The 122,416-nt window shown below is 41.9% G+C and overlaps 3 protein-coding genes and 1 long non-coding RNA gene across 14 annotated transcripts; 1 reads left to right on the top strand and 3 right to left on the bottom strand.

The window, feature by feature from the left end:
- Positions 1 to 7,862: 7,862 nt before the first annotated feature.
- Positions 7,863 to 16,186, bottom strand: LOC120305095. 2 transcript variants are annotated; one of them, XR_005555920.1, is made up of 3 exons: positions 15,537 to 16,186; positions 13,252 to 13,379; positions 7,863 to 11,083 (listed from the first exon to the last, which is right to left on the bottom strand). It is a non-coding gene; the product is annotated as an uncharacterized LOC120305095 (long non-coding RNA). The 2 variants fall into 2 exon arrangements; XR_005555921.1 differs by having other exon boundaries at positions 13,252 to 13,357.
- A 20,580-nt stretch (positions 16,187 to 36,766) lies between these two features.
- PLPPR2 (phospholipid phosphatase related 2) lies at positions 36,767 to 87,087 on the bottom strand. Of its 8 annotated transcripts, none has more exons than XM_039336480.1 (11): positions 85,686 to 87,087; positions 58,192 to 58,359; positions 55,670 to 55,730; positions 54,969 to 55,055; positions 53,449 to 53,637; positions 50,420 to 50,540; positions 50,075 to 50,331; positions 45,977 to 46,153; positions 43,994 to 44,131; positions 40,969 to 41,102; positions 36,767 to 38,670 (listed from the first exon to the last, which is right to left on the bottom strand). In XM_039336480.1, exons 4-11 carry the CDS (start codon positions 55,032 to 55,034, stop codon positions 38,565 to 38,567), a joined length of 1,188 nt encoding a protein of 395 aa, XP_039192414.1. In that variant the 5' UTR covers positions 55,035 to 55,055; positions 55,670 to 55,730; positions 58,192 to 58,359; positions 85,686 to 87,087; the 3' UTR covers positions 36,767 to 38,564. The 8 variants fall into 8 exon arrangements, 7 of the variants coding, with proteins under 7 accessions (XP_039192414.1, XP_039192415.1, XP_039192417.1 ...); XM_039336481.1 differs by lacking the exon at positions 85,686 to 87,087 and adding an exon at positions 77,821 to 78,338; XM_039336483.1 differs by lacking the exon at positions 85,686 to 87,087 and adding an exon at positions 39,182 to 39,269 and having other exon boundaries at positions 58,192 to 59,482.
- Positions 87,088 to 87,159: 72 nt separating this feature from the next.
- CCDC159 (coiled-coil domain containing 159) lies at positions 87,160 to 115,044 on the bottom strand. 3 transcript variants are annotated; one of them, XM_039336475.1, is made up of 12 exons: positions 114,922 to 115,044; positions 104,600 to 104,692; positions 103,669 to 103,696; positions 100,989 to 101,053; positions 100,821 to 100,902; positions 99,813 to 99,984; positions 99,445 to 99,512; positions 94,660 to 94,736; positions 91,593 to 91,681; positions 90,992 to 91,071; positions 88,927 to 89,040; positions 87,160 to 87,219 (listed from the first exon to the last, which is right to left on the bottom strand). In XM_039336475.1, exons 1-11 carry the CDS (start codon positions 114,946 to 114,948, stop codon positions 88,964 to 88,966), a joined length of 858 nt encoding a protein of 285 aa, XP_039192409.1. In that variant the 5' UTR covers positions 114,949 to 115,044; the 3' UTR covers positions 87,160 to 87,219; positions 88,927 to 88,963. The 3 variants fall into 3 exon arrangements, with proteins under 3 accessions (XP_039192409.1, XP_039192408.1, XP_039192410.1); XM_039336474.1 differs by lacking the exon at positions 87,160 to 87,219 and adding an exon at positions 87,275 to 88,490 and having other exon boundaries at positions 114,922 to 115,039; XM_039336476.1 differs by lacking the exons at positions 87,160 to 87,219; positions 104,600 to 104,692 and adding an exon at positions 87,275 to 88,490 and having other exon boundaries at positions 114,922 to 115,042.
- An 8-nt stretch (positions 115,045 to 115,052) lies between these two features.
- On the top strand, positions 115,053 to 122,099 carry TMEM205 (transmembrane protein 205). Its single transcript, XM_039336478.1, has 4 exons — positions 115,053 to 115,221; positions 118,006 to 118,107; positions 118,524 to 118,687; positions 121,339 to 122,099. Exons 1-4 carry the CDS (start codon positions 115,068 to 115,070, stop codon positions 121,639 to 121,641), a joined length of 723 nt encoding a protein of 240 aa, XP_039192412.1. The 5' UTR covers positions 115,053 to 115,067; the 3' UTR covers positions 121,642 to 122,099.
- Positions 122,100 to 122,416: the final 317 nt, after the last annotated feature.

The following is a 122,416-nucleotide window of genomic DNA, read 5'->3' as shown; positions in this document are numbered from 1 at the left end:
CTCTTAATTTAAAAAAATCAAAATATTTCATTAAACGTTCTTTACTAAAAGTCCAGTAAGGACAACATATATTCATATTCTCTCTCTCTCTCTCTCTCTCTCTCTCTCTCTCTCTCTCTCCCTCTCCCTCTCTCCCTTTCTCTCTCTCTTTCTTCTCCCCGCTTCTTTCTCTCTCTTTCCTCTCTCCCTCTCTCTTTCTCTTTCCCTCCCTCTCTCTCTTTCCTCCCCCTTTCTTTCTCTCTCTCCCTCTCTTTCCTCTCCCTCTTTCCTCTCCCTCTCTCTTTCTCCTTCCTCTCTCTCTCTCTCTGTCTCTCTCTCTCTTTCCTCTCCCTCTCTCTCTCTTACCTTCATTCCGTCCCCTCAGCTCCACCCCCCGGCCAGCTAGCCAGCATCCGGCAGGTATCTTGAAAAGCAGCAATGCAGGCCCCTGGCTCTCCTTTCCGATCTGCTATTTGGTCCTTGCTGCCGGGTATCTTTCCTGTGCTGAACAACTGTTTGGCAGTGGTGTGGCCGCTCAGCTGTTTGGCGGCTTTGTAAGGTAGATATGACTGTCCCCGGCATCTCCCCAGGCATTGTCCCCGCTTCCAGTCTCCGCCGGGGTTTCCTGTGCCAAACAGCTATCTGATGGCCACTTGAGGGGTCTCCCAAATGTTCGGGGGTTGTTACCGTCAGCTGTTTTGTTGCTGGCTTTCTGGTTTCCCTGGGTATTGTCTCCCTCCCCCCCTCCCGTTCATGTCGAGCTCACAGGGCTTGACAGTTTACCTCTTCCGGGTGATGGGAGAGGAGCGGGCCAATCACCTTCCCAGCAGCCGGGACTCCAATGCACCTTCCCGGCCAGCAGTAGTGCCAGCTGGGGATCGCAGGGGCTGCGCTCCCTCAGGGCCGCAGCTTAAGGGAAGGCTGGCCCGCTCAGCAGAGGCTCTGGCGGGGCACTCCCAGGAGGGATCCCGGGGCTGCCCTGCATGGCTCCCCGGCCATGTGCGCCTCGGATGGGGCCAGCCCAGGAAAGGGACTTCCTGGTCGCACTTCTCCCAGGGGGTGGGGCATCCAGGCGGAGGGCCAATCAGGAGCCCCAAGAGAGAGGGGGAAAATGAAGCGCAAGTGCCTCTTTCTGTTGCTCTCTCTCTCTGCAAATGGCAGAGGAGGACTGGAGCCGCAGAAGACTGAAAGAGTCGCATGTGGCTCCAAAGCCGCGAGTTGCCGACCCATGGTATAGGGCCTCCTGCTTGAGCAGGGGATTGGACTAGAAGACTTCTAAGGTCCGTTCTAGGTCTATTCTGATTAATTGAGCCCGGAGTCATATTCATATGATGGCCATTTGCAACCTTCTGTCACAGATCGCCTAGGCAGAGGCAGGCTTTGATAGAGTCATTTATTGCTCTATTAAATTTCACAACAAACACCCCACACTTCCCTGAAGGCAGCCACACACAGTCCACAAACAAAAGCCAGTAAGCAACAAAACCAATTCACAAAGGCAGAGAGGAAATCCAAAAACAAGGTACAAGCTCATGGGGTCAAGAATCAAGGTCTATAGGGCAAGGCAAGTCCACAAGGCAAGGCATAGGCAGAAACACGAGTCAAGGCTGAATTTTTCCAAAGCCGGGGGAGCGTATAAGCAAACAATTGTTCCCGACAAAGACAATCTCCTCTGGCTTCTGCTTAAGTCAATTCAAATCAAGTGTTCCTTGTGAGGAGGGGTGGGACACTTTTCTCCTGAGAAGCCTTGCAGACTTCCTTGGAACTTTCCTCCACTCTACTCTCCATGGTTTTAGATCAAGTGGGAGAGGCAGCTGTTCCTCATCAGAGGGGATCTGCTGCCTCTCAACACCATTGCCTGTCTGCAGCCAATCCTCCCCCATGTCTGTGAAAGCAGGCAACTCTCCATCTGGTCAATCACCTTCCCCAATGTCTAAAGGGCCCGGAACAGCATCGTCCTCAGCCCCTGGCCTCTCCAAACATTCCAAGGAAGACATGCTATCCCAGTCAGATGTTCCTGGTTCCAACTCCTCCTTCTCCGCCGAATCAGGATCTGATTGGGCCAGAACACCTTCCCAGCTGGCTTCCAACAAGCAAAGTCTGTAGGAGAAGCTGGATTTGCTTAACAACCATGTGATTCACTTAACTCAGTGATTTGCTTAACAACCAATGTAAAATTGTGCCCGACTCACTTAACCAACTGCCTTGCTTAGCAACAAAAATCTGGTCTTAATTGTGATTATAAGAGAAGGACTTACTGTTATTCTTGAAGTTTTACAGGATGTCCATCAGCTTTTGTTTTAAAATTTGCCCTAAATTTTTTTATGCATTCATTCATTTCATTTTTTTATCCACCAAGATAAAAGTTCAAGAGGTTTTTCGCAGATTACAATCTCAATAATAAAACATCCATAGTATAATTAATTTTCTATAACAATAGGTAATAAATGCATAGATAAAATAATAAAAGAACTAATAAAAAGAAATAAAAATAGAAGGTGACAACTATAAATCAAAGGCTCTCTTAAAATAAACTTCTTTTAAAAAATCTTAAAAGTCAGAGTTGATAGGAGTTGTAGTGGGCACCAAGAATGGTCATTCTGAGAGATGTTAACACATGCTTCAGAATGGCAAGTAGGAATAAAAAGTAAAACTTCATAATAAATATATAAAGGACGTAACATAAGATTCTGTCCATAGCAAGTTATATGACAGTTTCCTCTCTGAGATCTTGCTGTCTATCAGAATAAGAAGCACTTGACCAGGCAGACAATTAGTCTGAAATAGGCCAGCTTCCTCTGAATTTGACTAATCCTCTTTTAAAACCATCTCATACTGTGGTCATTACTACATGTTGTGACAATGAATTCAATAAGTTAATTATATGGAATAATTCTATCTTTTATTTGTCTTCAAGCCATGGCTAATTAAGTTCATTGGATGACCTCAAGGAATAGTATTATTAGACAGATGGGGGAGTCTTCTTTTGATTCACTTACATTTTTCCATACCTAATTTTACTCAGCAGGGGCGTTCCTAATTTGTAGGGTCTGCACAGCAATGTAATGGAGAAGAAGAGCCTAAACTCGGCTATTGGGTATTTTAGTTGCAGAGATAAATGTTGCTCATGCTTGGATTCAGAATCAGCCAAGGCAACTTACATCGTAGTAAGCTTCAGAGTCCTAGATTGTGATGCATAATTGTTTGTGTGTGTGTGAGAGAGAGAGAAAGAGAGAGAGAGAGAGGACTCAGTTAAGCCTCCTGTTTTTGCAAGATGAGATGTCATCTTGCTAACAGGTCACGAGATTGATGCTGGGCTGAATCTGGCCACAAGCCTTGTCATATGAGATGCAGGCCAAAACTGAGAAGGAAACACAGCATGTCCAGCAAAGAAGTATGATAAAGTCAGGCTTGTTAGAAATACGACTAGTAGAGCTAAGAGAAAAAATAAATAAAACAGACACACACACAATCAGCATCTATATCCTGCAGAAAAAAAACTGAGATAGCAGATGGAGTTAAATCATGGTTCATCCTTTTTACTAAGTGGTAAGATAAATAGAAAGAAGAAGCAGATGGTGAGAAAACAAATATGCGCTTAAGGATCCATATAGCTGCCCTGATAATAAAGTGGAGAAATGTGCAGGAGGTAGTTTTGTTCTAATTCCTCCTTCTCTGAAGTATTGGGACTTCATGAAACTTTCTTACCTGGAGCTGTAATCCAAGGATCCAAACATTCATTTTACCATTCATATGACTTTTCTGTGCTAACTCTCCTGCCTGATTTGGCTAAAAGTTTCAGCACCCAAACTATACAGTACACACTTTTCTGGAAGTAGACCCCATTGAATTCAGTAGCCTATAATTGTAAACAGACCCATATAGCTGAGTGCTCTGTTGATACAGTCTATGGTAGAATCATGGATAGAGTCATAGAGGCAGTATGTCCAACTTCCTGCTCATTGTAGAAATCCAGATAAAATGCTTTGCTTGAACAAATGCAGAGGAGATGCTGGCATATCTTTCCCCAGACATCACGCTGAAATGACTCGGGATAAAAAGACTTCTAAATGCAAATCACAATATGAGTTTGTAAGTGGAAAAGCATTGAAGACTTTTCTATCTGTTCCTTCAGCATATCTTTTGGAAAGTGGATATTTACTGCTCATTTACAACTGTGACCAAATATCAAAATAGACCAGATGATGAGCCAGTTGTTAAGCAACTCAGATTTGCTTCAGTGAAGCCATTCCTGTCTGGAAGTGACATAATTCAGTAATTCACTTAACTGAAGCAAGGAGATGACCCAATTTGCCTCACTGAAGCCATTTGCATCATCTCAAGCCACTTCAGGACAGCTCTGCAGCAGAAGAATCCCTTAAATGTTGGCTTCAGCATTTGCTAAAGTACTCCCAAGCTGAGAGTTTGGGATTGCCTACAGTGTGTGTTGAAGTCACTCAGCTAAGAAGCCCTTCAGTGAACCCTGAAGTGCAGCTCCAGAGACAGCAGGCCTAGCCAGAGCATCCCAAGTGGAAGATGTTTGGTGTACAAAGCTTTGGGCCAGTGGTCTGGAGGGGATGAATGATGGTTCTTTGACAGAGCTTGCCAAAAGAGGAGATTAGAGAATCTAAGGACTGGCTGGATAGTTTGCTGCACAGTGCCGGATTGTGGAGGAAGGTGTGTGTGTTGAAACCATTCAGTATACAAGGCCTTCTGTACACACTGAGTTGGCTTAAAGTTAGTGATTCTTGGAGCACACTGCAAGCAATCCCACAGCACATGCACAACCTGCTCAACCTAGAAACTCTCTAGACAGCACTATGGGAGAAAGCTTCTCTCAGCTTAATCTTACTCGTGCATGGCAGAAAATGGTTGCTTTTTTATGTGGTAATGAATATTGGCAGTTTGGGGTGGGGTGAAATACATTATTTCAGATGTATGAGGTAGGCAGCACTGCATCTAACTGACCTTGGCCAATCCTGAAAAGAATTAAGCAAGTTGGGTTCAATTAGTACATGGATAAGATGCCCCAAGTTTTAGGTTAAATTGGAAAGTTGGAGAAAAAAACCTTCAAAAGCAATGGGAGATCACTTCTGTATAGTTGCTAAGAAATATATAGGGCGAATCCATATAGTCACCAGGAGTTAACCTACTACATAGCTTCTTCTGAAGGAGAATGGATCAATTAATTTGGGAACACAACCCTTTTACAAGCTTCCAGTAACTTTATTAACCCAGTAAGATCATTTTTCCTGTTCTTAGTTCTGAGGTTCATTTCTATACCTGACTTCCTCAGTATTAAAGGGTCAACTATTCTAAACTATATACACTAAATTTCTCAATTCTCACTTCATATAGTTTCGATTTTCAGCTTCACCTTTAATTTGGGATAAGAGCATTATGGAAAGCTTGATGGATCAGATGTGAAAGTTATTCACATTTTGTTTATTGCAGTAGTTAGAGGAAGTTTACCTCATGGCTGCAAGAATTAGGCCTATATCTTACCATCATACTTGTATTTCTCAAAACATAGTTCTGAGAGGCATAATGTCTGAGGTGAAGGCATTTTTTTACAGCCACATAGACTCTTACCTTGCAGAGATAACATAAGCCACTTCTCAGTCACAACCACCATTGCTCTTTCCAACCTGTGGTATGAGGATAATAGCACAGGCAAAGCTGCTGTGCAATCTTTTTAGAGGCAGATTGTTTTATTCTCTGAAAAATGATGTACAAATGCAATTTGGCTGAAATCCTGTATTTCCCTATATGGGTAATCCCTACTCTTACCTATGGGCACTTCTCAGTGTTAAAAGCAGCATTTAGTATTGTTGTGTCCTGGGCCTGATGAGGAAACTCAGCAGGCCCAGAAATGTTGCAAATGGTCCCAGGCAATCTAAATGCTGCCTGGGACCAGACTGGCTGGTGCCAGACCACTGCGCATGCGCAAGGCGCAAAGAAAAAAGGATTCCTATTGGCTAGACTGCCTGGGGGTTGGAAAAATTATAAAAGGCCTGTGTGCCCATTTTGCAGTTGCTTGGAATGGAGTTAAGGAGAAATTAAAAAACTTGGTTTATGATGTGTCATGCTTCAATGCCTCGAATCCCGAAACACAAAAGTGGCAATGAAGGTGGGATCACTGCAAAGAAAAAGGCAGTAAGAAGAGGATAAGCCTCATCTGAAGAGCCTGAAGCCTGGGAATTGACATCCAGCTCTGCACTCACCTGCCAGTACAGCATCGCTGGAGGTGAGCTTGGCAAACGGGCCCTTCTCCTCAATGAAAGGCTTGCAGTGAGGCATTTGAAGCAGAAGACGTTAAAGATTGGACGTCAGTCCAAGTTTGACGTTGTTGGGGGTGATCGTACGAGTCTAATTGGACTCAATTGGTTTGAGGCCCTGGGAATTCAGGTGACTCGTCTGAATAGTCTGCAAACTCTAGGAATTGCAGAAGTCTGCAAAGAATTTGCGGATGTATTTAGTTCAGAGCTTATTTCATACAAGGAGCCTCCCATCGCACTGCGATTAAACCCAAACATCACACCAGTTAGGATTAAGCCTTGGAGGGTGCCCTTTGCCCTCGAAGGCAAGATTGATGCTGAACTGGACAAGCTGCTCCAGCAGGGCATCTTGGAACCTGTGGATTCAAGTCCATGGGAAACCCCAATTGTGACGCCTTTAAAGGCTAACGGGGAAGTCCGAATTTGCGCGGACTATAAGTGTACTCTGAACATAGCTTTGCAACAGCATGCACATCCTGTACCAGTAGTGAGTCATATTTTGGCCTCCCTTAAAGGGGGAACACTGTTTGCAAAGCTTGATTTAGCACAGGCCTATCAACAGCTACCTGTTGATGAGGCAACTGCTGAAGCCCAAACAATAGTGACCCATAGGGGTGCTTTTAAAGTAAAAAGGTTACAATTTGGGGTGAACATTGCTCCTGGCATATTCCAGAGCATCATGGAGCGCACGCTCAGGGGTATTCCAGGGGTTTGCCCCTACTTTGATGACGTCCTCACTGCAGGGGAGTCATCACAGAATTTGGCTGAAAGATTAAGGGCTGTGTTGATGAGGTTCCGTCAAGTGGGTCTCAAATTAAAAAAAGACAAATGTAAAATTGGTGTTACTTCTACAGAATTTTTAGGCTTTAAAATAGATGCTCAAGGCATCCATCCTGCAGAATCTAAGTTGAAGGCCATTCAGGAGGCCCCAAGTCCCAAGTCTAAAAGTGAGCTTCATTCTTTCTTGGGACTTCTTAACTTCTATCACGTTTTCCTTCCCCATAAGGCTGCTGTGGCTGAGCCGTTACACCGGCTCTTAGACAAGCAAGCTCCATGGCAGTGGACTAAAGTCCATGACAGAAGTTTTAAAGAGGTCAAGGCCTTGCTCTCATCAAATGCGGTATTAGCCCATTTTAATGAGTAACTGCCTGTATGCATCGCTTGTGATGCATCCCCTTATGGGGTGGGTGCAGTACTCAGTCACCTAAAGGCTGATGGAACACAAGTTCCTGTGGCTTACTACTCAAGGACCCTATCATCTGCAGAGTGGAATTAACGCTCAGATTGACACAGAAGCCTTGGCAATAGTGGCTGGCATAAAGAAATTCCATGATTTCTTATATGGCCGTCACTTCACGGTCTATACAGACCACAAGCCGTTGCTGGGGTTGTTTACAATGACCAAACCAACCCCTCACATCATTTCCCCCCATATGCTGGTCTATTTTCCTGTCAGCATATGACTACATACTCATTCACAAACCTGGCAAAGAAATGGGCCATGCAGATGGCCTCAGTAGGCTACCTCTCACTCACATAGAGGCAGATCCTGCCCCTGCTATTAATATTCTTTCTATTCAGCAACTACCTGAATCTCCCCTCAATGCTAGGGACGTGGCTGCAGAAACTGCCACTGATCACACGCTTGCACGTGTGCTGACATGGGTGTTGTCAGGATGGCCTGACACATTTCCAGATGCTACATTTCAAAGTTTTTGGATTTAGATTTTTGTCTCATAGTTACTCCATTCAAATCTATGCTTGATTTAACATCTAGTTCTCAAACTTTCCTAGCACTTCTTCTAGTATTTGCATGTAAATGAAATCTCATTCCATTTTTTTCTATTATTACCCCTTTGGCCCTTTGCCCTTCTTGATCACTAACTTTATTGTATCTTCTTTCTAGATCTACATTATTACTATTTAAATAATAAAATAATAAAAACCACTTCCATTGTTACCCTCTAAGAATAATTGGTTTTCCTTGCCTTAAAAGTTGCTGTTAAAGTTGCTAAAATACTCAGAATCTGGTTCCAGTTGAGCCAAAATGCTCAGGAGCATCATCTCATTCACACACAGAGACTCTGCTTGTCTAGTCGGTTCTCTATGTAGAATCAGCGAAACTCTGCACATTATTCTTCATTGGCTTGGCTCTCTGTACTGTAGTAATTGTATTCAAAATAATCAATGGCAGTTCCTTTTTCTTTAATCCTAATGAGATTAGATAATCAAGACATATATTAAAATGACAAAAATATTTAGAAAAGTATTCACTTACCCAGGGTATTTTAAGGCTCTGAGAATCCAGGATAAAATGTTCATTTAAACTCCATCCTATTTCTTCTTCTGTTTTCAGTAGTAATATGATTCTTTTTTACATAATATTTTGGCCACTAAAGTCAATGGTTCAATTAATAGCAGCACATGATAAAATCCAAACCAAATAAATGAACCTTGGAATTATTGGATAAATTTCACTGCTTTGAATAAGAAGTGTTTATCCAGCTAAATATTTTGCATGTTGGACCATTCTATGAACAACTGCCCTCAACACCTTGCTCCTAAAAACAATCAGGACTCATAGTCAAATTCTTACTTCAATTTTAGTAAATAGGGTTCTAGATGACAATTAGATGATATAAAAGTTTAAGGCATATAATCTCTTCCTCTGCTGCCCATAACTGGAAAGCTGTCAGATCATACATTTCCATAAAACTGAATCAAGAAATCCTTTCATGAAAGAACAATCCTGCATTATCTTCTGAATGGCATAATACCATTATTCACACCGTTACCCTTACTAAATACAAAAACCAAAACACCCCTCATAGTTTTATTCAGTTATATATATTCAGTTAATGATGGCTCCATTTCAGTATGACATAAAGTGGAACACACAAGGCATTGGGGGGAAAAAATATCCTGCTCAGTATGTGCTTTCTATGTGTTTCTTAGTAACAAGAGCAAATGTACCCAACCGTAGATGAAGATACATATGGCAGATATTACAGAAGAGGACTGAGGATTATTTCACAGCTATGGTATGTAAGGAGAACATTTTTCTTCCTTCCATCCATCACAAGAACTAATTACAATGAATAAAATTAATTATAATGAGAATTGATGTAGTTGATCCAAAATGTCTCCACAAACACTCCCCTTAAAATGCACGGACAGGATATCTCTTTCACTTTGTTGTTTACTGCAGAGGGGGAAATCTCTTCTAATAATGCCTTGTCTTGAAAGATTCTGACATCAACTTTCTACCACACTGCCTCCCTTTTTAAAAAAAGAAAAAATAGGGGATGTTACTACTGTCCTAAACTTGCATCCAGCTGTTTAAAAAAATCAGCTTGAGTTAATACAGGACACTGTCTGATTTGCATTGTTAATTTGGGTGGAATGAACAAAAGTCAAATAAGGCACCTGAGAGGCCACATAGGGCAAATGCAGGAATTGCCACCTCCTGAGAGGCACTTACACCTTGAGGTTTCAGTATAATGGTAATAGTGATGGTAAATTTCCTATTGTTATGGCCTCAAAACGTTTTATGAGAGAGACCCTAACATATCCTTCAACCCTAGCATGATTATGAAAACAACAACAACAACAAAGACATATTTAAATTTCAAATATATTTTCTTTACAGGACTTGTTCATATTGATATATAGATATACACAGAGAGAAAGAGGTCGAGATAATAATAGGCAGAAAGAAAGAGGAAGAGAGACAGAGGTACACAAGTGGTGCACACATACATGTGCCCCCTTCACAGAAACAAATGAATCTTCCACTCCATTGTTAATTGTCTGAATCACACCTCACTTTTTCTGCCTTTTCTGTCCTTTCTTGTCTTGTTGCTATTTTTTTTTAATTCTAAGTTGAATTGAAATCTGAATTGCAGGTCCAAGTTAGTTCTTGGTTGGCTACTTTGCAAACCTCCCTTTCTTTAAGTTGGAGTCCCATTTGTATAAGTTCTCCTCACGTACTGAAGAAAAGTGTAGCTAAGGATATAAACTGGAGACTTAAGGATTATTGTCTTTTTTCTTTCCCTCAGCAAGGACACTATCTGCTAAGATGACATATCAAAAATTAATGAAAAAAATCTGTCCAAAATGTATTCATCAATAACAGAAGAACCTTAGAAATAAAAGTTATCAGTCCAGGCTTGCCTCTGCCACAAAAACAAGTGGTACCAGATACTTCCAGATCAATTTGCCCAACTTGTAAAAGATCACTGAGCTTCTGTGGCCAGCTGAACTAGAAATCTGTGGGTTGACTTTCTTTCTGTGTGACTCAGTTTGGTATGTTTCAGATGAAATTAGATATTCATTTTTACCTATCATTTAAAAGTCCAAAATACATCCTTTCTCTCATAAACCTAAAAGAAAGAGATATTCTATCACACTCTACTTGGAAACTTATAAAGCAAAATCTTAAATCTCACAGAATAAACATGAAACTCGGAAATCTGGGCAAGAAAAAAAACAAGTACTAGGAAGCTGTGGGGCCCATCCAAGAAAAGGCTGCTTTGTCAGTCCACTTGACTCTTTCAAGGAGGATCAGGAGACATATTTGTTTTCTGATCATGTAACAGGAAGGACAAAGAAAGGAGGAGACAGAAGAGAAAGAGATGGGAACAAACTGTCACTGAGCTGAAGCAACTTCCCCTCAACTACGCGTATTCTCAAGCAATAACAACGCTATCTGTATTATATACCCAAGAATACCCGTCATCGAAGGGAGCACAGTCACCAAGCCAACCTGGCTGAGTCTTCTTCAGCAACCCCTCACAGGTGAAACGGCCCAGTTAATGGATCTTGGCCTGCAAGAGAGACAGAAAAGAAAGAGGCTTCGGACAGAGGCAAGCCCTCAAGGAATTCCCAACACAGAACCCTGGGTCAGCTATTTAGTCTGAATGCCACAGCCAACAATAAGAAAGAAAAAAAAAATCATCAACAGCAGTCATCTTAATTTCCATATATTTAGTTGTCATTAATGAGGACCATAGAGATGCAATTCTTTGCTATGTCCATGAGACATGAGGCTACACCATGGCTGGCATGAACTTGAATCCAAGACTACCATAACACTGTGACTTCATTCTCCACCTGTAAAATTTCAAGTTAATCTGACATGAAAATAAAATAAAGAAATATTGTTTTATCTCAAAATTTTGGATGGAATGGTTTCTAGATCTAACTTGCTCTAAATAATTTCTCCAAAATCCTTAATGAAAACTCAGATTAGCAGACTTTAGTGCAAAGGGCTTCAGGTGCCACAAGTAACGTTCCCATGGTATATATATCAGTTTATGTCTTTTGTACAATTGCATAAAATAATGCAATTTATGGAATGACATTGGCACAGATGACATATTCTTCACTTGGGATGAATGGACACCCCTTAAGTGTTCTGTTAAACTCTGCTTTCATTGTATTCACCACAAACTTATATCATTAACTGTCATGGGTTCCAAAAATCTTGGGAAGTATGTAATTTAATATAGAGAAAGCCACTAAAATTCAATCTCCTAGGGTGGAAATTCACAACTTCTACAAAAAAGTTAAAATAAAATTTACTTTCAAATTAATTACCATGAGCAAAAAGGAACAAGTATGCTTATCCTTACTGTCATCATTCTAGCAATAGAAATATTTACTGGTCCCCTCTTATTTCTTTACAATCTTCCTTATGCATGCTTTCAATATGGAACCCATTCTTCCTGATATTCTTTCTGACTTTTGAGCAGATATTTAAAGTGGAACTCATCTAAAATACATTATACATAGTGAGGAGAAATAGAATGGAGTTGATATGAATGCATGCAGGACATCTTTTGCATCAAAATGGTCAACACGGATTTACAGAGCTGTGGTATATAGTTGTTAGTTCCAGCACAATTTCTTTCTTTTTGCCAAAAGCTTTTTGATCCATTTCCTTGAACAGATGCATGGAATAGTGATGTATCTCAGGTTAGGCCTGCAATAAAAAAGCATTCCCAACAAGGTACTGACACTACAAGACAGTCAAAAGGTTTCATTGTTGCACAAGCAAAACAACAGGCAATTAAATTATACCACAAGTTCATCACTTATGATCTGATCTGAATAAAAGAGAAGGAGAATGTCAGTAACTTCTGCAACTTAATGGTGCACAAAGAACTCTAAAATCTGGTACAATGCCACACCCTAATAAAAAATGACAGGTATCTCTCTGGTCAGATATGACTGTCTCTGGCACAGAAATTGACCACATAGACAAATGGAGGATGGAAATAAAAGTAGGGCAAGAAACTAACACTTAGGGCATTGTAACCCTTTGAGCACACACATCCCCATCAGCTTCTGCAATAGAAGTCTTACAATGTGATTTCACCTGATAGGCAATAGAGCAGGACACTCATTTTTAGATGTATTCATGCAAAGTTTAAAAAAATGGTGCTCCTCTTAATTGCACAGACCAGTCTGCAAGCATGTCCAGATGCCCATTGAAGATAACTCACTTCATAAAGCTATCTAAACCAGGTTTTATAAAGGTTCTTTTGAAAGCATGGAATTACATGAAGCAGAAAACCTTCATAGTTGCCTTTCTCATACCCCCAAATGACCATAGTTGTAAAGTGTTCAAAGCAGTGGCTTAAATGTGGAGGAGAGTGGCTCTTTAACTATCTCTTGAACTGAATCCAGACACTCAGAAGGAATTAGGACACTCTGGGAAGTCTTTTCTGACAATTTTAAGACCTTCTGGCCTTACAATGGCACCACCCACACACAGATCATGAACATAATACTTATATATAGGATGTACAAAAGTGTTTGTACTTCCTAGCATTTTGTTCTGCAAATTTCACCATTCCCCATGCTTTACCATATTTCTGATTACAATGTAAAGATGTGTAGCGAAACTGACCCCTCAACATACACATTTTATGCAATATCATAGAGGAGCACCATGACACAAATTCTTTTATGCACAATATTCTAAACCAACCTTTTATAAATGTTGATTTGAATTCCTCTTTTACAGTTGTAGAAATTGAGGTAGATAAGTGATTGGGCCAGAAAATTCCTAGTTGCACCAGATCATCTCACCTTTTCTGTCAGATCAAGAAATGGGAACTAGAATAAGGAAAAGGAAGTGGCTTTTGTGGCTGGCAAATGATACAATATGAGAATTAGATCTCCTGAGTTTGTAGCTTTCACAGATATAAAGTATCCCATTATATCTTTTCACTTCCATATAATTCTGTTTAAATCTCTGTTGTCAGAGCCCCTAAAAGCAAAATCTTAGGAATATCTGCTTCTTGTTTGAAGCTTGCTTAGTGTTTGAAGTCCAAAAGGCACATGTTTGTACACACAGACCCAGAATTGTTGCTGCCCAGTTCCAATTCATGCATACATTCCTGTCATGTCTATACCTTGCCACACACTCTTGGTGACACTAAAGCAGATCACTTTATCCTGTTGCTTGGCCCTGACAGTAATAAAGAATGAACTGAATTGCAGGCCAGCTTCCTACTTTGCTGCTACTGTATTTGCCACGGGCTGTTTTACCTCCAGCACCAAGGACAGCTCCCACAAGCCTCTCTTAACCAAAGTAATAATTGCTGAGTGCCTGGTGGAAATCTGTTGGCGTTGGCAATGAATTCCATTAATGGAGGGCTCCAGATTGCAGCTCACACATTCAGTCTGTTCTACTGGTATTGGAAGAAGACTGCACCAGGCAAAATGGATTGCAAACCACAGAGATACCAGAACCATACACTAGTACAATTGGATATGCTTAGCTATGGGTGGAAAGATAAGCTTTCATTAACTTTGCACTAATACATATTCCTAACTGAGTTTAGTTCAGAAGACAGCATATATTTTTACTTGGATGATAGGAAATGAAAGATAAGTAGACAGAAGAAAGCCAGATTTCTATGCCTCATATACATTTGACAGTACTAGCCATGTAATCTTTCTCTTGATAATACTTAGATGAATTTTCTTTAAGTGACTCTGAATGCAACTTCTAATATAAGGTTTTCCTCCAAAAACAAATCAAGACATTTATGGCATTCCACTTTTAAAAGATATTGTTATTAAATGCATTGACAATAATACTTTTATAATTGAGAGACTGATTGTATTGTATGTATCAGTTGAAAAACTATATGAATAAGCATAAACACTTGGATTAGAATGAGTGCCTGTTTTTGTATGAAAGATTACCCCACAGAGGAGTAAGGAAATTGTTTCTTAGGAAAACATACATGCACACATATACACAAACACCCCACAATGTGATTTTTCCCTTGTATCCCATATTTTAACTCACCAGAGGCCTCCAAGGCAGTTAGTTAGATGCAGAAATTATCAGGTTTTAAAAAATACATCCCATGAAAAACAAAACAAAAAAAATATTTGAAATATTGGGTACACCTTTAATTTATAATTATAGAATAATTATTGGGTGGTAAACCTTCCTGTTTAAAAGCTCAGCTTCCTAATAAAAAATATACATACAATCTGATGAGCTGAGATGGGGAGGGAGCAAAAAATCACAATTCAATCATTTGTCTCCCCCTCCCTGAAAAAACTCCGTGTAATAAAGAATGCCTGTTGAAAAATCTGGTAGAGGAAATATTAACTAACCCTCAGCCCTGAGAAGAGGGGGGCAAGAAAAGTCAGTTGAGGATTATTATAAAACGACACCAAAACAACACACACCCAAACAAAAGGAAAGGATGTAGCGGTGAGAATACATGGAAGGAAATGTGAAGGTGGTGTGTGAATGTGTGTGCGTGGGGGTGGGGGTGAGTTTGGCAAGCCCCGCTTTTTCCCCCTTCTAAGCTGCCACACCTTAGTTAATGACATCTCGGTAGAGAAGCCGAAATACATCACTGAAACTCGTCCGGTCTCCAACGCTCAAAGAGTAAAGGCAGCGAAGGAAGCCCGAACGGTCCCGAATTCCGGAGGCTTCAAGCAGAAATGCCGCCTTGACGGAAACAAGAATATAGAGAGACCAGGCAGCCCTCGACTCACCCGTGTGCTTCTCTTTCCTTCTCTTTTCCACCGCTCCGGGAGAGCTCGCTTTTTCCCAGGGGCTCCGTTCGCCTCTTGCCCCCCTGGTCCCTTTTCTCTTCCCAGCTGAGGAAAGCTCTGGATTTCTTTTGGAATCCCATCCCGATGTGTAGGAATATCACGCCCGCCCCGCACTCCCTCCTCTTCCCTCCCCTTTCCATGATCCCGGCGAGGTTCCCTCTACCCCACCCACCCGGGTCCACAAACCTCCATGTTTCTGGAGAGAGAGCCGCAACCTTTCGCTCCCAGCCGCGCCGCCGCCGAGCACAAAGGGGTAAGGCAGCCGGCGGAACCTTCCTTCTTCTGCGTCTTGACCGACCTGCGGGCACGGCCTACCCTCGAGCACCCCCACCCCACCCCAACCGGACCCCGGCGACCGTTCTGCTGCCCCCGACGCCTTCCGCCGAGGAGGAGACCATCTCCCGGGGCGCGCAAGGGCCGAAGCCCACCGCCCATTGGAGATGAGAGGAGGGCGGTGAGACACCGCCGAGCCGAGCGAGTGGAAGCCCAGCCGGGGGTCAGTGCTCAGGCCCGGCCCAACCTCGCCTCCTACTGACCGCGCCGCTTCTCAGGCTGGGCTGGGAAGCCGTGGGTAGGGCCAGGTGGAGCGGGAGCCGCGCAGGGCTGCCTAATTGGGGCCGCCGCCCGGGCGATCCAACGCCTCAGTCGCTGCCGAGGGTCAGGGCGCCTGAGCCCGCCCAGCTGACCCGAACCGGTCCTAACCTGGGCGGAGGAAGCATCCGGGCGCCTTTAACTGAAAAGGCCCGGATCTCTTTCGGCCCGTTCCCACGGAGGTTCTGCACGGAAATGATCTGGAGGAACCAGTGCAAAAATTGGAGGAACCAGTGCAAATTGAGATGGACGCCGGGGGGGGGGGGCACAAGGGGACCGGGGCAATGTTGTTGGTTTCACTCTTCCGGGTTTGAATGTGAGGTCTTGGAAAATGTAACGCTTTACATTTCCTAGTCTTCTATTTTGCATTTCGGTATCTTAAACCTGATATCATACAGACTGTCAGTTATCCAATTACGTCAGTTAAATGATGATGAATAGTGATGAACGATAAAGATGATGAAGATGAAGGAAGTTGAGGAAGACATATTGGCCATGAGGAAAAAAAGAAAACCCACAGAGGCAAAATTGTTATAAGGCCAATTAAAATTTTGCAAAGTAACAGTAGCAATTGCATAGCCAGGGTATTTAATGGTTACTGCAAATAGCCACTAACTACAGGGCCAATTGTGTCTTTATATTTGCAGTTGGTGGAGAGGCTGCTTGCGATCTTTCTGTAGTATAGTTACTTATACTGTATATATTTGTATTGTACTTGGAAATTTGTAATTACATTCAAATTATAAGCATAAGTAAACATATCTGAACCATAGATCTATTCTAAATTTCTTTGAATAGCTGTATATTGGTAGCAATATTTTTCAAAACAGTTGATCTGGGGCTGGTTGCAAGCGTCATCTCTCTGGCCTTACTGCATATAGCTCCCCTATTTTGATAGGTGTGGCCTCGTGTTTGATGCCTGTAATGAAGTGAGAAAAGCAGGTTACTGACTTTCATAAGTCACTACTTCCCCAGCCCAGCATCCATGTCTTGATGCTGGGCTGGGGCTTTTCCCTGATTAGTGGTGACTAGAAAGTGAGAAGATGACAAATCCAGAGAGTTCACCATATGAAGATAGCAATATCAATAGCACTTAGACTAATCTACTGTTTCACAGTTCTTTACAGCCCTCTCTAAGCGGTTTACAGAGTTAGCATATTGCCCCCAACTGTCTGGGTCCTCATTTTACCCACCTCGGAAGGATGGAAGGATGATTAAACCTTGAGCTGGTGAGACTCGAATTGCTGAACTGCTGGCAGCCAGCAGTCAGCAGAAGTAGCTGCAGTACTGCATTCTAACCACTGCGCCATCTCAGCTCTTATATGGGACAACATAATTCAATTGCAAACCAAAATAAGGCCAATAGATATGAGGACAAAGAGTTTTATGTAGCAGTTCACACATATACAGTACACGCTCACAAATTCTTAATATAGAGAAGAATGCAGTGAAAGTGTCTTTTGAACAACCCCCACTGATAACTATCTGAAAAAAACCTTATTTGGTACAGCGTGCCTCTGCAGAAAAATCTCCCTACTACCTGGTCAGAGCTATCTACCTGTCCCTTACTCTGATGCCTTTCAATGACACCCACCATTTCTTTTGCTTTATGGAAACAGAGACTGGTGTACACACATTCTCTTGCTGCCCAACTTCTGTCAAGAGATTACCCTGCTGAGTCTCAACTCTCCACTCCTGGTTTCCTGAGTTCAGCAGACATGGTGCTGAGACACTAATTACATTGTCACAGATTCGGTGTTTAAATTATTGATGTCAAAGCAAAGGCCTTTGAAGTGTTCACCCCTCCCCCTTGATTAAGCAGGGACAAAGGTCATGAGGTCTGCCTGCTCCCAGTACTCTCATATCATTGCTCTCTGGAGCTGACAGTTGGCTTATTTCACGTATTGGAAAGTCTGGTGAAATCTAAAAAGAAGATCTGAAGGGAAGAGGAGGAGCTGTTACTTCCCATACAGAAGAATAGGAATAACTGCAGACTATATGATTTCTCTTGTCATAGATTACAGAATACAACACTCACCTATATTATAGGCAGACAGATGGAAAAGGAAGGAAAGATGCAAGGATATATTCCGTGATGAAATTTGGGGGCCTTCTCCACAACTCTGTGGAAGAGACCTCTCCCAGTACACCTATCCAGCCTTGATGAATATATATCACTGGGGCCTGACAGATTACACCCCAGAGTTCTGAAAGAGCTGGCATATATTATCTCAGAACTGCTGCACCACATCTTTCACAAATCCTGGAGCACCGGGGAAGTACCTGAGGATTGGAAAAGGGCTGATGTGGTCCCCATCTTCAAGAAAGCGAAAAAAATGGACCAGGAAACTACAGACCAATCAGTTTAATATCAATACCAGGGAAGATCCTAGAAAAGATAATCAAAAAACAGATCTGCGAACAACTAGAAGCAAACAAAGTCATAACTAGCAGCCAGCATGGGTTTGTTAAAAACAGATCATGCCAAACCAATCTTATCTCATTCTTCAACAAAGTGACCAAACACATTTTAGAATTATGGACTGATCTAAGGATTAAGCTCTCGTGTTAGAAATAAGAAAAATGGGTGATTATTAGAATATATATCTATATAAATAAAAGTGTAAATGTTCGTTTGTTCAAAATCTTAAATCTCTGAAAGTTCTTCACTGATTGCTTTGAAATTTTGACACATTGTTGCATTTGAATACATGCATGTTTTTATATATCTATATTATATAGATGTAACACCTGTGACCAGTAAAACATGCTTTTTGTGAAAAACAGTGCCATCTGTTGGACATAAAAGCAACACATGCTACAATTTCAGACAATTTCTATATCTGCACAGACAATGGAACAACAAAAAATATTGTATACCCACAAGCATTGTGAAATTAAACATATTACAAACGTGCACTTTCTCTTTTCTTTCTTTTCCATTTAACCAGACTGAGCCACAGCAACACGTGGCCGGGAAAAGCTAGTATTAAATAAAGTAAGAATGTATGTCTTGGAATAATAGGTTTATATGTATGAAAAGTATTATGTAATGGAATGAAGAAAACTGAAGAGGTGTTCTAGATCAGGATTGAACTAATAATGAATTGAATATTATTTTAATAAGATGATATGTTTTATCTGATAATATGGATGTTATTAGGTCTGATAACTAATTGGATGAAATTAGAACCTTGTCTAATGGACTTAAATGATTTAATGTTGAGATTATTGTGTTAGCCTAAGAAACTGATTGATTGATGGATTAGATATGTATAGGATAGATTAATATTTTATTTTAACTGGGAGATAGTAGTCGAAGGAGGAATAAATAAGATTTATGATGAAATTAAAGAATTAGGATAGATTTGGAAGCGATACCTGAATTGATAATGTGCTTATTTAAAGTTAAATTTGATTATGGTCTTGTAATTGCATAAAGCTGTAAAACAGGTTTAGGATTAATAGAAATTTAAGTTAGAAATAGACCATTTTTAATATATAAGCTATTTGAGGGAAATAGGGAATATTTGATGTATTGATTAGGCTATCTATATATGTTTTGTTTTTGGATTTTTGATTACCCCAACACCACGGTGTGTCTCGAGCACTTTGTATTAAAATTAAAAAAAACAATGAACTTTATTAAAAAAATAAAAATAAAGTGACCAAACGAGTAGACCAGCAAAATGCAGTGGACGTAGTATACCTAGATTTCAGTAAGGCATTTGACAAAGTGGACCACAACCTACTGCTTGGTAAGCTAGAAAAAGATGGAATAGACAACATCACCAGATGGATCGGTAGCTGGCTGACAAACCGTACTCAATGAGTAGTCCTCAATGGCACTACATCCACATGGAGAGAAGTAAGCAGTGGGGTACCACAAGGTTCCATCTTAGGCCTAGTACTCTTCAACATCTTCATTAATGACTTAAATGAGGGAATTGAAGGGGAACTCATCAAATTCGCAGATGACACCAAATTGTCATGAGACACCAAAATTTCAGGAGTAGCCAACACCTCAGAAGACAAATTCAAGATCCAAAAAGATCTTGTTTTTATAACATTTTTTTTCTTTTTTTACTTTTTTTCTTTTTTTTATTGAAAATTTTTAAAATTTTACAAAAAGAAAAAAATTCCCCTCCCCAAACCCTCCCAACCCACCCCAACCCTCCCCCAACCTTCCCAGAGCTGAATACAGGCTTAGTTGAAATTTAAAAGAAAAAAATTTAAACACCATAAACAATTAATTAGAATAATTAAACAAATTATAAAATACTTTAAGACCAATATATAAAAAGCAAAAAAAAAAAATTATGATTACAATCATTAAACACATTATAAAATACTCTAAACATTTTCTAATGTCATACTTATATTATTTAAAATTTATCCATCATTCTTTATAAACTCCCTCAAAAACACACATGTAAACATTACTTATAACATTGAAATTCCCTTATACATATTTAAAGCAAAATGTTCCTTTAAATACTCCTTAGATATCTAAACATACACTACCTATCTAATATTTTCATTCAATCTCCATAATATCATGCTTATATTATATAAAATCTAATCTCTCCCTTTTTCTTTATCCTCAAACACAAAAATAAACATAAAAACGTTAGTTATACCATTAAAACAAGGTACTCTTTTGAATACTCCTTAAATTGCTAAACTTAAACTTCTTATCTAAAATTTTCATTCGATCTCCATAATCTTCTCTCCTCTTTACCAATAACCAATTCCATCCACAGTGAACTGTAATCTATCAGTAACCTAAAAACAATCTATACATTCTTTATCAATCTCTCTTATCCATAAACCTCGAGAGAAGTGCTTGGAAATCTGCCCTTAAAGGTTGCTCCAAAAAGTTTATAAATCTTGCTTCTCCCGCAGACTCAGAAACCAATACTTGTGAGGCTTCCTTAACCTCCTTCTTCTGTTGCTCCTTTTCTTTACGTTTATGTGTTACACGGGTTGTTCTCTGCTCCTTCATCTCAACTTGTTGAGGCCCCTCAGTCTGAAATTTCCCAATTTTCATCAATATAGGCTCTTCAGACTGCAATTCTGCCTTCTTCTCTTCCGAAGCTTTAGACATAATAGGTGGCGATAAACATACCCCCAGGACCGAAGTGTAAAACTCTTTTGCTTTGAAAGCAGTATTAAGTCTATAACGTGTCCCCAGATAATTCACCACCATTCCAGTCGGGACATCCCATCTAAACAACATTCGCCTCTTTTTAAGTTCATCTGCTAAAAAAGCAAACTCCTTTCTTCTTCTTAAAATTTTAGATGGGATCTCCTTTAAAATTATAACGTCTTGTGAAGCAATTTGAAACCTCTTATTGTAAAAAGCTTGTATAATTTCATTGCGCAGGGATCTTTTCCCAAAATAAATTACCACATCTCTTGGCAGATTTCTTTGCTTTGCCACCACAGAGTTAACTCTAAATGTTTTTTCAATTTCACTAAATATTTCCTCTTTTTCTCTGTCCAAAATCACAGCAAAGTCATTTGCAACCATCTCTCTCAAATCTCCTTGCAGAGACTCTCTCAAGCCTCTAATTCTTAAAGCATATTCCATTTCTCTATATTGAAGCATAAGAATCTCATCTTGAAAATTTTCCATCTCTTTTTCCATGCCTTCAAATTTTCCCTCCATCAGCTCCACTTTTTCTTCTACCTCTTCTACACGAAAATTCAACTTTTCACGAACAGAGGCAACTCCTTTTAAAGCCAAAACTATCTCTTGCCTCAGAATCCTATTATTTTCCACTAAAATCTCTTTCACTTCTCCCCTGATTTGAGATATAGCATTTCCCATTATGTCTTGCAAATCCTTCACCGTTAATAACTGTGCCAAAGGAGAGGATGAAGCTATTGATTTAGATTGTTGCACTGATGATATCACCGAAGAAGAAACCACCTTAGGAGCTGTAGGAATTACTGGACACTTTGGAGCCATCTTAGAAAATCTTTACTCCTTCTTAAAAATTACCCAAAAAAAGAAGGGAAAGAAAAGTTAAACAAAAAAAAGAGAGATTAACTCCAAAAAATCAAAAACTCCTTCAAAAGGAGATCATTATAATAAAAAGAAAAAAGTTAAGAAAAAGAAGGAAAAGGGAAAGAGAAAAAAATAATTAAATAGAAAAAATCCATTCCATTTTTTTTTAAAAGTACAAAAAACAAAAAAAAAATCCTTCAAAAAATAAAAAAAGTTAAACAGAAGGGGAAATAATTCTCCTAAAATCCAAAGCCAACATCAAAAAATCATTATAAATAATCAAATCCGTTCCATTCCGTTCCAGTCATTAAAAAAAAAACACCAAAAAGCCTGCCTATCGCCATTTTACTTTCCCTTTCAACAAAAGAAGAAAACAAAAAGAGGGAATAAAAGTAAATCTTTAAATTTAAAATCCAAATAAAATTGGAAAAAGCAAAATCCTCTACTCAGCTCTGTCCGCTTTTAGAAAAACTCACCAGATCACTTTAATCGCGGAGGTGGTTGCAGCGGCTTGTTTTGTCCCTAGAGACAAAGACAGCTGGGAAGCGGAGACAGTCCGAACTCCGTGGGAGCGCTCTTTTCACCCCCCAAAAGAAAACCTTGGGGGTGCATAAGAGGCTCTACCACTATTCAGACGATCCTCTCCTCCCTCCCTTTGCCCGGGGGGGGGAGGTTTTGAACTGCAGAACAGCTGATGTCTGCTGTTCATAGCGGTTCTAACACTTTCCCAGGAGGACGGCTACAAAGTAGCCGCCATCGCGCGCGCAGATCCACCGGAAGCCCATCCAAAAAGATCTTGACAAACTCGAACAATGGGCCCTGTCCAACAAAATGAGTTTCAGTGTGGAGAAAAGCAAAGTCTTACACTTAGGCAGGAAAAACCAAGGCACATATACAGATTGGGCATCACCCAACTTAAAAACAGTAACTGTGAGAGGGACCTTGGAGTCCTGGTGGATGATCACTTAACTATGAGCCAGCAATGTGCAGCAGCACCAAAAAAGCTAATATAATCCTGGGTTGTATAAACAGAGGCATAGAATCAAGATCACGCGAAGTATTAGTACCGCTTTATAAAGCCCTGGTAAGACCACACCTGGAATACTGCAGCGAATTTTGGTCATCATATCACAAAAAAGATGTTGAGAGTTTGGAAAAAAAAATTCAGAGAAGAGCAACTAAGATGATCAAAGCCTGGAGAACCAAAACATACGAAGAATGGCTGCAGAACTTGGGTTTGGCTAGTCTAAAGAAAAGGAGAAATAGGGGAGACATGATAGCAGTATTCCAGTATCTGAGAGGTTGCCACAAGGAGGAGGGGATCAGGTCGTTCACAAGAGCACCACAGGGAAGGATGAGAAACAATGTTTGGAAATTGATCAAAGGGAGAAGCAACCTGGAATTAAGGAGAAACTTCCTGACAGTGAGGACAATCAACCAGTGGAACAGCTTACCCCCAGAAATCATGGGCACTCCATCACTGGACATTTTCAAGAAGAGACTGGACAATAACCTGTCTGAGATGGTATAGGTTCTCCTGCTTGAGAAGGGGGCTGGATTAGAAGACCTCCAAGGTCCCTTCCAGCTTTATTGTAGGAACCCCTAGATCTTTGACATCAATAATTTAAATGCTGAATCTGTGACAATGAAATTAGTGTCTCTGCACTGTGTCTGCTGAACTCATGAAAGCAGGAGTGGGGGGCCCTCTGCCAAAACTCACATCAAGGCTAGTGATAGGCAGGTTTGGCAGGTAAAGGCCATCAAGCTTGTTTTTAGTTCAGGTTTAGTGCTCTTCCAGAAGACAGTGTCAAAATAAGCCCCCTATTGAGCTAATTCAAATGGGAGGGAAGTTACCTGATAAAATGCAAGGAAAGAGCAAATATTTTCACCAAGAGCAGCAAAAGAAAAGAAAAAAAACAAGAAGAAACTTAGGCTAACATAAATACATGTAGCAAAACTTACTCTTTTCTTATGTGTTAATGAGATCTGCAAGTTTTCTGATGAATAGCTCCTTAAGCTAAATGCTATATGTTGAGTGATTCTCATGCGTAATAAATGTGAAGACACAGATACTCTGAACCAGGCACAGAAGACTGTTCCAAGAAGGATGCATTCATTTGCACATATTCTTCTACAAGCATTCCTGGGTCTTCAAAATCATATATGATGGTATTTCCATGCCCTCTACATTGAACTTTGATAATTTGAGCACAAGCAGTAAAGGGCCATCATCCAGCCATGTTCCAGGCTCTGAGCATCTTCTTCATCCGTCCCTTTGATCAAGCCTGTGGAAGCAACAGCCTGTCCTGTCTGCCCTCATCTTTACCTTCCTGAGAGGACAGCAGCCACAGTCATATAAGGGGGACCCTTGGGAAGGCAGTGATTAAATCATGGTCTGCTCAAGCAATCCATCTCATGTACCTGAGCTCTGTTAATGGGAGGCTAATGGTGGCAATGCCTGCCTGGAGGGGGCTCTGAAATATTTATCAACAGATTGCATTGATAAATGGAAGCACCTGCTCCTTATCAGAGGAATGAGATTAGTGTCTCTCTGTGAAAATGACAAGGGCAGGGGATGCAAAATTCAGATGAAAGACCACACAAGGAAAAGAAAAAAGAAAATCTGGGAAGCCAGCATGCCCAGTTGAGCAGCTATTTTCTCATGTGCTGGCAAAACCAGGGGACTGCTCTTTATTGCCACATGGGGAAAAATAAAGCTGGGCCCCAGGGGAGCCTTCTTCTCAGCACAAATAGCTGATGCAGCTTTCCACTGCCCCCTAATAAGGGCAATTGGTTAAAACCTCATTAATGCATCCCCAACTCTAATTGTATGCTGGTGTAAGGACCCACTTCAATCCCACATGTTAAGAAAGCAGAACTCTTAGAGACGTTTTCCTCCAACAGGAACTTTTATTAAAAGTAGTTGATAGCAGGCATAATAGACAGGATCTGAGGGATTCCTTTGCATATCGATACTTTAAAGTGTCCCCAAGCAAACCCCACCCCACAGTTCATCCGGATGGTTCAAACTGGCCAATCCCCAGGTGTTAAGTCCGTCATGGGAAAGGGGAGATAACATCGGTCTGGCTCCGATCGTAGTGTGATGTTCAAGCAGCTCTTTGCACCTCCTTTTGAGAATGGAGAAATAAACCAAGCTCTGGAAGTTGTATTTCTTCCCCCCCTCCCTTTCCTAGCTGACAGGTTAGGGAGGAGAAAGTTCAGAGAGAGATACAATGCAGGAAGCAAATTGTTACATTGTAGTGGGTAGTGGACACAGAAGCAATAAACGAAGCAAAAGGTTACATTGTAGCGAATAGAGGAACGGAAAGCAATAACTCCACAGGCACATCCCCCTTCCCCTTTGGGAGTATGGCAGAACCCAGGAGAAGGTGAGATTTGTTTTTAGGTCAGAAGATATAGCTAAAAATGAAATAGAAATGGGTTCTGACAACTGGATCCAATGCCCTGCTCATATCCACCCCCACATGAATGTAACAATATCTGATATAACAACATCACTCACTGACAGAGGAAAACAATGAGAAGAAATTTTCCTCCCAGATGTATGGGTGAAAAAAACAGCTTTTGGCAATGATTGAAGAAGGCTGTCCTATTTGTTTGTTTGTTTGCTTATTTGTTTATCATAAAATATTTTATAACATTTGCCAAATTTCAATTCCGTGGGAGTCATGGGTTCTGAATTTTGGGTGCATTCTGTAAGTTGGTCTATTTTGGAGTACCTTGATTCAAAAATTGTTGCCCCACAGTGCTTATTTTAGCCCAGTCAAAAGTCATCCTTTCAGAGATATTTCATTATCAGATTCCTCAGTGCCTTCAACAATAGCAGAGTTCTAATTTACTTGAAAAGTTCTTTAAAATTCAGATATTTAGAAATGTATTTTACTTGAAAGTAGCTAATATTAAACTGTATATCACATCAAACTTCAAGAACTGGCCTCAGAAAATATTTTATGACATTTTGTATTATGTCATAAAATGTTTTATAAAATTTGCCAAATTTCAATTTCACATGGATCTTGGATTTCTGATGCATTCTGTAAAGGTATTAGTCCATTTGAGGTACTTTGGGTCAAAAGGCTTTATCCTGTGAGCCACCATTTCTCCTAATTAAAGGTTACAGACATGAGAGTTTTAGTGGTATATAGATAGTAAATACATGGAGCCGCTGCACAAATTCCCCAATCCTTTGGGGTCCCCAGGCTTGCTGGCATAACCAGGTCTTAATGGACTGTCAGAAGTGCAGAACTGATGAGTCCAACCTCACTTCAGAGGGGAGAATCAATACAGGAGCCACTGCAGAGGTCAAGTAAGGCAAAAATGGACACATCCACCATCCCGCCCACACCGGAGATCATTCAGTGCTGTTTCCGTTCCATACCCAGCCTGAATCCTGACTGAAAAGGATGCAAATAATCCATATAAGTGGGAAAACATGAATGCCCCCACTCCAAACTGCCCCCCCTAGATCAGATTATCAAAGCCTCCTGTCCACAAAACTGCCTTCAACAATAGGCAAGCTGAAGTTCAAGAGAAACTAACAAACATGGAAATTGTCTCCCATTGCAAGTTCTTTGTCAGAATCCAATTATATTTCATCTCTAGTTATCAATTATAAAAACCCAATTTCTGCCTTCTATGGATTCTGCCATACGAGGAAGGGAAGGGGGTGAACAAAGGGGCTTTATGGCTCTCACTTCCTTCGGTATACTTCAAAGGAACTGAATGTGTGTATTGCCAAAAGAGCTAACCATAAGAATGGGGCTATTGCCTTTCATGTAGTTTTCTTTGAAGTCTCCATCCAGCCGGCAGTAAGGAAAAGGGGTTGGGAATGCAATGCCTGAGACTGTCATTGAAAGAGGGGGGTGATTGGGTGGGGCTACTGGGGAACCCCTTAAAAGCTTGAATGGGAGAGCTTGGACCCCAAATCCTGTCTAGAATGCCTGCAACCATTTTCTCTTAATAAAGGATTCCTATTGGAAGAATTATTCCAAGAGTTCTGTCTTCTTAAGATGCAAAGTGGGGTGGGTCCTTACATTAGACAGGACTTGCAAAATTAATCCACCTGGAAGGGAGACCCTTGCTGGGGGATTTTGCAAAAAATTACCATGTCAGACAATGGAGAAAGAAAGGGGGAAAATTCCCTGGAAAGAGAGCCGCTGACCCAATTGGAACCTTGCCAGATGTTGGGATCCGAGAGGTCAGATTCCTCAGGAGAAGAAGTGGTGGAGACACGGGACCACAAGCCTCGCTGGTCAATGGGCATTGGAAAGAAAAGTGAGTGGGGAAAGGAATCAAGAAAGGTGACCCTGAGATGGGGGGCCAAGCAACCAGAATGGAAGCAGGAGATGGAGAAATCCCTGCACGCAAGTGAAGAGGGGGAAAGCTGGGCACCGTACTCAGACTGGATCCTAGAGAAAGCTATTGACCTGATGAAGAGAACTCTCAGCTCCCTAGGAGAGGAGAATCCTGAGCCCTATGGCCGCCCCAGCTCCTGGAGCTGCAAAGGGAGAAACACCAAGGGGGAAGTGAAACCTGCAACCCCGGGGACATCTGCTGATCCAGTAGTCCCCACCCCCTACCGAACCACAGATGGCGACCAGGACGGAAGACAATACTACCAACAACGGAGGCACCGATCCATTCCAAGACGTCCGCCGTTGGAGGTGAAATTCAAAGGGGAGCCAACACGCTTGGGGTTTTTCCTAACCCAAGTCCTCAGCTACATGGAGGAATATGGGCGGGACATCCCCAGCGACAAAGCCCGCATCCGGATCGTGCAATCTGCCCTGGATGGACCGGCTGCAGATTGGGTGTTGAACTTGCACGACTCCAATGCCCCAGAACTCAGCAACTTCAACTGTTTCATGTCCCCTCTGAGAAGACGATTTGAAGACCCCCTGGCTGATCGCAAAGCCTACGAAAGGTTAAAAACGATGAGGCAAGGCAAACGCCCGGTGGCTGAATATACACAAGAATTCCAGGCCATTGCCAGCAAATTGAACTAGCCAGAAGACATCCTCCTTAGCCATTTCAAAGACGGACTAAATTATGATCTATATGACGCTTGCCTGCCCCGAGGGGACCCACACCAACTTGAGGAATGGTACATCTTGGCAGAGGAAGCAGAGATCAACATATTGAAAAGACACCGCCGAGGAAAACAATGGAGCCGCTCCCCACCTGAGTTGATACACGAACCAGTGAAACAATCGGCTACAGCCAAGAAGCAAATAGGGTGTTTCAAGTGCGGAAGAGAAGGGCATCAAGCTGCAGAATGCTGCTCCAAAGCCCCCCAGCACAACCCAGACAGATCCCCAATCAGCAAATCTGGAAAGTCTTCAGCTAAGCCAAAAGAAACTGCCATGAGAATGATGGAAATTGCGGAACCCCCCACTTCTGCTCATCAGGGGGCAAAAACTCCAGCCTACACCGCAGGGCCGGTGGACGCCTCAGATGACAGCTCAGAGGGCAAAACCCTGGTAAGTGGACACATCGCACCCATCCTCAAGACAGTGACTATATTAATTCCCCCCATGCCCGAAGCTGTGAAGGTGAAAGCCTTAATAGACTCTGGCTGCACCTGCTCCCTCCTTAGCCCGACACTAGTGGGGAATCTGGGCATCGCATCGAGGAGACTGGAACAACCAATCTCATTTGGCCAGTTAGATGGATCCATAGCAGGGGGGGTGCCAGCTACCCTAGCCACTCTACCAATACACCTCTCCCTGTGCAAACATGAGGAGGACATAACTTTTGTGGTGACCCCAGGCATGGAATGCCCAATGATCCTAGGGATGGAATGGTTAAAAAAATGGAACCCCTGGGTAAATTGGAGGACGACAGAAATCAAATTCCCGAAGGGGGACCCTATGGACTTAAAACCCCAAGGAACGCTACCAGAATCAAAAATAGAAAAAGCATCCATGGGAGAGGAAAAGGGACTAACAGAAATACCAGAGGAATACAGATACCTTGCTGAAGTTTTCAGTGAGGAGAGGGTGAATGAGCTCCCCCCCACCGACCCACAGACTGTACCATTGAATTCAAGCCTGGGGCAAAACTCCCGAAGCCCAGATTATACTCCATGAGCCCAAAGGAGAAGGAGGAAATGGAAAGATTCATAAAAAAAAATCTAGAGAGAGGGTTCATTGAGCCAGCCAAGCCTAAAGTGGCTGCCCCAGTCCTCTTTAGAGAGAAGAAGGACGGCTCTTTACGCTTATGCGTGGATTATAGGGCCCTGAATACAATCAGTGAAAGCAACCTATACCTTCTGCCCCTCATGAAAGACATGCTGTCACACCTCTCGAAAGGGAATTTTTTTTTTCTAAACTAGACCTAAGGAAAGCTTACTATCGCGTGAGAATTAAGAAAGGGGATGAATGGAAACCCGCATTTAACTGCCCCATGGGGTGCTATCAATTCAAAGTCTTGCCATTTGGATTACAAGGGGGCCCTGCAGTCTTTATGCAATTAATCAATTTCATTCTAAGGGAGCACCTGTTTAAGGGGGTCCTTGTTTACTTGGACGACATTCTTATCTTCACCGAAACAAAAGAGGAACATGTCAACCTTGTCAGAGCGGTTTTAAAGAAGCTGCGAGCCGCCCACCTATATGCCAAACTCTCAAAATGCGAATTCCACCAGGAAAGGATAGACTACCTAGGCTAACGCATATCCCCACAGGGCATTGAAATGGACCCAGAGAAGGTCAAAGCAGTATTAGATTGGGCACCACCTCGCACAAGAAAGCAACTACAAAGTTTCCTGGGCTTTGCAAACTTTTACCGCCAAGTCATCCCCTCATTTGCCCAGATAGCCTTGCCCCTCACTAACTTACTAAAAACGAAGGGAGCATCCTCAGTAAAACCTAGCCAGCCACTAACATGGACAATGGAGTGCCAAGCAGCGTTTGAGAGACTAAAGAGACTTTTTTTCTGCCGAACCACTACTAAGACACCCAGACACGGACAAGCCCTTCGTAATACAGGCAGATGCAAGTGATGTGGCAGTGGGGGCTGTTCTATTACAAGAAAACAATGAAGGGGTATTGCAACCCTGTGCATATACATCCAAGAAACTCACGGAAACAGAACAGCGCTGGCCCGTATGGGAGAAGGAAGCTTATGGGATACGTTGGGCATTACTCACGTGGAGACAGTTCCTGGAAGGCAACAAAATCCCCTTCCAAGTGTGGACTGATCACAAAAATTTGGAAGCCCTGACAACGCCTAGAAAACTCAATCCCAAACAAGCCCGCTGGTCCCAGCATTTTCACCAGTTCCAATTTAAGCTCAAACATTTACCAGGAAGAAAGAACTCGCATGCCCCAATATAACAGCGCACAAACCACAGACTCTAGACCAATAATGGCAGAGTCACAACTGGCAGCACCAGTAACCACCAGAACTCAAGCTAAATTAAAACCACAACTGGACAGCCAAACTGGAATTGAATTCAGAAAAAGTTTGGAAACAGACGAATAGTTCCAGAAAAACAAAAATGTGTGCACAATGAGAGACAGGTTGCCTTGGGTAGGGGAAAAGTTATATATACCAACAACCCAAAGAGTCACTTTCATGCAGCTTTCCATGACACAAAATCAGCAGGGCATTTTGGATTTGTAAAAACTTTACACTTAATTAAATGGCAATTTTGGTGGCCATCAATAAAAAAAGGACATGGAAAGTTATGTGGCCAGCTGCCCAAAATGTGCGACTACAAAGAGGTTGCAAGGGAAATCGCCAGGACTATTACAAACAGTGGCAAATCCCTCACCCCCCTGGAGGGAAATAGCCATGGATTTTATAGTGGAATTGCCTGAAAGCAATGTGAATACTATTGTCTGGATGGTCACGGACTTGTTTTCCAAGCAGGTGCACTTTATCCCTTGCCAAAAGATTCCCACCGCAAAAGCCTTAGCAAAACTTTTCATCCAGCACATTTACAGATTGCATGGAGCACCCCTACGCATCATCTCTGACAGGGGGGCGCAATTTACGTCTGCATTTTGGAAGGAATTTTTATCCCTCTTAGGAACCACTCAGGGACTGACATCTAGCCATCATCCACAATCAAATGGGGGGGGGGCTGAAAAAATGAACTCCGTACTTAAGCAATATTTAAGATGTTTTCTTAGTTTCCAGCAGTCCGAGTGGGCGGACCTACTACCTTTTGCAGAAGTTGCCTACAATAATGCAGTCCACTCCAGCACAGGTTACACTCCTTTTCAAATAGCCACCGGTCAAAGTTTCAACCCCATGGCAGAATTAACCCAAAACGAACCAATGATCCCATCACTGAAAGAATGGATGGAAAAACTACAAAACACCTGGCCAATAGTTAGAAAAGCACTAGATGAAGCTAGGCAGGCATACAAAGCACAAGCCGATAAAAAAAGGGTTGAGCCTACACCATTCATTATACAAAATACCTAAAGTCCCTACAACCCTGTAAAAAACTTGGACCAAAATATATAGGGCCTTTTCCTATTACAAGAATCATAAACCCAGTAACAGTAGAATTAGAATTACCAAAAAATCTCAGGCAAATACACCCAATTTTTCATTGCAGCTTGCTGAAAAGAGAGCATCAGTCAGCTTTATGGCCAAAAATCCCCCCCCCACCACCTCCAATCATGGTGGAGGGCGAGCAACACTTCGAAATAAAGGAAATCCTTGACTCTAGGAGATATCATGGAGTGACTCAGTACCTAGTTGCCTGGAAACACCTCCCTCCCTCACAAAACAAGTGGGTCCATAAATGTCATGTCAGAGCCCCGAAGCTTTTAAAGAAGTTTCACACAGAATACCCTAACAAGCCTGACTAACGTTTCTACCTGTTTTGTTTTCTTTCAGGTGGATCTGTCGTATTTTTAAGGGGCAGGATGTCAGAATCCAATTATATTTCATCTCTAGTTATCAATTATAAAAACCCAATTTCTGCCTTCTATGGATTCTGCCATACGAGGAAGGGAAGGGGGTGAACAAAGGGGCTTTATGGCCCTCACTTCCTTCGGTATACTTCAAAGGAACTGAATGTGTGTATTGCCAAAAGAGCTAACCATAAGAATGGGGCTATTGCCTTTCATGTAGTTTTCTTTGAAGTCTCCATCCAGCCGGCAGTAAGGAAAAGGGGTTGGGAATGCAATGCCTGAGACTGTCAGTGAAAGAGGGGGGTGATTGGGTGGGGCTAGTGGGGAACCCCTTAAAACCTTGAATGGGAGAGCTTGGACCCCAAATCCTGTCTAGAATGCCTGCAACCATTTTCTTTTAATAAAGGATTCCTATTGGAAGAATTATTCCAAGAGTTCTGTCTTCTTAAGATGCAAAGTGGGGTGGGTCCTTACATTCTTACTATATGTGTCTTAAGGTTTTGTGTGTCTAAACCTGGCAAATGTACTTTCTTGGGGCACACATAATGGATTTGTTTGAATTAATTTCTATAAAGTCTTCTCTATTGCAGACACCTGTTTGAAACCCAAACCAAAACCGAATTCTAGTTTTCTGCAAGACAGTGGGCAGCAAATTTTTTTGCTTATAAACCATTGATTATAACTGGAACTTTTTAATCATAAAATCTAGGTGTGTGAAGTTGTTGAACAGTTAACTATTCCGGTTGAAAGATCTCTTGTAGTTCAAACAAATCCTTTTAAAGTATATCTCAAAGGAACACTAGCCCATTACTGCATTTTGGATTATCTTTATTCACAGGAAATGTATCAGCAGAAAAAAAAGACACCCATTTGTGAATGAATCAATACCAACGTTTGGTTGAAAAGGAATGGTGAAGATCATGTGATTGAAAATGAATAGCAAAAATGTTAACTGCTTTAGAAACAATGCATATCTCATTGTTTATCATTCCTGAATAGCCAAGAGCAACGCATACTGCCATCACCTCCTCAAAATCAACCCTGCTTCTAATAAAAGAAATGCACCAGATCCATCAGAAAGTCTCTATATTACCAAAGTAACAAATGGATTGAGAAGATGTGTAAAATGTCATTTGTTTTTCTGGTTTATTGATCTGCAAATGATAATGGAAAAACAAAGCCAATAACCAGAATCTGTGGAAATTAAGTTGAAAATATTCTTTATGTCATGCACACATAAAGCAGTAAAGCAAATCAACATCAAAATGTATCTTGTGATATGTTAGAATCATAGGGCTGGAAAGCTCCTTGGAGATCTAATCCAACCTACTCAGGGAAGGAGCCCCTATTCTATCCTGGACAAATGGTGATCCAATCTTTTCTTGAAAACTTGCAGCAATGGTTCATTCACAATTCCAGGAGGCAAGCTCCTCCATTGACTAATTGTTCTCACTGTCAGGAAATTTCTCCTCAATTCCAGCTTGGACCTCCCTCTGATGCTTCTTGTCCTGACCTCAGGTGCTTTGGAGAATAAACCAATTCCCTCTTATCTGTGATGTTCTTCAAGTATTGGAAGATAGCTATCTTCTTTTTGTTAAGCTAAATCTATATCTATCTATCTATCTATCTATCTATCTATCTATCTATCTATCCTCTCTCTCTCTGCCTTTACATCTATCTATCTATCTATCTATCTATCTATCTATCTATCTATCTATCTATCTATCCTCTCTCTCTCTGCCTTTACATCTATCTATCTATCTATCTATCTATCTATCTATCTACCTATCTATCTATCTATTTATCTATCTCTATCATATATCATATATCTATCATCTATATCTAGCTAGCTAGCTATCATTTATCATCTATAATCTATCTATCTATCAAACTTATTAATTGCCCATCTCCTCACATAGAGGCTTTAGTTCCCTCAATTGTTCTTCATATGGTTTAGCCTCCAGACCCTTTATCATCTTTGCTACTCTTCATTGTACTCTTTCTGAGTTTCAACATCCTTTTTGAATCATGGTGACCAGAACTAGAATCAGTATTCGAAGTTGGCCTCACTAGTGCACTCTAGACAAACAATACTATCACTTCTCATGATCGTGACACTATCCCTCTGTTGATGCAGCCTTGGCCTTTTGCATTGGCCTTTTTGGCAGCTTCAGCACACTGCTGGCTCATACTTAAGTGGTGGTCTACTAGTATACCAAGATCCCTCTTACAGATATTAATGTTGAGCCAGGTACTGTCTACAGTTGTGCCTGTGCATTTGGTTTTTCCTGCATAAGTGCAAGACCTTACTTTTCTCACTACGGAACGGCATCTTATGGGATAGGGCCCATTTCTCTAGTTTGTCAAGATATCTTCAGCTTATTTTCCAAAGTGCTAGCAATTCCTCCCAGCTTGGTGTCATCTGCAAATTTGATGAGCTCACCTTCCATCCCCTCATCTAGCTCATTTATGAAGATGTTAAAGAACACTGTCTCCAAAACAGAACTTTGATGTACCCATTTAACTCGGATTCTTCTGGACTCTTTCTGGGTCAGGAGGTAGAAGCTGTGACCTGATGAACATTTGCTCAGTTTTGACTGGAGCACCCATTAAAGCTGTTCCTCTTGTGACTTCTAGATTAAATTGCTGTAACTTGCTCTACAGGGGTCTGTCCTTGAAGATTACTTGGAAACTTCAGTTAGTACAAAACACAATTATATGGATAGTAATAGGAATGTCCCAATATTGTCATATAAAGCCAGTACTTCAGGAGCTGAAGTAGTTGCCAGTTTGTTTCTGGATGCAATTCAAGGAGCTGATAACAAACTATGAAGTTGTCCAGTTGGAGGTCAGCATCCTTGTTAACATTCAGAAACCTAAAAAGTCTGAGCAGGTTTATAAATGGACATTTTGGGATGGACCAAGTAGTGAGTATGCACCTGAGATCTGAATGCTTTGCAAGTAGTCCAGGCAAGTAGCACACCCAGAAATACTAACTATAACTTTATTGTAAGACTACATTAACAGAAACTTGCAAGTTTGAAAGTACATCTCTTCCCCCTCACGTTGACAGTCCAAGAAACTAGGGAGGGTCTCTTCTGAGACATTTGTCACTCCCCCATTCTTCCTGTGGGCTCAGCTGCCTTTTATCTGCTTCCTGACTTCCGAAGTCATTTCCACATATCATTACAGTCTGGGTGCTGCTTATTTTGTTTATTATTCCTAGAATTTATTATGATGTTTATGTATTTTTTGATGTTTGAAGTGCTGTTGTTATATAGCTTTTACAAGCCACTTAGTTTCATTTGATTAAGCAGCATATAATCACTTGTAATAAATAAAAAATGTGACTATTACAAAAATCTTCATGGTTGTATGTGCATATATGCATGTGTACACACACACACACACACACACACACACACACACACAAACAACATTTCTGAGGTCTGCACATACCTAGATCAGTGACATGCCTATAGTGGCAACAATTCAGCAGACTCCTGGCACTATCTGCATATAGCTGCTACAGCATCTGCCTTTGGAATTTCATCCCCCCCCACCCCCCAAGATGAGACTTGCTCTGACCTTGCTGGCCTTTCATAAGGCATTAAAAACCTGGCTTTGCGTCAAGCCTGAAGCCCTGATAGTATGGGTGAGCTTGTTGTCTGTTTATATTGATTGTATGGTGTTTTAGATTATTCTCAGCTGCTATTTTATGCTGTCTTATGTTTTAACACTAGCTGTTTTTCAGTTTGTTCTTATTTTAATTGTTAGCTGCCCATAGTTATGTATGAGTTGGGTGGCCATATAAATTTATTAAATAAATAAATATGGACATCTTAAAACTGTTTCTCTGATAACAGCATGGAAATGGTCTGCTATTGCCCCCTTGTTCTGGGAGTTGTTTGCCTCCCTAATCCAAACTGTGTATTGGAGTTCTCTGTGAGTCTCTCATCCAAGTACATCTTCAGGCCAACCCTGCTTAGTTTTCAATCCTGGACAAAATCACGCAGCTATGTCCTTGCTAAGAGATTGGACACAGTCATGGCTGGAGAGGGTCTTAACAAGTAAGCAAAATCAATGGGGAAGCTGGTAGAAGGTTACAAATGTTGACTGCATTATATTCTTGCTTAAGAACCCACAATGATTCGCTTAACTATGGCAAGCAGGAATTGCTATTAAATGGTGCAGTCAATAATGTCACACTTTATAACCATGTTGCTTAGCAATGGCCATCATTGATGGAGAACTACCTATATAGGCATAATCTTGTATGTGTACTCAGTGGGGCCTGTGATGGTGGTGTTGGTATAGATGTGGGGACAAAGTAGAAATTTTGGTTTGTTGCAGGAAGTTCTATCTTGGGGGACTACAAGAGGTGGTGATGGCTACTGCCTTGGCTGGCTTCAAAATAGGATTGGATCAATTCATGGAAGTAACTATTAGCCTTAATGGCAGTGACATCCTCTGTAACCTATCTGCTCAGAGATTAGTAGGCTTCCTGTGCAGTCATTGGCTACTGTGAGAACAGACTAGATAGGCCAGGGCTTCCAATTCAGGATGCTGTTGATGTTCTTATGGACACTTCAATTAGACCTCTCACAAACCTGCAGCCAGCCCTGAAGACAGCAAACGTATTTTCAGGTAACCATGAGAACAGAGACACTGAGAAAGAAACTTTCCTGTGCCTATCTAGGAAACTCATAGCTATACAAGGATTTGGACCTAATTCCATAGCTGTGCGTAAAAAAAAAAAATAACATGCTTAGTAGATCTCATTTATTATATCACTTAGCCTGAAAATAACATGGTCTCTTTTGGGATTAGATGCTTTTATCTGATTTCACATTAATATTTCTTCATTTTGTTTTTTGCCATTTACTAGAACTCAAACGAAGGACACTGTGAAACAAGACAGATTGGTAAAACAGAACTTTATTAAAATAGATTTTGGAAAGATGTGGAAATCCTTCACCGAGCAGTGGTGGCAGTGTATTCTGCCAATTTTTCCAAGCAACTGCCCACCCATCCCCACGCTACACCCAGAAGGTGCCATGCAGCTGACCAGCAACTGTGCAGCAGAGACAATAACAATTATCAGCACTAGGAAGAGTAGCAGGGAAAGTGAGAAAAAGACAACTTTTCCTAATCTGGAACCCTTCAGATGTATTAGACTACAATTCCCATCTTTAAAATGAGAATAATGCTCAACACAGTTGCATCTCACTGATGGAATAATGGAAGTATAAGGGATCTCCAATTGTTCTTTGGAGGACATGGGAGGTATTATCATCCTCTTGGGCAGAACAGTGTGCAAGCAGCTGCAACAACTGTTATTGAGCATGGTGGGCGAGTCAAGAAAGTGAAGCTGCAATTGTGAGGAATCCACATTGTGAATTTAAACTAGAACAAAGTTAGCAGTAAGTTATGGTTTGCTATATGTTACTATACATTGGGAAATGTAGTTTTGAAAATCTTTATTCATTGGAAGTAACTACAGAGGAATAAGATTGACATTTATTTCCCTTGCAATGAAAATATATCCCTAAGACAACAATGGAATAGGGACTCAGCTCTGCTGAACCCCCCCCCCCTCCCAGCATGGAAATGGCTCCACATTCAATTAGGGTGTGTCTACTGGGAACAAATGATCAAGGCTCAGAACTGATGAAACTTTGTTTAAATTTTTTTCACATTGAGCTCCAGAAATACTATAGGATAACACCCTGGAAAGCAACAACAATTGACTCTAGGGAGAGGATGTATTTGAGCTGGAATGTTATTGCTTGTTTCTGATGCCTAAGCTCAGAAGAAAGTGCTGTGGATCATGTATAATTTATTTTTCTTCAACAAACGTTCCCTATGAAGTGAACATACGAAGCTGAGCATTGATCTGGACCATAATTCAGCCTTTCTAATGACATATGTCTCCTCAAAGCCTTGGACCAAGATCCTTCCAATGTTAGCTGAAAGTTCTTCTCCATCAAAGGCCATACCTTGAGACCAGATTCTTATTTACTTTTATGACAAGGTTTATTGATTATAGCTCAATCAGAAGGTGTCAAAACTGCCTATAAAAGACAACACTAAGATTTTGAGTTATGTCCCATTTGCTTGCTTTCTGGTCTTCAAATATAATATTAGCTACCATAATGATTAATTAGTCATTTTTCTGACTATTCAAGTCCTTAATTTGCAAATTTAATTTTAAACTTATTAAAACTCCCACCATCAAAACCACCTCTCTTGGTCAAATGTGCCTTCTTCAGCTCACAGTATATGGGTTATTTCCCAAGATGGAGCAATTTTTTTGGGAAATGGCATCTAACTTTTTTTCTTAAAGAATCAGCAGTAAAGGAAAGATCCTTATCTGATAGATTTCAAGGATTCCAAATTCATAAAAGAACCTTGGCAAAGCAAGCTGTGATCAAAATCCCAAGAGCTCATTCCTAGAGAAGATGCTCAGTTAGTAACAGAACTGGTGAATGGCATCAGACCAACTGAAAAAGTGATGGGGTTTTATTTTTACCCTTATTTGTCCCTCCCCAATCTATGCTGCACACTCACATCATAGAACCAGAACTATGTTATGACAACTAACAAACCTGATTCTGGGAAAGTCCAAGCAAGAGGTTGGGAAATGAAGAGTATGAGGTTAGAGCCCCCCCCCCCCGATCTAGCCCCACTGCAGGAATATCAAGAATGCTTCCTTAGGTCAGACTTCACTGGTGACCGACTGGGAGGGAATGAGGACATCTGGGGTAGCGGGAAAGAGACATAGTTGAGAATCAGGTGCCCTCTGTGAACATAGCTCCGTGATTCTGAAATAGAGAAAGGGAAGGGAGAAGGGAGTGAGTAAGTCAGAACGGACTTAAAAAACAGGAACAAAGTCTGCAGATCAAAATTAAATTCACAGAGTATCCTAACTCAAGCTTTAGAATTCTTCAGCAAAGCCTTGCAGCTGAGTCCCAGCAAACAGGGGAAAGCCAACTGTCACCTCTTTCCATCTTTAACTTCTTAGGCAAAATCAAACATCACCAGTCTTTAAAATATTCTCTTTTTATGTTTATGGTTCTTTGTGTGTGTTTTAAAAGAGCAGATCTCTAGTACTCATGACTGTAAGCCAAGGCATTTAACTTTTCATTGCATGGGCAAGGCTTTTTGCTGATGAGTTTGAGTTTTTGGGTTCAAGAGGGCATTTCCTTGTCTCTTCTTATACCACTTAACTATATATCTCACTTAAAAAAAGATTTGAACAGTGGAAAAGTGTACCCTGGTGTAAACAAAACCAGTGAGCAGAACAGCACAGCAACACAGAAAGCAAAGACTTACATCGCAATCCTATGTGTGTTTATTCAGAAGCAAGTTCCATTTTGTTCAGTGGGACTTATGCCCCTGAAAATGTGCACAGGACTGCAACCTAAATGTGGAAATTAAGCTGTCAGTGCAAATTTTCCCAGCAGGCACAAGTCATTATCATCTCAGAACCTCCATACCTACTAGCAATAGCTAGGATATTTTGCACAAAACTATTCATACAAGTACTTTAAAACCAGTGGATTCCTATGAAATGTGTGCCTGTTTACAAGGGTCCAATCAGCCATTGGTGGGCTATGAAATGTACTAGTTTCAGGTTGGTGGTTGAGCAGAGAGAGGGGGACCTTCTGGCAGTGGAGTGGGAGGGTGGGTGGAGAGAAAGGGATGTTGCTTTTTCTTCTGTGTAGATTTTCAGTGCTTAAACCAAATGCCGAAGAATGGCTGGCACTCCTGCTTTTATGATGTCTTAACCCTCTGCCTTAAAGGGTTAAAGGGAAAGGATGATGTGGCCAGAGCAAGAGGACATCTTCAATCTGGGGAATGAGAGGAAAGTGGTGCCAAATGGACTGCATAGAATCACAGAATATATGATTTGCCAGATTTCTTGCTGTATGCATTTTCTCAGGGAAGAGTGCCTCCTTCATTAACATTTTAACATTTTATTTATAACTACAAACTTCATTTCTGTTTTGCCCAATTGGCAAAACTCTCTGACAGTTCATACCAGAGGTAAAACAGTAAAACAAAATGATAAACTCTAAAATGAATTAAAATCATAGAATAAGAGCACAGTAAAATTAAGAGCAGAGGACAATACATTGCTATCCAAACAAACAGGTCTCTGATGGATTTGTATTTCTGGAACCAATACTCTTACAGCATTAAATGCATTAAATGAAATACTGTAGTAGCAGGCATAAACTGGACACTATCTAAGAACTTTTGGGACATGTCAAATTGCAATCTGGCTCAATTACAGAATCAGGAAGACCAGGAATCATTGCTTCTAACAAGGCACAATATTTTCTTATTGTATCAAAGAGGCTGGGACAACTTAAATGAGCAATAACACTGCAGAGAAACTTTTATATTATACTACTTCAGGGGACACTTTTAATTCATCCCATTTTCATTCTTCATTGTAACTAGTTAGCTGCACCTAACTCTTTCCTATTTAAAATGCACCTCCAGAAAAAGAAAGTACTATAGGCATGTCCCGTAAATAGCTCGCTGATATTTCACTAAAAAGTTTGTCTAGTCCTAAGTAGGACCTTCCACATATAAAGCATATATGTTCTCCAAAGGCTCTAAGAACACAGCAGCAATAGTTGCCCTAAATATCTGAAGGACACCAGCAATATACAGTATAACATCATCCAGTCACACTGTGGTGAAAAAATTTGTCAGAGCACATCACTACATTAATACTGAGTAATGCAATTTATCTGTAGCGTGGCTAGTGTAAATTCAAAAAGGTTGTGCTTTTTGCAGGTGTTTTGCTTTTTTCTGTTTGATCTTGAATACTCTATACCACCCCCCATTTCCCTTCCTATGTTTAAATGGAGTTAGTATCTGCAACTCCCAAAGTTTCTGCTTGAACTTCAGGATATCTGATCCAATTTTTCTGCATCATGACTTTTTGCCTGCCTCCGACGTCCAACCATATGCCAATCTGAAATATCCTTTCCTTCTCCTTTCTTTTCTTGGATAGTTATTGCCTCTGCCAATCCTCTGTGCCAACTTAGTTTCCCCTGAGATTAAGCAAGGGGTCAAGTTAGACAGTTCTGGGGAAAGGCACTTACTCATAGGGACGGGTCATTGCTGCGCTGCCAGCTGCTGCCAACTGTAGAGATCGCGCTAGCTGCCTTTCCAGACCTCTTGAAAGTAGTGTAGAAAACTCCGGTTCTTCTGGGGCGTCCCTCACCTGCTTCAACCCCTCCCCACCCCAGGGGGCAGCACCAGAGCAGGGGAGTAGAGGGGGAAGACACGGTTAAATAGGAGAGAATGAGAGATTAATATCATTAGATATTTACTATTCACACCCAAGTGGAAAGGGGACAGAAATAGGTTGAGAACTTGTTTTCTTTAGAGAGAAATGTTAGAGCATTGGAATATTTGCAGTTGGGGAGAATTGAGTTTTCAGAGATAACAGAGCAAGAACTTGCATGTTAAAAGGCTTCATAAAGCCTCCATGTATATTAGTTCATCATTTTATATATATACACACAGAGAGAGACACAGAAAATTTGTTATAAGAAAAGGATCTATCAGTCTACACTGAATCTGAAAGCTCCATACGATTTTCATAAAATTATCACTGATTGAACCCAAAAGTGCAGAAGCTTAAACATCTATGACAGGGAAAAGCAACATGTGGAGGAAATAGTTTGGGAGATAGTTAAAGAACAACCTAGTGTGAAGGGCTAATCATCCCAGCCTCCTCTTTCTCTTCCTTCTGTCAGAAATTGACTCTCCCTACTACTGCATCTGCTCTTTTGATCCTTCATGTTCTCTCATTCTGCTAACTGTTTTCAGCAGAATAAATACAAAATACCTAGGCCCAAAGTCTGTTCTCTTCCTGCACCCATTCCCTTACTTGCCTGATAACAACTCCTTCTATGCATCAATTTCAGCACTAACTCCACAGTTTAAAAATTCTCTTGCCTTGAGATGGGGAGCAGGATGAACACAGAGGTCTTCTAACAGAGGTCACAGTCAAAGATGTCCTACTGAATCTTGCATTGAGCCAAGCATTTCTAAAGCCTCTATGATTTTATGATTTATACAACAAAGGATTTTTTTAAAAAAGAAAAACAAATAGGCTAGAATGTTTTCAAAAGAGGGAAGCTCTTGCTAGACATCAGTAGAAAGAACATTCTAAGGACGAAGCTCAAGAGATCCAGTCTTGTGTTGTGGTTAAGGCATCAGGCTAGAAACCAGGGGACTGAGAGTTCTAGTCCCGCCTGAGGCACAAAGCCAGTTGGGTGATCTTGGGCTAGTCACTCTTTCTCTCTCAGCTCTAGGAAGAGGCAATAGCAAACCGTTTCTGAAAACCTTGCCATGAAAACTGCAGTTAGTTGTCTAGGGCCTAGGCAGTTGTTAGGAATCAAAAGGCTGACTCAAAGGCATACACACAAAAAATGGGGAGGGCAGAACTTAGGAGCAGCTGAATGGAAAAAGTAAAAAGCCTAAGATGCCACATAAGGGCAGATGATTAGAATTCACTGGAGCAAAGAAATTACAAGAGTTCTTCTGGATAGTAAGGTAGAAATCAAAAGTTTCTCTGAAAGATTAAGTGGGAGCCTTGTACAAGAAAATACAAAAAGAAATTACACAATCATATTTTTGTTCATTCACAGGACTTGGTGTTCAAAAGCTTATAATCCTTAACATGATTGTCCACTTTAAAGCTCATAAAACAGGGGACTAGCCTCCTGTGTGACTGTTGGCATTTATCTGTGAATGGTGAGATTCATCAAGCTTTAGATATGTCCCTGTGACAAAACAGTGATCCAATCGCAGTGGAACAATGGCTACTCAGTCTTTCCCTAGAGATCTGTGCAGTGACATGACAGCAACACCTGGTTTTCATTAGCAACTTATGACGGACATCCAAACATGAGCCACCTGACTTTCTAACTTTTCCCCCTTCCCTATCTGCTCTCTCCCTTCTGATGCCTAATCTGGAACAGCTTCACATTTGTTTGTTTGTTTAATTCAATTTGTACGGCCGCTCAACGCCGCTCAACTCAAACAAATGAGTCTAGATGGCAATGCTCCCTTCAAACCTAGTGCTTACCAGCAACCCTTTCCTTGAGCAAGTTTTGTTTCATTCATTTCTTCTTACTATTGTGTCTTCACCTAAGATTATGTTCTCTATAAGAGATGGCAGAAGCTACTAAAATTACCCTTCATTCTGGTTCCTTGATTAATTATGTAGTACAATAACACTATGGTACTAAATACTACTTGAGCCACAGTATGTGGGGTTTACTGGAAATCTCTTAGCTAGGGATGGAGAAGCTCCAATAAGAGCTCAGCTGATAATCCTCTCCCTGGTGGCTGGAAGAACAGAGTTAAGCAGCTTTGTCCTCCATCCCATACAGTGGAGTAATAATTTAGTGTGTCTTAGTGAGTCTTCTCTTCCCATATGAGCATTAACTAGGAATTCCCTATTCTCTCTTCAGATCCTATCTTGCTTGTTGAGACTTTTACTTTGTTATCCAGGAGTGCTTGTACTCACGTTTTAGAAATATTCCTCATTTATATTAAAGAGAGTCTTTTCAAATAATCTCCTATCTACGTTCATCCTCACCTCACTCTTACTATAAAACTATTCTGCAAAATTGTCAAATTCAGCCCCTGCATAGAGAGAAAGCAAATCCAGTGATACTAATGCTTTGTGTATTATATCTTTCTAAGTGAGGAAACAAGATTCTGGTGTCTGAAGAGAAGAAGGAGGGCTGGGAGAGGATCAGCCCCAATGCCAGATGCAGGCATCTTAATTGAGCTTTCTGTTCACGATTGTCCTGCCTGGCACAAGTCCTAACAGTTAGATTAAATCTCATATGTTTGAAAATAGAAATTCTCAGGAGAACAGAGAGAAATTTAAATGGCAGCTGGACCAACCTATTCTCTTGTTGTCTCAAATATTGCATGTGAACCCATTGGTGAGGTAAAAGAAGCCCACTAAAATGCATTTTGCCTATTGCATCCTCAAATATGGTGCTAACTGTGCATGCATATATGTGGGTGGGTGCTTTAGGTTAAAGAGAAAACTGAAGAAGGGGAGGAAGCATGCAGGGATGCATCAGGAATATCTCTTACTTGAGCCACACTTAATTTGTCAAGGGAACTGTCAACACAGGGCAATCCCAAGATTGGGATACTGGGTAGATTTTCAGGTGGAGAAACTTTCTTGGCTGAAGATATGGGGCTTTGGAAATTGTTGACCACACATGTCACCTGTTCAACAAAGAGAAGAAGAGTAGCATTAAAGGGCTCTTTTCCTGTTTTCTGCCAACATAGTGCTTTGTATCAGAAGAAACATTCAACAGAGCTTTGCAACTGATAAACCCATTAACATAGTCTCTTATTCTGCCTTTTCCATTCCTTTTGCCAGCTGCTTCTTGATCAAGCCCTGATTTTTCTTCATCATTGACCCATTTGTCTTGTTTTGAGCATGAGCCATTAGGGCAGGGCTCACTTTGGTATTCACTGGCATGGAGGTGTAAGCTGGGCATGACAGAGGAACCATGAGCTGCCTTTTTACTGAAATGCAAAAAGGAATGGGGGCAGGATGTCCATTTGAGCAGAGGAAAGTGACTGCCTGAACCTCTCAGCCATACAAAAGGAGGTAGAAAGTTATTTTGTGTTTTAATAGGAACCAAGCTAGTTTACATTTCTCTGTTATCCAAAAATAGAACCCAAACAACCCACCCAACATCCTCCCAAAATCCCCCACATCCCACCCAATATCCCACCCCACAACAAAAAACACAAACAAACACATCCCAAAACCAAAACACAAATCACAAATCCCTTAATCCCCACACCCACCAAACCAATCCCAACCACCATTCCCAAACCCCCAAGTTTATCCCACCAAAAAACCCAAACATCCCACACCCAACAATCCCACCCACTATCCCAAGAACCCAAAGAACCCCCCCCCCCCCAGGCCAGGAATAGCTACTTCTCCAAACTGTATTATGCTATATAGAGATAGGGGCCAGGTAGAGGTCGTGAGCAGCAAACTGCCCTTCCAAAGCCTACGTGCCTCTTCTCTCTACATGATCTCATCCATTCACATCATCATGGCAATGTAGGGAAATACCCCAGGCTGGTACATGATATCACCTGGTTCACATGATATCATCCAGGTTACATCAACAGGATGTGGCAGAAGACTGCTCCCTGTCTGGGGCCTCCTAGCTGGTATATTCTTAAGGATTGGCAAGGGGTTTCACCAGTAGAAATGCTGTTACTATGCTGATGCCATCTTACTTTAGGCTATTTGGAATACCTGTATAAAAAGAATAAACACTGCGAATGCAGTCAGCCATATTTGCACCCTGCAATGATTGAACACTGATTCCTTCAATGCTATTCTCTGTAAATAAATTTTTAAAGCCTATGCACAAATGTATATAAAGAAAATTGCTTACAAATATGAAGAAAATTAGAGAAAATTATTTGCAAAATATATACACTACAGAAAATATCTACAGTACAATCTTTGAATAAGGGCTGTGAGACAGAGTGCAAATATGCTTTAAAGAATGCAGTTGTCAGTTCCCGTCCCACCTATTAAGGAACAGATAGAGAGTATGTGTTTTTTCTTCTACAGAGGAGGAAGAGCAGGAGAGCATGGACAAAGAGATATTTGGAAAAAAGAGCTATGCCATTCGAGATAGCTTCAATCAAATAAGAAATGGCCTCATTCATATCTGCATTTGGGGAAACTATAACACAGTCATCAACACATCACAAACTAATACAATAAGGAAAGCTGCTCCCCAAGATCTTTATCTGACCTTTGTTTTAACCCTTTAATGCTGATAAAGGAATAGTTTTAGAAACTTCCTGATGACATACACATTAAAAAGGGGGCTCTACCCTGCAAAACCTGGTAAAGAAGCTCCTATAGCATTGCCACTATATGTGCAATGATTAATGGAACTGCTTCTCCTTCCCAGAATACTCCTGATGGTGGCTAAATCCTAAGAAGGAAGCCTTGCCCCTTTACCTACCAGTCAATACCCTTCCTCAAAGCGGGAGTTAAGCAATCCCCAAACACAGAACACTTACCAGAAAGATGGCAATGGCCCCTCCGGTGAGGAACCCAGCCAGCACATCAGACCAATGGTTCCGGTACTCAGCCACACGCACCACACCCACCAAAAATGCTGGGCCCAGGAGTGCCAGGCACAGGGATGGCTTGGCCAGGCGGGAGCCCTTCAGTTGAAAAACCAGCGTGACATACATCTGTGGGAAGGGAAGAACAGCATAGGAGAGTTAGCTGAGATGCCTTTCATCTTTCTTGAAAATTGTTCAAAATATTGGACAGCATAACCCTGCATATATAATCAAGGAATAACTCTTTTTAAAATAAGGAAAAAAGGCAGATAGAAGACTACCCAGTCTGGCATAGTGGTTAAAGAATCAGGATAAAAACTGGGAGACTGTGAGTTCTAGTTCTACTTGAAGCATGATGTCAGTTGGGTGAGCCTGGTTCAATCCCTCTTCCTTAGCCTTAGGAAGGAGGCAAAGGCAAACTACTTTTGAAGTTTTGAAGGAGGCAAACTACTTTTGAAGACCCAGCTGTGAGGCAGCTCAACTGAGAGGTGACCCAGCTGTATCTTAGCTGAGAGGCAGCCCAGTGACCCATCTGAGAATCAGAGAGATAGTGCAGCAACCCAGCTGAGAGATGGAGAGGCAGCCCAGTGATCCAGCCCAGCAGCTGAGCAGAGGCAGTGAGGTGCAAACTTAGGTCACTGAGCAGTGGTAAAATGGAGCTAGGTGGCAGCAAACTAGCGACGCCAGACCCTGAGCAGCAGCTGTGCAAAGCTAAGTAGCAGAGGAGCAGATGCTCATAGCAATGGCTGAAAGCAGCAACAGACTGAGCATCGGCGTGCAGAGCTAAGTATGACAGCAGGCTGGAGTGCCCACAGCACTGGCTGAGAGTAGCGTGGCGGAGCAAATGAGCAGCATGATGGAGCAAACGAGCAGTGGCTAAGCGGAGCAGAGCCCCGAGATCAGCGCATTGTACCTGAAAACCCCAGCAGTGGCCAGGCAACCGAAGGGCAAGAAGGCAGGGAGGAAAAGGAGAAGTACGTAACACTTGTGGACAGAGAGGAAAGGGATAAACTTTCAAGCCAGGGTGTACAGGGTTAAGAGCTAAGCATCTCCTAGAAAAAAGCCTGATATTTCCAACAAAAAGAAATGCATAACACTTCATAAAGGGCCAAGAACTTTTGTAAATCCTTACATTTTTAACATTTCTGAAGTTTTATTAAAAACAAATTTTTATTTCAAATTTTCAAATTTCTCTTTTAATTTTCATTTTTTTTCATTTTTAAATTCCTTTTTCAATTTTTAAAATCTTTTTTCAACTTTTAAATTTCTTTTTAATTTAATTTTAAATAACATTTTTAATTTTAAAATCTTTGTCAATTTTAAATTTATTTTTCAATTTTTTTATAAAATTCTTTTTTTCAATTTTTAATTTTTTTCAATTTTTCAATTTCTTTTTTCAACTGAACAATTAAAAAGAGTTTACTTATTTTAATTCTTTAGAAATTTTTAAATGCTTAACAATCTGAGAAAAAAATAATTAAAAATCATGGAAAATAGTCAGACACTTAAAAGGGAAGATAGTGATGAATTTTTCAAGACAGAGAACAAAGGGTCAAGAACTTTTATAAACTGACACTTCATAACAGGGAAAATATTAATTTTTAGAAATTTTTAATTTTTAACAAAAAATCATGGAAATAGACTGACATTATAGTGGCTTTCAAAATATGTCATTATATTTAAGCTTATGCCCACAGAAGTCCCAAACTATATCAAATGTAAATTATATGAGTTACTAGAAGAAAAAGGGTCTAGAAACAACTCTAGCCGCTCTGAAACTCAATGAACAAAGCGAGAATCCCCAACCTAAACAAAAAGACTACACCAAAATTAAATACAATAGGGAGTAAACAGCTTCTAAAAAAATGACTCCATATATGAAGAAAAGGAAGAAAACCAATACACCTAAATTGAACATTACGTGTTTTCCCAAAAATAGACCCACCTTGAGGTTTTGGGGTGGCAAAATAACCCCTAGTTTTGGGGTGAGGCACATGCTTAAAAATCAAGCTAGGGCAGGGATGGGGGGTGGAACTACCTCACATGCCCTGCACCCCCTTACCGTTGCAGCCAGGCCTCCCATGAATCGACACCTGCCTCGCCGGCCCACTTCTTCTGCAGCCACTTGCCACTGCTTGCACGTGTGTCACCCTGGCCTCCATTTCGTCATCAGAAGCCTTCAGGAAATACCTCTGCAGCTGAGAATAGAAGTCCGAACTGACCTGTGCGGCGCCCTCCCAGTCTCCATTTTGCTATCAAAGGCCTTCCAGAAAGGCCTCTGCAGCTGAGAACCAAGCTCTGGATTGATGTGTGCAGCGCTCCCTGGAGGCCGGAGCTCAGTTCTCGGCTGCAGAGCCATTTCCTGAAGGCCCCTGACAGTGAAATGGAGGCCGGAGGCAATGCATGCAAGTGGCAGCCAGCGGCCGCAGAAGAAGTGGGCTGGCTGGGCGGGGCTGTTGGTGCTGCTGCCATGAGATGAGATTGTGGAAAAGACATCCCACAAAAATAAGACCTGGTGCCCCTTTAGGAGGCAAAAAAAATAATAATAATAAGACCAGGTCTTATTTTTGGGGAAACATGGTAACAGAGAACAAACAGCTTCCGTAAAAATGAGTCCATATGAACCTAAAGAGCAAGACTGATGGAAACATGTCATTTTTAGAAGAAAACAATAACCAAGAGCAGACATCTATAAAAGAGCAATCATCAATAGTTTCTAAGAAAGAGGCACAACCTCTACAACAGGAAGTATCCCAGACTTCCCTAAGGGAAAAAAATGTGAACATTAATGATAGGAGATTCAATTCTTTGGGGAACAGAAACTATAATCTGTTTCACCCCCTAATGGCAGGTTCTGGTCACTGTCGAACTTGGTTCTTCCACTCAACATTTTCCCATGTTTCTTTCTCTTCCATTGGATCAAACAACAAAAAGTAAGGGATACTATATTTTGGGAAGAAAGCAGCTCCCAGAAGAACAGGCTTTACAGACCACTTGCTTCCCTTATGGCTGCATCAGCCAAGGCAAGAGCAAATGGGAAAATCAACTATCTCCTTGCTTTTTTCTTGCCTTACTGCATAGAGAAAAAGCATGGAAATAAACCACAAGGAAACAGGTATTCTTAAAAATGGATGTGGTAATTAAGCATTACAACCAAGGTAAATAACTACTCCAAGAAATTGTAGGGGAAAAAAAGTTCAGTGCCAGTTCCACCACCTGCATCAGTTGCTTAAAATAGACTTGCAGATGCTGTACTCATATTCAGCTGCAGATACTGATGTACTGTGGTATCTAAATACTGCATCTAAACACTGCTAAACAACTCCTGCATCCAGCTTTCTAGAACTATTGCATTTCATAGCATTAAATCATTGTCTAGCTAGAATGTCTATATTTTTTTTCAAATAACCTTGAGCGACATACACCAAGCATTCTTTGTTGTTGTTGTAGACAATGCATTTATTGCATTAATCCAGTGTTTCAGATTCTAAAAATTCCTGTTCTGTCAATGGCATGCACCACCCAATCAGTGTCAGAGGAGCAAAGGGCCAAAAGACAAGAGCTCAGCTGGCTGAGAAAGAGGAGAGGCTAGGTTTTTCCCAGTATAACATCACAGGACCTATTTGGTTTTACTGCCTTCTAATGAGAAATGATCACAGTGAAGTCAAAACTGATCCTTTTTCCTGAGGTGGCAATGCCAAGGATATTTTTTGCTCAGAGCAGCCAGTGCTTTGTCACAAAAAATAGTTCCCCCAATTCTGTCCTGGGTGAAAAGATCCTGTGAATGTTTCTTTCACACTTTTGTACTGTGCCCACCAGAGGGCACTCCAGACTTCTCAATGAAACAGTCCATTTCCAAACCTTGACTCCTTCTGTGTCTGGGTGTATTGTCAAACCTGGCCTCTACCCACTCAGTCTGATACAAATGGAAGTTGATGCAGGGCATGGGAAGGGAATTGGGTGCTCAATTACTGGAAGAAGCTCAAAACTGGCCCCTCCTCCCTCCCTCCATCTTTCTGTCTGTCCTGTCACCTAGCTGCCCCTTCATACCACAGTGTATGCCACCGCATAGGCGCTCAGGGCAGCGTCCTTGGAGGGAAACGCCTTGCAGGCAGCAGTGACCAGGAGAGGATTGCCAGTGCAGGCTGCCTTGTCTGTGACGTAAATGGTGCCTGGGGGTGGTTGACAACCCAGCACAGTGTAGTTTGGTTGGCACACGGACAGGAAATGTGGAGTCTGGTTGCCAGTTACCACTTGGCCTGCATTAGCAAAGATGGTGGTAGTGAAGAGGCCGAAGGAATAGACACCTATAAAAGGAAAAGGACAGGAATGAGGAGGGGGGGCAGAGCCTGGGGATTCAGCTGGGTCTAGGTGGGAGGGGCATTCTCCTCTTACCCAGGAAGCGGATCGTGCGGCGCAGAAGGGGATTGAAATAACAGCACTCGCCCGAGATGATGGTTTTCTCCTTATGCCTTGTGGGTTGAAAGAAGAAGGCGGCCAGTTCTCCAATAAGTATCTGGAGTGAGAGAAAGAAAGAAGCAGAAAGAAAATTGTACTTTCTCGTTAATAGCGGTTGTTTAAAGTAAGCTCTGAGAGGACAAGGCTGTCCAAGGCCTTTGCAAAAGGGCTGGAGGATTCCTTCAAGATTCCGTATGTTTCCTCTCGTAAATGAAGTGCTACTAAGACTTAGCATGGGAGGCTAAGTGACATTATTTTCTAGCCTCCAAAGGTCCAGGAGAGGCCAGCCGAAGCCGAGGGATAAATGGAGTATGCATTTCCATGAGGATAAACATAGACACTTATTTCCCTACATCAGTAGATGAGTTCTATAACCTAAATTTGGGAAGTGCTGGCAAAGCAGACTGAAAAGCATCCTCACAGATCAGAATATAAATACATGGGTTTTTTACATGACTTTTGGCAAAAACATAATTCTACTGTAGATAGGATCTGTAGCAGTTCAGAGCATGATAGGACTACATCAGTGGGAGTTTAGTTCAAAGCAAATAATAATTTTATTTCCACTTTCTCTTTGGTCACTAAGGTATTCCCAATGTTAATGAAATAAAAGCAGCATAGCAATGCCCACTGTGTAGAAAAAGCTGCCAAAGAAAACAGGGCTCATGCAAGGGACAGAGAAAGGATGTGCAAGAGAGAAAAGTCCATTCAATGGAATAAGTCACCTAAGGAAGCAAAGCAATGAATTGAGGGCCTTGTTAAAAATAGAGAGTGCTCCTGTCAGATCTGCCATCTTGAGCTTAGTGCTATGCTGGCACTCTGCCATAAATTGTTCAGGGCTGGGGCTGGGGAGGAAACAGGCAATTAGCATGTAGAGGATAGAGAAAATCCAAAGTGTGTGTGTGTGTGTGTGTGTGAGAGAGAGAGAGAGGGGGGGGGAGGGAGGGAGAGAGAGAGAGAGAACTCATATCTATCATATTGCATACTTCCTTGTCTCTCTTTCTCTCGTCTCCTGATTCCGTTCTCTTCTCTCCCTGGGTTCTGCCATATCCTAGAGGGGAGGGGGGACAGAGTGGGGTTTTATTGTCTTAGCTTCCTCTATTGATACAATGTAGGGTTTTGCTTCCCTGCCTCCTTTCCCTATTTCTACAGTGTAACATTTCACCTTAGCTTCCTTTATTGCTGCAATGTAACACTTTGCACTCCTGCACTGTATCTCTCTCTGAACTTTCTTCTCCCTAACCTGTCAGCTAGGAAAGTGGGAGGGTGGGGGGGGGGAGAAATACAACCTCTGGAGCCTCGCTTATTTCTCCAATCTCAAGAGAAGGCGCAAAGAGCTGCTTGAACATCGTGCTACGACCAGAGCCAGACTGATGTTATCTCGCCTTTCCCACGATGGACTTAACACCCGGGGATTGTCCAGTTTGAACCATCCGAATGAACTATGGGGTGGGGTTTGCTTGGGGATACTTTAACCCATCAATCTGTATAGGAGTCCCTCAGATCCTGTCTAGTATGCCTGCCATCAGCTTCTCCTAATAAAAGTTCCTTTTGAAAGGACTTGCTTCCATGAGTTCTGCTTTCTTGGGATGAGGTATTGAGGTGGGTCCTGACAGTGTGACAGGTTTGACAGTGGTGGGATTCAAATATGTGAACAACCAGTTCTCTGTGTGGATGCCGCTTCCAGAAGTCCATTCTGGGCCTGGGCAACAAAAAATTAGCTACCAGTTCTGCCAAACTGGTGCAAACTGGCTGAATCCCACCACTGAACCAGAGGTGTTAAGAACCAGCCTGTTCCAGTCTTCAAGGCCATGGACCCTGGAACAGGAATGTGAATTGCACCAAATGGCACCAAACATCCAAGTGGTTCCCCAAACACCTATACAATACACCATTGGATGATGATGGACCAGGGAGAAGGGGAAAGCAACCTAGAACTAAGGAAAAACTTCCTGACAATTAGAATAATTAATCAGTGAAACAACCTGCCTCCAGAAGCTGTGAATGCTCCAATACTGGAAGTTTTTAAGAAGAGACTGGACAGCCATTTGTCTGAAATGATATAGGGTTTCCTGCCTGAGCAGGGAGGTTGGAGTAGATGACCTCCAAGGTCCCTTCCAACTTTATTATTATTGTTGTTGTTGTTGTTGTTAACTTTGTAATGCTTTGCACTAGCCTGTTTTCACTGCAGCCACTGATCCTTAGTAAAAGAACCTATCAATTCAATCAAATGGAGTCGAGGGTCTTTCTTTCCTAGGTACCTAGCTGGGGCAAGCTTGGCAGCAGTAATAACAGCTGAAGTGCAATGGGGTCTCTTTTGTGAAGCTGGGCTCAAACATTCTTATTGGAGTTTCTGGTTATTTTTTTCCACACAGGAAAAGAATGGTGAGGAATAAAAAGCAATTATGTTGCACATTGTACTGGTGAAGATGTTGGATGGGAGAGACCCATGTTCAGCTATATGCTGAATTATTTCAATTAACACTGTTCCTAATACTTTGTCTTTTATGAGACTAAATGGGGGAGAGAATTATGTCCTTTCTCCTGAGCAATTTGGAGGAAAAGTCAGGTAAAAGTATAACAATGAAAACATTACAGAAACAAATCTGGGCGGGTACATAGGTCATTCTGAAAATACCTATATGAGAGGCAATGCCTATGAAAGCATCTGAGCAGACAAAATATGTGAATGTATTATATTGTATGATTGTAATGGACGTGTCTTGTGAGCCCTCAAATTCATCTTCACTCCATTTCCCAACACAGCTTCAAATATCTCTGGATGCCCTCATACTTCTTCCCTCTAGCAACCAGTTTCTTTGTGCTCTTAATCCCAAGAAAATTAATACTATCACAAAGGAGGCTGTGTTTATCTCTCATCATTGCCAAAGTATCCCAAGATTGATTTACCGGCCCTTCCTCTTAAGGAGTTCTCTCTCCTCCCAAATCCCTCGTGGACCACTTACCGTGACGGTGGGGACAGCAGTAACAAGAGAGTAGACCAGGACTGGAGGTGCTTGGCTACTGTCCTCTGGCCCAGGATAGGGTTTGGCCAAAGTGTTGTCATAGCAGAAGAATCCTTGAAAGTGCACCGGAAAAGTGTCTGAATACTCAAAGTGGTAAGCCAGCACCACTGTGCCAGCCATGATCCCCAGCTGGAAAAAGAACAGGATGGCACATCAGGCACTACTAGCAGAATGGGAGGCAAGCAGATCATTCAGATCCCTGGAATAAAAGGGGATTGCCACCTGCCCGTTACTGCATGCAAACTTCTATGCCTCTTTCTTTTCTTACTCAGATGCAGGCTGAGGACTAAGAGAGGAACCCAGTTTTCTGGGCCAAAGTAAGGCTGTTGTATTCCTCCCCATGTCCCTCCACTCCTGGTTGCCACTTTTCCCAGACATTTCCCTTTTTGCAATTCATAGCTCATAAATGATGCAAGGCCAACTCTCAGGCAACTGAGCCCAGAGGAAGTGAGATGAATGTAGGCTTCAATTTGACAGGGGAGAGGTTTCAGATGTATGTCTGTTTTCTTCTGTCCATCCACTTTATAGGAAGCATCTGAATGCTCTTCATGGGATGGAAATAAATCTATTTTGCATCCATAAATAATTGCCACCTGTCCCATTTCCTCATTTTTAAAAATATATCATGAAAATTTCTAAAAATCCATATAAGTAGATGCATTTTCCAAATGGCTAACCTTCAATGAATATTTGAGGGCCTCTCTAGATTTGTTAAAAACTTACACAGAAAATTTGGGAAAATTTCCCTGATTTTCATGGGATGGTATTCAGATTTGTACCCTAGAATAGTAGACTAACTACATTCTTGAATATCCTTACATATTACAGAGCTGAAGTGTTCTAGGACTAGGCCACTAAAGGAAGGGAGGGACACACTAGAAAAACTATGAGATATGGACTGCAAACAGCCAGATGATTAGATGGTGTGAAGCAGTTAGTTTCCAGTATACTGCCCTCTCACAATGACACAGATTTTTCTAATCCTAATCTGTTAGTGCTGGCCTTCCTGCCCACAATGACCTCCATAGGTGGAATATGGAGTACTGAAGCCTAGCCATCTACCAAGAAGAGCAGGGCTGGCCCATATAACGAGATCCATATAAGCAATATTGTGAACTACCCAAGCAGCTTTTTTTGTAATATAGCAGATGCATTGGGCAACTTTGCTTCCAGTTCTGCTGAGCAGCTTCCAGGAAACCTAGCAAAATGACTTTTAGTTCCAAGTCTTAAAAGGACAATCCCAACCAAATGCTAATTCTGTATCCAATTACTATTCTTATAACCCTAAACTGAACTGGAGAGAGTGAGAGTGAGTGAGTGAGTGAGTGAGTGAGTGAGTGAGTGAGTGAGTGAGTGTGTGTGTGTGTGTGTGTGTGTGTGTGTGTGAGAGAGAGAGAGAGAGAGAGAGAGAGAGAGAGAGAGAGAGAGAACTTATTGATCAAATTCCTTGGTTTTCTTACCTCCACAAACACAAAACAAGGTATAATGGTTAAGCTTCTCTTAAGCTCCTGCTTTCCACCAGCCATAGCAATTAGGCCTGGATACTTCTGCAAGGAAGAAGATCTATAAGGGGGGGGGACCTCCAAAACCCCTCTGTATGTATAACCCCCAGAAGAGATTGTATTCTATTTTAGACAAGCATAACTTTTCCCTACAGGATTTTTTTCTGATATATCCAAACATTCATAACATATTTTAAGGCAGGTGTATTCAAACTGGATTGTGTTCGGAACCCTCTAAAACAATAAGTGAATATGTGCGCTCTCTCAAGAATTACTTCCCTAGGATTAAGCTGAGGCAGGAAATAAATACCATGGCTTATTTTTAATGATTACATTTTAATCTAAATATCAAAGGAGTTTGTGATTACAGTATTGCTTTGGCCGCTTTGGCCTTTGACATGAAAATTAGTAGCAAAGACCACAGAACATTTTTGACAGAGCTGACATTGTGCCTCCAAACGCCCGTTCAGCTTTTAAAAAAACTGTGACTCCAAATTGATTGTGACATTCTTCTCTTTCCCTCAAAGGTCCTAACCCACAGTTTGAGAATAGTTGCTTTAAGGTCAAACAATAACTTTGATATTCTATATGAAAACTACTTGACCAAGGCCTCTCCTCTTTTGGAGTCCAGATGTTCAGATTTAGTAAAGTCACCTTACCTCGTCAAGTAGCTCGTATAAAGTATAAAGTTGTTCTAACAACTCAAGGAGGATATGGCATCTATAAGAGAATAAAATAATAATCTCCCTTAGTTTTTTTTTTTAAAATATGGTGACATACAATACAGGTAGTTTTTTCGACATGACCACAATTGAGCCCCAAATTTCTGTTGCTAAGTGAAACATTTGTTAAGTCAATTTTGCTCCATTTTACAATCTTTCCTGCCATATTTGTTAAGTGAATCATTGCAGTTTTTAAGTTAGTAACACGGTTGTTAACTGAAACTGGTTTCCCTATTGACTTTGCTTGTCAGAAAATCACAAAAGGTGATCACATGACTCCAGGACACCTGCAACTGTCATAAATATAAGTCAATTGTCAAGCATCTGAATTTCAATCACATGACCACAGGGATGCTGCAATGGTTGTAAATGAAAAATGGTCATAAGCCACTTTTTTCAGTGGTATTGTAATTTTAAACTGTCATAAAACTATTGTAAGTTGAGAACTACTCTAAAATTAGGAAAAATGAACATTTTAAAATACTTTTTTGAAAAAGCACAACGTATTTTTTCCAAGTACCTTCCTGCCTTCAAATGTCCACTCCCCCTAAAATTATATTGTAGAAACCTTGTGTACATATTACTGTGAGCATGGATCAATGCAGGAGTTTCTTCTGAGTAAATATGCATTTTAAGATTTGATGTACAAAACCAAACCATAAAGAACAATTGGTTCCAGGATCCAGCCAGCCAGCCTCTGATTCTGAGGATTCAGGGAATTCTCTGAGGGTGCTAAATTTTATTTTAGCTATGAGAAGAGTGTGTGGAGGTGTACCCCAAAGTAAGACAATTTTTGTGGGTTAATTCAGCTCAAGAATTTGATAAGTATCTTATAGTTCAAAGCAGAGAATGGATATTTTCCAATCTGTAGAAAGAGCTGAGAAAACTTTTACCATGGCTGAGAATTTGAATTTCTAAGGGAATCTAAAAGGAACTTTTACAAGACAAACTTTTGCTACAGGACTTTTGAATATGTTTAAGCTACAAAAGGGAGTCCAAAGTTTGAGAAAAATACAGTCATAGCAGACACATTGATTGACAAAATCCATCATAAATAGAAGGCTGAGTGTTTCCCATCGGTGGTCACTGCTGTAGCTTCCCACTTTTCACACCCCAATTTAGAGGGACAGGACTAAATCCACCAAACTCAGTGGTGTTGCATATTCACTTCAGATTGTAGTCTTGTTGAAAAACACAAGCATCTCAGGAAGTCCAGAAGCTCCAACTGCTTTTCCCACAGCAAGAGTATATTTTAATGGAAGTTTCATCATAGTAAGATGTTATATAATCACTAACCCAAACATGTTAAGAGTATTAATTAAAAATAAATACTGGAATATTTGCTCATATTCAAGTAGCAGAAATAAAAATGGAATTTTACAGTGAATTTGTAAAGTTATGCTTTTTTGTACAAATGTGAGTGCAAATTGCTTTATCTTCACATATAACAAGAAAAAGATGTATCTTTACTTATTTCTGGGCCTCAGTTCTGATAAAAAAAAATCACATTCTTCAGCTGTTTCTCCTAATCTCTGCTCCTTTCTTACTTCTCTCTAGCCAAATAATTGGAAAATTTGAATGCCCTACTTAGAAGGAAGTATACAAACTCAACTTCAAACAACATTAGTACATGTTAATATCGTATCTTGTATTGCTTTATACAATTTATTCTGAGCAGAGAATCATGATTCTTGTGTAAATAGTGCATAATTTGGATGAGGATCTGTAGCAGATCTGTAATGATCACTGTACATAAATGAGAGTGCAAAACATATTCCTCTATTAGAAATTCAGCTCATCCCAACTCCCAGTCCTCATAACTGCACAAGGATTCAAAACTCTCTTCCCACAGCATAGAGGAGGGGAGGCTGACTGCTTCCTCCCCCTTGTTCCTTGCCTGACTGTCGCTTCCTCCAGCACAGATTGGAGCCCTGCAAGACAAAGCCATGCTGCTCACGGAGCTAGCCCAACTTCTCTAGCACTGTAACCAGCACTGTAAGAATCCAGGCGCAAGATCTATGGGCTGCCTGCCCCCTTTGGAAAGTGACCCCCATCCATGGCAACTCATCAACCCCCTGAAGCAAAGTGGCACCCTCTGCCTCCATGGTTTGGCCACCGGCATCAGTGATCATTTTGCTGCAAATAGTAAAATTAGGACAGCAGGAGTGTGTACATGTGCAGGCATGTGTGTGTGGAGAACTCATACATCCAGCATTCTAAGATGTAGCTTAGCAACACAGTCCTTTAAAACAGACATGTATGTGCATAAACACACACACACACACACACACACACACACACACAAACACCACAGAACTGCAATAATGGTACTGTGAATAGGCAATGGAGAAATAGCAGTGGAGAACCCATTTGATTCAGAATGGAAGACAGATGTTCCAAGCTACCAGTTCGCCCCTCCAGGAAAATCTTCCCCCCAGTCTAGCCTTTGCATCTCTCACCTTCTGTCCGTAGGAGTGGCTTTTTAGGCAGCAGCCATGGCTTCCTCGGCCCACCTCAGTTCTTGTCTCCTCCTCTTCCTCCTTTTTGGTAAGCAATTTTAACAGTCTGTCAAACAGAGCAAGGAATCCACGCTGATCACGCCAATATCGTAATTAGCCCCTGGGTTGCTGGATGAAACATTGTTTTAGCATTAGCAGCTGGAATGGGGAAGAGAGAGGGGAGTGCAACACATACATATGAATGCACACACACGGGCACACACACACACACACACACACACACACACACACAGGGAGGAGATAGTGGGAAGGAAAACGTTTCAAGAAGGGACATTCAATGAAATGCTGGCTGTGTCTCTTCTGGGTCAGAAGGGCGAGAGTCGCACAATCACGAAGGCTCGGCTAAAATCCATAAATCAAAGCTTCACTTCAACTTCTAAACAAGCCAGCTTCTTTGAATTGAGTTTCCCTGTAAAATACGCATATAACTGGCCTCATATTTCTACCAATGATTAGTACTACAGGAAAAATGAGGCACTGACAATCCAAATTTGTTGTCAAATATGGTTCAACAACAATTGTTGAGAGCACACATTTCAAACTCACAGAGTATACAGAAAAAACATAAGTTACTAGTTACAGAAAATGTAATTCAGAGATAACACTAACATCTTGAAATAATTGTAAGAAGAAAGAAATTTGGCTTGCATTTTTCTACCTGTCAATTTTATCAGGAAAGATATTTTATAAAATTGTTTGAAAAATTCTTGTGCAATTTCAAAAATCTGTGAACTAGAAGCAATAGTACACGAGGGTAGGTATGATATAGTTGGCATTACAGAAACCTAGTGGGATGAAACCCATGACTGGAATGGACTGATGCATGGATACAAATTTTCAAAAGAAACAGAACTACAAAAAGAGGAGGGGGAGTTGCACTATATGTAAGAGAATACTAAATATCTACAGAAATGCACATGATCAAAGATAAAAGCCCTCCAGAATGCATACGGCTCAATATAAAAGGGGAAAAAAGTGACATTGCCATAGGAGTATACTACAGGCAACCCAACCAATCAGAAGAAATAGATGGATTCTTTGCCAACCAGTTAACAAATGTATGTAGCAAGCATATCACAATGGTAATGGGAGACTGCAACTACCCAGATATCAGCTGGGAGACAAACTCTGCAGCGAATGGGAGATCAAACAGATCTAACAGATTCCTAACCAACCTAACTGACAACTTTGTCATCCAAAAGGTAGAGGAGGGAACTAGAAGTAAAGCTACACTGAACCTAATTGTAAGGACTACTGGGGAACCCCTTAAAACCTTGAATGGGAGGGCTTGGACCCCAAGTCCTGTCTAATGTAAGGACCCACCCCACTTTGCATCTTAAGAAGACAGAACTCTTGGAATAATTCTTCCAATAGGAATCCTTTATTAAGAAGAAATGGTTGCAGGCGTGCTAGACAGGACTTGGGGTTCAAGCCCTCCCATTCAAGGTTTTAAGGGGTTCCCCAGTAGTCCCACCCAATCAACCCCCCTTCCAGTGATAGTTTCAGGCATCACAATTCCACCCCCTTTTTTCTTCCGTCTGGATGGAGACTTCAGATAAACTACATGAAAGGCAAATAACCTTCTTTGTTATGGTAAGGTTCTTTGGTGCTAACGCTTTGAGGTTACAATAAACACACATTCAGCATTCAGCTCCTTAGAAGTATACTGAAGGAAGTGAGGGCCATAAAGCCCCTTTGTTCTTGCCAGATGTTGGGATCCGAGAGGTCAGATTCCTCAGGAGAAGGTGGAGACACGGGACAACAAGCCTCGCTGGTCAATGGGCATTGGAAAGAAAAGTGAGTAGGGAAAGGAATCAAGAAAGGTGACCCTGAGACGGGGGGCCAAGCAACCAGAATGGAAGCAGGAGATGGAGAAATCCCTGCACGCAAGTGAAGAGGGAGAAAGCTGGGCACCGTACTCAGACTGGATCCTAGAGAAAGCTATCGACCTGATGAAGAGAACTCTCAGCTCCCTAGGAGAGGAGAATCCTGAGCCCTACGGCCGCCCCAGCTCCTGGAGCCGCAAAGGGAGAAACACCAAGGGGGAAGTGAAACCTGCAGCCCCGGGGACATCTGCTGATCCAGTAGTCCCCACCCCCTACCGAACCACAGATGGTGATCTGGACGGAAGACACTACCACCAACAACGGAGGCACCGATCCATTCCAAGACGTCCGCCGTTGGAGGTGAAATTCAAAGGGGAGCCAACATGCTTGGGGTTTTTCCTAACCCAAGTCCTCAGCTACATGGAGGAATATGGGTGGGCCATCCCCAGCGACAAAGCCCACATCCAGATCGTGCAATCTGCCCTGGACGGACTGGCTGCAGATTGGGTGGTGAGCTTGCATGACTCCAGTGCCCCAGAACTCAGCAACTTCAACCGTTTCATGTCCTCTCTGAGAAGACGATTTGAAGACCCCCTGGCTGATCGCAAAGCCCGCGAAAGGATAAAAACGATGAGGCAAGGCAAACGCTTGGTGGCTGAATATACACAAGAATTCCGGGCCATTGCCAGCAAACTGAACTGGCCAGAAGACATCCTCCTTAGCCATTTCAAAGACGGACTAAATTATGATCTATATGACGCTTGCCTGCCCCGAGGGGACCCACACCAACTTGAGGAATGGTACATCTTGGCAGAGGAAGCAGAGATCGACATATTGAAGAGGCACCGCCGAGGAAAACAATGGAGCTGCTCCCTACCTGAGTTGACACACGAACCAGTGAAACCATTGGCTACAGCCAAGAAGCAAATGGGGTGTTTCAACTGCGGAAGAGAAGGGCATCGAGCTGTAGAATGCCGCTCCAAAGCCCCCCAGCACAACCCAGACAGATCCCCAATCAGCAAATCCGGAAAGTCTTCAGCTAAGCCAAAAGAAACTGCCATGAGAATGATGGAAATTGCAGAACCCCCCACTTCTGCTCATCAGGGGGAAAGAACTCCAGCCTACACCGCAGGGCCGGTGGACGCCTCAGATGACAGCTCGGAGGGCGAAACCCTGGTAAGTGGATGCATCGCACCCATCTTCAAGACAGCGACTATATTAATCCCCCCCATGCCCGAAGCCGTCTATTAAGAGCCTTAATAGACTCTGGCTGCACCCACTGCCTCATTAGCCCAACACTAGTGGGGAATCTGGGCATTCCATCAAGGAGACTGGAACAACCAATCTCATTTGGCCAGTTAGATGGATCCATAGCAGGGGGGGTGCCAGCTACCCTAGCCATTCTACCAATACACCTCTATTAAGAGGTAGAAGGGTTAGGAGTAGAAGGGTTAGGAGTCTATTAAGACTCCTAACCCTGACGATCCCATAACAAAGAAGTTGAAACAAGAATAATGATCAATTGGTTAAGGACAATCAAAGTATCCTTACACATAGAGATGGGTTGGCTTACAAAGGGGGAAAATTATATCTGCCTGAATCACTCAGGCTCCAAACGCTCCAGCACAGCCATGATGTCAAACAGGCTGGTCACTTTGGGAATTGAAACTTGTTACTTTGTATCTGGGGGGAGAGAACCTAAGTCTTGGGTTCAAGTATGTAAGTGCCGATACTTTGTTTCCTGAATAAAATGTTCTTTAAGGAAAAAATCTTTGCCTTGAAGTTCTTTTAAGTGATTTCATCTATCGGAACCATGACAATTTGAACACTGAACTGCACCAGTGGGAATGATGAATCCTTCAAAACATTTTTTTTAAATTAAAATGTAAAATACTTCAAAACTGAGACCTGTGCTTGAAAGTACAATTTGTTTCACTGGAATATTCATTGTTAACAAGAAGTATGCACTTTAATTCTAGCTGGGAATTTTTGAAAGGCACCAGATTAGGGAAAGACCTTTCAGTAAACCTTTTCACACAAATCTTCAATAGTTTATTTTACAAAGTACTCCTCAAGAATACAATGGAAGTGGGGTATGTAGCTACACTGGACCTGAATATACAGTTTACTGATTTGTGGTGATGATGTGGCTTTTTTGGAGGAGCAGGTTTCCTAACCTTGTCCAAGGAATGTTATTGAATTATGCTTTTTCTCTTTATGCATAGACCCCATTTTCACTTGGAATGGCACGACTATATGAAATTTACAGCATATTCATTTTTGCTGTGTATTTTGGAGATTGGTAGCATCTTCTCCTTCTTAAAATCCCACTCCTGGCCTCTTCAGGGGGAAATGTTTGTCCTCAGACCTCATGCTAACTAAATCTTTTCTCATATCTAGCTCTGGCCATGGTTTGCTGTGATCTTGGAACTGCCCCTGCAACAAACTGCGTATCCTTGCATGCATGCAAGTGCCTATTTCAAGAACATTTCATTGGTTTTCATTTTGGTTGTTGTTGTTTTACTACCTTGTGTAATCTCCCAACACACACTCACTTGATTCATTCCAGCACCATAGAATAACTTCTAAACATTGAAGAGCTACAAAGTGGAATCTGTCTCCCAGAGCGCTTCTAAGAACATTATTTTAACCTATAGGTTATTCATGATTCAAAGAGAGATTTTCTGCACTGACTGAAGCCTAGTTTGATTTTTCTGCTTGGCCATTTTTCACATTTCCATAATAATCTTTCTCTGGATTAGGTTTTCAATTGTGGTAGTCATGAGGTTCTCTTTTAACTTGCACCATCTATTTTGAAACCCCACTCTGAAGAATTTACCCAGTATTTTCACCATGAAATTACTGCAAAACACCGAGGAAATCTTTAGAATTTTAGATGTGGCTTACGACCTTTCTACTTGATCTGTTAATTATAGGATGATTTATTTTACATAAGAAAAGATGGGGAAACTGTTTTTTTTTTTTAAATAAATAAATTCTGCCATACACATATGTCTTTTTCCTGGCAATCAAACTCTTTAGTACTACCATTACTATAGCTATAGAACAATGTTGATTTTAAGATTGTTAGTGTATATATACACAAATACATATACCTAATTTATCAGAATCAGCTAAGTGGCAATTAACATTTGTTAATCCTCTGGAACTGTTACATTAACTGCCTTTGAAACCCTCATAGCTTTGAACATATTGGACAAAGTTATTTTTAGAGACAAAGTCAACAGTAGAGTTTTTCAACAATTAAAAAAAAGAATAAAGATTTGAAGAATAGATTTTTCTATTTTACAAACTCAGTTTTTTGAAAATGTTAAAATTTTTAATAATTAAAAAGAGATTTTGAGTCAGTTTTTATTATTTACTCCTGGCAACTGCCTGGACAAGACTGTAAGGACCCACCCCACTTTGCATCTTAAGAAGACAGAACTCTTGGAATAATTCTTCCAACAGGCATCCTTTATTAAGAGAAAATGGTTGCAGGCGTTCTAGACAGGACTTGGGATCCAAGCGTCCCAATCAGGTTTTGTCAGAATAGCAATATATTTCATCTTTAAATTATAAATATGAAAACTCCCAATTCTGCCTTCTCTGGATTCTGCCATAAGAGGGAGAGAAGGGGGAGAACAAAGGGGCTTTATGGCCCTCACTTCCTTCTTTACACTTCAAAGAGCTGAATGCTGAATGTGTGTTTATTGTAACCTCGAAGCGTTAACATACAAAAGGAGGGTAGTTGCCTTTCATGTAGTTATCTGAAGTCCCCATGCAGACGGAAGAAAGAAGAAAGGGGGTGGAATTGTGATACTTGAAACTATCCCTGGAAGGGGGGTTGATTGGGTGGGACTACTGGGGAACCCCTTAAAACCTTGAATGGAAGAGCTTGAACCCAAGTCCTGTCTAGCATGCCTGCAACCATTTTCTCTTAATAAAGGATTCCTGTTGGAAGAATTATTCCAAGAGTTCTGTCTTCTTAAGATGCAAAGTGGGGTGGGTCCTTACATTAGACAGGACTTGCAAAATTAATCCACCTGGAAGGGAGACCCTTGCCGGGGGATTTTGCAAAAAATTTACCATGTCAGACAATGGAGAAAGAGAGGGGGAAAACTCCCGGGAAAGAGAGCCGCTGACCCAGTTGGAACCTTGCCAGATGTTGGGATCTGAGAGGTCAGATTCCTCGGGAGAAGAAGTGGTGGAGACACAGGACCACAAGCCTCGCTGGTCGAAGAACGTTGGAAAGAAAAGTGAGTGGAGAAAGGAATCAAGAAAGGTGACCCTGAGACGGGGGGACCAAGCAACCAGAATGGAAGCAGGAGATGGAGAAATCCCTGCACGCAAGTGAAGAGGGAGGAAGCTGGGCACCGTACTCAGACTGGATCCTAGAGAAAGCTATTGACCTGATGAAGAGAACTCTCAGCTCCCTAGGAGAGGAGAATACTGAGCCCTACGGCCGCCCCAGTTCCTGGAGACACAAAGGGAGAGACACCGAGGGGGACGTGGAACCTGCAACCCCAGGGACATCTACTGATCCAGGAGCCCCCACCCCCTACCGGACCACAGATGGCAATCTGGACGGAAGACACTACCACCCACAACGGAGGCACCGATCCACCGAACCACAGATGGAGATCTGGACGGAAGACACTACCAGCAACAACGGAGGCACCGATCCATTCCAAGAGGTCCGCCGTTGGAGGTGAAATTCAAAAGGGAGCCAACACACTTGGGTTTTTTCCTAACCCAAGTCCTCAGCTACATGGAGGAATATGGGCGGGACATCCCCAGCGACAAAGCCCGCATCCGGATCGTGCAATCTGCCCTGGATGGACCAGCTGCGGATTGGTTAGTGAACTTGCATGACTCCAATGCCCCAGAACTCAGTAACTTCAACCGTTTCATGTCCTCTTTGAGAAGACGATTTGAAGACCCCCTGGCTGATCGCAAAGCCCGTGAAAGAATAACAATGATGAGGCAAGGCAAATGCCCAGTGGCCGAGTATACACAAGAATTCCGGGCCATTGCCAGCAAACTGAATTGGCCAGAAGACATCCTCCTTGGCCACTTCAAAGCCGGACTAAACTATGATCTATATGATGCTTGCCTGCCCCGAGGGGACCCACATCGACTTGAGGAATGGTATGTCTTGGCAGAGGAAGCAGAGATCGACATATTGAAGAGGCACCGCCGAGAAACCCCAATGGAGCCGCCCCCCGCCTGAGCTGACACACCAACCGGTGAAATCATCGGATACAGCCAAGAAAGCAATATGGGTTTCAAGAGCGGTAAGAGAAGCGGCATCGAGTGTAGATGCGCCTCAAAGGCGCCCAGCAACAACCAGACAGATCCCAATCAAACAAATCCGGAAAGTCTTCAGCTAAGCCAAACGAAACTGCCATGAGAATGATGGAAATTGCGGAACCCCCACTTCTGCTCACCAAGGGGAAAGAACTCCAGCCTACATCACAGGGCTGGTGGATGCCTCAGATGACAGCTCAGAGGGCGAACCCCTGGTAAGTGGACACATCACACCCATCCTCAAGACACTGACTATATTAAGTCCCCCCATGCCCGAAGCTGTGAAGGTGAAAGCCTTAATAGACTCTGGCTGCACCCGCTGACTCATTAGCCCAACACTAGTGGGTAATCTGGGCATCCCATCGAGGAGACTGGAACAACCAATCTCATTTGGCCAGTTAGATGGATCCATAGCAGGGGGGGTTCCAGCTACCCTAGCCACTCTACCAATACACCTCTCCCTGGGCAAACATGAAGAGGACATAACGTTTGTGGTGACCCCAGGCATGGAATGCCCAATGATTCTAGGGATGGAATGGTTGAAAAAATGGAACCCCTGGGTAAATTGGAGGACGACAGAAACCAAATTCCCGAAGGGGGACCCTATGGACTTAAAACCCCAAGAGAGGCTACCAGAATCAAGAATAGAAAAAGCATCCATAGGAGAGGAAAAAAGATTAACAGAAATACCAGAGGAATATAGGGACCTTGCTGAAGTCTTCAGTGAGGAGAGGGCGAATGAGCTTCCCCCCCACCGACCCACAGACTGTACCATTGAATTCAAGCCTGGGGCAAAACTCCCGAAGCCCAGATTATACTCCATGAGCCCAAAGGAGAAGGAGGAAATGGAAAGATTTATAAAAAAAAACCTGGAGAGAGGTTTCATTGAGCCAGCCACGCCTAAAGTGGCTGCCCCGGTCCTTTTTAGCAGAGAAGGAAGGATGGCTCTTTACGTTTATGCGTGGATTATAGAGGCCCTGAATACAATCAGTGAAAGCAACCTATACCGCTGCCACCTCATGAAAGACATGCTGTCACACCTATCGAAAGGGAAATTTTTTTCTAAACTAGACCTAAGGGAAAGCTTAAACTAAACACCTCGCGTGAGAATCAAGGAAGGGGACGAATGGAAGACTGCATTTAACTGCCCCATGGGGTGCTATCAATTCAAAGTCTTGCCATTTGGATTACAAGGGGCCCCTGCAGTCTTTATGCAATTAATCAATGACGTTCTAAGGGAGCACCTATTTAAGGGGGTCCTTGTTTACTTGGACGACATTCTTATCTTTACTGAAACAAAAGAAGAACACGTCAAACTTGTCAGAGCGGTTTTAAAGAAGCTGTGAGCCGCTCACCTATATGCCAAACTCTCAAAATGCGAATTCCACAGGAAAGGATAGACTACCTAGGCTATCGCATATCCCCACAGGGCATTGAAATGGACCCAGAGAAGGTCAGAAGCAGTACTAGAATTGGGCACCACCCCGCACAAGAAAGCAACTACAAAGTTTCCTGGGCTTTGCAAATTTTTACCGCCAATTCATCCCCTCATTTGCACAGATAGCCTTGCCCCTCACTAACTTACTAAAAACGAAGGGAACATCCTCAGTAAAACCTAGCCAGCCACTAACATGGACAATGGAGTGCCAAGCAGCGTTTTGAGAGACTAAAGAGACTTTTTTCTGCCGAACCAGTACTAAGGCACCCAGACATGGATAAGCCCTTCATAATACAGGCAGATGCAAGTGATGTGGCAGTGGGGGCTGTGCTATTACAAGAAAATGATGATGCAGTATTGCAACCCTGTGCATATACATCTAAGAAACTCACGGAAACAGAACAGCGCTGGCCCGTATGGGAGAAGGAGGCTTATGGGATACGTTGGGCATTACTCACGTGGCGACAGTTCCTGGAAGGCAACAAAATCCCCTTCCAGGTGTGGACTGATCACAAAAATTTGGAAGCCCTGAAAACTCCAGGAAACTCAATCCCAAACAAGCCCGCTGGTCCCAGCATTTTCACCAATTCCAATTTAAGCTCAAACATTTACCAGGAGAAAGAACTTCCTGGCAGATGCACTATCTCGCATGCCCAATATAACAGCGCACAAACCACAGACTCTAGACCAATAATGGCAGAGTCACAACTGGCAGCACCAGTAACCACAAGAACCCAAGCCAAAATAAAACCACAACTGGACAGCCAAACTGGGATTGAATTCAGAAAAAGTTTGGAAACAGATGATTGGTTCCAGAAAAACAAACATGTGTGCACAATGAGAGACGGATTGCCTTGGGTAGGGGAAAAGTTATATATACCAACAACTCAAAGACTAACTTTCATGCAACTTTGCCATGACACAAAATCAGCAGGGCATTTTGGATTTGTAAAAACTTTACACTTAATTAAACGGCAATTTTGGTGGCCATCAATAAAAAAGGACATAGAAAGTTATGTTGCCAGCTGCCCAACCTGTGCATCAGCAAAGAGGTTGCAAGGGAAATCGCCAGGGCTATTACAACCAGTGGCAAGTCCCTCAGCCCCCTGGAGGGAAATAGCCATGGATTTTATAGTGGAATTGCCAGAAAGCAATGGGAATACTGTTATCTGGACAGTCACGGACCTATTTTCCAAACAGGTGCACTTTATCCCTTGCCAAAAAATTCCCACTGCAAAGGCCTTAGCAAAACTTTTCATCCAGCACATTTACAGATTGCACGGGGCACCCCAACGCATCATCTCTGATAGGGGAGTGCAATTTACGTCTGCATTTTGGAAGGAATTTTTATCCCTCTTAGGGACCACTCAGGGATTGACATCTAGCCACCACCCTCAAGGAGATGGACAAGCGGAACGCTGCCAGTCGGTACTTGAGCAATTTTGAGATGTTTTTTAAATTTCCAACAGAGTGATTGGACGGACTTACTTCCTTTTGCAGAAGTTGCCTACAATAATGCAGTCCACTCCAGCACAGGCTACACTCCTTTTCAAATAGCCAACGGCCAAAGTTTCAACCCTATGCCAGAGTTAACCCCAAAAGAACCAACGATCCCTTCACTGAAAGAATGGATGGAAAACCTACAAAACACCTGGCCAATAGTCAGAAAATCACTAGATGAAGCTAGGCGGGCATACAAAGCACAAGCCGATAAAAAAAGGGTTGAGCCTACACCATTCATTATAGGAGAAATGGTGTACTTATCTACAAAATACCTAAAGTCCCTACAGCCCTGTAAAAAACTTGGACCAAAATATATAGGACCTTTTCCAATTAAAAGGATCATAAATCCAGTAACAGTAGAATTAGAATTACCCAAAAACCTCAGGCAAATACACCCAATTTTTCATTGCAGCTTGCTGAAAAGAGAGCATCAGTCACATCTACGGCCAAAAATCCCCCCACCACCACCTCCACTCATGGTGGAGGGTGAACAACACTTCGAAATAAAGGAAATCCTTGATTCTAGGAGATATCATGGGGCAACTCAGTACCTAGTTGCCTGGAAACACCTACCTCCCTCACAAAATGAGTGGGTCCATAAACGTCATGTCAGAGCCCCGAAGCTATTGAAGAAGTTTCACACAGAGTATCCTAACAAGCCTGACTAAATTTTATACTTGTGTTTTCTTTCAGGTGGATCTCTCTTATTGTTAAGAGGGGCCGGATGTCAGAATCCAATTATATTTCATCTTTAAATTATCAAATATAGAAACTCCCAATTCTGCCTTCTCTGGATTCTGCCATAAGAGGGAGAGAAAGGGGAGAACAAAGGGGCTTTATGGCCCTCACTTCCTTCTTTACACTTCAAAGAGCTGAATGCTGAATGTGTGTTTATTGTAACCTCGAAGCGTTAACATACCAAAGGAGGGTAGTTGCCTTTCATGGTGGAAGACTAAACTTGGGAACTACTGGGGAACCCCTTAAAACCTTGAATGGAAGAGCTTGAACCCCAAGTCCTGTCTAGCATGCCTGCAACCATTTTCTCTTAATAAAGGATTCCTGTTGGAAGAATTATTCCAAGAGTTCTGTCTTCTTAAGATGCAAAGTGGGGTGGGTCCTTACAGTTTGAAGGGGTTTCCCAGTAGCCTCACCCAATCACCCCCTACTTCCAGCGACAGTCTCAGGCATTACATTCCCACCCCCTTTTCCTTACTGCCGGCTGGATGGAGACTTCAGAGTAAACTACATGAAAGGTAATAGCCCCCTTTGTTATGATTAGGCCTTTTGGGGCTATCCACATTCAGTCTCTTTGAAGTATACTGAAGGAAGTGAGAGCCATAAAGCCCCTTTGTTCACCCTCTTCCCTTCATCATATGACAGAATCCAGGGAAGGCAGAAGTGGGGTTTCTTTAGTTGATAACTAGAGATGAAATATAATTGGATTCTGACATCCTGCCCCTCAAAAATAAGACAGATCCACCTGAAAGAAAACAAAACAGGTATAAAAGTTAGGCTTGTTAGGATATTCTGTGTGAAACTTCTTTAAAAGCTTCGGGGCTCTGACATCACGTTTATGGACCCACTCGTTTTGTGAGGCAGGGAGGTGTTTCCAGGCAACTAGGTACTGAGTCGCTCCATGATATCTCCTAGAGTCTAGGATTTCCTTTATTTCGAAGTGTTGTTTGCCCTCCACCATGATTGGAGGTGGTGGGGGGGGGGATTTTTGGCCCTAAAGCTGACTGATGCTCTCTTTTCAGCAAGCTGCTGAAATCTCAGTGTATTTGCCTGAGATTTTTTGGTAATTCTAATTCTACTGTTACTGGGTTTATGATTCTTTTAATTGGAAAAGGCCCTATATATTTTGGTCCAAGTTTTTTACAGGGTTGTAGGGACTTTAGGTATTTTGTAGATAAGTACACCATTTCACCTATAATGAATGGTGTAGGCTCAACCCTTTTTTTAACAGCTTGTGCTTTGTATGCCTGCCTAGCTTCATCTAGTGCTTTTCTAATTCTTGTGTATACTCGGCCACTGGGCATTTGCCTTGCCTCATCGTTGTTATTCTTTCACGGGCTTTGCGATCAGCCAGGGGGTCTTCAAATCGTCTTCTCAAAGAGGACATGAAACGGTTGAAGTTACTGAGTTCTGGGGCATTGGAGTCATGCAAGTTCACTACCCAATCCGCAGCTGGTCCATCCAGGGCAGATTGCACGATCCGGATGCGGGCTTTGTCGCTGGGAATATCCTGCCCATATTCCTCCATGTAGCTGAGTACTTGGGTTAGGAAAAACCCCAAGCGTGTTGGCTCCCCTTTGAATTTCACCTCCAACGGTGGACGTCTTGGAATGGATCGGTGCCTCCGTTGTGGGTGGTAGTGTCTTCCGTCCAGATTGCCATCTGTGGTCCGGTAGGGGGTGGGGGCTCCTGGATCAGTAGATGTCCCTGGGGTTGCAGGTTCCACGTCCCCCTCGGTGTCTCTCCCTTTGTGGCTCCAGGAACTGGGGCGGCCGTAGGGCTCAGTATTCTCCTCTCCTAGGGAGCTGAGAGTTCTCTTCATCAGGTCAATAGCTTTCTCTAGGATCCAGTCTGAGTACGGTACCCAGCTTCCTCCCTCTTCACTTGCGTGCAGGGATTTCTCCATCTCCTGCTTCCATTCTGGTTGCTTGGTCCCCCGTCTCAGGGTCACCTTTCTTGATTCCTTTCTCCACTCACTTTTCTTTCCAACGTTCATCGACCAGCGAGGCTTGTGGTCCTGTGTCTCCACCACTTCTTCTCCCGAGGAATCTGACCTCTCAGATCCCAACATCTGGCAAGGTTCCAACTGGGTCAGCGGCTCTCTTTCCAGGGAGTTTTCCCCCTCTCTTTCTCTCCATTGTCTGACATGGTAAATTTTTTGCAAAATCCCCCGGCAAGGGTCTCCCTTCCAGGTGGATTAATTTTGCAAGTCCTGTCTAATGTTTTTATTATTTACTCCTGGCAACTGCCTGGACAAGACTGTAAGGACCCACCCCACTTTGCATCTTAAGAAGACAGAACTCTTGGAATAATTCTTCCAACAGGAATCCTTTATTAAGAGAAAATGGTTGCAGGCATGCTAGACAGGACTTGGGGTTCAAGCTCTTCCATTCAAGGTTTTAAGGGGTTCCCCAGTAGTCCCACCCAATCAACCCCCCTTCCAGTGATAGTTTCAAGTATCACAATTCCACCCCCTTTCTTCTTTCTTCCGTCTGGATGGAGACTTCAGATAACTACATGAAAGGCAACTACCCTCCTTTGGTATGTTAACGCTTCGAGGTTACAATAAACACACATTCAGCATTCAGCTCTTTGAAGTGTAAAGAAGGAAGTGAGGGCCATAAAGCCCCTTTGTTCTCCCCCTTCTCTCCCTCTTATGGCAGAATCCAGAGAAGGCAGAATTGGGAGTTTCTATATTTGATAATTTAAAGATGAAATATAATTGGATTCTGACACAAACCTTGAATGGGACAGCTTGGACCCCAAGTCCTGTCTAGAACGCCTGCAACCATTTTCTCTTAATAAAGGATGCCTGTTGGAAGAATTATTCCAAGAGTTCTGTCTTCTTAAGATGCAAAGTGGGGTGGGTCCTTACAGTCTTGTCCAGGCAGTTGCCAGGAGTAAATAATAAAAACTGACTCAAAATCTCTTTTTAATTATTAAAAATTTTAACATTTTCAAAAAACTGAGTTTGTAAAATAGAAAAATCTATTCTTCAAATCTTTATTCTTTTTTTTAATTGTTGAAAAACTCTACTGTTGACTTTGTCTCTAAAAATAACTTTGTCCAATATGTTCAAAGCTATGAGGGTTTCAAAGGCAGTTAATGTAACAGTTCCAGAGGATTAACAAATGTTAATTGCCACTTAGCTGATTCTGATAAATTAGGTATATGTATTTGTGTATATATACACTAACAATCTTAAAATCAACATTGTTCTATAGCTATAGTAATGGTAGTACTAAAGAGTTTGATTGCCAGGAAAAAGACATATGTGTATGGCAGAATTTATTTATTTAAAAAAAAAAAACAGTTTCCCCATCTTTTCTTATGTAAAATAAATCATCCTATAATTAACAGATCAAGTAGAAAGGTCGTAAGCCACATCTAAAATTCTAAAGATTTCCTCGGTGTTTTGCAGTAATTTCATGGTGAAAATACTGGGTAAATTCTTCAGAGTGGGGTTTCAAAATAGATGGTGCAAGTTAAAAGAGAACCTCATGACTACCACAATTGAAAACCTAATCCAGAGAAAGATTATTATGGAAATGTGAAAAATGGCCAAGCAGAAAAATCAAACTAGGCTTCAGTCAGTGCAGAAAATCTCTCTTTGAATCATGAATAACCTATAGGTTAAAATAATGTTCTTAGAAGCGCTCTGGGAGACAGATTCCACTTTGTAGCTCTTCAATGTTTAGAAGTTATTCTATGGTGCTGGAATGAATCAAGTGAGTGTGTGTTGGGAGATTACACAAGGTAGTAAAACAACAACAACCAAAATGAAAACCAATGAAATGTTCTTGAAATAGGCACTTGCATGCATGCAAGGATACGCAGTTTGTTGCAGGGGCAGTTCCAAGATCACAGCAAACCATGGCCAGAGCTAGATATGAGAAAAGATTTAGTTAGCATGAGGTCTGAGGACAAACATTTCCCCCTGAAGAGGCCAGGAGTGGGATTTTAAGAAGGAGAAGATGCTACCAATCTCCAAAATACACAGCAAAAATGAATATGCTGTAAATTTCATATAGTCGTGCCATTCCAAGTGAAAATGGGGTCTATGCATAAAGAGAAAAAGCATAATTCAATAACATTCCTTGGACAAGGTTAGGAAACCTGCTCCTCCAAAAAAGCCACATCATCACCACAAATCAGTAAACTGTATATTCAGGTCCAGTGTAGCTACATACCCCACTTGCATTGTATTCTTGAGGAGTACTTTGTAAAATAAACTATTGAAGATTTGTGTGAAAAGGTTTACTGAAAGGTCTTTCCCTAATCTGGTGCCTTTCAAAAATTCCCAGCTAGAATTAAAGTGCATACTTCTTGTTAACAATGAATATTCCAGTGAAACAAATTGTACTTTCAAGCACAGGTCTCAGTTTTGAAGTATTTTACATTTTAATTTAAAAAAAATGTTTTGAAGGATTCATCATTCCCACTGGTGCAGTTCAGTGTTCAAATTGTCATGGTTCCGATAGATGAAATCACTTAAAAGAACTTCAAGGCAAAGATTTTTTCCTTAAAGAACATTTTATTCAGGAAACAAAGTATCGGCACTTACATACTTGAACCCAAGACTTAGGTTCTCTCCCCCCAGATACAAAGTAACAAGTTTCAATTCCCAAAGTGACCAGCCTGTTTGACATCATGGCTGTGCTGGAGCGTTTGGAGCCTGAGTGATTCAGGCAGATATAATTTTCCCCCTTTGTAAGCCAACCCATCTCTATGTGTAAGGATACTTTGATTGTCCTTAACCAATTGATCATTATTCTTGTTTCAACTTCTTTGTTATGGGATCGTCAGGGTTAGGAGTCTTAATAGATTGGGGGTTCTGCGGGTTTATTTGAGAGATAATCTGTGATGCGGACATGATAGAACCTATTATTTGCTCGTGCTGGCTTTTATACTGGGTGACATGGTTCCGAAAGAAAGCAGATTTTCAAAGAATTTTGAGGCTTATTCCTCTAAAAGAATCTTTTATTATTCTGCATAGCTTCAGCACTAACAAAGTTAAGCCAGAAACTGAATCCTCCCTCCCCCAAGCATCTGTAACAAAGCATAACTCACTCCTTCATTTTACAGTCATCAATCACATTCTCCAATTAATGTGAAGTGTGAGATGCCCCTCCCGTTGCAGCTGAGCTGACCTTGGCCACACTGTGCCCAGACATTGTTATGGTTAACTTGCATACTTTCCCATCCCTTAGACTACTACTATCTGCCTTAACTCTAGAAATGCTACACGGGCTAAATAAAACAGGTTTGCTTCTTCATATATGGCAAGCAAGAACATCCGATGTTAGCAGTCTTGACATCCGGCCCTCCTTACAAAAAGGACAAACCCTGGAATATAAACATAAGTATAGATTAAGGGTTATTTTTCTGTTTGTTGGGGTGTTTAACATGAAACTTTTTGACTAATCTGTCAGCTTTCACTTCACTGGACTTCACCCAGGTGGCTTCAGACAACGGGTATCCCTTCCATTGTACTAAGTACTGTAATTTCCCTCTAAAGATTCTGGAATCAAGAATACGTTTCACCTCATAGTGGGTCTGTCCTGCCACTACGAGGGGCCCAGGTGCCTTCTTTGGAGGAGGTCTTAAAGTGGAGCCCCGATAGGGCTTCAACAAACTACAATGGAAAACTGGGTGAATCTTCCCTAACAGTTTAGGGAGTTTTAGTTTTACTGTGACCGGGTTGATGATCTTTACTATGGGGAAAGGCCCCAGGAATTTGGGTCCCAGTTTCTTGCTAGGCAATTTGAGGCGTAGATATTTGGTTGACAGATAGACCTTTTCTCCAACTTGAAATGTCCTTTGGGGAGCCCTCTTTTTATCAGCCTGCTTCTTATAGGTTTCAAAAGTCTTTTTCAAAGCAATTCGGGTGTTTTTCCAAACTTCTTCCCACCCCTTCACCCACTGATCAAGTGTCTGGGAAGCGGAGGGCAACTGAGGATATTCAGGTATTGGGCTGAACTCTTTTCCTATGGCCACTCTGAAGGGCGTGTAGCCGGTGCTGCTGTGCACAGAATTATTGTACGCCACCTTTGCAAAAGGGAGGAGATCAGTCCAATTCGTCTGTTGGTAAGAGACGTAGCATCTAAGATATTGCTCCACCATTTTGTTAGCGGCTTCTGCGGCCCCATTGGTGGCCGGATGAAAAGCAGATGATAACCCTTGAGATGATCCAATCAATGTAAGGAAATTTCTCCAAAATTTTGCAATGAACTGCACCCCCCTGTCCAAAATTATTCGTTTAGGGGCGCCATGCAGTCGGTAGATATGTTTCAGGAACAATTTGGCCAGTCGTTGGGCAGATGGAAGTCCTTTGCAGGCGATGAAATGAGCTTCCTTCGAGAATAGGTCTATTACAGTCCATATGACAGTACTTCCCCTACTTTCAGGTAGGTCTACTACGAAGTCCATAGCTATTTCTTCCCATGGTTGGGAAGGGTTGCTGCAACCTGTAGGTTTTCCCTGGGATTCTTTTCATTGTGGCACATATAGTACAATTTTTTATATAGTTTTCCACATCCTTTTTCAGCCCCGGCCACCAGAATTGCCGGCGGGTGAGGTGTAGGGTTTTCAAATATCCAAAGTGTCCAGCCTGCTTTACATCGTGGCTGTGTTTGAGAGCATTAAGACGGAGCGCTTCTGGCAAATATAACTTCCCCCCTTTGTAAGCCAAGCCATCTCTGCATGTTAGGGACGCTTGATTATCTTTGAACCATTGGTCAGTGAGGAGCTCTCGTTTTATTTTTTTCACTCCAGGGTCATCAGGACTGGGGACCCCGCGAGGCGTAAGATGAACGGCAGTTTGTGGATTGGGAATAATTGTCTCGTTAACCTGCTCTTGTTCGCTTTTGTACTGGGGTAACCGGGATAGCGCATCAGCTAGAAAGTTCTTTCCTCCTGGTATGTACCTTAGAGTGAAGTTGAAGCGGTTAAAGTACTGTGCCCACTGTACTTGCTTTGGTGACAAGTTGCGGGGAGTTTTCAGTGCCTCCAGGTTTTTGTGATCTGTCCATACCTCAAATGGCACCTTGCTCCCTTCTAGTGTCGCCAGTTCAATAGCGCCCACCCAATTGAAAAGGCCTCTTTCTCCCAGATTGCCCATCTTCGCTCACTCTCAGTGAATTTCTTAGAGGTGTAGGCACAGGGTTGCAGGATCCCATTTTTGTTCTTTTGAAGTAACACTGCTCCAACCGCCGCATCGCTGGCATCGGCTTGAATCACAAAGGGTTCCCCTGGGCAGGGGTGCTTTAGAACCGGTTCAGCGGCAAATAGTCTCTTTAAATTCTCAAAAGCTGTTTGACAGCTCATTGTCCATGCTAGTGGTTGGCCCGGTCGTGGCTTCCCTCCTCCCTTGCCTGTTTTGAGTAGTTCCGTAAGAGGTAGGGCAATCTCGGCAAAAGAAGGGATGAATTGATGGTAAAAGTTGGCAAAACCCAGAAAGCTCTGGAGCTGTTTGCGAGTCCTTGGGGGCTGCCATTCGATTATAGTTTTTACCTTGGCTGGATCCATTCCAATACCCTCATTGGAAATTTGGTAGCCATGATAGTCTAATTGGGTTTGGTGAAATTCACATTTTGACAATTTGACATACAGCTTGACATTCAATAGTTTCTTTAACACTTCTCTCACTAGCTTTATGTGATCAGTCATATTTGAGCTGTATATTAGGATATCATCAAGATACACCAAAACCCCTTTGTACAAGTGATCATGTAGAACCTCATTAATCAGCTGCATAAATACAGCTGGGGCCCCCTTTAGTCCGAATGGCATGACTTTGAACTGATAGCTCCCCATAGGACAGTTGAAGGCAGTTTTCCACTCGTCTCCCTCTCTTATTCTCACCCGGTAGTATGCTTCTCTTAGGTCTAACTTAGTGAAGACACTCCCCTTAGCCAGATGGGTCAATAAATCCTTTAGGAGGGGGAGGGGGTATTTATTTTCCACACTTACAGCATTGAGTCCCTTGTAGTCTACGCAGAGACGAAGAGACCCATCTTTTTTCTCTTTGAACAACACAGGGGCTCCCACGGAAGATTTGGCCTGTTCGATAAACCCCCTCGCTAGGTTTTTGTTCACATATCGCTGCATCTCCTCCATTTCGAGGGGGGACATAGCATACATCCTCGGACGTGGGAGTTTGGCTCCGGGCACCAGTTCGATGGAGGAGTCATTGGGTCTGTGAGGGGGTAGGGCATCACATTCTTTTTCACTGAACACCTCCGCCAGGTCCCGGTATTCCTTGGGGATGACTGGTTCACCTGGAGGTAGCGAGGTGGCCATGTGCGCTCGCTCATTGGGTGGCCTAAATTGCCCAGCAACATCTGTTGAATCAATGGGGGGATCAGGCCCTACGGGTAATCTCATAGTTCTCATTCCTTTCTCCCACCAGATAAACGGCTTCCATTTGTCTAACCAGGCTAGTCCTAGGATCACCGCCTCAGTCATTTTTGGAGCCACCGGGAAGCGAATAAACTCCCAGTGTGCACCTATCTCTAGGCGTAAGGGTTCAGTTACCTGTGTGATGAGAATTCCTCCCATGAGGGAGCCATCAGCCTGTTCAAACCTCATGGATTTGGAGAGTGATTTTGCTCGTATGCCCAATTTCATAGCAAAGGGTAAGCTAATAATACATCGGGTGCATCCAGAGTCTATTAGCACATTTAAGTTTATTTGCACCCCTGATTTAGGGATTATAAGTTTGGCAGCTAGGGAAAAAGACGGGATTTGGCTACTCACCATTGGGTCGTTTTCCCCTTCGTCATCGCTGTCAAGAGGGGGTAGAGCAGGGACAGATCCAGTCTTGGCTCCGGTGTCCTGCTGCGCAGGGGATGCGACTTGGGCAGCCAGTTCTTGGTTGATCCAATTGGATTTCCCTCTGGGTGGTTGCTGATCAGGTTTCTTTTTTGCTGCGGGTCTCGGTCTGCTCTGCTGTTGAGGGTAGGCAACTGGGCAATTCGCTGCTCGATGTCCCTGTTGTCCGCATCGGAAGCATGCAAGCGGTGGCCCCACAGGTGGTCTGGGTCTTTCGGTAGGCATAGTTGTTGAGAGTCTCCAGGGGGTTGGTTATCGTCTGGATTGTTCTGGTATTGGTTCAACTCCAGGAGAGGAAGTCTTCTTATAACAAGAGAGCTTAACGTCCAGCTTCACGGCCGTCTGGTACCACTCCTGCAGCCGATCAGGTACTTCTCGATAGATGCAAGCCTGAGAGAGGTGATCATCTAATCCCTCGATGAAGTAATGGATGAGGGACTGCTCAGGCCACCCCTCTATTCGACCTGCTATCTTGCGGAATTCTCGCATGTACTCCAGGGCAGGCCTCCCTGCTTGTTTTATTTTGTGAATTTGTCCTGCTGCTTTGAGGCCGATGGATGGGTCTTCAAATCGTTCTCTCAGTCTTAAGAGAAAGAGATGGGTATTTTCCAATTCGGGGGCTTGCTCGCTATATAGATTGTTCAGCCATTCAGATGCTTCTCCCTCCAGGTTGGTCGCAATGACGTCAACCATGGCCCCTGGTTCTGGATAGAGATAGGCCCAGCGATTTAAATGAGAACGCACTTGGTTGAGGAAAAAAATCAGCTTCTCTGGGTCCCCATCGAATGTTGCTTTGAAAGGTGGTGCGAATACAGGCTGCTGCGGACCCCACCCGGGTTGCTGTTGGCCCCATCCGGCCTGTCGATCCCATTGCTGCTGGGCTCTCTGCTGTTGACGTGGTGCCCCCAGTTGCTGTAGGCCCCATCCGGCCTGTCGATCCCGTTGCTGCGGGGCCCTCTGCTGCTGGGCAGCGGGGGCTGGTGGTGCCCCCAGTTGCTGTTGGCCCCACCCGGCCTGCTGACCCAACGGCTGCGGGGCTCTCTGCTGTTGAGGTGGTGCCCCCAGTTGCTGTTGGCCCCACCCAGCCTGCTGATCCAACAGCTGCGGGGCCCTCTGCTGCTGGGCAGCGGGGGCTGGTGGTGCCCCCAGTTGCTGTTGACCCCACCCGGCCTGCTGATCCAACGGCTTCGGGGCCCTCTGCTGTTGACGTGGTGCCCCCAGTTGCTGTTGGCCCCACCCGGCCTGCTGATCCAACGGCTGCGGGGCCCTCTGCTGCTGGGCAACGGGGGCTGGTGGTGCCCCCAGTTGCTGTTGGCCCCACCCGCCATGCTGATCCCACAGCTGCTGGGCTCTCAGTAGTCGACGTGGCGCCCCCTGCTGCAGTTGGTCCCACCCTGCCTGCTGATCCAATGGTTGCTGGGCTCTCTGCTGCTGGCCAGTGGGGGCTGGGGGTGCCCCCTGCTGCTGCAGGCCTCCCAATGGTGGTTGTGCAAGCGGGGGTAGTAGTAGTCTTCCTTGCTGTTGGGCTGCAGAGGGTGGTGACGCCCTCTGCTGCTGTAGGCCCCTCAATGGCTGCTGGACATGTTGGGCCTCCCTCGTCTGCAAGCTCACTGGCTGTAGCTCCCCTGGCTTTGGCACTAGCCCGAGCTGTTGCAAGGCCTCTATTATTTGGTGTAGGCTTGGAGACGGCTGATCACTTATCTGTGGAATTTGCTCAATTTCACCTTGCTGCAGGGGCCCCAGGCTGGGGTCTCCTCTCTGTGTGGGGCTAGAGGCTCTGGCAGGGGTCCCCAGGGGTTGAAAAGCCAATTGATCTGCAAGGAAGGGGCTGGGGGCCTCTCTCAATGGGAGTTGCTCTTCGCTTCGCACTTCTAATTCTTCAAATCTCTCTGCTAGGTATTCTAATAACCCACTGCAAACCGCAGGTGGGTATTTCCACTCACCCGAGTCTCCAGCGATAGATGGCCAGGCAGCTCTCCATTGTTGGGAGGAAGGTGATATGTAAACATCCCTTCGTCGTGACTCACGCTCATCTGCTGGCAAGGCTGTGTGGAAACTTCCAGAGCCTTCGCTCGGCTTGTCCCAGTCTGACAACCAAATCAGCTCTCCTGATAGTTTTGGCCTTGCTCCCAGCTGTGGAGTTTGCCAGAGTTTCTTCTCCACTGTCTGGGTAGCTGGCCCTTCCCTTCCTGGAGAAACTGCTGCTGCACCTCCTCCTGGAGAAGCTGCGGCTGGGGGGGGGGTGCCGGCCTCAGGCACTTCTTTCTCTTCCATGGCGAGATCTTCCCCAAATCTTTGTCAGCTATCCCCGTTAGCTTAGGGATAGTGACTGGGGTAAGGGACCCCTAAATGAATTTAAAAGTTTGTGGTTTCTGGCTTGATGACATGGTTCCGAAAGAAAGCAGATTTTCAAAGAATTTTGAGGCTTATTCCTCTAAAAGAATCTTTTATTATTCTGCATAGCTTCGACACTAACAAAGTTAAGCCAGAAACTGAATCCTCCCTCCCCCAAGCATCTGTAACAAAGCATAACTCACTCCTTCATTTTACAGTCATCAATCACATTCTCCAATTAATGTGAAGTGTGAGGTGCCCCTCCCGTTGCAGCTGAGCTGACTTTGGCCACACTGTGCCCAGACATTGTTATGGTTAACTTGCATACTTTCCCATCCCTTAGACTACTACTATCTGCCTTAACTCTAGAAATGCTATACGGGCTAAATAAAACAGGTTTGCTTCTTCATATATGGCAAGCAAGAACATCCGATGTTAGCAGTCTTGACACTGGGGCAATCTGGATAGGGTATCAGCCAGAAAATTCTTCCCACTTGGTATGTGTTTTAGGGTGAAATTAAAACAATTAAAATATTGTGCCCAACGTACTTGTTTGGGAGATAGTTTACGGGGAGTTTCCAATGCCTCTAAGTTTTTGTGATCAGTCCATACTTCAAAAGGCACCTTGCTCCCCTCTAGGTAATGACGCCACATCAACAAAGCTCATCAAATTGCAAAGACTTCTTTCTCCCAAACAACCCATCTTCGTTCAGTGTCAGTGAACTTTTTTGAAGTGTAAGCACAGGGTTGTAAAATCCTGTCACGATTTCTCTGCAAAAGTACTGCTCCTACAGCCACATTGCTGGCCTCGGCTTGAATAACAAATGGTTCCTCTGGGTAGGGGTGCTTTAAGACTTGGTTCAGCAGCAAATAGTATCTTTAAATTCTCAAAAGCGGTTTGGCGTTCCATAGTCCATTGTAGTGACTGACCAAGTCATGGTTTTTCCCCCATCTTTGCCAGTTTTTAACAGCTCTGTCAGGGGTAAAGCAATCTCAGCAAATAATGGGATGAATTGATGGTAGAAATTGGCAAACCCCAGCAAGCTTTGTAGCTGTTTTCCAGTTTTGGGAGGCTGCGATTAAATTACAGCTTTCACTTTGGCTGGAGCCATCTCAATGCCCTCATTGGAAATCCTATAGTCCAAATAATCCAAACGTGTCTGATGAAATTCGCACTTTGACAGTTTGATGTAGAGTTTAGCGCTTAGCAGTTTTTTCAACACCTCTCGCACTAAACATACATGGTCTGCCATAGTCTCAGTATAGATTAAGATGTCATCAAGATACACCAAAACACTTTTGTACAAATGATCATTGTAGCACCTGGTTAATCAGCTGCATGAACACAGCAGGAGCCCCTGGTAATCCAAATGGCATAACTTTGAACTTATAGCTGCCCAAAGGGCTGTTAAAAGCAGTTTTCCATTCATCGCCTTCTCTTATTCTCACGTGGTAATACACCTCTCTCAGATCTAATTTGGTAAAAATTCACCCCATCGCCAGATGGGTTAACAAATCCTTCAGTAGAGGGAGGGGGTACATGTTTTCCACACACACACAGTTGAGCCCCTTATAATCAATGCAGAGGTGGAGCAACCCATATTTCTTTTCTTTGAATAGTACTGGGGCTGCTACTTGGGATTTTGCCGGCTCAATGAATCCTCTGGCCAAATTCTTGTCAATGTATCGCCGCAAACTCCTCCACCTCGAAGGGGGTCATAACATACATTTTCGGCTTTGGTAACTTGGCTCCCAGTAAAATCTCAATGGCACAGTCATTTGGTCTGTGGGGTGGACATTGCATTCCTTTTCACTAAACACTTCTGCCAAGTCTCAATATTCACTGGGGATGAGTAGCTCTCTAGGCAGGGGGATGGTGGCTATTTTTATTGTGTTGGCTGACAGCTCCGTCTCGCCATTAATGTCAAAGGAGGCACTGGGAGGGGATGGCACTATGGGCAATCTTAGGGTTCTCATCCCCTTTTCCCACCAGATAAAGGGTTTCCACTTGTCCAACCAAGCTAAGCCTAAAATCACTGCTTCAGATGAGCTCCCAATGTTCACCTATTTCTAGCCGCACTGGCTCAGTTAGGTGAGGACTAGGGTCCTCCCATTAAAGACCCATCTGCTTATTCAAACTTCATGGGTTTAGAGAGTAACCTCACCCGAATACCCAATTTGAGAGCAATTGGCAGGCTGATAATGTATCGTGAGTACCCCGAGTCTACCAGTACCCATAAGTCCATTTGAGTTCCTGTCTTAGGAACTATAAGTTTGGTAGAAAGGGAAAAAGGTGGAATAGGTCGACTCACCATCGGGTCATTCTCTCCCTCATCATCGCTGTCATAGGGAGCTAATGCGGTGCCTGAATCAGCTGGGGTTTCAACTCTCTCTTGAGTGGGCGAGCGACTTGGGCAACTGGTTCCTGCAATGATCCATTTTGACTTCTCCCTGGCAGATGGCTGGGTTACTTTTGTTTTCCCTGATGGGGCTGAGCCGCCTCTCTGCAAGCCGCTGCCCAGTGACCCAGCTGGCCACATCTAAAATATTTGATCAGTGGGGCTGAAGACGGCCTAGGAGGTTCTACCACATCTGCCACTGGGGTCGTCGAGGTGGTGGTCATCTCACCAGTTCTGGCCTCGGTCCCGGTGCAGGAGTTGTTGGCTTCTTATAGCGGGTCAGATCGATGTTCATCTTTACTGCCATCCGGTACCACTCTTGCAGTTGGTCAGGAATTCCACAATAGATACAGGCTTGGAACAGATGGGGGTCCAGGCCATTTTTGAAATGGTGCACCAGGGATTGTTCTGGCCACCACTCAATACGATCTGTGACTCTCCAGAATTCACGCACATATTCCTCCACTGGTCTACCTGCCTGTTTCACTTCATGAATGTCTACCTGCAGAGCTATGGATTCATCCTCGAACCTGGCTCTTAGCCCTTGGATGAACAGGTTGTAATCCCATAGCTCTGGTGCCTGTTTGTTGTGCAAGCTATTCAGCCACTCTGATGCCCCCCCTCCAGGTTTGCCACTATTACATTGACCATCGTGGCAGAGTCCGGCATTTTGGTTCATATAGGAACACACTTGGTTCAAAAAGAAAGTTAGCTTCTCAGAGTCTCCGTCAAAAGTGGGTTTAAAGGGTGGGGGTGTAACAGTTGCTGCCTGTCTAGCAAGGTGTGCAGCCATCCATACTGTTGCATCAGGCCATATTGAATGCCTCTGCCTGATCAAACCTTGGCATGGGCCCTGGGCTGGTGTAGCATTGGTGACAGTATTCAGGGCTGTGTTGCCGATGGCGAGGCTCAGGGCTTTGATGGTGATAGCGATGGTACGAGCTGTCCTGGGCCAACGGTGATAGTCTGGGCTACAGTGGCGTGGGTACTGGTCAGGGCTCGCATTTGGGCGCTGCCGCTCGGGGCTAACATACCGCTCTCGACACTTTGGGCTGTCATGTTGCCGATGGTGGTCAGGGCTCAGCGACTGCCGACAATGGTTGGGGCTGACATGCTGCTACCTACGATCTGGGCTTCTCCTCCGCACTGGACTTGAGGTTAAAGCTGGTGGCTTCGGTCACGGGGAAGTGGCCCCGACCCCACCAATGGGACTGGGGCTTCTCCTGGACTGGGAATGGTTTCAGAGGCACCTGTCATCTCGCTCGCTGGTCAACAATGGGCGGGTGACTGGCTCCTTGCTTCCCACGTCTAGGCCTTCGAATTTCTCCCTCAAACGTTGGACTGACTGGCTTTGGATTGCTGTCAGATACTTCCACTCACCCAACTCATCCAATGGCACCACCTGCTTAGCTGCTCTATGATCAGGAGAGCATGACTCCTGGGAGGCAATCAATGGAAATTCAACTTCAGCGGCCTTTGAAGAACTTTTCTTCAGCTGGGCTGTCTCTGAACGCCATGAGTCTCCACTAGGCAAGGTCCATTCCAATGACAAGATGTGCTCTTGGGTCTTTCGCCTCGCCCTTGCTGCTGGAGTCTCAGAAACCACACTCTCTATCAGTGTGATGGCTTGCGCTCCATCTCCCAATATAGTAGCTGTGGTTGTAGTGCTGGTGACAGGTTCCTCTTTCTTCTCCATTTTGGGATCTTCCCTGACTCGTTGTCAACCTCCTCTCTGCTTTGGGTAGGTGACTGGAGCTCAGGAACCCGTAAAATTAAAGAAAAAGTGACTCTTGGGTTACTGTCATGGTTCCGATAGATCAGGGGTGTCAAACTCAATTTCACTGAGGGCCACATCAGCATTGCAGTTGCCCTTGGGGGGCCGGGTGGGTGTGGCCAGGGTGGGTGCAGCCTACTGGGTGGGCGTGGAGGGAGTGGGTGTGGCTTACTGGCTGGGCATGGCCAGCTCTACATTGTTTGCGTCAATGGTGCCTATGCAGGAGTGGGACACATCTGAGGAGTGGGACACAACTGAGGGTTTCTGGCAGAAGGGGGTGGGACCAGGGCAAGTGCCAAGGCATGTTCCACTGGAGGAGCCTCACTGTTCCTCTCAGGCCATGGAGGGGGCTAAATGGTGGTGTGGGTTGCCCGGAGCCCTGGGCAGCAGAGGTCAAATGCCCAGCCTGGCCCTTGAGCACCCATGGCACCAAGCTCAGCCCTACTTCCCCAAGGGGGTGCCCAGCTGCACTTATCTCCTCCTCAAGGCTGCTGCTGCTGTGCTTGCTTTTCTTAGCCAGATTGTTCATGATGGGTACCAGGGCAAAGTCAGAGGGAGACTGAATGCGTTTCAGCATAGATGGCCACCACAAAATTGTACATTGGCTCCCGGCTGGCCGGCCTGGGCCAGAGCCAAGGCAGTGCAGGCCATTCCCTCATTGTTTCCAGGATGGCTTCGCGGGCCACATGAAATCACTTCGCAGGCCGCATCCGGCCTCCAGGCCTTGTGTTTGACATGTCTGCAATAGATGAAACCAATTAAAAGAACTTCAAGGCAAAGATTTCATCGTTAAAGAACATTTTATTCAGGAAACAAAGTATCAGCACTTACATAGTTGAACCCAAGACTGAAGTTCCTTCCCCCCAGATACAAAGTAACAAGTTTTAATTCCCACTCCAGAAAGGCTGTCATAAATCACATTCACCAATTATTCCAAAACGCTGGCTCTCCTCCCAAATTCTCAACCCACCAAAACTTTATCTAACATTGACCTTGAATTCACACACAGCTGCAATTGTTATGGCTAACTGAAAATACTCGAGCATTCCCATCCCCCCTTCTAAATCTGAAATCTCAAACAGCAGAAAAAGCACAATGAAAGCAAAAGGTAAAATGGTTGAAATTTCCTAATTGTCACAGCGTTGATACAAATATTTAAAAATGTCATATTCCATTTTTTCATTTTTAAAAAATCTTCAAAACGGAAATAAAATTGTTATATTAAATATATTAGATATCATTTGGAGAAGGAAAAACATAAATTATGTCTTTTGAAAACTCACTGTTATTCCTGATATTTCAGCTTATTCTTCCAATTCCATCCTAATGTATTTTGCTGAATAATTAGAACTTGAGAAAAGGTTAATAGCATATATTCTGCAAATAAAGTAAATAGAGTTTATCTCTTTATTCTTTTAATTTCTGAATGAATACAATATGAAGTGCTGCTACTAAGATTTCTAAATAAATGCTTCAAACTGAAATGGCAGACAACATTAAAGGTATGGCAAAGTGCAAAGGAAAGGAAAATGACGAAGGAAAATGATTTTTTTATTTTAATAAAATATTAAGAATTCATAGAAATATTATTTTAAAAAATCAAGCAGGATGGGAAATTCTGTTTTAAAAATTACATTATCAAATATCACATTTGAGACATATTCTTTCATTTATATGGGAAGATTCAATATCCAAGACTATGGATATAAAAAGAAATTTTACTATAGATCTATAGTTAGATCTATACGCCAAATGCTTTTACTTCCCAAGGATTTTATAAAAACAGATAATATAAATAATTGATGACATCAGCATATTGCAGGCCCAATTGGCAAAAGAAAAAAAAACTGTACGTATGTCCTTCATAGATTAAGAGCTATTTTACAATAATTTGCTATAGTATTGCAAACATTTGTTGCCAAAATAAATTGTCTATTGTCTAAATCCACATTTCAGTTTCTATACAAGAATTCCATGGAAGACAGTACATTATTGCCACTGGCACTGATAATGTTACCTAATTTGGGTAATGAAACGTCTGAAAGAAAATAAGCAAGCTCAGAGAGCACCAAGGACCCCTCATTTCAACTCTGAGCTATAAATATTCTCCTTTATCAGGGGAATGTGTTGCAGAATTGAGATTCTTGTATACTTTCAAAGGAGTTAGTGCAAAATTATTTACAATAGGATAGCTTATTATATTCTTACTTTTGGCAGTTAGGAACTACTGGAAGTAGGAACTTCCTAATTAATTTAACAATTGAAAAATGGTGTACTAAAGTATGGTCTTCTTGAAAAACATTATGGATAAGGAAGGATTATCTGTAAAGCTTATATATACATTAATTAATAAGAATAATAGCAACAATAATTATGAATCTTGTAAATTATGAAAGCTATTAATTTTAATTTATGTTGTTAATTTAAATAAATACTTTTTAAAAGATTTGTCATTTTAAAAAGTTTCTTCCTAATTATCAATTTCTCTTTAAAGCACCTCCTGTAAAAATATAATCTTGTCCATTTACTTAGTGTTGGTTATATCCTCTTCATCCATTAAATCAGTGCTTCTCAATTATTTTCTGTCATGCCCCCCTAGGAAGAAGAAAACATTTCGCGCCCCCCGCGCGACTGTAAAAATTTTTTTTCTGTACAGAGGACCGATTTCCGGGTCTAAAAGTCACAGGGGCGGGTTTGGCCAATCAGGATAGAGCATCATGTCTATCCAATCGGGTCCTTTGCATGTGTCACGTGCGTTGGCAGTCATGTTGTCCTCCGCGTCGGGCTGCCGCTTGCGAGTGAGTCAGATGATCCGATCTAGAAATCCAATATGACAGTATTTGCCGAGGTCAAACGAGCCCCCCTTTATGGAGCCTCGCGCCCCCCCGGGGGGGCGCGCCCCACAATTTGAGAAGCACTGCATTAAATAATCTGTTTCATGGTACAATATAGAGAGTGAACCATTGGTGTTCTATTCTTCATCTCTATTCTGTTGCTGCCATGTATCTAAAAAGGTTAACTCAGGAATATCCAAAAGCCACTCTTTTGTCCATACTAATTTCCTACATATTGTTTGCTCTGGAAAGTTCTGTGTCATTTGATATTATGATAATTATGAAAATGCCTTTATCTGCCTGCTTTATCCTGTTTTTTTGCCAGCTAATTGCTGTTTACTTTGCGCTGATCTTTAATAAATAAACTGGGTTTTTTTACTAGCTGAATTAAGTGGCAGGTTTGTTTCCTTTGATCTGTAGATGGGACTGTATCAAGTGCCAAAGAAACAGGACTTGATTCCCAGTAAGTTTCCAACACTATGGACCAGGAAAGTAGCAGGAAAGTAATAATCAAGGTAAGGAAGAAGGCCATCCCTGTAATCCTAAATGTGGGCATCAGAACACCATCAAAAACCATGAGTTTGGAGATGGCAGCAGTGGAATGAATGGATGAGGGAGAGGGCATCTTCCAACATGGAAGGACCACTCAAGAAGCCTTCCAAGACCAATGTAATCTGATGCAGGATACCTCATGATACTGGCAAAGAATTATTTTTTTTCAAATGTCTAGTCTTAGAATGTAAAATTTACAAATGACAAGAGTGAATTGCTAAATCTATATTATGCAGACATGTCTTAGAAGAAGGATTACTTGATTATTATTAGTTTTGTTTCTTTTTCTGGGACTTTAATGAGCTGCTTGACCGTTTAGGCCTAAAATTCACAACTTGCCTGAATAGAGGAAACAACACTGCAGAGGTAAGCCACAGATGAGAGGCTGCAATTATAGGTTATTAGCTAGTTGTTATTGTTACTGTTATTGGCTTGGTTTCTATTTCCATCCCTTTGGTATCTCCAGGTGAAACCAGGAAAGTTTCTGGTCTGAAAACCTGAAGATCCACTGCCAGTTTTTTCAAGTAGGTAATACTAATCTAGATAGATCAATGGTCTGACTTAATCTAAGGCAACTTTCTATCAGTGAAGACCAAACCAAGTGTCTTCCAAGCAGTTTGGTTTAATTTCATTTGCATTGTCAAAAATTCAGCTCCAAAGATGACCCAGCTTCTTTCTAGGATCTTGATTCTCCTTCCATACCTAAGAAAGAAACCATTAGTTTGCCAGGTATCCAGGTAGATGTATGGATGGGAGGGGGTCTGTTTGCTTCTCTACTGGAGGTGGGCAGTTTACAAACCAAATGAGCAATGCCTTGCTGTAGTCCACTGTTATAGTCTCCAGAAGTAGCTACACAAAATTCAGAAGCAAAATGAAGACATTTGGCAATGTTACCATTCCTTTCAACTGCTAGCCTGAATATTACTATTTACTTTTATCCCGCCCTTCCCAAATCCCAAAATGTCTTGCTTCCTCTACTAACAGTGTCACATCTTCTCTGCCTTTTGACCCAGAAAGAGTGAAAAAGGATGACTCTATTCTAAAAGAAAATTTCCTGAGGAAACACAATCTATGCTGGGAAATTTCAGGGTAGCCGTGCTCCTGAATGCGAGGAGCAAGAGAAAAAAAGGGGGCTCACCTTTGCCCTTCTAGGAACTGTGCTCTGAGCTGCTGCGTCAGTGCTGATGAAGGGCAGAGTCAGAGACATTGGAATCAACCAAATTAGTTTTTCGGTGTTGTCGGCTCCCTCGATCTGTAAAAAAGTAACCATTCATTCATTCATTCAATTCATTCATTCATTCATGAGGAGGCAGACATATTAGGAAACACAGTCTCCCATTTTGTCCCAATGTGCTCTGCTGAGACCAAACAAGTCTTGCCACTGATATGTGATTCTGCCATGGGCTGTCAGAATAATCTTGGGAGACAAGAGAAAAAGTCACAGCCTAGATTACGGTCTGATAAATGAAGTCTCAGAAGGGATCCCCTCTAATTCTCTGGAAAGTAAAGGCAGGGGAAAGGGGAGAACATTCAGACTTACAAAACTCTGTTGCTGTAACCTTACAATATTATTAAAATACTATGAGTATTAGTACTCATAGTTTTGTTTCCTGCCTGGACTACTTTGAAGGACTGATTCACCCTAGAGGAATATTTAAGAGAAATAATGTATATTAGTTTTTCCCTGGTAGTTACCCTCACGCAGCCCAACCTTGCACTCCAAATAACTTCAGAAGTAATAAAATTAGGCTACCTATAATTTCCAGATATTTGGGGCTTTGACTCTTGTAGTTAAACAACGCCTCGGACTAAAGGTTTGGGAAAACACACTGAAGATTATTCTGAACCCTGAAGGGTGGTGCCTCTTTGAAGCAGGCCTGGTCTGGGTTTTCCGTGTGTGCCTATGGTCAATTTCTGTATGCTTCTATTCAGAGGTGGAGCAACTAGGCCACAGGTCGGCAACCTGCGGCTCCGGAGCCGCATGTGGCTCTTTGAGCCTTCCCCTGTGGCTCCCAGCCTCTTCTGCCATTTGCAGAGAGAGACAGAGACAGAGAGAGGCACTTGCGCTTCCCTGCTTCTCTGTCTCTCTCTGTGTTTGTGCTTATGTCTCTCTCTCTCTCTCTCTCTCTCTCTCTCTCTCTCTCTCTCTCTCTCTCTCTGTGTGTGTGTAAAAGAGAGTGGACTCACTGTGTTCTCAGACAAGCTGAAAATCTTTTGGGCGTGGCTCCTCCCTTTGCTGCGTCTCTACAGGAAGCAGGAAGCAGGAAGAGCAGGAGAGAGCTAGCTAGCCCAGCTATGCTGACTCAGGACTTCTGGGAATTGAAGTCTATAAAAGACTGAGGTTGCCTATCTCTGAGCTTGTTGGAGAACAGCTTGAAGCCAGCTTGCCAGGTGAGCAGAAGATCGGAGAGGGGGGGAGAAAGAGAGAGAAAGAAAGAGAGAGGGAAGGAGAGAGAGAGAGAAAGAGAGAGAGAGAGAGTGGGGAAAGGAGACTGGCAGACCAAGGCAGAAAGAGAGGAAGAGAGAGGGAGGGAGAGAGAGACACAGAGAGAGACCCTTTTGATATCTAAAATGAAGATAACACTGCATATATCCTTTTTTACCTTTATGAGATATATATATGTTTGTATATGTGTGTGTGTGTATATATATATATATATATATATGTATGTATGTATGTATGTATGTGTATGTATGTATGTGTGTGTACACACACACACACACACACACACACACACACACACACACACACACACATATATATATATATATATATATATATATATATATATATATATATATGGTACGAATAAAATACGAACACCAGGAGAATATAAATATAAAAACCCATTTAAGTCATCATTGTTTACTGGCTCCTTAGCCCTGATGATGTTTGGAGTTTCCAAACGAAAGCTTGGCAGCTTTTAGTAAAGTATATTTTTATATTTATATTCTCCTGGTGTTTGTATTTTATTCGTACCATAGACATGCCCATGAGTCATATTTTTATGCAAATTTTCCAATATATATGTATGTATATACTGTATATATATAAAAGGTAAAAAAGGATATATGCAGTGTTATCTTCCTTTTAGATATCAAAAGGGTTTTGCGGCTCCCCGTATTTTGTTTTTGGTAGAAAACGGGTCCAAGTGGCTCTTTGAGTGTTTTGGATTGCCTACCCCTGAACTAGGCCTACTCACCTTTCATTTTCAAAGAATTCCTCTTCTCACTCCATGTGCTGTTATTCATAATGGAGTTGCGTAAAGTGTTGACAGCTGACCTGTATAAGGAGAAAGTTATGATTCCCTTTGTGGATTACCTGCCACTGAAATAAACAGACAGGAAAAATATCTCCTTATATGCTTTGATAATATTAAATGTTAATTATGCAGGATGAATGTATAGCTCTGAAATCCTCCCCCTGGTGATCTTTTAGACCTGGGGCAGTTTCTCATTTTACAATTTCATCCTCGGAGAACAAGTACTTTGTAACATAGTGGCAATTATACAGATTTCTTTTTTCTTTATTTATAATGGATTCAAACATGCTGTCCTTTTATTTCCAGACATAATAGATTGGTGTGGAATACAAGCATTTTCTTAGACTCAAATACTATATCTTCTTATAGGAAAGATGTGGAGCAGCTTTATAAGGTTGACCTTCCTGGGGCAGAAAATTCAAGCTCCAGAAATTCCTATTCCAACATCCCACTGAAGGGAAAGATGTCAAATTCAAGCAATTCCTTCCACAGCTGGAGACAGGAAGAGAGTCAACAAGAACTCCCAAGGAGCTGTTCTTACCAGATTTCATTCAGCTCTTCAGTCTCTGGTTTATGATCTTTCTCTGCTAGGCCATCATCTGGGGTTTTGCCCCTCAGTTGGGTCAGGAACTAGAGAAAGATAAAATATCAAATATATACATTGGGATGCAAAACAGGCTATGGTGGATATCTCTTCTACAAACCTCTGGATGAATTGTTGAAACAGTATTGATATCAGCCCAAATCCAAGGCTTAGATACACAAACTACACAACACCATGCAACAGGAGACAGGGAGTTGTGTAATCAGACCTCCAATGTTATAGGCTAACATAAGCTCACTAAAAATGCTGTTCTGTTCTTCTACTCAATTCCCATTAAGCAGGTCTCTTTGCCCAAATCCAACCTCCATTAAAGTGTTGCCACTGTTTTGCTTTCCAAAAAGATTTGCTACTATAGCTAGATGGAGGGGACAACTCACTCCAGGACAACTCGCTATGGGACAAGAGTTACAGTAATATCAACGAAATAGTGGAATGGAATCATTAAAGAAAGGATGCCAAAGGAAGAAACAAAATAAAATGTGAATGACAAAAAATAAAATATTTTTTAAATTAGTTGAAATAATTAAACTGAATTGTGAATTGTCCTACAGCGAGTTGTCCCAGGGCAAGTTATCCTGTGGCGAGTTGGCAAATTGGCCATGGTGAGTTGACTGTGGCGAGTTGGCTATGGCAAGTTGTCCCATTCCGTTGAAATGAAGCACAGACAGTGGCATGTCATGCTTTAATTTAATTTAATTTAATTACAATTATAATTAAATATAGCAATTTAATTGAATTACATTAGCTGAAGATCATATAATTAATATTTAATTCTGCCCATCTTAAGAGCATTAGAAAATTACTGAAATAGTGGTGGATACTACGGTACCTACATCAGAAACTATTTTCCACTGTGGCTAGCAACATGTTCCTAAGAAATCCACTTGTAGGGTATCAAAAAAAATATAGTTCTCAATTTCCTCCACCAATTTAAAGCCCACATGGCCAGGCTATCTGGGGGACTGCCTCTACCTAAGTATTTCTATCTATCGTGTCAAATCAGATAAGGCACAGTTCTATTCCCTTCCCCTAAACATTGTCATGTAATGGGATCTAGGAAGAATGCCTTTTCCTTGTCAAACCCTGTCCTCTGAAACATCCTTCCCCTTGAAGGATGGCAGGCCTTCACCTCCAAGCTTTTTGAAAAGCAGTGAAGGTCTGGCTTTTGACCAAGCACTGGTACACATTTCAATGAGAGGATTTAGTGAGGATCTTGGAAATTTAAATTTAGCATCAAGTTCTTAACATTTATGGTTTTAATAGATATAATATTATATTGCTTTATTGTTGTTATTATTATTGTTATTGTTGTTGATATTGTTTTAATTTGTCAGATCTACCATCTTCAGCTTCTATGCTTTGCTGGCATCATGTCAAAAATTGTTAGGGGGGAGGAGGGGATAATGGAATGTATAGGATAGAGATGAGAGGGAAAGGGGCTTGACGGAAACCAGAGGTGAGAACCGGCATATTCCAGTGTTCAAGGACACCTAGCCTGGGAAAAGAAAGTAACACCATACCCAATGGCACCCATCGTCCAGGCTATTCCCCAAACACCTAAACAGTATGCTATTGGACAGAGATGGATTGGCCAAGGGGGGAGGGCCAGGGAGAAAGGAAAAATGTAACGTTTTGCACAGGAACCTCAGATCTAGGCTTTCTTTCTATGCAAACACCTAACCTTAATAAAATAACCTATCGCTTCAACCTGGGCTGGGGCTGGTCTGACATAATTGTTGGTTGGGAGCTGCCTGGAGTTTGATATGGATGGCTATATAAATGCTTTAAATAAACATTTTTTTAAAAAAAATATTTATTGTGCCTGAGTCTGCTATTGACTCTCAACAACTGCTTAGACTAGTCCCTGCAGTTTTCTTGGCAAGATTTCAAAAACATTTTGCCATTGCTTGCTTTCTGGGGGAGAGAGAAGGTAATGTTCCCAAGGTCACCTGCCTGGTTTTGTGTTCAAGGCAAAAGTAGAACTCACATTTTCCTGTGGGGGAAAAATGCACGCGCAACAAACTGCCGTGCTTTCCCCCCCAAACCTCATAACCTTTAGATACCCTTTGTCCCAGTGAAGCAGCCAGAAGGTCATCCCCTTTTGACTTAATGCCTCACCTACCTAAACAGATAATATGCTTAGTTCCTTCCTATCTTTTCCTGTCTTTGTTAGTTCTTTCTCCTTTGATCTGCCTGCATTTGTTCTTTACCTGGTCTTTGACCATGTAATGTGTTACTAGGAAATAGTTGCTTATATGAAGGAATTTTCCAATGAAGAAACTTTATGTCAGCATCTAATGGTTAAGCTGGTGTATGTAACAAGACTATAAAAAGCATTAAACTCAGAGTTTGTCAAGCTGTATCCTGCAGCTTCAAACCTCTGCTCAAGACATGCCTGTGTCTTTTTCTTAGTGTCTTATATTTTCCCACTTTCTAGCCTGGTGCCAGAAAGTGGGAGACTTTCTGGGTGTCCCCCACTACACCAAACTGACTTTCTGGTTTTCCCCAATACCTTCCCCCATGTTAGAAATCCTGAGTACTCGATTAGTTTACATACACCTGAATGCCACTCCTCCTCTCTTAGGCAGGTTCTGGTTTCTTCCTTGTCTTATTTTTCTGATATATCATTACCTCACTGTGCCCACCTCTCCTATGGCTGCTCGCCTCCACAATGACTGACTATAATTCAGGAGGTGGGATTGGCAGAAGGAAAACAACCCTCTGGACTCCTGACTCGGCCACTTCTCTCCTTCTGCCGCCTGTTTCTAATGTTTCTGATAAATCACACCCTATTGTGGGGCAAAAGTCAGGATAGAAATTTCCTAAAATAAAAGATATATTCTGTCAATCACCCTATGGGCAATTGGGTGAGAGAGACTTATTTTACAGTGCAATGAGCTGAGAATGTACAATTTAATAACAGTTCCCAGAAATTTTTTTGCTAACTTACAGCTCTTCACATAGAGATTTCAACTCAATACTGAAGCTGAGTGGAGGAACTTACCTTCGTGCACTTCATTTGATTCTCTTGCATTTTCTTAATGCTGACAAGGTTTCTAGTGATATCAACCTCCTGGTCCTCTAAGATAAGAGCCAAGAACACTCAATTAGGATTACTCCCACTATCGTCTTTTAAACTCTCTCTTCTAACTTCTGTGAAGCATCAGGCTCTGCTGCAAACATTTCCTTTAAGACCTTGCCTTCAGTGGACAATACTCACATCATTATTCACAGCTTCCTTAGCAGATAGAGGAGCAAAAGCAATAACAAGGGGCATATTTATCACCAAAAAGGAGAACAGAGGGGACTGTATCTGACACTTAACATATGTGGAGTCCTTGGTGTTCTCTGAGCATGGTTGTTTGCTTGCAGCTGTTTCAACTAGATAACATCATTGGTGTACTGATGCACTGATCATCAATACACTGGTGAGGTTAGCTAGTCAGATGATGAAATGCCTGAAAGTAAACAACCATGTTCAGAGAGAACCAAGGACTCTACAATTCAACCCGGAGCTACATATATTTTTTTCTACTGGAATTTAATATACGAACACTATAGAAAAACAAGAAGAAATTGTAAGGCAGTATGGATTGAGATAGTCTATGTCATTTCAACTCCAACATAGTTTCCTTCTTTGCCAAAGTACCTGAGAGGTCACCTTACCATTATCCAACCATTAGTAAGGTGATAGAAAGTATATTGCAATTACATTTATTTTGGCACAACAGTTGAATTATTGGATGACTCCACACATTGCTGTTTGTCAGTTGTAGGGAAATAGTCTTTTTTTAGATCTCATATAAGCAATCAAGGGTAAGATACCTATTAAATTAAAACGGAAAATACTGCAGCATGAGATTAAAATACTGTATAAGGAAAATCTTGCCAATTAATAAAAGCAATTCAGCCATAAAGCCAGCTGTCTTGGAAGACTATAGAATCTTCCTTCTCAAAGATAGAAAATACCCAGGGGATGTGTTGGTGTACAACCTTTTCAGCAAGAGGAAGAATAGCTGAGCTAAATGCTGTCAATAGCATGGATGCATATAGAACTTGCCCAGGCCTAGTCAAGTGGTAAAATACCGCCCCCCCTTCTCTGTGCCTCAATGAGAGTTAAATCAGGTGATCGAGATAAAATTTCAAGAGGCTAATCTTTTTTTTTTATTGAAAAGTTTTTAAATTTTACAAAACAAATCCCTTCCCCAGACCTCCCCACCCTCCCCCGACCTCCCATACCCTCCCCCAACCTTCCCAGAGTTGAGTACAGGCTTAATTAAAAATTTTCAAAAAAACCTTAAAACATATATAAATCCTAAGCAAATCTAAATACATTAAATTAAACAGATTATCTTCTCTAAAAAATAATAATTACAATCATTAAACACGTTATAATATACTCTAAACATTTTCTAATATCATACTTATATTATTATCCATCATTCTTTATAAACTCCCTCCAAAACACAAATTTAAACATTACTTTCTTTAAATGTCTATACCTACAATATAAAATCTAATCTCTCCCTCTTTCTTTATCCTAAAACAGAAAAATAAACATATAAACATTCATTATACCATTAAGACTAAATAGTCTTTTGAATACTTAAACTAAGTACTTAAACTTAATCTTCTTATCTAAAGTTTTCATTCAATCTCTCTCCTAACAAAAAAAAAAACTTGAAAAACATATAGTTCCTAAACAAATCTAAATACATTTAATTAAACGAGTTATCTTCTCTTAAAAATAATAATAATAATAATAAATAAAAATAAAAAAACTCAACCATTAAACACATTATAATATACTCTGAACTTTTTCATATCATACTTATATTATTATCCATCATTCTTTATAAACTCCCTCCAAAACACAAATTTAAACATTACTTAAAACATTGAAATTCCCTTATACATTCCTAAATCTTTACCAATAACAAATTCCATCCACAATAAACACATTCCTTATCAGTCTCTCTTATCCATAAACCTCAAAAGAAATACTTTGAAATCTGCCCTTAAAGGTAGCTCCAAAAAGTTTGTGAATCTTGCTTCTCCCACAAACTCAGTACTTTTGAATACTTAAACTAAGTGCTTAAACTTAAACTTCTTATCTAGAATTTTCATTCGATCTCCATAATCTTCTCTCCAATAACAATTCCATCCACAGTAAACACATTCCTTATCAGTTTCTCTTATCCATAAACCTCGAAAGAAGTGCTTTAAAATCTGCCCTTAAAGGTAGCTCCAAAAAGTTTGTAAATCCTGCTTCTCCCACAGCAGGAACCAATACTTGTGGGGCTTCCTTAATCTCCTTCTTCTGTTGCTCTTTTTCTTTACGTTTATATGTTGCACGAGTTGTCCTCTGCTCCTTCATCTCAACTTGTTGAGGCCCCTCGAACTGAGATTTCCCATTTTTCATTAATATAAGCTCTTCAGACTGCAATTCTACCCTTAAAGGTTGCTCCAAAAAGTTTATAACTCCTACTTCTCCCGCAGATTCAGAAACCAATACTTGTGAGGCTTCCTTGACCTTCTTCTGTTGCTCCTTTTCTTTACAGTTATATGTTGCACAAGTTGTCCTCTGCTCCTCCATCTCAACTTGTTGAGGCCTCTCAAATTGAGATTTCCCAATTTTCATAAGTATAAGCTCTTCCAACTGCAATTCTACATTCTTTTCTTCCAAAACTTTAAACGTAATAGATGGCGATGAATATACCCCCAGGACCGAAGTATAAAAGTCTTTTGCTTTAGAAACAGTATTAAGTCTATAACATATCCCCAGGTAACTCACCACCATTCCAGTTGGAACATCCCATCTGAACAAGATTCGTCTCTTTTTAAGTTCATCTGCTAAAAAAGCAAACTCCTTTCTTCTTCTTAAAATTTTAGATGGGATCTCCTTTAAAATTATAACATCTTGTGAAGCAATCTGAAACCTCTTCTTATAAAAAACTTGTATAATTTTGTTGCGCAGGGATCTTTTCCCAAAGTAAATTACCACATCTCTTGGCAAATTCTTCTGCTCTGCCACCACAGAGTTAACTCTAAATGTTTTTTCAATTTCACTAAGTATTTCCTCTTTTTCTCTATTCAAAATCACAGCCAAGTCCTTTGCAACCATCTCTCTCAAATCTCCTTGCACAGATTCTCTCAAGCCCCTGATTCTTAAAGCATATTCCATTTGTCTATATTGAAGCATAAGAATCTCATCTTGAAAATTTTCCATCTCTTTTTCCATGCTTTCAAATTTTCCCTCCATCAATTCCACTTTTTCTTCTACCTCTTCTACGCGAGAGTTCAACTTTTCAAGAACAGAGGCAACTCCTTTTAAACCCAAAACTATCTCTTGCCTCAAAATCTTATTATTTTCCTCTAAAATTTCTTTCATTTCTCCCCTAATTTGAGATATAACATTTCCCATCATATCTTGCAAATCCTTCACCATTGTTGACTGTACCAAGGAAGAGGGTGAAGCTATTGATTTAGATTGTTGCGCTGATGATAACACCGAGGAAGAAACCACCTTAGGAGCTGTAGGAATTACTGGACGCTTTGGAGCCATCTTGAAAAAAAAAATCTTTACTCCTTCTTAAAAATTACAAAAATTAAGCAAAAGAAAAAGAGAGATTAACTCCAGAAAATCAAAAAATCCTTCAAAAGGAGATCATTATAATAAAAAGAAAGGAGTTAAAAAAAGGAAAAGGGAAGAAGAAAAAAAAATGATTAAATAAAAAAAATCCATTCCATTTTTTAAAAGTACAAAAAACAAAACAGAGAAGTTAAGCAAAAAAAAAAATGCTTCTAAAATCCAAACCCAACATCAAAAAAACCATTATAAATAATCAGGTCCACATTCCATTCCAATCATTAAAAAAAAAAAGGAAAGGAAAAAAAAAACACCAAAAAGCCTGCCGATTGCCATTCTACCTTCCCAAAGGAAAAAAAAAACACCGAAAAGCCTGCCGATCGCCATTTTACTTTCCCTTTCAGCAAAAAATAAAAAATAAAAAGAGGGAATATAAACGTAAAAGTAAGTCTTTAAACTTAAAATCCAAATAAAATCAAAGAAAGCAAAAGCTAAATCCTCTAGTCAGCTCTGTCCGCTTCTAAGAAAAACTCACCAGATCTCTTTAATCGTGGAGGTGGTTGCAGCGGCTTGTTTTATCCCTAGGGACAAAAGCAGCTGGGAAGCGGAGACAGTCTGAACTCCGTGGGAGCACTCTTTTCACCCCCCAAAAAAAAGCCTTGGGGGTGCATAAGAGGCTCTACCATTATTCAGGCAACCCTCTTCCCCCCCCTTTGCCCGGGAGGGGGATTTTGAACCGCTGAACAGCTGATGTCCGCTGTTCATAGCGATTCAAACACTTACCCAGGAGGACGGCTACAAAGTAGCCGCCATCGCACGCGCAGATCCACCGGAAGTCAAGAGGCTAATCTTGACCTGACTTAAAAACTGATCAGGTTTGAATTTGCTTAATATTTAAATGGAAGGTTTCCAGGGAGGTTTAGAGCTCTAGGCTAGATTGGGCATCTGGAATCCTGACATCTTCAGGAGTTCTTCAATTTGAAGGAGACATTGCCCTTTTACAAGAAAGCTGATTTTGGCTCCAAATTGACTGGATGATGGTTAAGAGTCTATTGCAGAGAAAAATTCAGAAGATTTGGAGAGCCATGGCAATTCTGAATGTATGATAAATGGGAAAATACTAGTAGAGAAGAATCTCCTGCATTTTGGAAGTGAATATGAACAAAATATTGCAAGAAAATAACACTAGTAGCTACTTACTCAGTTTTTGATGGATGCGCCGCAGTTCACCCTGAACTGATTCCAACTCTTCCCAAAGGAATTTTTTGCTGCCAGGGGAAAAAGAAACAGGTCAGGAAGCTTTACAATGTAGCCCTGGAAATTCAAATCCTAAGATGATTTATTATTAAGCAAAAACATTAAAACCCACTATTATTGTCCTCTAGCCTTTGGAAATCTAAGCACCTACACCAGTCTATTACCCAAGACTTCTTCAGTCCCAAGAGCAGTAGAAAGAGAATTATAGTAAAGACTGCAGAGACCCAGCCTATCTAACCATTATTTTACCTGTCCAAAATCCACAAGACAGAGCTCATTTCTTTCTCTGCCTACTCAGCTCTTTCTCCTACCTCTCAAGGACATCTTGAGATAGATTCTCCATTGAACTTTGTTTCTGGACCATGGAACTCTGAAGCCCTTCTACCTCTTTGGTCATGGTTTTCCAAAGCTCTTGGATTTTTTTCTGTATTAGCTCATCAAACATCTCTCCACGGGATAAGTGGGCAGCAAATTTTACTTCCTCTAGAAGGATGGAAGATGATACGTTCTTCAGTAATGGAGAGACAGGGATGATATTCTGCATTCTTGATTTACCAGTCCTAATTCTGTGAAGATGCCCCTGTACAATTCTTGAAATGGCACTCAAAACAGACTTGAGATTCTAAGATATAGCACCCTTAAAATTCTTCCAGACTGAGCTACAGTGAAGAGGTTAGAAACTGTTTTCAATTTCTTCCAATTCTGCTTCTGCAAGCTGCTTAGGAATGGGGATTATATAACCTATCAGTCTTGTGTCTGCTACCTATGTTTTCATAACCAGAAGAGTCAGAAATTCATAAGAAACCAAGGTCTCTATGGATTAATGCTCCAGAATTCCTCTCTCTCTACAGGGAGCCCTTAAATCAGTGGTTCTCAACCTGTGGGTCGGGACCCCATTTGGGGTCGAACGACCATTTCAAGGGGGTCGCCAAACAACGCAGTCCGCCATTTTTCCCCCTTTTCCTTAGCTGTGCTACTCCCTTTTATTCTATTGGCTTTTGAAAGCCAATAGAATAGACTCTCTTGAATAGAGTCTAATTCTATTGGCTTTCAAAAGCCAATAGGAATTGTCCAGGCTGTCTCTGCCCTGCTGAGCCCGCCAAAAGTCCCATTCTGCAAACGGTGCTGCACCAGTTGAGTAGTCCTCGACTTACGACCGGTTGTGTAGTCCTCGACTTACGACCGGTTGGGGGGTCGCGGCATTAAAAAGGTTGAGAACCACTGCCTTAAATGGTTTCTTCTTTAAAGAAGGATATAACCTGATATGATGGGACTTGTAAGGCCACAAAACAAGCAGAGCGATTTTTCATATTTCTCACCTTCCAGTGCATTGATCCTACCCTGCTGGTAGTTGCTCTCTTGCTCTAACAAAGTAATTGAGTGGCTCAGTGCTTGAAAAGCCTGGAAAGAAAATTTGGCACAAATGAGGTTAATATTGATTGTGATACCAAGATGGCAAGATCTCCAGGTTTATGCCAGCTACATACCTCGGTCTGGGCATGGAGCTGAGCTCTGATAAGCTCCACATCATTTTTCAGTGCCAAATGAGACTCTGGGATTGAAAGAGACAATTATTCACATACTTTTGCCACACACAAATGTATAGCTTTGGATCTTTTTCCTTGATAAATAAATGAACAAGTGAAATGTTTAAGATAAGATAAGATAAGATAAGATAAGATAAGATAAGAAAACCTTTATTGTCATTTTTTTTTACTGTGGACACAATGACATACATCAAAAAATGAAATTTAGTTGCCCACTCTCAAAGTGAAACACATACTGTCCATTTTGAATATATAACGGAAGGAGGAAGATTGAGAGTTCACAAGGTTAATGCTGTATGGAATGAAACTATGGCTGAAGCTGGATGTTTTGCTATGAATACTACGAAGCCTTCTCCCAGAAGGTAACAGGTCATGAAGAGGATGTGTAATGTCTCAGATAATCTTACGGACCCTGTTCAAGCAGTGCTTCTGTGCTATGTCCTGGATGGGAGGTAGGGAACTGCCAATGATCTTTTCGGCCATCCTCACCACTCTCTGCACCGCCTTCCTGTCTGAAGCAGGGATGCTTCCAAACCAGACTGTGATGTCATATGACAGGATGCTCTTGATTGCCCCCCTGTAGAAAGTGGTAAGGATAGGAGAAGGAAAATGTGCCTTTCTCATGCAACGGAGAAAATGCAGGCGCTGCTGTGCCCGCTTCACCAGTGTCTCGCTGTTGAGCAACTAAGCCAGCCTACTCATTAACTGCATACCCAGGAATTTGATGCTGTTAATCATTCCCACAGGTGAATCATTAATGCAGAGAGTGTGGCTGCGCCTGCCTTTTCTGAAATCGACAATGATCTCTTTGGTTTTTCCGGTATTTAAAACTAGGCTGTTTTCCTTACACCAACCCCTCAACCTCCTTGCGGTAAGCATCCATCTTGTCATCATGAATAAGGCCCACTACTGTTGTATCATCTGCGAACTTCACAGTATGGATGGTGGCAAACCTAGCACAACAGTCATGGGACATCAGGGTGAACAGCAGCAGACTTAGGACGCAACCCTGAGGAGAACCTGTGCTCAAGACAATGGTATTAGAGGTATTTGTTCCAACTCGCACATATTGGGGCTTGTTGGTAGGAAAATCAAGAATCCAGTTGCACAAAGGAGTGTTTAAGCCTAAAAGGCCCAGTTTGTCTACTAGATGTTGGGGAATGGTTGTGTTAAACGCTGAACTGAAGTCGACAAACAACAAACGCACATGAGTATTTCTTTCCTCTAAGTGCTTCAAGCTCAGATGGAGAATGGATGAAATAGCATCTTCTGTAGAGCATTTGGTCAGTAGGCAAATTGAAGCGGGTCAAATGCTGGCAGGAGACTAGATATAATGATGTCCTTTATCAGCTTCTCAAAGCATTTCATAATGGTGGATGCCAGTGCAACCGGACAGTAATCATTGAGGCCTGTAATTGTTTCTGACTCATTTGTTTAATTGGGTTCTTTAGTGTGGAGAATAGATCACATTTTAGGTCATATTTATGCAAAAATACTGAAAATTGAAAAGGCTTCACAAAACCTAGTGAACTCTAGTTCTTTTATAAGCAAGCCTGTTATTAATAGCAAGCCTTAATTCTGAAACCTAAAAATACTGAGCTCTATCTCCACGTCTACTTGGAAAATTAATCCCAGATACTACTTGGAAATCTTTTGCTTCAGCAACAAAAGATTCTCTTTGTTATTATTGCTCAAGAATTCTGAGGAAGAACTCTGCCCTGCAAAACAAGAGACTGGGATCCACTTCAGCTCTAATGGGCAGTAAGCATTCCTTTCTAGGGAGTGTGGATTGGTAACTCCTAACAGAGGAGAAGGCTTTAAGAATTCAAGTGACAGTAGATCCAAAGAGAGCAGTGGAGAAATTGGGTATCTGAATATAGGGCTGGGCTGAATACCAAATAGAACAAAAAGGGGCATGATCAGAAGTGTTGTGGTTCCAACCCAGCCAACTCCACCTGGAAAACTTCCATCACTCAGAGTGTAAGAATAGGAATTAGAATAGAAAGATTAAAAAAAACCTATTTAAGTGAAACATAGCCAGAATGTCTTCACTGTAGAAATGATAATGGAAACTAAAAGGATGGTTTGTAAAGTAAAGAGGAGCGATACCAAAAGTAGACTTCCCAAACTGATGCCCTCTATATGGGTTGGATTGCTATTCCCATCATTGTTGCCTGCATGGACAGTGATTGGACTTCTAATCCAACACCCCTGAAGGACACTGGCTCAAAGAAGAGAGGAGGGGATTCAAGAAGAAGGCGTCACCTTAGACAGGAGTGAGAGAATATTCACAGAAATCTTGAAGAAGGACTGAACAGGTTCAGGGATTCCTAGAGAATACAAAAAGGTCCGTACAGTACTTTTGCTTTCAGGGACCAGAAAAATAAGAGGAGGAGAAGAAAGAATGAGAGAGGTAGGAAATGAGGGGGAGAGAAATTCACTTTCGGGAAAAAGTCCAAGCACAATATCTGGCTTTTTTTTCTGTTTACTTCATGACTACTCAAGGCAGACATGTTTGACCCTGACATGTTACCTCCCTTTCAATTATAATACAAATATTTTAAATAAATAAATAAATGGGTAGATTTAGCAAAAACTCAAAAAGGATCATGTTACCTACCTTGTGGCTCCAACCCAGCCAACTCCACCTGGAAAAGAAAATTCCCATCACTCAATTCCAAATAAAGCAACAGGCCCTCCACAGATGAGGACTTTTATGGCATAGACTGCTTTACTTTTCAACAAAACCCCTTCTCATAAAATGTAACAGGCTGTATTCCTTTACCCATACTTTTTTCATTCATGCCTATTTGGGAATATTACCTTGGTTTTTTTTTTATTACACTAATCAGTGTTCATTTTTATTGCACTAATTTTATTGCACTAATTCTTTGTTAGAATTTCAGAAATCAGAGGGTAAAAAATCAGGAGTCTGGCAACACCATTTTTGACTAACAAATTCTATTAAAAGATATAAACTTTCATGAGCTGCAGCTCAATTCTCAGCTGCACAGAGCACTACCAATATTTCCAATGTGTAGATTTCAGTTTCCAGAATTCCCCAGCCATCACAGTTCCCAACAAGGGCACCCATAAGATTAGAGTTGCCTTCTCATTCTCTTCTTCTAATATGCTATATGCCATCATCTGCTAGCAATGCCCATTTGGATTCTAGCAGGACAAAATTTGCATTTGCATTTTGACTGTATCATTAGCATACCTCTTAAGTTCATGCATGCTATAAAAGAACACACTTCTTTAGGGCTGTAATAAGAATAATCTGAGTTTAAATTTGTTTCAGATCAGAATCCGGGATATTTAAGCCTCCATCTCACCCCACTACGATCCACAAGATAAAAGATTCAAATCATTCTGATTTCAAGAGTATAAGTGAGGCTGTACACTCAGAGGCCTGGCTATAAGTATGTGTTGTTACTTGTCAGTTTGGCAGGCTTCATCTTGAAGGAGTCAGTGTTTACTCCTAATATCTCTTGAGCAAAACACTATTTCCTTGCTACATCCTTATAGTCCAACAAGATACCGGTACCTACTGCTGATGCAGGGCTGCTTGCCCGAGCTAAGCACCAGTTAGGAGAGTTGATGTGATTCTGTTCATCATTGGCAAGTGTCATTGTAGTTGACCTCTAAGACAGAGAAACAGAAACCATAATTTAGAAGCAGAAACAAATACATGAGAGCAGCCAACAACATGGTGCAGGAAACTGGGGCTTGAAAATGAAGTCCACCCTTCTTCCATATCCTTTATTTTGGAAGACCAGCACAAGGTGCTTGTTCTTGTCAAGGAAACAATATGATGATGCCTCAGATCAGAAGGAAAACTTGGCTAGGAATCTTGAGTTGAGGTTCTATGCTTGTTTCAGATATTTCTTTCAACTTAAAGTCTATTTCTGGTCATCATCTTTCCTACTCTTGGGCTTAGTAGTTTAGACTGCTTACAGCGTGGCTGTAAGGACCCACCCCACTTTGACCGTGACCGTCCAGACTACAGTATTCCCATTGCTTTCTGGCAATTCCACTATAAAATCCATGGCTATTTCTCTCCAGGGGGCTGAGGGACTTGCCACTGTTTGCAATAGTCCTGGCACTTTCCCTTGCAACCTCTTTGCCGTGGCACATTTTGGACAACTGGCTATATAACTTTCAATGTCCTTTTTCATGGATGGCCACCAAAATTGCCGTTTAATTAAATGTAAAGTTTTTACAAATCCAAAATGCCCTGCTGATTTTGTGTCATGGCAAAGGTGCATGAAAGTTACTCTTTGAGTTGTTGGTATATATAACTTTTCCCCTACCCAAGGCAACCCGTCTCTCATTGTGCACACATTTTTGTTTTTCTGGAACCATTCATCTGTTTCCAAACTTTTTCTGAATTCAATTCCAGTTTGGCTGTCCAGTTGTGGTTTTAATTTGGCTTGGGTTCTTGTGGTTACTGGTGCTGCCAGTTGTGACTCTGCCATTATTGGTCTAGAGTCTGTGGTTCGTGCGCTGTTATATTGGGGCATGCGAGATAGTGCATCTGCCAGGAAGTTCTTTCTTCCTGGTAAATGTTTGAGCTTAAATTGGAATTGGTGAAAATGCTGGGACCAGCGGGCCTGTTTGGGATTGAGTTTCCTGGAAGTTTTCAGGGCTTCTAAATTTTTGTGATCAGTCCACACCTGGAAGGGGATTTTGTTGCCTTCCAGGAACTGTCGCCACGTGAGTAATGCCCAACGTATCCCATAAGCCTCCTTCTCCCATACAGGCCAGCGCTGTTCTGTTTCCGTGAGTTTCTTGGATGTATATGCACAGGGTTGCAATACTGCATCATCATTTTCTTGTAATAGCACAGCCCCCACTGCCACATCACTTGCATCTGCCTGTATTATGAAGGGCTTGTCCATGTCTGGGTGCCTTAGTACTGGTTCGGCAGAAAAAAGTCTCTTTAGTCTCTCAAACGCTGCTTGGCACTCCATTGTCCATGTTAGTGGCTGGCTAGGTTTTACTGAGGATGTTCCCTTCGTTTTTAGTAAGTTAGTGAGGGGCAAGGCTATCTGGGCAAATGAGGGGATGAATTGGCGGTAAAAATTTGCAAAGCCCAGGAAACTTTGTAGTTGCTTTCTTGTGCGGGGTGGTGCCCAATCTAATACTGCTTTGACCTTCTCTGGGTCCATTTCAATGCCCTGTGGGGATATGCGATAGCCTAGGTAGTCTATCCTTTCCTGGTGGAATTCGCATTTTGAGAGTTTGGCATATAGGTGGGCGGCTCGCAGCTTCTTTAAAATCGCCCTGACAAGGTTGAGGTGTTCCTCTTTTGTTTCAGTAAAGATAAGAATGTCGTCCAAGTACACAAGGACCCCCTTAAACAGGTGCTCCCTTAGAACGTCATTGATTAATTGCATAAAGACTGCAGGGCCCCCTTGTAATCCAAATGGCAAGACTTTGAATTGATAGCACCCCATGGGGCAGTTAAATGCAGTCTTCCATTCGTCCCCTTCCTTAATTCTCACGCGATAGTAAGCTTCCCTTAGGTCTAGTTTAGAAAAAAATTTCCCTTTCGATAGGTGTGACAGCATGTCTTTCATGAGGGGCAGAGGGTATAGGTTGCTTTCACTGATTGTATTCAGGGCCCTATAATCCACGCATAAACGTAAGGAGCCATCCTCTTCTAAAAAGGACCGGGGCAGCCACTTTAGGCTTGGCTGGCTCAATGAAACCTCTCTCTAGGTTTTTTTTTATAAATCTTTCCATTTCCTCCTTCTCCTTTGGGCTCATGGAGTATAATCTGGGCTTCGGGAGTTTTGCCCCAGGCTTGAATTCAATGGTACAGTCTGTGGGTCGGTGGGGGGGAAGCTCATTCGCCCTCTCCTCACTGAAGACTTCAGCAAGGTCCTATATTCCTCTGGTATTTCTGTTAATCTTTTTTCCTCTCCTATGGATGCTTTTTCTATTCTTGATTCTGGTAGCCTCCCTTGGGGTTTTAAGTCCATAGGGTCCCCCTTCGGGAATTTGATTTCTGTCGTCCTCCAATTTACCCAGGGGTTCCATTTTTTCAACCATTCCATCCCTAGAATCATTGGGCATTCCATACCTGGGGTCACCACAAACGTTATGTCCTCTTCATGTTTGCCCAGGGAGAGGTGTATTGGTAGAGTGGCTAGGGTAGCTGGCACCCCCCCTGCTATGGATCCATCTAACTGGCCAAATGAGATTGGTTGTTCCAGTCTCCTGGATGGGATGCCCAGATTCCCCACTAGTGTTGGGCTAATGAGGCAGCGGGTGCAGCCAGAGTCTATTAAGGCTTTCACCTTCACAGCTTCGGGCATGGGGGGGATTAATATAGTCACTGTTTTGAAGATGGGTGTCTAAAGTCCTGTCTAATGTAAGGACCCACCCCACTTTGCATCTTAAGAAGACAGAACTCTTGGAATAATTCTTCCAACAGGAATCCTTTATTAAGAAGAAGTGGTTGCAGGCATGCTAGACAGGACTTGGGGTCCAAGCCCTCCCATTCAAGGTTTTAAGGGGTTCCCCAGTAGTCCCACCCAATCAACCCCCCTTCCAGTGATAGTTTCAGGTATCACAATTCCACCCCCTTTTTTCTTTCTTCCGTCTGGATGGAGACTTCAGATAACTACATGAAAGGCAAATACCCTTCTTTGTTATGGTAAGGTTCTTTGGTGCTAACGCTTTGAGGTTACAATAAACACACATTCAGCATTCAGCTCCTTGAAGTATACTGAAGGAAGTGAGGGCCATAAAGCCCCTTTGTTCTCCCCCTTCTCTCCCTCTTATGGCAGAAGTCAGAGAAGGCAGAATTGGGAGTTTCTATATTTGATAATTAAAGATGAAATATAATTGGATTCTGACATTGGCTCTCTTACTAGATTCAGCTCCAATTTTGTACTTGCAGCAGCTGTGCTGCATTGCTTTTAGAGGATGATCTCTGAGATTAATGGAAGCAGGGGAGATGATCAGTCCTTCCTCTCACCAAGAAGTGTGGGACATTATCCACCTATTCTGCATACATAATGATAACCAAAGCAAATCATGAACTCATCTGTTTCCTAAAGTTGAGAAGTAATTTTCCAAGAGTGTTTGGTTTTTAAATTACTTGTGGAGATTCTGCTCTCAATGAGCCTGGGACAACTTTATCCTATATTATATAGAGAGAGAATCTAAAACTTAGAAACACAAGTAGTACAACTCTGATGGCTACAGGAATATTTAACTTGTTTCCCACCACATAATTCTTGTACCCAATTAGTAGCTTTCATTGTGTATAATTTCAAAAGTGACATGTTGTCTTTCTTGGCAAAAAGCATTACAAGAAAAAAAAAGGTTATTTAAAATATCCCTTTCCGAATCACTTCCCAATTATGGCAGAAACAATCAGGCTATACTATAAAAGCCTATCCCTCCCCATTAGTCCCTGTAGATTTGGTCTGAATGAATTAGGATCTTCAATTATGGACATGATATGAAAATATATTTAACCCATAACTCCTGTTTATTAGCTTGCTATATTTCACATACATTCTGCTGTTCAGAATTTTACTCAGCACTTAGAGGAATAGTTATGTAATTGTAGAGCACAATAATTTAATTTCACTTTTAAAAACTATTTTTAAATAATTGTTGAATTTATTGAACTTAAACATGTATTATTCAGTTACATTTTCCTTTTAATTTTCTCTATGTTTAACCACTCTTGGAAAGGTATACAGAATTAGATGGACCCTCTGAGTCTAAGATTACACACACATACACACACAAACACACACATATACACACACACAAACACACACAAACACACACACACACACGTCTGCTGCTGTGGGAGCCGCGGGGCCCGCTTGACAAAGCAGGGCTGCGTGGGAAAGGCGGCGGCGGAGGTGGTCCTGGCGGGGCAGCAATGGGCGCTGGGTGCGAAGGTGGCGCGCATAGGGTGCGGCGGGTGGCTGACCTTCCTTGGGCCGGGCCAGCTGGTGGCCTAGCCAGTGCTGGACCTGCACCGCTGCTGCCTCACCCTGTGTGCCTACATGGCCGCCCTGGAGTGCCTGGCCCACGACGCTTGCCACCGCCATGGCCTGCCCACAGCCCGCGCCCTCCTGCCACCCTGCACTGGCATCTGGCTCAGCAACCGCGAGCTCTGCGCCATCAGTGTGGTGTGAGGCTGGTGCTGTGGGAGCTGCAGGGCCCGCTCTATATGGCAGGGCTGCGCGGGGTAGGCGGCGGGGAGGCTGCAGGCAGGGTATGGGGCGGCTGCATCAGCCGCTCCGGCTCTGGGGGGACAGCCCACCACCGATGCCCCCCGTGCCTCTGACTGCAGCAGACAAAAAAGCCCCCAAAGTCGACCGGGGAGAGGCAAAACGATTGGGAAGCAGCCTGGAAAAGCCGAACACACTGCTTTCTCTGAGAGCGGCTGTTTCTCAGGCCTCCCCCAGTACGGAGTTCCTGCCTAACTCCGGCTGCAAACAAGAAAGGTCTTCGTCAGGTTGGTCCCTTGTATTTATCCTGCACCCTCAAGGAGATGGCTGAATGGATTGGCGACTTGGGCTTTCCTCAGTACAAGTTAAGATCAGGTTTCCTTGCAAGCAGAAGGGGAGGACATTCTATATAAGTTCATACATCATATTATTAGACCATAATTTCCTGAGTATGCCCCAAAATGACTTATTTAGGACATACGCTGTGTCATAAATGTTGCTTTGCAATGACTGGATTCAAACATCATTTTAAGAATGCATTTTGGGTGCAATGCTAGCTGTGGAATTCTGGGAGTTGAAGTCCACATGCCTTAAAATTGTCAAGGTTGAGAAACACTGGGTTATAGTAACAGGTATGTAAAAAACAACAACACAGATAATGGTAAATCATAGGAAACTTTAATGAACTGTCTTGACTGAACTATGCTGTGTATCATCTTTTGTATTATTAAAGCTATTGTTATATATTATTTTCATTAGCAAACCATCCCATGACAATGGATCGTGTAGAGAAGAATGTTAAGAAAAGAAAATATAGTGAGGATTTTTTACAAGTATGGTTTTACCTCAATAATTACAGCAGGAATTGAGAAACCGCAATGTCTTATTTGTTGTGAGGTTCTATCAGCAGAATCTATGAAGCCGAACAAACTAAGCCGCCATTTTGATAGCAAGCATCCGAGCTTTGCCGGCAAGGATACCAACTATTTTAGAAGCAAAGCTGATGGACTCAAGAAAGCCAGACTTGACACTAGTGGCAAGTACCACAAACAAAACGTAGCAGCCGTTGAAGCTTCATATTTGGTGGCACTCAGAATTGCCAGAGCTATGAAACCTCACACCATTGCTGAGGATTTACTGTTGCCATTGGCCAAGGACATTGTTCGAGTTATGATCGAAGACAAATTTGTGATGAAATTGAGTGCAATTTCCTTATCTAATGACACTGTCCGCAGAAGAACAGATGACATGTCTGCTGATATTCTTGATCAGGTAATCCAAGAAATTAAATCTGCTGCACTTCCAATATTTAGTATCCAGCTTGATGAATCTACAGAAGTTGCAAACTGTTCACAGTTACTGGTTTACGTGAGATATATTAAGGATGGCGTCTTTAAAGATGAGTTTCTTTTTTGCAAACCTCTTGAAATGACAACTACTGCACGTGATGTATTTGACACAGTTGGTTCATTTCTGAAAGAGCATAAGATCTCTTGGGAAAAGGTTTGTGTTGTTTGCACAGATGGTGTTCCAGCTATACTAGGATATTGATCTGGATTTCAATGTTTGGTACTGAATGAGTCATCAAAAGTCATTGGAACTCACTGTATGATTCATTGGCAAATATTAGCTACAAAGATGCTGCCACAAGAGTTACAAGAAGTAATGAAAAGCGTCATAAATTCTGTCAATTTTGTAAAGGCGAGCAGTTTAAACAGTTGACTGTTTTTGCAACTGTGCAACGAGTTGGATGCGCCGAACAATGCTCTGCTATTTCACACTGAAGTGAGATGGTTGTTGAGAGGAAAAGTTTTAAAACGTGTTTTTGAGCTTCATAATGAACTCAAAACGTTTTTTAATCAGAAAGCAAGACCGCAGTTCGAAGCACTTTTCAGCGATAACAGTGAACTGCACAAAATAGCTTACTTGGTTGACATCTTTGCCATCTTGAATGAGTTAAGTTTATCACTGCAAGGACATTGACTATGTTTGCATGCGTTCGAAGGAGGGTATGTGTCAAGCGGGTCTGGATGTCTATCGGCACAATCCCTGGCGGCTGCATTCCTGCACACATTCCTCCACCCAGGGACACTGTTTTCCTCCTCAGGTGTCCGTGAATATGCTGTACCGCTTCTAGTTGTCCCCCTCCCCTTGAGGCTCCTCATTACTTGCTCGCACGTTGGGTTCATCAGTTCTTTTGACCTTTTTGCACACGTGCGAGGCCTCACCACATCACCTTCCATTGTAGGTCTCTGTTTTCCTTTCCTTTCACATCGGTAGAATAACCCATCTCTCCCCTCATGTTGGCAGGGATCGTGGAGCAGGTGTCCCATAGGGCTATCCCTCCCTCGAACGCATGCAAACATAGTCAGTCCAGGGAGGATCTAACGGACCACGGAATGGGGCTAGAGAGGATGACAGTTGTGAGAGTGGGTGAACAGAAACGGAGAGTGGTTGGATCCAGGAGGAAGGAAACAGCAACTTCGGAGGGCATCAACACGGTAAAGGACGTGGGCCCTTTAAGAAACCAGATGGATGATAAGAAGAGGGTTGAGAGAGATTAAAAACTTTAATATACATGGTAGAGATACTTGAAGTGATAATTTATTGATGTAAAACAATATTTGACTATGGTAATTTTAAATTGATAAAGCTTTAAAACAGGTGGAGTAGAAATAGAAATTTAAGCTAGAAATGGAATATATTAAATCTATTATCTTATTTGTGAGAAATAGAGAGATGATAGTGAATGTATTAAGTTGAGCTGTTTATGTATGTTTTTCACCTTGAATAGTTTGTTTACCCAAATACCACAGTGTGTCTAATGTACTCTTTGTTTAAATTAAAAAAAACAATAAAATATATTAAAACAAAAAAAAAGAAACCAGATGGAGAGAACGGATGGACCGGTAACCAGGTCAAAGAGCTGAGCACAAAGCCACCCGGCAGCATAAGAAGGACTCCCAGCAATCTTGCATCATGTTCTGATGATGTTGGTAGTGTTGACTGACAAAAGACTTAGCTTTTAATTAAACAAGTTTTGTTTTTAGTATTATCCTGATGTTTGGATTATTTTATAGCGTATATATATACACATACACATACACATACACACACACATACATATACATACATATATACCTATATATATTATATATCTATAAATATATAAATAAAAATGTAAATGTTCGTTTGTTCAAAATCTTAAATCTCCAAAAGTTCTTCACTGATTGCTTTGAAATTTTGACACAATGTTGCATTCGAATACATGCGTGTTTTTATATACCTATGTAATATAGCTGTCACACCTGTGACAGGTAAAAACATGCTTTTTGTGAAAAACAGTGCCATCTGTTGGACGTAAAAGCAACACACGCTACGATTTCAGACAATCTCTATATCTGCACAGACAATGGAACAACAAAAAATATTGTATACCCACAAGCATTGTGAAATTAAACATATTACAAAAGTGCACTTTCTCTTTTCTTTCTTTTCCATTTAACCAGAATGAGCCACAGCAACGCGTGGCCAGGAAGAGCTAAAAGTGCAAAGTAAAAATTGGAAATAAGGAAAGAAAAGAAAAAGTAATAAAGAAAGTTTCTGATTTTACATTTATATTTACCCTCTGTAAGGTAACAAAATTATTTCCTTCTTTACATAGTCTACCCTTTCTAGTCATCAAACCCATAAATCACTAGTTCATGTCTTTTTTTTTTCAGCAAAAGTTCATAAGAGGCTTCCAGTAACAATACATATGGTTATTGCCCTTTCTCTAATCAGACAAGTAAATGTTGCCATCTCTGCTAAACTGTCATCTTCACCAATCATTTCTCCATTGTGGGTATATCAAAGTCTTTCTGAAAGTGTTTATAAAAACACTCTTCCACAATTCTTTTCTGTTTATCCATTAGTTCCAACAAGCAAAGTTCTGAATATTAATATTTATTTTTTGTATCATTGTATTTGAACCCAGAATTTTCTAGCTGTTTTACAAGATCACTAGGCATAATAAAATGACCCTTTATGTTTGTTCCTTATCATATACTCTTTCACTTGTTCTCCCATTTCAAATTTCAACAGGTTTATATTTTAGCAATTACATGTTCATCATTTGTAAATTCAAATTTGCACTTATGCTATTCAATTCCAAATGTCCTCTTATCTATCTTAAATATTTCTTTTTAGCTGTGCATATGAAAACCTTTGAAAGTTAAATCCCAGTCAATTGATCTATTGATTTCATCTTATATTCTCCATGTTCTTATTCTAACAGCTCTCTATATGTTAACTATCCTTCTTTGCTGGCTATTCCTTTTATATAAAATGATTCTTATGCTGAGACTCATAAAGGCATTTTTGGCACAATCTGGGTTTATTTTATGTTCTCAATATGGCACTTCTAATATACTGATTTTTAAATCTACATTAATCTTAACTTTATCCGACCATAGAAAACTGTGTCATCCAAACCTCAGGTCATGCCCCTCTAGTTCTAAAATTCTCTTATTTCTCAGCAGCACCCACTCTTTCACTTTCTAACCAGGCAGTTCAAATTCTCCTTGTGTGCATCTTAGCAGACTTTATATTTAATTTAGCTATTCCCTTGCCTAGATACTGTATGTCTTTTGGCCTTTACTTAAATTGGTCAAACCAGGTCATTCATTTTTATCACAGAAATTCCTTCCAACAATGACAATTGTAATTTTTTCCATCTTAGTAAGTCCTTTTTAATTTGATTCTATGCCTTAATATAATTGTTCTGAAATAACATGCAATTCATATTAATCATACTAATACCAAGTATTTCACTTTTTTCTGAATATTAAAACACCTTCACCCTCATCTTACTTAACATCTTCATTTTCTCATTAATTTTAAATCCAGCTAATCAATGCACCAACGTCCTTTATTTTTTTAGTATTTCCATTTCTTCCAAAGGATTTTTCAAAATTATTACCAAATATCAGCAAATACCCTTAATTTATACATTCCACTTTTAATCCTCACTCCAGCAATTCTTCCATCTTGTCTTATGTGTCTATTCAATACTTCCAGAGCTAAAATGAATAATAATAACAAGGGACATCCTTGTTTTGTCCCTTTCTATATCTCACAAGGTTGTTAATTTCTCCATTTACAGTTTTCTTAATTTACAATTGTCTTTTGTGAAGTATAAATCAATTTTATCTATTTAATAAAATTCACTCTCTTGAGATTATACCTTCTAGAATGCTAGCATCCATCCTGAGGCAGGTGTTACCAAATTCCTCCCGCATCATTCCGAAACTGAAATCTATCAATACCATATTGGAGTATCGGAGTAATATTGCGAGAGATACAACTGAGGGTATTCAAAATCTTAGGAATGTAGCCTGTTTTTTAGCTTGGTGAGCCATCCTACAATACCGAGTCCAGTAAATTTTAAACGCCAGTGCTTTTGCTCTGCACCCCAAACTAAGAATGGGACAGGTAGCAGTAAGGTAACCATACATCTAGACGTATGTTTTAGACTTAAGTTCCCACAGTTTCTTGCCGGGCCGTTTTGTGCACTTCCCGTTTTGTGCATTGATCCACGATCCGCACTTCAGGTTTTCTAGGCAGAAAAGAAGTAGCAGGAACGCTGCCGTACTTAAAGGAGTCGTGCACCACCTCGCGACTCTTACCTTCGTGACCATCCTCCCGTCCATCATCCAGGTCGCCCCTGCCAGCGATAGTCTCTTGACCCAAACCAGATAGGGGGGAAGATGGTTTAGCGGCAATTCAACGTGCCAACAAAGGGGCGCGGCCAGCCGTGGCCACGCCTCCCTTCATGACGCTCCCTCTTCTGAATTCAGAGGGCGGGGCCTGCTTGCTAAGGTGGTCTGGGCAAAGCTGCTCCCCGACGCGCTGCTGTGAAGAGGTGGGCGATTGCTGGGGTAATAGCTGTGCAGTTGGGGCAGCGTGGCCCGGGTGCACTTTCCGAGGTAGCGCTGCTTTTTCTGGGGGAGGGAGAGCGCATTTGAGTCCTGCAGGCTTTTCCCTTTCGGTATTCAGGGCAAGATTCGTGTGCATTAGGAAGCGCGGAATTATCCCTTTGGGCTCTTGTTCATTGCGAAAGATCCTTTCTCCCTTTCCAGCTTTTCGAGTTCAGTGATTTCCCCTTTCCCGAGTTTTCCTTGAACTTTGCCGCTTCATTCCCGAGTGCCCTGGGCCAGAAGAGCCCTGTCGGCTTCTCTGTGCCAAAATATGTTTGCGGGAGAGTGGCGGAGGCGGAAACAGGAAGGAGAAATTACTGGCTTCGTTCCTGCTGTTTTACGTTAAGTCTCCTTCCCGTTGATTTTTCCTGATTTCTCTGCCCGGGAAATAAGTTCCGGAGCCTGGAGGACCGAGTCCCAAGTCAGTGGACATTAGCACGAAGCCGCGAACGCGATCGCGGAATCCCGGGCCGGTGTTGTCAAACAGCAATCTGCACCGCCCCCGAAACGGCGGGCTGCTTGGGGGTGGGGGCGGGCGGAGATGCCAAGGCAGCGTGTAAGCAGTGGCTTTTGGAAGTGAATCGCCTCAAAATCTGCGGCGTTCACCAATGCATGTTTGAAGAGCTCCGCCATGTGTCGATAGTACTTCCTTTGCGTAGTAAACCACCGATAGCCAATCCTATTTTAGATATGCCGCCAGTGTTCATGTTATCGTTCAGGGTATGGTTTTGTGTCCTGGAGAATTAGTTTCATTCCACGGACGTGTAGAAACCGAGCCATCCTCTATCTTATGGGCTGATGGAACATTTGGGATTTTGAGAAAGAATCATGGATGCCACCATTTTTAACAGGAAGGCAAAATACTTATTTTCTGGGTCCACAAAACATACTGAACCATAAATGAACAATGTAGGCTGAGACCAGGAAATATCCGGCTAAAGTAAATGGCTTGTAAATCTAGACAGAGTTTAGTATGTTATTGGAATCTAATCTCTGTAGCCACGCAAACCTAAGACCTAAAACCTTAGGAAAATTAATCTAGCAGTTGAAGAAGAACATTACACCTAACTCAAAATTCCTACTCAAAGAGCAGGTGGCAGTTGTGGCTAGGAAGGCCTTTGCAAAGCTTCGTGTTGGGCACCAGTTGTACTTATTCCTGGATCGAGGAGGTGGGGGGGCTTGCTCACGGTCACTTATGACCCAATCACCTCCCATTTGGCCTTCTGTCATATGCTTTACATGCAACTGACCTTGAAACTTATCTGAAAGCTTAATCTGTGCAGAATGCAGCAATGCAAGCAATTATCTGTATTCCTAGAAAAGTACATATTGGTTGCCAGTCTGCTTCTGGTTGCCCCCAATTCAAAGTGCTGATGTTGACCTTTAAAGCCCTTCAAGGCAGGGGGCCAGGTTATCTGAGGGACAGCCCATCCATAATTCCATCTGCCCATCTCATCAGATCTGACAGAGAAGGCATGCTGCAAGTCCCTGTTAAGGAATTACATTTGGCGGATCCTAGGAGGCAGGCCTCTGTTGTAAAAAGGTAAAGGTATCCCTGTCAGTTGTATCCAAATCTAGGGCACAGTGCTCATCTCCATTTCTTGATCAATGGAGCTAGTGATGTCCGAAGACAATTTTCATGACCATGTGACCAGCATGGCTATATGCTAAAGGCGCACAGAATGCTGTTACCTTCCCACCAAAGTGGTATCTATTAATCTACTTGCATTTGCATGTTTTCAAACTGCTAGGTGGACAGACCTGGGACAAGTAACGGGAGCTCACCAAGTTGCAGCACCCACCTTTTAGAATCTTCGTTCCCCCCCCCCCCCCGCAATGAGATTAGCACCATCCCTCTTAACATTCCACAAGTCCCTCAAGACCTGACTATGCTTTCAGCTTTGGGAGATCTTGCAATCCATACTGTGGCTGACATCTCTTGTTTTGTGTGTGTTTTTTAGTTTTTAATAATGATTTTCAGTTATATTTGTGAAAACACAAATTTTCTAATTAAGTGCTGTAACACCCACCCGAGTCTCTCTTGTGAAATGAATAGCCATACAAATAGGATAGATAGATAAATAAATAAGATGGCCCTTTCCTGCCTCCACTTCAATGTGTGAAATAAGCTAATCCTATCTGCCTGTTAGAGATAGGAAAGGGGCATAGCCAGGCCTTGTCTACAATCAGATGGGATGTGGGCAGATTAAATGTAATCCAGTCTCTTGGCAATTAAGAGTTCTGCTGCTTTAAGCAGAGTGGCAGGCAGTGTTTAGCAACTGACTTCTGCCTTGTGCCTGTTTGCTTGCCTCTCCAGCTCTTATCGCTGCCTGCCTGCTGCTCTTTTGAACTATCTGGCAATGGAGGTTCTTTGGGAGGGAGATTAATGTTTAGACATTAAATATAACTAAAATATGACTGGCTCCCATGATTTATATGTCCATTAGCAAAATGAAATACATCTTGATAACATTGTCAGAAGTAACATTGGTACATGTTTGAGGATTTGACATGTTGAAACAAGCGGTAGCAATTAATCAAAATAGATAGTAAAATAATTATGTACTGTTTTAAAAAAAAAGTATTTTACATATACAAATACAGTTCAGGGCCTATATAAAAGTAAACATACTTTGGTATGTTTTCCATCACAGAATAGTTGGCATCATATTACACATTTGGGGTAATTATCAATTAACATGGCTAAGACCAGATCTTAGATATCACCCACCCTTGGATGTGTCTCCTTGTTCTTCCCTTTTCTCAATCCTTTTCTTCCGTATCTTGCTTCAGAAAAGTCGATGGAAGGTGAGCCAAGTGGCCTTATCAGAATCACCCAGCTTTTTCTCCTCTCTACAGCCTGGGGAATGCAGATATGGGTAACCTTCATCTCAGGTATGTCTGGAGGGCAGGAGGGGAGCTAGCTTAGAAGGTTGTTCTTCTGTATGGCAAGGGCTGTGTTAGAGGAAGGATGAGGTGAAAAGAGAGAAACATCCATGTTTTCCAAATTTGCCTGTAACTTCCTCTAACATTACCAGTATCTTCTTCTAACTTGGTTTTTCTGAGCCCTTAAACTCTCTTAGACTTCCAGATCCTGTCACTGTTGCCAACATCACTCTGGGAAGTTCAGTTCCTATAGTTTTCTTAGTTAGCTGTATGAAAGTTACGTAGTTAGTTATGTAGTAAAATGCGTTTTATGTAGAAATCTGAACTCCGTCTGCTGGTTCAAATCTTTGGAATCCTATTTCTCTTCCACTGCTTAAAGAAAAGGGTGTGTTTCCCCATGTAACCTATCCTTATTTTCTCTCTAGGGTTTGTTCTTTTCCGAACTGTGAGCCGGCACACCTTTGGCCTGGTACAGGGCAAATTGTTTCCCTTCTATTTCTACACCTTACTTGGCTGCACGTTCCTTAATCTTGCCATATTTGCTGCATACCATCCATGGGAATTCCTCAGCACCAGAGAAACTGTTCAGGTAAATAGCAATTAATGGTCTAAAACCCTGCAGTTTTACATTCAGGGGCAGGTGTGCAGGCAGAAAGTATATAGGCACATTCTGAAAATGCCTTCAGCTTATCAAGTTTTCCAACTCATCTCAGGTTGAAAGAAGTCTTCTTATTCTTAAGACAGTATCTTCTTGGCTGCACTGACCTAGCAGTTTCACTGTTCAAATTGCAAGACTTCCATTATCTTCTATTTAATAGCTCCTACTAAATCCCTTTTTCTATATCATTTTAATGCTCTGATACTTTTTCATGTATATTCTTCCATGTTCTTCCTATCTCCCTAGGACCTTTGCAGCACCAACTACTTCAGATTAAAGATAGTTATAATGATATATAGATACATTTATATTACAGGACATACAGACAAGCCATAATTACTTATCATTCAGTTCTGTAGCTATACAAGTGATAGCTCTTGTTGGGAAAAAGGCATTGATGCTTGCTTCTCTGGGTAGCAATTTCAGAATGCTTTACATCTATATACAAATATCCATGGCCAGGTTCTTATGAGATGAACTGTTAGCAGCCTATATTTAATGGATTTACTTCTGAATAAACTGGTTTAGGATTGCAATTCTGCTTTCCTTCTATCTCCCTGTCCCCAGTGTATAGCATTTTTGAATCTAGAATATTCCAACTCAGAGGGTATATTTAGAACACTATCATCATATTCGTCTCTTCCCTGCATCTTTGCTCTCAGCCTTCATGGCTATATTTCTGAAGAAAAGCAAAGGTTCGCATAAAATGCATTATAATAAATTAATGAGTAATTTTTGTTAGACGGATGTTTAATCTTTGCAGCAGAATATTTTGTGGCACTGTAAATATGCCTTTAATGAGCATATGCTATAATAAATTTGATTGTCTTTAAGATGCCATAAAACCCTTTTTTATAATTTATCAACTAACCAAGAACTCTAATGAATTAACATATTGTTTATAATATTTTACTAAAGAAAGGCATTAAAACATTTAGCATGTAATCTTTTTCATTTTGTCACCATTCCCACCTCTGGGAATGTCTGAGTGTGAGTGCTTCAGCCTCAATCTAATTTCTTGAATAGTGTAATTTTGTTATGCAGAGTAAATCCCAGAGTAATATACGCAGCATTACAAGATCTTCCTAAATCATTCTGGGCATATTTTTCAAGTATAGAATGCAATAAATAACTGATTGCATTTCTTATAAAACAGTCTTCTCTGTCATGCTAAGAGCAACAAGAGTCCCAGAACACTGAAGTGATTACGATGCTACTATTTGTGCAAGGTTTACTGAATAAATCACAATTAAGTGGATTTACATAATACATACTAAGTCATAATCCTAAATTTATAGCTTCAGTGGCTGCGTTCATGCAACATGTTAATCTAAAACTAAACAAACCAGATTTTTCTCTAGCACAATATCTGAATCCTGGAGAGAAATTCTTAAGGGCAGATAAGGTGCGGGCTTTCAAAGTACAACTGTAGTGCTGCCTCAAACGGTACAATTTATTTATATCTTTTCCCCTAAGAAGAACTTTTGACTTAGAAGAAAATACATGGGGCTGGGATGTGAAGCAGAATAATTGCCTGAGGTTTTTAAATGTTAAATTAATTTTTTCCAAGATCCAATCTGAAGATGGTCACCGGGACCAGAGGTTTACTCCTCTGAGCTTTCGGATTTGTGTTGGAGCCCGTCCTCAGGGAACTTCTAATTTTTTTCACCATTCATAGCAAAAATAGGTTTGGTATATATCTATTTCCCTCTTTGTTAATATCAAGGAAGCATATGAATATTGTTCAGCACTGAAAAATCCTGTTTTGAGTGATCATTAGTAACTAATCATACTCAAGATCAACAAACCAAACCGAAAAGATAGGATCATAGTGGTTGAAAAAGATACCATGTGCAATACTGTCATTTTCTTCTGCTCCTTGCAGACTTCATCTAGAAAACCATTTTATTTATCTCCCTAAAGTTTCTTGTTTTGAGGCAATAAATAAAGTAAAAATCGTGATACAGATGTTATCATTGTGTAGAATATGTGAACCACTTTTAATTGTTAATGTCCTTAAAGAATTAGTTGAAACATCGTTGAGAACCTATTGTTCCTCCCCTTAATTTTTCACCACAATCTCTTTGAATCAGGAGGCACAATCTGTGTACTGAGCAAAATGTCAAGTACACAAGTGATTGACAACTGTACAACTCTGCTGGCCTGCAGATTATTGCAATATTTCTGAAACACTGGTATTTTGTTGGAGCTGATCCTAGGCATAGAAAAGTTAATATTCACATTGCACTAGAATAAATAAGGTGTAATGTGGAAAGCTGACTCTAACGTTAGGCCAATCACATTCTCTCAGCAACCTACCTCCTAGAATTGTGGAGGAAAATTGGTGAGAAGTTAATTTAAAATAAATTTAAAATATATACATCATTTTCATCTTTTTTGGGGGGGACTATGTAGCTAATTGACTCTTAAAAAAGAGGAAAATCAGATTCATCAACTGCCCTTTCATTTTTCCTAGAAGTAAGAATGCAACTCCAGAACTCAAATAAAAAGACTCCAAAGAAAATTACATATAGTAAATCGGAAGTCAGAAGTGATCATGATACTTTGTGTCTTCCTTATAGATCACACTCTTTTTAATTTGCTTCATCTTGGTTGCCACTAATGCCTCCTGGTTCTCCCAAGTCATCACCAAGACCATGCTCAAGATGCAAGAGATTGAAAAGGAGCATGGGCTCGGACAGGAAGTGGGGGGTTCAGGTCAGCGAGAGGTTTACCAACTTCTGAAGGAGAAGGATAACAAATACCGGCACCTGCGCCAGAAGTTCTTCAGGTTTCATGGCTTGTCTTCTCTCTGCAATCTGGCTTGTGTCATCTGCACCGGGGTGAACTTGGCATTCATTGCCTTGCAACTGGAGAGCCTGTAGACTCTCCACTGCTCCTGCTAGTTCTCATGCTTTCTCCTAAAATTCTGGTTTTGCTCTAAGGAGGAGCTTGGAAATAACCAGAAATCAATCCTTTGGAGTGTATCCCATTCCTCTAGAAACAACCAGATACAGAATGCTCTCCTGAAGTATAAATTGGATTGTCCAGTAACTGAAGGGATGGTATTAAAACCTAGAGCAAATTAGCTGCATAAATTAATGCTGTTTCTGTTTTTAAATCTTGATGTAATATTAGTTTGTGTTGTGCTAAATTAGGAAGTTTTTGTAACGTTTTATGATTTGTCATTGTCAGTAGGCTCCCTGTTGTTAATGATAATCTAATCTCATTTAATATCAATTGTATACCCAAGGAACAAGACCTTAATGGGCTCGTTTTTAGCAATAAGGTACAGGATTCTGCTATCTTGAAAGAAAATTTAAATATAGAATGCCTTCTTATATACCTGTGGTTCTCAACCTTTTTAATGCCGCGACCCCCAACCGGTTGTAAGTTGAGGACTACTCAACCGGTCGTAAGTCGAGGACTACTCAACTGGTGCAGCACTGTTTGCAGAATGGGACTTTTGGCGGGCTCAGCAGGGCAGAGACAGCCTGGACAATTCCTATTGGCTTTTGAAAGCCAATAGAATTAGACTCTATTCAAGAGAGTCTATTCTATTGGCTTTCAAAAGCCAATAGAATAAAAGGGAGTAGCACAGCTAAGGAAAAGGGGAAAAAAATGGCGGACTGTGTTGTTTGGCGACCCCCGTGAAATGGT

Source organism: Crotalus tigris, unplaced genomic scaffold, assembly GCF_016545835.1.
Source record: "Crotalus tigris isolate CLP2741 ecotype Arizona unplaced genomic scaffold, ASM1654583v1 scf7180000017666.379230911805:20528666, whole genome shotgun sequence".
In the NCBI taxonomy this organism is placed as follows: Eukaryota; Metazoa; Chordata; class Lepidosauria; order Squamata; family Viperidae; genus Crotalus; species Crotalus tigris.
The sequence above is the reverse complement of the archived record's forward strand: the minus strand, read 5'-3'. Positions and strand labels throughout refer to the sequence as shown.

Coding starts and splice junctions, on each gene's coding strand:
- CCDC159 (XM_039336475.1), bottom strand. CDS start 114,948: ATGATGGACGGGAGGATGGTCACGAAG. Junction 103,697..104,599: donor CAAGCAGCCCTGCATCAGCA/GTAGGTACCGGT, acceptor TTTCTTTTCCAG/GTGGAGTTGGCTGGGTTGGA. Junction 99,985..100,820: donor TAGGATCAATGCACTGGAAG/GTGAGAAATATG, acceptor CCATCCTTCTAG/AGGAAGTAAAATTTGCTGCC.
- PLPPR2 (XM_039336480.1), bottom strand. CDS start 55,034: ATGGCTGGTGGAAAGCAGGAGCTTAAGAGAAGCTTAACCATTATACCT. Junction 50,541..53,448: donor CTGCTGTCCCCACCGTCACG/GTAAGTGGTCCA, acceptor CTCTCACTCCAG/ATACTTATTGGAGAACTGGC. Junction 50,332..50,419: donor CCGCACGATCCGCTTCCTGG/GTAAGAGGAGAA, acceptor TTCCTTTTATAG/GTGTCTATTCCTTCGGCCTC.
- TMEM205 (XM_039336478.1), top strand. CDS start 115,068: ATGACGCTCCCTCTTCTGAATTCAGAGGGCGGGGCCTGCTTGCTAAGG. Junction 115,222..118,005: donor GCCCGGGTGCACTTTCCGAG/GTAGCGCTGCTT, acceptor ATCTTGCTTCAG/AAAAGTCGATGGAAGGTGAG. Junction 118,688..121,338: donor GCACCAGAGAAACTGTTCAG/GTAAATAGCAAT, acceptor TCTTCCTTATAG/ATCACACTCTTTTTAATTTG.